This window comes from Necator americanus, chromosome III (assembly GCF_031761385.1).
Source record: "Necator americanus strain Aroian chromosome III, whole genome shotgun sequence".
Taxonomy (NCBI): Eukaryota; Metazoa; Nematoda; class Chromadorea; order Rhabditida; family Ancylostomatidae; genus Necator; species Necator americanus.
The window spans coordinates 3535253-3655553 of NC_087373.1; the positions used below are offsets into that span (position 1 = coordinate 3535253).

A 120301-nucleotide genomic window follows, 5' to 3' on the forward strand; every position below is an offset into this window, starting at 1 on the left:
TTTTTCCTTGGTTACTTTTCAAGAAGCAGTCAAATCAAAATTGAAAAATAGCCGAAGCAATCTTTTTTGAGAACTTTCCGGAAATAATCACAAAAAAGTTCTGAAACAAAAAATAGCTCGCACACAAGCTTTTGGTTGAACTCATTCGAATAAACTGAGTTCATGAATACGTTTTAAGCACATCCTAGAGCAGAACATTGTTGTTTTCCCTTCTACATACGTATATGATTATAATAACAAAGAAACGATCACGGTAGCGAAAAAAAAAATGGGAGCAGCACAACGAGAATAAAAACTACCAGTAAATCAAGATGATTGACTAGCTAGCTCCTGTTGGAAGCCACGGAAAAATATGCGCGAATAGAAAGAGAATCACCCTCGGTAACGCTTCGCTGCTAGGGACACGAACACGGTCGTGGCCTTCATCTCCGAGCTATCGACAGAAGGATATTCCCGAAAGAAACGCTAATGAACAATTGACCTTTAAGAACATTGGCACTTGGGCAAAAAAAAAAACAACGAGTGCTAAAAGACATGATGCTTTTCAGGGAGAGATAAGAAAAAGCAAGAACCACAGCGAATCTCTGCCTCCTTATCAGAAATTAAATGAGTCGAGCCATCTCGATCTACACATAAAAGGAACTCTCGAGTCACGCGTGGCCCCGAGGTTAAGCGTGATCGGAAACAGGAAATTTGAGATAGAGCAGTTTCCGGCCCATTGTATGCCACGAGAAGCACAAAAGAGTACACGTAAAGCAGTGCTCTCGAAAGCAACAATAAAATATGGAAAAATATGTTCGAAGCGAAAGTTATAGGACCGAATCCTTCTTCGCACGATTGAGAATCGAATAAAAATACTAAAAATATGATATATCGTGCACAATTATGGCAACACACACGTACGAGAGTTTGATGTTTCCGACACTGCACGATTTTTTCCAACACAACTGGAAAATCAGATTTTGTTATTTCAGGAGCAACTTTCGACAGCGATTAACATATTGTATATATTATTATAATTATATATTATATTATTATACTATTATATTATTATATTATTATATATACTATGTTATTATTATGTCTCACCGAAAATCTTAGTAAAGGCATCACCGCACGAATCTGAGGTGGGACGGATTTCAGGTGTAGTATTCGTGTACGGGATCGTAGATTATGGAGAAAAGGGCGATTCCGTCCATTCCTTCCTAATTGCCGTAAAAAACGGTCCGGAAGATGCGGCTTCGAGCGTTTCGGCGCGCTATTTCCTACAACGAGTTCGATTGGAGCGCGTTAGCCGTGTGCACACACCGCATCTTCCGGACCGTTTTTTACGCCAATTAGGAAGAAATAGATGGAATCACCCACCTCTCCACTGTCTACGATCACGTATACGAATACTTCACCTGAAATCCGTACCATCTCAGATTCGGGGGGTGATGCCTTTAAATATCGAGATTTTAAGGAATTTTCCGAAATAAAAAAGAATTTACACTCTCATTCATGTTATCGTGAGTGAAACATAAGCAAAGCGTATCACGAAATTAACGGTGTTGGGATCTACACAAATCGGTGGGGTCGAGCGCGCCTTCTTGCAAAACTAAGAAGTGGTATTCTAGTAACGGAGGTACAATTACGTTACTATAGTTACCATAAAATTTACGTGGGGTTTCGGAAGGAATCAAAAAAAGTCTAGAAAGTAATGACAGAATGCGCTAGAGATTATGTAATAGAGCGATGATAATAAATCTCGGACAATACGCAAATTTACTCCTATTTTTCATCGGAGTTTACCGAGATTGAAAAAGTTTTGTATAGCATCACCTAGCATTTATGGAGGTGGTTCAGATCTAACCAAGCTGGTGGATACTACAGCATCTTAAGATCTAGAACAAGACTCAGTGAAAACTTTGGAAAGGGAACATTCACGATCTTAACTACTGGGAGGGGGGAATTTCGCAAGGATATGCTAAGATGGACGAATCATGGACGACATCGGTTGACCGGATCTTATCATAACATAGCAAGTAAACCGACATGAAAACACTGCAAAATTTGTGAGAATCAGGATAGAACTTTTATGAAGAACTCCGATAACGAGCCTGCACGCTTCTTCCTCTGGACAGGGCAACATCATCATCAACATCATTTGTTTGCTCTCAATTCCTCCACGATTAATCATGGAACGGAAATTTCTGGATGATGTGATCGAACTGTGATCCCCAGCAATAGCGTAGACAGTTGATTTTCTTCTTTTAGACTGTTTTTACACGATAGTCTCCTGACGAAGGACCTTTCTTCTTTTAGCGGCGCGCAAAATCAACTGAAGGGAAACCACAGGATGATGAAGTAAACTAGTGCACCGGGTTACAAATCCTAACTATTTCACTCTCTACTCATTGACCTCATTCGGACGAAGAAAAAAGTAGACGATATGAGCGTTTGTAAAAGCGACTGAAAACGTATTTCCCACGCAACACGGTAGAAATCACCAGATGTTTACATGATCTGAAGATGACGGGCTAGCAAAGTACAAAATCCGTAAGAGGAGCGACACACCCACGAGCTCAGAATCAGAACCTTTTATCCGTACATGCGTCGTGTTTGCGTCCGAAAGGATGTGACGCCCCCGTGTGAACTCTGCTTAAGGTTCAATCCTTCTGCCCTTTGCCCTGATCCAATAAGACACACAGTGTGGTGGTTCGGCTTATTTCAGACACCAGATACTACATCTTCCCAAAGGTATATGAAAGCGGTCTCGGCGAACTAACCCCAAGCAAACCTATTTCGCTGACGGATTATATCACGGAGTAACCTATGATAGTTCCAAAATATCAAAAAGCGAATAACCTGTGATAGTTCCAAGATGTCAAAAAGCGTCAAGAAGCATATTGCACTACTGTAGAAGCGCTTTCTTCCACAGTAGTGCAATGTTAATGGTGAAAAAATAACACATTCGTTGTAAGAAAGAAAACTGACCCTTTCTCAGAATTCCCATAACCATAGAAGCGATAGTCGGAGTCGATGTTCCAAAATCCTTCACTTTTAGACGGTTGGCGAAGGAATCCCTATCACTTGAGCTGCACCCCCAGAACCGTTGCGGTTCGAGATCGAAGTGAGACCCCTCTAACAATCAACTCTGCACCCCGAGTGGACCTAGCGATGTCCCATCTTGATCCCAACTACCTCCAGACTTCGAGCGCAGCCGCTTACGCAACTGTGCTGAGCTTCACATCATTTTGACCCCACTACCCGTGTGTTGACCAAAACGACTTGCGATCTGTTCTGTTTCTCCTGAATCATTGTCTCAGTTCGAATGTGTGTATGTTCAGGCCATTATAAAAAGTCGATAACTTGGTACCAGACTTGTCTGGTAGAATAAAAAACAGTGACCCGACACATCGGCTAGCCCTCATAAGTCATTGTAATGCTGCCCACATGTTCATAAACTTCAAACGGTTCTGAATTGAAGTCGGACGCGTCCTCATAGGGATTGGTCAACGACGCACTTTATTTTTTGTCTTTTCATTATGTAACATTAATTGGAGCAGCGGCTATGCGCGATGTCGTGTCCGTACTCGAAGTACAGCAGACGTATCGCGACTGTTTCCGCGCACGTGAGTGTTTTACACTTTGCATTTGTTTAGCTGCTCTGTTATCTGTAACATCTACAATATTTGTTTAACACATGTTATTTCTCATTACCTATGTGTATTCGTTATGTATTCAGTTGTTGTTGCTCGTAACTAACTACAAACTACTGCCGAACCACTAGTAATTTACATTTACAGATTTTATACAGCTGGAACTCAATGTTTCCCACTAAATATTGTAACGTAGATAATATTTTGAAGCCCCCGCAAGTCATAGTCATAGTCATATGCTAATTAAGCGTTCGTAAACCTCAAACGATTCTTAATTTAAGTGAACATGGTCTTAATTTAAGTGAACATGAACAGCGTTGGTACATCCCAAGCGGACTGATTAACGCCAGACACTTTATCTTTTTTTAAGTGTGTCGTTTTGTGCAAAATTCTCGAGTCACGTGTGCACGACGCCGGCGCTTATGTGTGTTCAAGTGACCGCGACGCAACCACTGCATTTCATTCTCATCCTTCTCTCTGTATGTGACCAACTTGTTCTTCCGTGCACTTAACGAACGTAACGTTTCGCAGAAGCCATGGTAACAGGCTACACTATCGAGTGCCAAGCATCCTTGCCAGCAGAAAAAGACCCTTTCCCATTTTGAGTGGACGATAAGTGTTCGTGGACGTGGACAAAAGTAGTGGTGTAATCTCCAAGCAGGTCATCCTACCACAATCACTTGTATAAGAAAAACCGTTATACTGATCAATGTGATCAGACGGTAATGGTATGAGCAAAACAACATCGCACATCGCAGCTTCACTAGCTCAATCAGCAGGGCTTCAGCAACACCATTTCCTAGTCATTGTTTTTTTTTTTCTACCGTAGAGATGCTTAAACAGGAATATATGAGCATTCAATATTTGCGTTCTGAGCAGTGGATCAAAAACAAACGAATGAACAAACAAAAGAAGTAGATCTTCAGGCTTATTGAGAAATGTTTGGCAAGAAAAAAATAAGTTGCTTTCTTCAGTCTTCCTCGTAAACCTGTCGCACCATAATATTGTAACTTTAACGGTGGTAATTTGTAAGGTTGAGGATAAACATAAGCAAGAAATAAATAAGTTAAATGTATTAAAAAAATAAAGTAAATGACGATATATAAAGACGACACTTAAGCTTACGCGAGCGACCGCGACACGTTCCGCCCGAACCACACAGGCGGGTGATCGGAATTTTGAAGCTTTCTAATTATAATTTTTCTAATTATATTACTTACACAACTTTTATTTTACTCTTCTACGGAACCGAAGATGACAATACTACTTCAGCTCCGAAATGTCTTAGCGAGCAAGGCTCTGATCCAAGAGTGCACATATTTCCTCTAGTGTAATCCTGTTTATCAAGCTCGTTTATCTATTCCTGTCCTAAAAGTGCAGCAATTGAATGCAAACATGCAATCCTGACGTCGAGGTCTTCATGTGCGTCACAAAAAGCAGAAAAAAAATCAGAAGAAGGAAATCAGTAACCACTGCATTGACTCACTTATGCGTCGCCGCATATGTGAGACGGTCGCCGTAAAACACTAAAAATTGCACTTCGGCATCCATACGCTATTTTATCACACAGCACATCGTAACGTTTGTACTTTGTGCTGTGAAATATGTGCAAGCGCATATTTTATTGATAGCGTGATGAATGAAACACTGTAAGATCGACCAAGAAACTGTAAGAGAAGTGAAAACTCGAAAATCGCGACCCCCTACGGTGGCCGGTAACAAAATGGCGACGCGGAGAAAGAAACGATGATGAGTCGCGCGAGGTATGAGGGCGAAACGGCCTTGAATGGAACGAGTTTTGTGGAGGGGAAAAATCGTAGAGTATACGTTTCGAAAACGTGCATCATCCACATTTGGAATCATATGACCATGTGGGGAGATGTTTCGATGAAGTAGGCATGGTGACCATCCAACATCGGGAACGTGGGACATCCGTGGATTAGATTCATCAAGATCGAGAATATCCACTTTTGAATGACGAATATTCTTTGCATCAACTGGTTAAGAAAGTGAACTAGAAGCACTTTCCTAACAAGATGATGAAAAGGACCGTGTTACTGCATTAACATTATGATGTATTTGAATTGATAAATGCCGATAAAAGTAGTAACTATAGTAAAAAAAACAATAAACTATCGTAAACTAAGTACGAAATGAACAACTAATAGTACTAGGACGTACCCAATCAGATCGAATGATGTTTACTATATTAGGATAGATGTAGAACATATTAACTTATGCAGCTAAGTAACCACAGGCCAGAACAGCTGGATGTCAGTGACACGTGCTCTACATCCATCAGTACGGACGTTGAACAAACTGAACAAAGCGATAAAGTATGGTTGGGTCAAAACGACATGAAGTACAGTGCAATTTCATAAGCAGCTGCGCTCGGAGCGGTGCGGCTAGGATCGAGAGAGAGAGCCTTTGCTAGCACCATTCTTCGCTGCCCATCGCGATGGTCCCAGCTCCATTCCTACCGCTTCCTCCGCTGTACTTGGAGCCATAGATGCAATAGTCGGAGCTCGTACTCCGACCTCCTTCATTTTTGGACGACCGGGGATAAAACCCCCTTCATTATAGGACGACTGGGGATTAAACCCCTTTCACTTTTGGACGCTAGGCGAAGGAACCCCTTCACTTCTGGACGGTTGACAAAGAGATCCTCAATACTTGAAGTCAACCTCGTGAGCCATATCCCCTTCACCTGAGGAGGGTCTGGCTCCAACCTATCGCACTTATGCTTGGAGCGCAGCCTGTTGAAAAAAAAAAGTAGCCGAAAGCAGTAGACCATTCGGTTATATGTGATAGGGAAGAAGAAGAGCACTAAGTAATGTCCCAATAACAAAAAGCAAGCACTATGAAAGTGCAACGGACGCTACTCTAAGCGACGAAGTTTTGTTAACTCATTTCCTTGGAAAAAACTAACTTTTATTTTTCAAACGAACATTTCCTAACTCCGAATTTGCGCGGCAGCACTCGACCAATAAGATAAGAAGGATCCACGATGGCCGCAGCAGGCCCCGTTGTCGTGAGTCTGCCTCGGACGCATCTACCGTAGACATCTGCGTGGGGGGACTTTTATTGGAAATTCTCTGCGCTCAGCTCTAATCTAGCCCTTCAACTTCGCATTGACGCAAAATTTACAAATAGTATTTGTGAGCGGTTGTGAACAAGCACCGCCTTGCAGTTAACCGCAAACCCTATACTGCACCGCTTTTAAATTTCAAATCGATTTTTAAACATCCTTTACATATCACCTATCCAGATTAAAAAAACAGTAAGATCTGTTTAGCTCGCTTCAAACGGAGTATCTCTGCATCTGCAGAACAAATTCAACTAATCCATCTCCTCTACAAGTGTTTGGATCCCGCTACAGCTGCGACGGAATACGGGAAGAAAAATTGCTGAAAGCAAACTCTTGGAATGCTTTTGAGCACTTTTACGTTTATATTTCAAGCTAAACTGAATAATACTGTACATAAGAGCATACTGTACCACGAAAAAAAAACTGGAAATCATCGCTTGCTCAAATTCAATCCAACACACATGGCAAGAAAAGAGCTTCATACATAAATACATGCGAGCAAACAGGATAGCAGAAAGAGGGACGAGCAGCAACAACGAGGAAAACACAGAAAAAACGACTTTTATGTAAAAGTGCGAGTGAACTTGAGGACAAAATCGATGAAGAAAGAAACCGTGAAGCAAAGAAACAAGAGGGTAAAATTGTACGTACATACGCGCGTGAATAAATGAAAAATTAGAATAAAAATCGAAAAGGATACGACATCGATCACAGGGTAGTCGAACATTAGTACAGAAGCAATTAGTTTGAGAAAAAAAAACTCTTAAAAGCTACGAAAGAAAAACGCTACAACATAAAATAGATTTAAGAAAGAATAGAATGTAGCTGATTCCGAGTCTCAATGAGAGAAACGTAATTATAGATAAACTGTTCTAAAATTTCTATTTCTTGAGAAGGGCGAGCGACGGTGGTCAGCGACGGTGCCGCACCTTCACTCACCGTCTGTTTTCATCCATACCATTGCAATTTAATTCAACCTATTACAGATTAATCAATTAATTAAAAATAATATTTCTTCTGAAATTTCTCTCACTTCTAAACTTTCTTCTGAAATTTCTCTCACTTCTAAACTTTCTTCTGAAATTTCTCTCACTTCTTCTTCTGCCTCTTCTCGTTGTTTTTTTAAGACAGAAATGCAGTTACCTACAGTCAGGTCAAAACGGCATGATCCACGGTGCAGTGGCGTAAGCGGCTGCACTGGGGTTGCGAGCTGCAGGGATGGAAGGTGCTAGTAAGGGTTCCCACTCGATCCTAACCGCTAAGCTCCATCGCGCCGCTTCGGGGGCAACCGCTTACGTAACTGCACCGTGCTTCATTTCGTTTTGACCCTATGATACTTTCTCCTTCTCATCACCCCAATCTTTTCCCTCATACTATCATTAATGTGTTAGTAAGGGCATAGGCCGGGGAAAGGAGCTAGGTGAACTACAAATCAAAAGACCAGATTTCACACTGCTCTATCGAAAGTAGTTCATTCAGAAGGATTCATTAAAGGTTTTGGATTTGATTTTCATCAGTAATTTCGAATGACAATTAGAAAATTCAGCGATAACAGCTAACTATCAGCTGTGTAGCTTTCGTATCTTCACTATCTTTAACACAACTTTTTTTTTAAACAGAAATATTGATATGAGAAAGGAACTCATGCTTAGAAAACACCAACATCCCAGAACACCAAGTTCCTTGGATTATTTAGAAATTGTGACTAGTGTAGGTAAAAGCAGAACTTTAATACTAATAATTAATTATTTATTTTAATTTCATCTAAATTAATAGGAAAAAAGTTGCGTATTCAACATGCCGAGATTCAAGAACATTGCTCCTAACTTCGTTACTTCGGGACCAAGTTGACCCAACAATTTTCTTAGTTAATTAATAAGAAATAAGGATAGAAGAGAGAGAAAGAGAAAAAGAGGGAGAGATTAGTGCGCATCAGCACATCTATCTATGGTGAACTCAATTATGTGAATTGCCGCAACGGAAAGGTCTTACTAATTAAGTTCTCCCTCTCGCGATTAGGTAGATGGAACGACGAGTTAACGTATGACCATCGATCCTTGCTTCCGCCCTGGGTCCCAGTGCAAGCAATGTGCAATAAAAGTAACTTTTTGGAGCATTCACGTGAGAGTGCGACAATAAAAACAAATTTTAATGTTGAACTTGAACTAACAATAACAATATAATATATGAGGATTTCCCAAGAAAATCCATAGATATTTAACTTTCCTTTATTTTCGCATATGATGATGTTGTTGTTTAGAACTTGACATTCTATGTATGTGTTTTTTTTTCTCGGGAAATAGTGAACCATTACAAGTTAAATCATAAGTAAAACTTAGTTAAATCATAACAAATGAATCATAACAAATGAATCATAACAGGTACCAATGTTTTTTTTTTTTTCAGAGCAGAAAGCAGAGGAAATTCTCGTCGTGCAGCTAAAGTGTGCGTATAGCGGAAACCGCGTCGCATTCATAGCACATATAGTCGGGTCAAAACGACATGAAGCACGGTGCATTTGCGTACGCGCTCACAACGACGCGGTTTAGACAGCAGTTGGAACCGAGGTGGGACGATCGCAAACTGCAGCGATGGGTGGTGCAAAAAAAGGCTCCATTGCGCTCCTAACCGCTACCCTCTACCACACTGTTTTTGGTCTGTATAGCCCCGAAAATTGGTTTGTCGGCCAAGTCCAACCTGCTGTTTTCACACGAGCGGGGCTTATCAACATTTGCGGGGTGGTATGATAAGGAACTGATGCAAAAGCTTATGGAAAAAATTAGATTATCCAGAGACAGTGATTGCTGTCTTCTTAAGTTGAACTGAATACGAGGCTCTTATAAGCCTTTATGGGTAAAATGCAGTGGGAGGGGGACTGAGTGGTGCCCCTACTTCTGGAAGTAAATAACTAAATCAATCGGTGCCCTAAGACCTAAGCATTGGTCTTAGAGGATCAATTGGATGTAAAATAAAGCTACTAGGAGAGAAAAGTAAGTTAAAGCGTCGAGAAATAACGGTGCCACTGAGTACCCCTTCCCCCGACTACATTTTCCCGCCTTTTCCCTGGCCGGCCCCGATTGATTTAGTTATTTCCCGCCTTTTCTCCCGCCCAACAACGAGCACCCAACAAAGAAAATAAATCCTAAGACTACAGTCGGATCTTATAGCTACAGATGTAAGTGTAGATCGTACCTTAGAACTGGAGTACATTCCTGCTGGTGCTAGATGTCCATGGTGAAGTGACTAGTGCAATCAAATAACAACCTTGCACAGAGGTGTGAGGAAGGGAAATTCCCGTCTACAGACACTTACTCCTTCAGATCATGCACAGAAAGGTCCTACCGACTATGGCTACCAAAAAGATGCACATTTCACACGGGCTGCACGGCCACTTCGCTGGAATTCGTAATTACTACAAGCTGAAATAAACTACTGAAGGAATTGAAGTGCGCACTTAAACCGATAAAACGAAAAAAAAAACGACGAATGAACAGAAAAAAAAAAACGAACATCAATCGGACATCAACCCCGTAAAAACGCGCAGAAGATAGAAGCGAGTTTATTTCGTTGCTCACGTGAGAAAAAAAAAGACTACGATTGCGAGTGCAAAGAAAAACCAGCGAAGGACATTCAGCGTTCGTGTGTGAGGCTTGAAGAGGAGAAAAAGTTGCCCGTAAAAGAAAATGGGCGCTTCACGCGTGATATAGCCAGCTAGGGGGAATGCACATACATATACGGTATCCCAACGACGGTGACAGAAACCTTTGCGTCGATAGCAAAGAAAAATGCGCGAAACGCGACACCAAAACCGGGAATGACCGCCTTGGAAAAATCGCGACCAGTAGCATTAAAAAAAGGTCCCAATGAAGAAATGAAAAGAAATAGATTTTCTTTGACAAGTTCCCTTCCATAAAATTTCCGAAATGTTTATCCTTTGCGAATAATGCATTAGTCCGTGGAATAATGTGTGAAAGTACATGAAGATGATTCATTCCTGACCTCTTTATGCGCTGATCTCCGAATTTTCCCGAATTTTCTCCCTAATTCTTCTATCCCACCTCTCTACTAACAGATCCCACTTATTATCTTGGTTCTTCCTAATAGAACTAGCAAAAAAAATCCTTTCTTTTAGAATTCTGATCCCCTTCCGTTCCCTTACTGTTTGTTCCCATCTGTCTTTCTTTTTATATGGTTATTCGAACTAATAGATTTTTGATGCTATAATAAAAATTCGATCCATAATTACTGCAATTCAATGTCGATTTATTACTACTGGATTTAAATGAAAAAAAAATGTCATTTCCAAGAAGATTCTGACTCAAAAACTTCTCTGTCAAATTTCCTCTTCATCCGAAACGATATTACTCTTATTTCATGAAATAATTCGAGTAAGTTATGGCCTTAATCAGGATTTCTTTAACATGTGTAGCGTAATGGCATGAAGAAACCCCGAATACTATAAACACAGTGAAAATAACAGCCATAACCAATTGTCGCAAATAAACAAATCGTACCAATAGAGCGATCATGTGGTGGTTGCTACGCTACCGAGGGGAAATGGAAAATTTGTTCGAATACACCTATGATTCATTAGTTACAGCGTCAATCAAATCCCAAGTGTGAAAGATGCAAACGCAAACAATCAAAGAGCATAAATTGAAAAGTTAAAAGTGCATAACATGAATGGATGAGTCATTGGAAGATGAGCAATCACTACGAGTTCTCCCTCGAAAAACGGGTTTCCACGGACTTAGTCAGCTGTTGTTGCGTTGATGGTTGACGCTCCGCTCGCATCGCAGGAACCGACTATGAACCTGTTGCGTCAAAGTTGCACATCCGAAAAATTCACAAAAGATTAGTCATTAGCGATCGATAGTTATGTAAACATCAAAACTCGGCGATGATAACAACTAACAAAAGTGAGGTCCCATGTGGAAAAAAGAATTAAAGGTATCACCCCACGAATCTGAGGTGGTGCAGATTTCAGGTGGAGTATTCTTATAAGGGATGGTGTAGATTATAGAGAGGAGGGTGATTCCGTCCATTTCTTCCTAATTGCCGTAAAAAATGACCCGGAAGATGCGGCGCCGCACAAGGCTGGCGCGCTCCAGTGGAACTCCTTGTAGGAAATAGTGCGCAAGAACGTCCAAAGCCGTATCGTTTTTTTTTACGGCAATTAGGAAGAAATGGGCGGAATCACCCCCTCTCCATAATCTACTATCCCTTATACGAATACTCCATCTGAAATCCGTACCACCTCAGATTCGTGGAGTGGTGCCTTCAATGATTGTGTCCGAGGACATGGGAGAAGGAAGATTAGTGCTTTACGTGTGCGTGTTCCTGGAGATAAACGTGGCCATCACCGTACAGAGGAATTGATTTTGAATTGGTTTCACTACCACTACAATTGCTCATGCGATGCTATTTTACGTATAGTTGACGCACGATTTATTCATCAAGGTGACCACGATGCGCCTTCGATTCGACCAGGACAGAAAACGTAAGAAGTGCGAGTCTGTGTCAAGCGGAGAAACTGTGTGCGTTGTGCCGGACGCGTCGCAGTCACCCGGTTGAACACGACTGGCGCCGACTATACATGCAGTCAGATATGGTACCCTACGGACCACATTCTAATTCCGCGCTCAGAAAAAAACATCTCTGAGGTAATGGATTTGTGTTTTCTTGTCATGCCAATGAGATATTGGTGGGACCATATCAGTGGGCTGACGCATCGATAACTTCGTCCTTATCAAAGGCCTGAAAAGGGTCCCAGGTTTTTGATGCGTTATGCATATCCCATCAAACTTCTCCGTCCGTTACTCAAGTTACTTTTCGATTCAAATTATCAGACATTCTTCTATGTAGACAACCGTAAGAAAATGGTAAGAGGTTTGCGATGCGATGCAATTCTACTCACACAAAAAGCTCTCCTTTCCAAAGCTAGATATATAGTTCTAAATATATCGTTCTAAATACACCACGCAAGAACTTGAAATAGGAAAACAAACTGACCAGTCTCACCGAATATGGAAATAGTGGTACGGCCTGTATAGCATTTAGAGGCGGCAAAGAATAACTATGTTTTATTTATTTATTTTTTTTTGTCTAAACAAAAGCGATGGTGGTAATTACGCAGTCAGAGAATCAGGATCTGTTGATGAAGGGGGAAGGGGCTGGTGAAATAGTTGGAGATTCTTTCAAGTACATTTTTATTAATATGAGAATGAGTTAGACTCAACCAATCTTGAAAATCTGAAAATATTGACGAGTGCAAACTGAAGGCGCTATGTAGCGATTTCGATGAAGATCGCATAAAAAACGACTGCAGTACAAGTAGGAGTGAGATTTCTTTCATGGCCGACTTTAAAATCATTGAAGATATTGATCGCAAGGTACGTATATTCTAGTTACACCTCCCTGCGGCCGCCCCCGCCATGGTCGGTACTGTGGTGACTAAAAACTAAAGTAAATACTGACTTTGCTGTTTTCTGCTTCATGCAGAAGACATTAATAAGTGCTTATTTTTCGAAAAATAAACGACTTTCCCGAGAAGTAGTCCTCTAGATAATTACAATTTCTACTTCTTAGAAAAGTAGGTGGATGTATGTAAATACAATTCTGCACTCCACTCCATTTTATTCACTCGTTTTTCTAGTCTGGATTACTGTAATGGGATTTTCAACGGTTTTAGTGTGGTGTCACGTATTCACTCATTCATTACCGGGAGAGCTCTTTTGAGGTTTGTGGGATAACGGTGATAAGGAGCAATGGGGCGATAACAGGGCTACACTATGGACTACATAGAGCTATGGTGACCAGAAGCAGAAGTAACCATCAACTGGTCCTTCAAAGCCTTGAAGAGGTAATCCTCAAGAAATTAAAACCTGGATAATTACAGTGAAACACAGAAATGTGGATAATTAAAGTGAAACATAAATTCTAAGTAGCAAAAGTAATTACACTCGAACAATGTTATGAAAACAGAACGGTAGAGGGAGTCGCGCATAGTCTTCGAAAGAAATTTGAAGAAACGAAAATGGCAAGTTAAGAAGAGTTTCGTGTGTTCTGAACAAAGATCTATCCTAACCTAATCTGTTCCTAATGTTTCCATGGAATAACAACGCACAAAAGGCGAAAACAGATGTACACAAGCAAAACACAAGCGAAACTCAAACCTACTAAAATCCATTCCCATGACTCATCACATTCCCGATCGTCAAATGTCCTGCAATGTGAATATTTGCACTATAAAACATTCGTGTACCTCGCCCCATTGATATTTGGCTACGAAATGGTTTTAGGAGATTCACGACAATTTCACGCTGCGATCACTTTAAACACATTTTGATCCAGGATGTAGAATGTCGGCATTCTTGAAGCACTACGATCGCATGGAGGTGAATTTCGTAATTATCACCAACATTTCCAATCTCTCTTAACAACACTACGAGAACTGGTCCTCTCCTATGCTCTACAACTCAGCGAGAGAAAAGAGCTCAACGCTCTCTGTCATTCACATCGGAAAACATGGCGTCATTGCTCCGTGAGGACATGAAAAACTTGGTTGTTCGCCCGCAAACCACCACAAAACTTCCTCAATAGGGCAATTTCTACATGGGAATACGTAGCTGGAGCAAAACTAGAATAACGACTACCTAACCGAAGGATAGAACGAGGACTTTTGTTCTTTTTTTCCTTCAAAATGCATTCGAATATTATTCGTAGCGATCAAAGGAGCAAGGAACTGACTAGAAACCTTATCGTCATCCTCTGCCGTTTTTTGTGCTACGGCACCACCTTAACACTACATACACAACATTGTAATAATAATAAAAGTGTACTACACTAAAATATTAACACTATTTAATACTTCATTTCTGTCTTCCGGAAGGTTCAGAACGATAGAAATTAGAAGAAGGATATAAGATAAAGAGGATCTGCACGAAAGGAAGCTTTGACGCTTAGAGTCGCACTAAAACGACATAAAGCACGGCGCCGTTGCGTAAACGACAGCGCCAGAAGCGATGCAGTGGAGCGTTGTGGTTAGGATAGAGGTGGGACCCTAGCACCACTTCTTGTTCCAGCATACGATAGTCCCACCTCGATCCCAACTCTAGCTTCACCGCGCCGCTTACATAATTGTCCTGAGTTTCATGTTGCGCGTTGACGCCGTTATATTTCCTAACTCTTTCCTATCCCTGCAATCTGATTGTCAGCGAGGATCCCAACTCGATTGCAACTGCTAGCTCTACCGTTATTTAGAACCCTTTGAACCAGATTTCTGTTCGTTTTGACCCGACTGCAGGAGGCACAACAATATCCAGCAAACTATTTTTATGCTCGAATGACCGCTCCGAACACTCACTCAAATATTAACCAATCGATAACCACATTCAAAATGACACTTAGTTTGTTTGCCGACCACTTCCACAATATTGAGTCCAAAATTGAACGCTCTTTGACAAAACTTGCTCAACGGTGAGTCAACCAACGACTTACAGTAATCCCTAAAAAAAAACTCGCGATAACTCCTACACGGGTGACTCTACGACGATAAAACTACATCCACAATAAATGCACTATTTACCAGGCAATAATACTGAGTTACAGTAGCAGTTGATTTGTTACTGTAAAAAAAACACTCAGATAACCAGGAATAGCTTTTTTTTGTAAAATAGTACAGATGAAACTGTAAATATGGAAAACAGCTCCTAACAACAACTTAGCAGCACGACAGGACCAACACTGAAGTGCTCTCATCGATATTATTGATAGTTTTGACCCACTACCGTAATCCTACGCTGATCTCGAGCTGAGATACATGTAGATAGACCAGATATGGAAGTTATTCAAGGGGAACTAAAACATGATGACAAATTAGTAAACAAATATATTTACACACTTCTACTGTTAGGAATGTATTTTTGTGTTCATGTAAATATTTACGAATGTGCAGCACCATGCAAGACTATGATCTATTGATTAATGGGGACAGGTTGGTCTAGCCGCCCATTCTTTCACCACTTTCCAAAACCTCCTATCGATTACATATTCAATCAATCGAATCAGTTGCCATCCTTCTCGTCTTATAAGAAATGTTATTAATTACCGTTCAGGATAAAGCGATATATAAAGAATAAAAAGGATAAAGCGTCTGGCGTTTATCAATCCACTTGGGACTTACGCTACCTCGTTCACTTCAATTCAGAATAGTTTGAAGTTTAATCGGATGTGTAATTGGCCTATACAACATTTGCGGAGGCTAGCCGATGTTTCAAGTCAGTGTTTTTATCCTCCCAGACAAGTCTGGCACCAATTTATCGACCCCGGAGAGATGAAAGGTTTGGTTGACACTGGGGCGGATTCGAGCCTCCGATCGATCGTGCAGACAGCAAAATCTCTTACCGCGTAAAGTGCAGTCGCTTCACCCAGGTACCTACTATATCTATACGCATCCTTGTTATCCTGAATAATTGGAACTAGGATTATTGTCTTTGCAGCGACCGAAGCTTCACCTTCGATTCGGTTTATTTTGAGGCAAATGCACGAAAGTGTTTCAGTGATTATTCTGATGTGAAGCGGAAAGGTTGAAGAGGAATGTGAAGTGGTTTTAGTCAATGGACTTGAAGTACTATCCACATAACACCAATGGTCACTGTAAGACACTAATAATTGCAGGTAATGTACACTCGCCAGTGATTATGTCTGCTCCAACAACAGCGACGCGTGCGGCACAAGTTTGTCGTTGTAGTTTAGGCTGTAGAATGTGTACAACCTGGTGAACGCAACGCTCCTACGATTATTGCGGACCAGAAAGGAGAGAAAAGTGTATATTGAGCAAAGAAAGAGTGTACGCTGGCCTGTCGCTTCATCTCGCACTCACTCGGTTGAATATATTCTGCGCCGACTATAAAGCCAACCACTATTATGCGTTGTGCACTTGAAATCCCCCAATCTCCCCTACCAAAAAAAAGAGAATAAAAACGAAAATTGGACTTTATATGGACTCGTTGACAATTGTCTATTGCAACAAATTTCCACTAATCTATTGACTGAAACATTTAACATAATGTGTGGAACAAGCAACAAACATGAAATGAATGAAACACTAATCAATGAATGGGACATTGTTTACTGTTTGGTACGGTACAATCATGTTAATCCTACACTGACGGCGATCATTCGGTGGTATTTGCCACGAATATATACGTATTATGGGATGGTGTTTTGTGGACCGCACCGTTCCGTCGCATGTGAGTCACGCGGTTCCATGTGATGGCGCATGGGGATTGAGGTCCACCATCGGATCAAAATCAATGTGCCTATGAGTGTTCCAATATCTACCGTAGAAAATGTAATCATACGCTTCTCAAATCGTTGTTTTTTCCCAGATTATGAGTGTTAGAAATTTGACTGGATATTATTTTCCACACGCTGTTGTTATCTCGAGAAATCCAATTTTAAGCGCTCATGAACCATTGACGTTAACTTGAGTGATTCGAGATCACTTCATTACTGGTTACTCAGAACACGTAACCCTTTTGCATGCTTATCAACTCGAAAAATCCATATGGAGGTAAACAATACAAGAAATCAAACACGGTGTATAAATAGAGAATGCACAACGTTCAGCAGCTCGAACCACTTGCCAAGAAGGTCGCTAGAGCGGCATTCGGTTGTCAAGGTGACGAACCTATATGGAACAACAAAAAACTTTACCCTCCGACCTACATAGCATAGCAGAAATGTCCAGCTGACTGCGAATTGCGGCAATAGCGCTCATGTTTGTGGAACGTAGGTCATTGCTGAACATATGTTGCAATGAATTGCAACAATTACCATCTACATGTAAACCCACTACTAACATTAATTAAGCGCCTTCATATATATGGCGTATACATATCGATTTCTAGGAACGGATAACATCCCTTTTGACCCTGCGAAATGCATACATTGTTGTTGACATATAGTTGGATCAAAACGACTTGAAGCCCTCGAAACGAGCTCGAACCGCGCGACCAGCGGCATCATTGCTAACACTACTCGGAATGCCGAGACGAGTGCAGCTAGCGAAGGTCCCACCTCGATCACTACTCATTCGTGGCTCTTTCACACCTAGCTTCGAGCACAACCGCTACCGCAATTGCAACTACTTTCAAGTCGTTTTGACCCCGGTAACTCATTGAAGCATTTTATCACTTTACATAAGAGCACTCGACAAAAATATAGACTCAATGAACAACATTAAGTACATACAAATGATTAAGCCTTACCTTAGCTGACGTGTTTTGTAGTGGCAATGCTGTCTCGTATAACAACTGTGAAGCTTAGAAGTTTTCATAATGCGCCCTAGGGTCCCGTCTCTCAAGCCGAAACCAGCGGAAATTTTAATTCTGGAACATAGACGAAACTATAACCTCTTTATTAACGACTTAGTAAATCTGCAAAAACAAGGACTACAAATGTTATGAAAGGCATCATAAGATCTAACAGAAAACTAGAGCTAACAAAAATAGAGTGATCAGGCGTAAACAGCGGAGAAACTGTGTGATTTGTGATTGTGAAGTGTGATTTGCTTGCTCGTTTCTCTACGCTTCTCTACTGAATCATCGCATGCAAGATGTAACCAACCCTACGCAAAATCACCAATGAAACAGAAAAAAAGGTGAATATTATAACATAATGGTGACAGCTGCGGACTACCCATAACAACAAGACGATCACTGCAGATCAGCGATTGTGCAATAAATAGCTAAATTAAGCATAAGAAAACATCCTTCATCGTACACTATCTAATATTCTTCCATTCAAAAAAAAAGTTTTCCACAAAATGATATAGCAATCCAATAAATACACACAATCCGCGTTAAATGTGTTGTGTCAGCGCGAAGCACCACATCCTTAGTGATCCTGGTCCTGTCGATAGTACGGGGCCTGATCACTACAGATCGTTCTACCTAAGGTTCTGCGACTACCGAGAACGTAACGCTTCACGTTCGCACAGCACATTCAACGCATGATGTATATCTTAGTCAGTGTCCACAGCATACTTAATGAATATTTAACGAAAGTAAAAATCACTTGTTAGAACGCCTTCTCATACAACACATAAACTATCAATGAAAGGATCTTCATTCGTTCCCTGACTTCACATTGTCGCACTCCTCCTCTTATTCTTTCTATCATGTCGCAAAAAATCGATAACTCATTATTTCTATTCTTCTTTTGTATCCGATCTGGTCCGGTACTTCTGCGTCAGTAAAACAATGTAGTTATAAGAACCGGTAGTTCGTAATTTCTTCAGTATCACCATGCTTGTCGTGACAATATTACCAACAGCCAGAGTGAAAAACATGAAGCATAGTGCGAACACCTGGGAAAAAAAGACTGTCGGTTGTAGAATAAAAAGGGTAAAGTTATCAACCCCTCCGAGACGCGATGGGGCGTTCAACTTTAACCCAGAATTAAAATCATGACTATAGACAATACAGAGCACTGTCTGATAACTTATATCCCTGGTCTTCAAGAATTCCCTCAAAGTAAATTTAATGTTCGACAGTTCCTCAACCCAGAAGAGTTCGTCCTGTTCGGAGAGCTCCATTTGGACATTTTAATAAAAAAAACAGGGAGCTAACCTGCCACTGTCCTTCACAATCGTATGATAGATACCACAGAACATATGCATTGTAAAATTGGAAGATCTATAATAAACGACATTTTTATGTAAATAATGTAATGAATGTAATAATGTAATGTTATAGTTACAGAACTGAACTAGAAATAATAATGAACACATTTCTGAACTATTTTAAAGACTTTTGCCCAAAAGTAACATCAAAAACCTTCAGAGCTGAGAAAGGATGCCAACGAAGGAAAAAAAAAATTTCTAATAGATTTAAAGGAGCAAAAACTCACATATGCGGCAACTAGGAACGGCAGCAAAAAAGTGAGACCTTTAAACATGAAGCTCGTGAAACCTTCAACAGTGATATCCATAATATGGCCTTCACCAAGTGAATGGAGGCGACGAAGACATCCAGACTGGTACTGAGTCTGGAAACATTTTGATTATATTTTTCACGAAGACCTAGAAAAGGCTTTAATAGCTGGTGTAGTAATTACCAGAATAATACGTAAAAAGTAGGCAATCGGACTATACTCTTTCAAATAATTGTTAGCCAATACTTGAAAACTCCCAGTGTCTACTTTAATTCCAGCTGCAGAGCTCTTTCCTTATGTTTTTAAATTCTAACTACTTTTTTTCCTAAAATCTGTACTGTTACCTATCTATACTGAACATTAACCGAGGCGAATGAGTGAATAGATGTTCAAATGAATGAATCAAACGAATGAACTTACTTGTAAGATCTGAACGAAACATATGTACAATACGAATATCAGGAACTGGTATCGGAATGATTGATAACATTCGCCATCTCGCCATGTTAACACAATACCGCAAAGTACACACGATAGGTAGTGATGCATCACCCACCAACCCTTGATTCTGTAAAATTCGGTCGCGGATGATTGTTGACGCTGCTGATAAATCATAAAAGCGTAATTCACTGAACGCAAACACGCTATGAGGTAAAAATGCTCACCGAGATCCATTGATAGTTAACACGCTTTCTCGGATAGTCAGTGTACAGTAGTACCTAAAACAACAGGATCTTCCTTATGATGTCGGCAAATACGTAAATGAAAACCTTTGTGACAAAAGGAGGCAAAAAACACGAACTTACCAAACCATGAGGAAATTACCAATGGAATCTAGAACACGCCATGGAAACAAGAACGAGAGTGTGACGCTAATGAGAATTGCTACGGTTACTTTCCACTTGAAAGACTCGTAATCCTGAAAGAAAAAAAAAACTCTGCACAGGACTGGAACGGCAAAAAAACAAAGAAGATTTAGAAGGCAACGAAATTACAAATAAAATGATCATTAAAAAAAAACCTGTTTGTACTTGTAGCGATCGTTCTTGGAAAGCAGCGACAAATTAAGATTCTTTCCTGAAATTCTCATAACGAGTGTCGCAACGAAAACACTGCTACTTTATGCATCGTAGTTTACCCAGAATCAAAGATAGATAGAACCCATTATTTTGGACTGGTAGTTCTGACTCCATCTGCCTAAGTTTCGCTTTTGCATCGATCATTTGATGTTCAATCTTCTTAATACGCTCTTTGTCATCGGCTGTATTTGCACCATGTTGTGCCCTTAACAACTTGTAAACGTTATAAGAAGACGATATAGCAGAACTTTTTTCGAGATGAAAAAAACGCACTTGTTCAGAGTTTCGCGGTAGTTTCCCAAAATATAATGCTGATGTTTGACCGTTTTCAAGCATGACTCTTGTAGTTTCGTCAGTTCAGATAACTTTTTTATGTATTGATTATGAATATCCTAAACACTGATACACCATTACGGAGCAACTATTAGCAAACACACAGAAGAAAAAAGAACTGGTAGCAAACTCTTACTTACGCTATGGATTTATCAGCAACTATCAGTTTATTGTACATGGAAAGACAAAAGAATATCTATGGAAAGACGAAAAAAAAGGAAAAAGAAAAAAGAAGTACCTCCATCTTTGCTAGATCACTTTGGATATCACCCCATTCTTTCCCCACAGTATCCATGATTGTTTGGAGTTCTGGGGCTCTGAATGCCTCACAGGTTCAAGACAACTATCGCTGTTTAGAAGAACACCTAAAACCAGTGAAACAATATGACTCTTCAGTCTAAAAAGTAAAAGTAAAACGGGGCGGATAGGTTCGATAGGGCGAGCGTGATGCACCTTGCGGTACAGCGAAGAAGAGTGCATATGAGTCAAGCAGAAGAGCATATGTTGCGGCAGACACGACATGGTGCACTTATCAGGCTGGACAGCGACTATCAAAGGTGTAAACGATTGGTTCGAGCTGAGCTGGGGTGAGTTCGGCCAGACGAAGCCTGTGTCAGATAAGAAAAGGACAGGAAAATGCACATCAGAGACAGACATGAAGACGGAAAGAAGCGCGAAATATGAATTGATGCTGCATTAAACTGTGCAGAATCCAAAGGCTCTCCGATGAAGAAAAAAGAGTCCTCTCCTTACAGAATCCCAAGATATTAGCAAGATTAATAGCAGATAAAGAAGCTACGACTAAATCAACGGACAAAGAAGCAGTGAGTTCCCCGACTACATATTCCACTATGATCAACATTTGGTGCCACAGGAAATATTGTAAGGTTGCCCGCAGAATTCCACACGCGCTGTCACAACGTCTTCGTTTCACTCGCCGCGCAGCGAAGATCGTCGAAGCGAGAGGCGGTTAAAGTAACCTTTAATAGTATCGAAGATTCACCGCACTACCAGACGGCGGCTACCAATATCAATTTCTTGCCTAACTATTCCTGGAGTCGATACTGATTAAATATTGGAGCCGAAAGCACTGCGCCACACATCCTTGGCCGTGAGTTTTACATGCTACATGTCGCTACAGAAGGATCGTTCTATCCGTAACTTTCTGCACTACCGTTCCTCTTTCGTTTCTCCCTACTGTGTCTACAGGCAGCTGCAAACTCCTCCTTCTGCTGGTCCTTGATTGAAACGTCCAAGGCTGCACGTAGAGTCGCCGCCGCAACTGCGACTTTACGCTTTTGGTGACCATCGACCACGGGAACCACCAGTCAAAAAAAGTTATCGATAACCACTAAATGTTAGAGCCATAGGTGTGGCGCTGGTAACTCTGCGGGTAACCCATCGGTGATATATTGTAGCGCATGGTCGATAATCACCAATTGGTTGTGCCTGTGCATCAGCACCTTTCCGTAAATTCTATGAAGGACCCTAAGGAAGGGTAATCGCTCCCCTTCACGGTCACGATAATCTAACAAGTCCGTGATGGGCATACAAAAAAAAAACAACGCACAGATATCCATGTCACAAACATATCCTTCAAAAAAAAGATAATGACAATGATTCGTGACTTTTATGCAAAAGCGATAAAAACAAAAACCACTTAATAACAGACGATGCTGGTAAGGTTCAGCATCACATGTAACGATTACATCCGAATTCATTCAGGATCTAGTTGAAGTGCGAAATTTCAAACTAAACAAACTGGAATCGTCATTAACTCATTGGAAATATTTTCGCGAGGAACATGATCCTGTCCTTGTCCTTGGCATAGGAATGAAATATTCAAAGAAAAAAAAGCCATAGGGACGTATACAAGGAATTATGAAAGTAAAAATGCGTCCGGACGCAATGAACATCTGTGAGCTGAACCCTACTACCTTTATAGTAGCAACGGTTTGATGGATTTCGTACCAGGCACAGTAGAGTAATGGCCGTAACACCGTAAAAAGAACTGCCACAGAGAACCTAGTCAATCTCTAGGCGAACCACGACGTATAGGCTTCAGTACGCAACTGCACACATCAAAAAACAAACTCCACCGTAGTCAGAGAATTTAAATCTGTAGCAGATTTGAGGAAAAACAAATTGGCTTACAATTACACATACGAGAAGGCAAGAGATGGGACACAATCGATCACAATAATATGCGTGGGTACATTTGATCTTCGTAGATGACAAATATCGATATAACGCTCGAAAGGCAACTAATATTCTTGAGCAAATAAGTACAATATGATTTCGATTATCTAAGCTACATACAAAAGGTGGGATATACAACGTGTATTCAATTAAGCTCAGTTATGGGTAAATAGTCATGCAATACTGGCAAACTTAGCGATCACATTTGATAAAAAAAAGAAAGACTATCTCCATTTAATTGCTTAACGAGTGGCATCTATGGTTGCTTATAGATTCCATTATGGCTCATGTATAGATCAAAAAATCGTAACCACAAACGACCTGTCGACCACAAAAGCAGGCATAGTAAAACTAGTTATTCATTTTCACGTTCTTTTTCGTCATTAATTCCTTCTAAGCACAGATTTCAAATTGAATAGATGTCACTCAAAGGTACAAGAAAAACTTACAAATCTAAACATAAGTTAAATCTCTGATTGCAAACGTAAAGCAACAACAATGAAACATTGTTAATGGCGTTTCTCATCTTTAATAACGCCTAACGATATGGCAATTTAAAAGAGAACAATGAGGAAAATGAAAATTGAGGAAGTTTATGAAAGGATGAATTATGACTATAATCTACAGCACTGCATCTCCGTAGGTTCTTCAAGACGTGATTTTTAGAAAAACTAAGTTTTGGCAAAGTTCAAAAAACCATTGGGTCGTATTCACGTTTTTATAGGTTAAGGATTTAGCTCATAAGTAGTTTTCTATTATGTGAATATTAAAAACTGCACTATAATCTGATCCTACTTCGCTCAAAGCGACATCAAGCGGCGTCACCATCGACATTTTCCGTAGCGAAAAAAGCTAAGTAGGGCACCGGTTAGACTGGGACATAAAGTTATACGACAAGAAGAAAAAAATAGAGAAATGAATAAATAGAGTTAATGTGGACAATAAATAAAATCATATTGCCGTTTCTCTCTCAAACGTAGCAAGTGGGTTTATAGGCGTCGCACCCTTAGATTTTATTGAAAGGGCAGAACTGAGAGGGCGTGTTGTATCGCGACTATTCTCTGCAGGACCGCCTTCCTTTTCATCGCAGACCTGGAAAAACAGCTGTTGACACTATAGTATCGGCAGTAATGTGAGCATATGTCCACTTTTCTTAATAATTTCTCAACAACAAAAACAATAGGCTAACAGGCGAGAAGTGTTCTTGATTAAATAAAAAAAATTTGACTTTTCAAAAACTACGACAAGTGGACCGAGAACGAACGATTACTGACTGCCTTATCGTACCACCAGTGGAAACAAAGCGGATAGATTACTTAAGGATGTCCCTGAGAAAAATCAATTCACACAAACTTGAACAACATACCGCTTGACTCCCAAGCACTTCAACTTCAGGCGGAATGAGAAGTCTGCGAGCCTCCGGGATCTGCAGAGGGAATTGTTCAGCTCTGTGCACTGCTAACGCTGGTCCCCACGAGTCATCTGGGTTCAGAACGGTGGCCCATCTCTGGAAAAGCCCTTTGTTATATCCCCAGTAAGGAAAACCTCATAATTGATTAATTAAAACAAACCTGAGCCAAAGTACCTCTCGCCGAGCATATTTGAGCTACTGCTACTATAGGAATGAAAAGCAAAGGAAATATACTAATCGCCCATCCCAGAAGGGAGGTCCAATAAGGGAAGACGTAATTTTCGTAAGAGACTGAGTGCCAATCCAACCACAAAAAACACAGTATCGACTGAAAGTTACAAACATCATTGGTGAACAAATACAGTTAGAGCAGAAACCAAGTATTTTTTTAAAGTACATTGCAAAGATAAGGACAATGACAGCCCTTTAAACAAATGTCTGACTAGTTGTCAGTCAGATGCTACAACAAATGTGCTGATCTGAGATATAAACATATCAATAAAAAACCTCTTAGATAAAGAAAGCAAATTTCCTCCTATCGAGATATTTGTCTGAAATGCACTGAACATTCTTAATAAATGTATTGCAAACAAATCAAAGAGTGAAAACGGATGTTTAAAGTGTAGAGTTGACAAACATTTCGCAAAGAAAAAAAAAACAAGTCCAGGACATTGGAAGACCTATGGATCATGTGTGGTTCCTAGCTAATAGTACTTTAACACCAAAACAAAAGTGCACAATATGACGCTGTGAGGAAAGAGCAGTCTTGTGTTCTTTTGCATTAGACAAGATTCGGCGTAAGAAAAAGAATAAAAGGACATAAAAAATGCTAGCCAGCGAACAAAACGAGTGAGTCTGGCTATCGGAAACTGGCTAATAAAACTGAAAATATGGTTCAATATTTAAGATGGAATATTTGAAAATTCACCAAAGTAAGAAATAAAAAAAAATCAGAAACAAAAGTTTTGACCATTTTACGTAGGTGCGATAGGGACGACCCGAACTCTCCTCAGGTGAAGCGAGTCTAGTTCATGAAGTGCAGCTCAGAGGGTTCCCTTCACCAACCGTTTTAAAACGAAGGAGATCCCTTCGCTAATCGCCGAGAAGTGAGGGAGGTTCCTTCTACAACCGTCCAAAAGTGAAGGGGGTTAGAGCACCGGCTCTGACTACTGCAACTATGCTACTTTGCAAAAAGTTCCGTAGAATTTGTAGGCTCACTCTCGAGTGTATTCACGCTTAGAGCAAATTTCTTCGGATTTTGACGTTAGCACTAAAATCTGACTAAGATTTTCAAAATTTTTTTTTTGCATGACAGTATATTAACAAGTGAAACGAGGAAAAGCTTTAGGTTTAGAAATCAGACTTCAAAAAGGGGAAAAAAAAATAAAAACTATATGTAATGACTCACTAAATAAGCCATAGGGCACACAAATTTCCAAAGAATTTTCCAGAATATATAACACGGTGGATACGATCCGGTCATCCATTTGATGTTGTCTAGTAAGTTGTCCACACCATAGACCTATATGGAATTCTTTTAGATTACGAAGGGAGTACATGTTCTGGTTCTGCGTAAGTTTCTCGCAGTTTTTATTTAAGAGACGAGGGAATGTTCAACCACATCTCGAATCATTTCGTAGAATTAATGACAGAAAAAGGGCTAAGTCAAAGAAATACGTGCGTCGCTGTAAAAGATATTTCCATTAATGACAACAAAAAAGATTGCTTACCCAGCTAATGGCCATACATTCTAGAAAAGCGATAACCACCAACGGCCAAGTGATCGTAAACTTTGCAAGCAAAAGCAGCCAATATAGTCCCGCCTAAAAAAGAGCATATAAAACCTACAAAAAGTTTGAAGGTAATCGAATATGTTGTATTCCTTACAGACAAGCAAAACGGCATGCTGAGCAGAATAAACGAGGCGCATACTACAACAAGGACATGTCTTCTGAAGCGACGAAGACGTTCCGGGAACTCATCACAAAGCGATGTCACAATAGTTTCGACCTTAACCAGAATAATACAAGGACAAGGCAAGTTTTTCTGACGTTGCTACACACTATCCTGAGATTCCCTACCACCTAAGAAATTACTGTTAGACAGATGATAATGAGAATGTGTTGTGACGAGTCGGAATGCTAACGAACTTGCTCTCGTTGCATTTCGATCATTTCAAGAATCCCAATGTCTGACTTTATTTATTCATTCATCTTCATGAAAGTCACACACATACACATCGAGCTTCGTGTACTCAGATCTCCTTGCGCTGCCACAAGATACATAGTTTAGTTTTGTACAAGATTTCTGCCATAAAGCTCCAAATTTTTAGAGGATCCTCATATTATAACATAACTCTAACATTGCGTATGATACTACAAAGCATCTACTGACAATAATGGATTGATGTGTTGTTCTTCTAGACAATTGAAACCTTTTACTAAGAAAATTATTTCAAGAAGCAAATAAGTCTAAGGGGTGGTTGGATGGAAATGAGACTTTCGTAGTTGCCCTCGCCAAGAAATTTGCGAAATGTTTTCGCAAAATAGTGTGTGAGTGTTTTTGTTAACCATTTTTTTTGTGTTCATTCTTATCTTTTTTGTTTGCCTTGCTGTATTTTTAGTTAAAATTATGAATTAGAAAGAAATGTACAAGAAACACATCGTGCGCGCCTGTATGTTCTGTAACTTCAAGGAAAGTAAAAACGCGATCGATTCACATCGCACGGTTTGAAGCATTTTGGAGAGGACACCATTTCGCAATCGAGTCCGATCTAGCCCAATCGATGAGTGGACTCGTTTTAGCTTTCGGATGTTCCATCTTGATCATCCTCAAACACCTTGAAGGGACAATAATTGTGGTAAATGGATCCCGCATCAGCTGAGTGACGCAAACAACTCGCTCGCATATTAGGAAGACCGTTCATCAGAAGATTAAGGAAATGGGTTGAACTATTTTGCTGCAGCCCACATACAGTCCGGATCTTGCGCGTCCAGATTAACACCTTTTTCCGTCCGATGTAGCACGCTCTGGCAGAAAAGAAGTCCAACAACTTCGACGAAATACGCATCTGGACGGCCACCTTCTTTGATTCGCACTCGGCTGATTTCTTATTGATAGTTGCGGTGAATATATCATGGAATAAAATGTTGATACTGCTTTTGTGTGAGATTTTGAAACCGGCGTTAAAAGTCGCTTTTCTGTGCGAATACTCCACAGCATACACAATTATATATATATATATATATATATATATATATTAGTAATTTCAACCGTACAGCAATAAATAATAGAGATATTGCTGTACAACGGTAATTACCGATTGTGTATAATAAAACCCATTTCATTTTTCAATATTTCATATTTAACTGCTTGTTTGACATAAATGAAAAAAAATGAAAGTTTTGTAAATTTTCCTTGAAATTTTTTAATATGATATTTTAATTTGAAATATTTTTCAATATTTCATATTTAACTGCTTGTTTGACATAAACGAGAAAAAAATGAAAGTTTTGTAAATTTTCCATAAAAAATGAAATGGGTTTTATTATACACAATTGGTAATTACCGTGGTAGAGCAATATCTCTATTATTTACTGCTGTATAGTTGAAATTACTGTTGTTGTTGTTTGACATAAATGTTGAGAAAATTTGGCTCTTTTCAAATCCATATAAAAACCGACCATCCGACCAAACCGGGAGTTACTTCTTAATCGGCAAGAGAAAAAGTGCAAATAAAGCTAAACAGCAACGTTTCACTGAATTTCAAGCGAAGACGTCACAGGTTACTTCGCAGAATTTTTCTAAGTTATTCTAAAGACATCTAAATGAATTAGGCATTAATATAACAGCTTCAAAATTTCTCTTATCCCGCCATAAATGAACTTTTTACCAACAAATCAAATTGTGCACATTTTAAAGATCTAAGTAGTTAAGTTGAAGAAAGGCGAACGTGAACAGCTTGAGAATGGTGACAGTCAAACGAAGATCTTAAATATCCAATTTTAAAACTGTTTTTTTTTAAACATGTTCGTTAGCAATATTACAAGACCACGGATAATTTGGTATCAACAGTTCTATCAAGATAACGCAATCTTTCTCCCTTATCGTGTTGGTCACAACACATTCTCATACGTTACGTAAAAATCACAAACACCATCAAGCCTCATAATCGAAATTAGTGAAATAGAGCGAACAACGTAAAGAAAGAGAAACTTACAACAAATAGTTGCGTCGAATGCACGATCAAAACCACCATAAGGAAGAATAACCCAGTATACAACGGTGCCACTGGAACTCCTGCAAGCGCCTCCGCCAGAAAGACGAAAATCAAGTGCGCTCCATCTAAAAGTTGAAAATAAAATGATGAAAAAAGATTTGAAAGTCGTCAAAACATCTTGCAAATAAATTCTGTTCAAACAAAGTAGCAGAATTAATAATGAAAAGTTAAAAACCACATCCTTTACTTATTCACTTAGCTACTTTTAAATATTGCAAGTGGAGTAGCTGAACATCTTATTTAAAGTTTGCCAATGAGTATTATGCGGAATCACGGCAGATTAAAGTCACATTGCGTCATTTAGAAAACTCAATAACTACGAAATCTCACTCTTAGCTCAATGAGCAAATTGAGCGAAGTTCCAGTTTTTAACCAAATGTTCAAACAGACTACAGTTCAATACCTGGACTTGAACAAAAGCAAAAGTTAGAGCCTACGCATGAGACAACTTATTCACAGAAATGACAGCGAAAACAGTGAAGCAATACCAGCAAAAACAAAAAATTGCAGCTAATAAACTTTAAAAAAAAATTTCTTTATTCCTCCTGGAGATGGTAAAAAGGAAAACATAGCGAAATTTGGAAATACCTCGTATTTGAAACTTGTCCAGCGAGATTGAAAATTCAAAGCACGTAAAGCCAATTGCCGAGAATGTTAGTACGCAACATACCAATGATGTGAGCACATCTACTGTGAGAATTACCCAAATGTCCCTGTAAACTCATTTCGTATTTATAGGCAGAAGGCAGAAAAAAAGGGATTTCAAGTCCAGTAGAGGACGGCAAGTAACGAAAAAAAAAACTTCGATAAAAACAAACTTGAATAAATTATTATGAAATCGGTTATAACTTGAAGTTGTGTAGAGTCCTCCAATGCAACAGGATACAGAATAAAATGCATGTACAGCAGCTTCACCCCATACCTAAAGATTTGAAATGAGATCTACATAGAAATAGAACTTCATGTATACTGGACTTAAACTCACCGTAAGATCCCTAAGCACAAACCAGTCAGGTCGAAGGAAGTGCCATAGGGCTACACGGGATCCTTCAAGAGTTAGTAGTCGGGCTAGTAATACTATCATAATAATGAATGGTAGTACTACTACGACATAAACCACCTAAATGGAGCGCTCTTGAACAATTAAGAAAAGGATAATTAGAGTGGGTTAAACAGCTGAAACAAAAGCAATAGATGGGGGTAGAAACGGTAAACCCGCTTGCTAGAAAAAAAAATCGAAAGAAGAAAATGCAATAGAAAAATCTATTCGTCTACAAAAACAACGACAACATTTGAGTAGTACCTTTCCACTCGACTTCACACCTTGGAAAAGGCACGCAAAAACTGCTAACCAAGAAAGTAACACACATATTCCCAGGTACCAGTTCAACGTGCCCACTTGAGTAAAACCATTCGATAACATTAGAACGTCTTCACTGTAAGCACCCAATTTGAACGCATTGAAGATTGTCCAAACACTACATCAAAAACATACTAATAAAATAATTCGTGAAATTACTTACTGAAAATACCGAAGACTAGGAATCGATTGAGGATTTGTCCCAGATATAACAATCGTTGTGTTGGCCTGCTAAAAAAATCATACCATAACGCAGTGGAAAACCAAAAAAAGCAGAACTGCTTGCAAATTTCTTGTAGATTGAAATAACTTCTCAAAAACTTGAGGCTATCGTATTGCTGTTCACAGTAGTGAAACATAAGTTTGAAGCTAAACTCATACACTTGGTGATAACTATCGCTACGGAGAGGAGAAAGAAAAAAGCCATAATAAGGAATACGAACGGAACCTGAATTATGCATGACCCATTTACAAGCAAGGTCCCATTCGATTCTGTGCAAGAAATACGTGTTCCCAGTGAACAGTCTGAACGACAAATCTTGTAAATGAGACAGAAAATTTGTATAAATAGCCAAAGACTGGGAAAACGGATTGAGATTCTGGAGTAGGAGAACGACATGTTTGACATGTAGTACTTGTAATCCGCCGCAGAAAAAGACAGCGCCAGTCTTCTCTGGCAATAAATTGGGTTCCGGTTTCAGTAGAGTTTGTAGTTTCTTTTTGCTCCTAAGATTCTCTGACTCAGACAAAGTGTGTTCCATTTGTTTTTTTATCTTTCTTTTCCTGTGCACCATTGATGTATGTGAATAAATAAATAAATAAAGGATTGGAAAATTATACAGCACCGAAGGAAAAAGGAATCCCTATCAAGATAAGAAGCAGTACAGTTTTACAATTGGTAAACGTTGGTAACCTGGTCATTTGCTACACAGCTTCCAGAGCATGTGGTACTTTGGCAAATAGAACCAAGACTTACTGAGTCCACTCCACGAGTTCGCACAATTTGACCATGGTAATGAGAAACTGATCGAATTGAAAAAATAGAAGAGAGACCAAGCCGAAACAATATTCAAGTATACAGCCACTATAGCTGATATCAACACCATGGCTACGCCAACACCTAATAAACACGAAAATAAAAGATGTGGTAGAGAAAGGTTCCAAACAACTCAGAAAAAAAAAGTGTGCACTGTGAATACCTTTGAATAATGGAACTACATTCCAAACAGAAATTGCCGCAAGAGAGGAAAACTGTCCAAGAACCATTTCCATGAAAAACATTGGTAGCGCGGCGACGACTAATGCAATCAAGTAAGGAATGAAGAACGCTACTCCTCCATGTTGAAATATCAGGAATGGAAATCGCCAGAGATTCCCTGTAAATGAGAAATTATACTCAAAAACAGAACACCACACCTTTATGAAAAAAAATGATGACTTAAAGGTCAAACAACACAGAAGAAAATAAGAGGAAAGAGACGTTTCAAATTTTGTCAGCAACATGGTAACCTGAGACATTTCCCAATCGCTGTTTTGTTCGAAAAACCAGCCTTTTTCATTACCTCGCGAACATGAAAAATCGATCAATAAAGGTACTGATGATTTCGCAGCACCTTTATTCCACGGCAAAAAAGAATATAGGTGTAACACAACTACAAGTTGCGATATGGCTCAAAATTAAGCAGAAAAAAATCTTCCCGAAGTACTGAAACCAGCATTATAGAGCACTTTTATAACAATGTACCCTTCAAATTTCTCAACAATTGTTTGAAGAAATGGTACCACGAAATTGACGATTTCCCGACCTCCACGAGAAGAAATCGCGCTCAAATCCTGAGGTAACTCAATCAATTTCGTTTTACTTTGCCTTTAACTCTTTAACTGTCAAAAGAGATATTCGCTCGGAAGATACCGCTTCAAAGATATGGCCTACCCAATAGGATGATAACTCTACCACTTCCACTGGTAATTTGACTGGAATCACGTATTTCCCTTTTTGTGGATTTTTAAGAACGATCAGAAAGTAGAAATATGCGTTTACATTCAAAAAATAAGCCTGATATAGTACTGATGAAGAATTCACCACTTACCAATCCCAAAAGTGAATCCAACAGCGGCCAACATATATTCCGTCTTTGTGTTCCAGTTACCTCGGATTCGATTCTCATCGCCCACACCGTTTGTCTCCTCGAAAGGGTATTCAATATCTCCTTCTCGAACATAGTCGGGAAGTTTAGCATCCATCTGGAATCAAATGTATTCTTTTCTAAGGATGCACAGCTGCGAGAGAAAAAAAAAAGATGAGGAAAAAGTAGTTGCGGGACCGTTACAAATGCTTGGAAATCTAAAGTGGACTAAGTATCTGATATCTAGTACATAATAGACCGAATATATAGATCTAATGCAAAACAATTTAGACTCCATACATATTAATGAAATCCCCTTATGTTTTTTCTTCGCAGAAAAAAAAGAAGTGAAAAGAGAATATATCAAAGGAAACCGAAAATTCACTTACCAATGGATACGCACCAACTGAGTCCGAAGATAGATAAAACTGTTTTTCTTTCGGGAAACAGAACAAAAACAAAACGTTACAAGACACTCACTTGCTTAAGAAACGGTGGATACAGTGAATGGTCGACGAGCTCCTTGCGACTGCTGCGTTTCGACGACGGCACATCTGCCGTCGTCACTGTGTGGCCCTGACTGCTCAACGACATCGCGAAAAGTCAGGAGCCTGGTTTGGCACCACCTGTAAACAAGTTCACCTATATTTAATGCGGTCGTCAATCCCTCTTTTAATATAGCTAACTAATTTGATTAGAGCTTCGAAAGTGGCGATTTTCCAGTGTTTGAAAGTACCTAATCATCCCATGCCTCAGATACACGGAATTCCCAACATATGGCACATCACATTTTATCTCTGCCATCCGATGCAGTTGTAGAGAAAAGAAAAAATGGCGCGTACTACTACACGGCATGTCTTTTACACTAGCACATAAGTAGTAGCTTTGATAGAGCAACTTTGCTCAGTGAAGTAACCGTATAATAAACATAAAGACTACACAGAAACGGATGAATTTATAAAAGACATATAAACAATTTACAGACAACATATGCAGAAATACTGGAATTCGCACGCAGAAAACATTATGCAAAACTCATACAATTCAAGAATTAAGAAAGTTGAGCAGCATACTACTAGGGTAGCCCCCTTTACTTTACAAAAAACAAATGCACTGAATGCAACGAAACATCACTATCGTCAGCAGGATCAAATGTATTTGGGCACGTTTATCCTAGTTAAAACGAATGAAAAAGGTCGACGATATTCGCGTAATGAGCACTAGTTCCACTACCACATCACTGGAACGCGCATGACACAACAATGAAGAAATAACATGTCCTTCATAAGTTTCGCAACGGTTTCGTGTTCGATAAAAATAAAAAACATCCAAGATAAAAGATGAACAACGTGTGGGGTTTTTTTTTTAATTTCGAGAAGTTGAAAATTTGCAATGAAAGTGTATAACAAAAATGGAGAATAAAGGTATCATCCTAATACATTAAAAATGTCTCCCAAGATTGGAAGCATTGCGATAGTTTCGATCCATACTTTTTAGAAATTCTTTTTATTCGCTGTAACTTTAGCCGAACAAATACCAAATATTAAGGAGGCTGCAATGTATGCACAAATCCGTCAAAAAGCACGAAGGCGTTCATTCGTGAGTAAAATCGAGTGCGCCACGAGCAAATGTCGTAGAACAGATGTGGTCAGTATTACACTCTGCAACGACGATCTAGCCCTTGGACGGCCGAATCACGCTCACGCAAATCATTGCTAATTGCAAAACAGTGTCATGACCTGAAAAACCCCCGTATAAACACTTACCGCAACTACACACATTACATGCGATACTTCTCAGTGAATCGCGAGAGAACGAACACGAATGATGAATTCTTGCTGGAATGACGAAGTGGGGCGGTGTTCGGTTGAAAGCGTTGCGACGAATATCCGAACTGAACATATAATTACATCTCAACAATGGCCTTGAATAGTATAATGAGCGTTGTAGAAGGAACGAAAAAAAACGATTGAGAATTATAGATCCACATACCTTCGTAAGAATACGAGATTAGACTAGTTTGTGTGCAATCCTAGAGGATTCCCACACCAATATGACGTCAAGCGACGCCGCTGATTCGTCTTTGTGCAAGTTTTTCTCCGTTTTGAACTGGTTCACTATGGAACAGACATTTGGAATAAAACATATCAGACAAGAGAACATTCATCTTCCACTTTGTCATAATAATCATTTGTTAGATGAAAAAATGTTGGAGTACTTGTGCACACAGTTGCAACAAGGTCAACCTCCCACTCACACGAATAGAGGACGTTCATTGCTACAATCAACTACTCTGGAACTTTACTATAAATTTCTTTTAAGTAGAACTCTATAACTCAATGCCTTTTTTTTAGATCATAATCATTTTCATTCCTCTATCAACCGGTTCCTTTACAACTTTTCCGTTTGTTAAAATTATATGCGTCAAAACAAAGTGTTCGGCAAGACAAGAGAGACCTTTTTCTTTCTTGAACCGCTCTGTCTTTCTTTTCTCAATGATGAGTAATCTGGAAAATCTAGAAGCAAGTTGTAAAAATCCCTCCCATAACTAATAAGTGTGAAGCAACGGGACTTACCGCATTGCATCATTTCATTTTAAGAGTTTTACAGCAAACATTTTTCTTAGATCACAACTGCTATCGTCAGGCATATCGGCAACAACGTTGTTAGGAAAAACTGTTATGTATTCATTTGATACTGCATACGAACCTGATCATCACTGTCATTTTTACTGTCAGCACGGAGTGAGAATGTCATAAATTTGAGAACAACTTTTCGCTAAGCATTCTTTACAGTACCAAACTTTGTTAGTCTCATTTCTAATTCCTCTCCTCTAAAGAATTTTTCGGAAATATCCTTCTATTTATTTGTAATGTGGTTACCAGAACAACTCTTGCTGAAATACCCGTTTCAAACACCGTTCTGGTATTGGATCGAAACTGAACTCCTACACTACCAAAATGTGTGGAAAAACACACCAAAACCAAAACCTGGCAACTGCAGTTCAAACAAATTATTCGATAAGTCGCCTTGCGTTCGCCCGCGCTAGCACATGCACCCCCGCATGCACGTGTTGAGTAGCACTTTCCCTGCAAAATTGATAGCATGTTCCGCAAAAAGCTGGTAATGACACCATGGTATTTGGTAGTTTAGGCAGTTTGCAACCTATATTTCAAGCTCACAGAACATTGTATTAACTTATTATATTCTAGAAACACACAAATTACATGCTTTCTTTCAAGTTACAGTAAAACTGTCGCGAAACACCCAACAATAATAAATTCTACGGAATTTTCACTGCACTACTTGTCTCCAGCCAGTTATTGCCCTCTTTCAGTAGGAAAGAGAAATCAATACCAACCCACAGGAGAGCTTTATTTCATCGTTCTCCTAATTAAATCTACTTTGCAAGATTAATTTCTACTTATCTGGTAGAAGTAAGTCCATTTATCAAGGATTTTGAGCAAGCATTTATCAGCCTACCCAGTATCACAACTTCAGGATAATGAATGGTTCATCGATCAAGAAAAAAGGTGGATTGTAGGACAGGACGACCAAAGGGAAAGATAAATCGGAATCTAACTTTCGATATCTTTTCTTTAATGAACACATCCAGAAACACAATTTCCTTCATTTATAGCATCTTACAATAATCATACACTAAGAAGTGCACTCTAATCACTTATATACGAAATAGCATGCAAAAAGTAGGGTAACACAAGAAGAATCGAAGTTAACGCTTTGCGAGGTACCATTTTTTTCTTCGGAATCTGGCAAAATGGGATAGCGTAAATCCGCTGAACCGGGTAATTCCACCTATACTAATACCGCACATAGAACATGAAGGTAGAGCACTTACAAAAGTGATGAAGAAAAAAACAATATGTACATAAGAAAAGAACAAGAATTAATCGAAAAGGATGGCTGACATTCTATGAGTGGGCTATCCACCGCTTAGCGGCGGAATAACAGCAATCTCGCTGGAAGGATTCAATTTCACTACTTCGTCTTTGTTAACATACCTGAAAAAAGAAGTCTTCCAATTCCTTGCGACCTTTCTTTCGATCAATCTTTGGTGGAAATTTCTGTGAGGCGTAATTTAAAAGAGTAACTACACGTAGAAAAGCGTGGGAGTGAAGAAATTAGAAAATTTTACAAATCTTGGAGCAATTATTGGGCAAAACGTAGTTGAGTGGGGTGGGAGGGCGAAGGACACAACGGGTGCCATAGCATCCATATTTCCCGACGCTCTAACTTACTTTTCTTCTCTTAGTAACTTTAGTTTACATGCCATAGATCCTCTAAGGCTAATGCTTAGCCCTTAGGGCTCCGACTGATTTGATTATTTACTTCGAGAAATAAAGGCGCCACTGATCGCCTCCCCCTTCCTAACTACATTTTACCCGAATGGTGAGTAAATTCAAAAATCTACTAAAAGAAACGCACTTTAGATCGACAGCCAACACACACGATTTCGAAATGCAGTCTAGAGCACTGAAAAACTGAAAAGATGGTTGATTTTTGCATCCACGACATTCAAATCCGTCTCGTCCACCTACCTTGATGAATATGAGCTCTTCTAACATTGCATACGACAAAACACGCGGCAAATGTGTTTTTGTCTCTTCACATTCCATAATTTCGCGAGCCTTTCCAAAGAACAACACACGAACCTCGACCTCTTCGCTAGCGCTGCTCATAGCGGTAGAACGAACACAACCAAAAAAAAAGGATACAGAAATACCATAAACTAGATGGTAATCGCGAGAATCAGCGGTACTATACAAAAATGAGCTAAAAATGATTCTAACAGAAACATTACGTGCTGAAAATAAACTGAAGTTATGGGATACTACGAGGAAACCAACGTACAAACAAAGAACAACCAACCACAACTATTCCTTCCATTTATTCATACATGTATTACAGTAAGTAAACCTACCTATAGTATCCGTTTAAATGTGGTCACTATTTTCTTTGAATTACTCATAGTTCTACTACTGTCTTTCCTTAGAAAGAACCGGTTGTTCAAAATTATGAAACTTGAGGCATTGATATATATTGATTGACGGTTTACATCGCCACTTTTCGCCGCTGCGTCCGAAATATCACATACACACACCTTTAAGAGAAAGCTAACCGAAGTGCAGGAATTTCGAGAGATATCGAGCGAGACACAGCGATCGAAGTGTTTGAGACCCGAAGAATAGGAATTATAAGGGAAGTATACCCCCATTCACTTTCAATCAGAAAAAATTGTTATTTCTGGAAGGATTTAGTAGAGGGGACGTCTATCCATCTATCAAGGAACACCAAATCTCAGAAACTAAACCTCTCACTATGAGAAATCATGGAATTAAACGGTTCTGTTTTTGTGTGTAGGGGAAGACGGTGTCAAATTATTCACATGACTTGAGGTATCCGCGGTTGAGTTTTTCTTTCATTCCCTGTTCTTTCTTTGTTTTGTTCCTCTGTTTGCTGGACTTTCTCTGGCGCAGATTAATTGATAAAGTTATTCTTGTGAAGAACATTATTACCAACTGGTGTAATTGTAGGGGGGTATTCAGTGGCTCCCTTATTTCTGCTCTATCCTATTTTTTCTCTTAGTTGCTTTAGCTTACATGTCATATATCCACTAAGACTAATGCTTAGGTTTTAGAGCGCCGATTGATTTAGTTATTTACTACCAGAAATAAGGGCGCCACTGAGTGGCCTTCGCAACTACATTTCACCCACCATCTTGTAGGTGAACTCCCCGATATGTTAGCTAAGAATAAAGGCGGGAAAGAAACTAAAATCAATCGGGCCGGGAAAAAGGCGGGAAATAACTAAATCAATCAAGGCCGGGGAAAAGGCGGGAAAATGTAGTCGAGGGAAGGGGTACTCTGTGGCACCGTTATTTCTCGTCGCTTTAACTTACTTTTTCTCCTAGTAACTTTATCTTACATCCTCTAAAACCAATGCTTAGGTTTTAGAGCCTTGATTGATTTAGTTATTTACTTCCAGAAATAAGGGCGCCACTGAGTGGCCTCCAAAACTACATTTTACCCACTGTCTAGTAATCTCGTAGGATAAAACGAAGGAACTAAGTGAGAGTTCTATTTAAGTTAAGAACTTCCTTACTATAGCTTTTTCCTTTTCCATCCACTAATAGCTGTGGTTATCTTCATTCGATGGAAAAGATCTAATTTAAAAGAAAAAAAACTTGAATAAGTTTATTTTTGGCATGGTCTAACCTTTCCTCTGGAAATGACACAATTTGTTTATACCTTGAATTCAAATTTGCTTCTCTTCCATTTCATCCAACATACACACTTCGCCTATGAGTTCCGTTTCGTGTTGGCGTTAAAAGGACAACGTTCTGCGATAGAAGTCACGCTCCTAATCCGCACTTATGCAATTAAATTGAGCTCATCAGATTCACTGTATTTCATTGCAACGTTCTTCTCAAATTCGCTCTTCGTCATCAGATTTACTGCTCAAACAATTACGTTAGATGGAGATAGTCGTATTGATGATAGTTGTATCGACCATTCTATAGTTGGGTCAAAACGACATGAAGCTCGGTCCAACTGCGTACGCGGCTGTGATCGAAGCGACGCGATGGAGCTAACGGTTATGATGGAGGTTGGACTAACTGCCGATGACAGGTGTTAGTAAGGGTCCCCTCTAGATCCTAACTGCTACGTTTCACAGCACCTCTTCAACCGCTGCGGCTTACGCAAATGCACCGACCTTTGAGACGTTTTGCCTCGGCTATAGCTTACTTTCGTATTAAGCTATATACTGCAACATCTTTTCATTAACTCATCCGCAAGAGTTAGCATAGTTGGGTCAAAACGACATAAAGCACGGACAGTTGCATAGGAGAGTGTGCTCGAAGCGGTGCAGTTGGGATCGTGCAGGGATCACCGCTATCACCACCCATCTCTGCAGTTCCACATCGTCCCACCTCGATTCCAACCATCTGCAACTGCAGAGATGGGTGGTGATATCGATGATTCTTACACGATCCCAACCGCTAGTTTCACCGTGAAGCTTCGAGCGCACCCGCTTATGTATTTGCACCGAGCTTCATGTCATTTTGTCCCGACTCAGCCTCACGGATAGAGGAGCTTAAAGCTGAAATGAAAGATTTGTCATGTTTATGATGGACAAATATAAAAAAGTACGACTTATGCAGTTAAATAAACGCCAAGCAAACTAAAACCGTAGTTGAAATAAACAGAGATGTATTGAAGGACCAGCTGATGCAAGCCAAAATATGCGTGAGCGTTCCAAAAAATCACATTTTGTTTAATATAAAACACAAATACATTGTACTGGAACACGTCAGGGCGTCGAATGTTCAGATAGGTAGTAACACAACTATCCACAGATATTTCAGCTTCAAACGATTTCCCAATAAAGCAACTTAATCGTACAAACACGCAGGAGTGGGGACAGTTCCACCACGGAACTCATGCAAAAGAGTGCAAAAAATAGGTGCAATAGGGGACCGAAAGGGACGGTCGGTAGCAACATGCAGTGCTCGCTACAAGCTACCTGTAAATTGCATCTAAATCATTTATAAATTGCATAAAACACACCCAGTTTGGAAACAACACAAGAACGAAAAACTTGAACATGTGCAAGATAGATATGCTTCTATGAATTGCAGTAGAGAGTAGCTTGCACAATTTCTATACATATGAAGTTCCAACATTGGGAGACGATCATAAAATGAAACAAATAACGGGAAACAATAACGAGAACTTCATCATGAGGCCGTTAAGAATCACCTGGCAGTAGAACGACTTGGTATGTACATTCGTGAGGTTACGGTATTGAAATGAGAGATCGCAAGAAATAGAATGAAATTGCTACATGTCGCTATTTAAAACACTAAACCACCAGCATCCTTCGGTCTCACTAACGATGATGTCACAGGATCGGAAATAACTATCTTTTCGACATCTTCTCTCAGTGCACTTCGCAGCACTCCACAAACACTGCCTTGTTCGTTGAGATCGTTTAAAACGTCAGAAATCTTGGAGAGGGATCCTGAAAACCACAATGGAATAACGCAGAAATTTGCTTGGGATACAAAATTAGGGATGGAGATAGACAAACTCACGATTCCGGACCAACTGTTGCACATAGGTCATTAGCAAACCGCGATAATCCATAGAACTGCCAGCCGTTTTCGCAGCCTGCAGCCAGCCTTCCAGCAACGACTCCTTCACTGATAAACTCACTGTCCTTGGAATGGACGGCAGGAGTCCAGGTCTGATAAAGTGTAGATTATTTCTTAGGAATGGTGACGTAGCTCTTGGAGATAGAAATTTCCGACATTTAAAAATTGCTGAAATAAGACAGTTAACAACTCCCGTGGTTCATAGAACAGGGACAATGAAAGGGGGAAAAAATCAAAACATAATGCTGTCTTTGCAACAAAAAAAAAAACTTGTACAAGGCTGAAATAGATACAACCTAAGTGTCCAAGAAACCAATATGATAGTGGCTGATAGTGATATGATAGTGTGCTCAATTCTAACACTTTTAATAGTATGATGAACTGCTTTAACTATTTTCGCCAGTGCAAATATATTTCTAAGAGGAAAAAGAATTTAGAAGTGAGAAATTCAGTTACTATTTATCATTCACTAGAACTAACCGCTTCCGTCGCTTCAAAAGTCGTCCAACTGGTCCATCAGGCAACTCATCGCCATCTATCGAGTCACATAGCTTCATTAGAGGTGTCATCGAATCAACTATTTGCCTGAAATATGGACTTGTTCATTTGCGTGGAGGAAGAATCTAAGGAATTCATCTAAGAGAACAAAAAATTCATTTTGCCAGGTTATTAAGGGTAGGATAGTCATGTCTGAGAAGATGCCAGTAACACAGGCCGGACTTTGAGCAACGTTTGGCTAGCCCAATATTTGAATTTGCATCTGATATTGGAGAAGATCTCAACTATCTCTAGGAACTCACCAACAGTTCATATCCAAAGAGAATGTAAAAATATTGCCAGTTGAGAAGCCCAGCAACGGTATCCCTGTGGGTGTCACCGATATTGAGGTCAAATTCGCATCTGGAAATTACCTAACGTCACAAATCCCACAGTTTCTCCAGAAGCTATCATCAAAAGACAGTGACAGAAACAAATACGACTCTTTAAAGGTTATTTCAAAACTATGCTTCACCTTAAAAAAGACATAATAACAAACAACAAATTTACCTTTCGCAACACAATCTGCAATAGATTGTCTGGATAATATGGCCCTCATTTTGTCAACATCCCTAGAAAAGCAAGAGTCGTAAAGTGAGGAAGTGGAATCAGTGATATTGCAAGAGTCTCACTAAAGGTGTTAAGTCGCATCTACCAAACCCTGAGTAGATTCAAGTAGATTGAAGTCAGACAAAGCTAAGCGTAAAGAAAAAAGGCAGAGATTGGAAAGATGGACAAACCATGTGCTTAAGTGACCTGTCTGTGTCAATATGTACATCTTATGACCATTGATCCCTAAACGAACTGGTGCAGAATCTAGTTGATTGCGAAAGTGTAACCTCCCGTTGCTGCTTGCATACACAAAAACGCTACGATCATAACATCCAGCAACGGTCCAAAATCTAAATAGTAGCTTTCGAGAACCCACGGTCTTAAATGCGCTTCTCTAAAACGAAGCTGAATAAGTTTTTCGTGAGGAACCACCGCTTATGAATTGTTGGATCTATTTCGAAAATCTGAAGACTCACCGATTCGCTACGACAACAGCCACAGACGGCCCGATTTCTGCACTCCAAATGGGATTTCGTGAATGATGATAGGATATTTTGCTGGCTCTAACACCACCCATAATCCAGTCGTTGTCCACTTCTATTGTATCACCAAGCACCTTAACTACTACCGATTTGGTTAAGCGATTGCATAACTTTTTACAAACAATATCCTTGTAATACCCCTTGCACTCCTTCGCTGATCGTTGGACGTTGTTCTGGCACATCCAGAACAGCACTTGCGGGTGTCACCTCAACTCTAGTTGAATCTACTGGACGAAGAGTAGGTTTCTGGAAGGATCGAATCTTTCATAATCTATTTAAGAAAGAGAAACTGACGAGAGAAAGAGAAGAGAACGAAGTTACCTTAAAGTCTGCCATCATCATTTTCGTTCTTCTACTTAACTCGTCAAATTGTGGCGTTTCTTTTTCACCCTTCGCGTCAACGTCTGAAGAATCCACGTCCTCGTCTGTGCTTTCTACCATAGAATCATCAGTTGAAGCCAACCGGCCTACTGACTTCGATGGGGATTTGTCCCTACAAGAAACGAGAATTTACGAAAATTTACAAGCCAGCTCACAACGTATAGGAGTTTTGTGGAATGCAGTAATCGCAGCGATTTTTACAGTCTACTTACTTGCACTCAACAACCAATCCTACATTTTTCTCTAACTACCACTCTTTTATTTTCTACTTCTGTGTAATATTACATTTCGAATAAGCATATCAGATATAAGAATAGTTAAGATATAAGAAATAACTCAAGAGAAAAAGAGAAAAACCAGCGACTGTGGTGCAATGCTATAACCGAGCAGCTTAGGGGGAGGAAGCGTTGTATCACATGTTTTTACACGTCTCGCTAAATCTTAACAGGAATAGTGACAATTTAACAATTGTGACCCGGTGTCCCCAAGACGTCTGCAGATCTCGCATTTCCCAATTTCTTAATTATTCAAAGTAATTTCAACGTCTCAAAGACGCACCGACTGAAATCTCCGTTTCAGAATTCACAACTGATGAATAGCTGTCAAGCACCAATGTTCCGGAAATAAATGGCCATTCTCGAATGATAGATTTATGGCTCATATTATTTGCTTCGTACAGCTAGAACTATTTAAAATCGATCGAAGCGTTAATCAGACTCACTCTAGTATAATTAGGAAGGAGCTATGAGTAGCGACTTATATTTTTTGTATCACATTGTGGTTAATAATGTGATACAAAATGTTGTTTCTCCACTGTCAACAAAAAATTTTCGATTTTTCACGAAAAAAGCGGTTTCTTCTGTTATGACATGTTGAACGGACTGCCTCCTTACCACACTTTAACCTTCTTTGCAGATTGACTATTCACTATGTTTTCGAAAACCTCAAAAATAAATCTCCCACGGATCCGTTGGTAGTTCGGTACAAAATGAGTAGCACGTTGAGACTTCTCACATATGTGTGGCCTTCAAAATTCCAGTTACACCAAATACAACTTAAATCCATAGGTGTAACAGGGTCAGAACGACATGAACGACACATCATCGTCAACTACAGCGAGGAATGGTGTCAGCAAAGGTCCCACCTAGATCCTAACCGCTACGCTCCGCTTCGACCGTAGTAGCTTAAGCAGCTTACATACAGAATATCTAGTTAATCATCGCTTCAATCGCAAAAGCGAATTTAGCTTTCCCAGCAAAAATAAGTGGGTGAAAATCGCGATTGATCGATATTTGTGGAAATGTTGGGGGAGAACAAAGTTGCAAGATAGTGAATTATACAGCATGTGGGAAAGATGAACGGGGCTAAAGTCCCTGAAAATGCTCTAGTTTGGAAAGAGAAGTGAAATTCACAAGAAACCGGGCAAACTGTCATGAACCACCTTTTTATTTACCGCAGAAGAAAAGAAAAGGCAAATTCGACAGAAGATACTAACCGTCCGCCAGTTTCGTCTCCATCGGACGTCATTGGATCTTCCGTGAGCGCAGCTTCAGATGGAGGTCTAAAAGGTCAGAAATTATATTCTCATAGCATAGGTTCATGAAGAAAAGCTCACTGTGCTTTGCTAGCGCCTGAAGGAGGTGCTGGTGCCAGCTCATCGTCAACGGTTGATCCGAGAAATATCGGCTGGATTCGGCGTTTTCCGTCGGACGTTCGAACCTTGGTCAGCACTAATTTAAAAGTTGTATTTGGAAATACATGGAATAATAGGGATTACCTCGACTTGCTGTTGCCTCTGTTCCGTAAGCGATTTGGTTGTGGCGGTCTGCGTAGGTTTCGCAACCGGCGCTGTCACTTCTGCAGATTTTGTCGATTCCTTAGTTATAGCCGCCTCAGCCTAAATGATTACAATCACTGGTGCGCTTAGATTAATATATTTCATTAACAAAACATCGCTAATCACCTTTCTTTTCGCCATCAACTCTTCCGGCGAGTCAATGAATGAACTGTTTGCTTTTGAAGGTGTATCTAATGCATTTCCATTGCTGTAGTTACAGTACTGAGCCGGTCGAATTTTGTAAAGGGATTCACAGACGTTCCCCTGAAAGTCCCACTTTCGAAAGTCATACAAAAAAAACAACAATAAGATTTGTGGAAAAGTTACAGCTTACCATTTTCTGTGATGTTAACATCGTTCCAAGCTCTTTCTCTCGAAAAGAGAGATATTTTATAGAGCCATCTTGAGAAGATACCACCAGATCTGTGCCGCGCCACGACATATCCGTAACAGAGTGCTTGAAGAGTCGTTGCAGCACCACTACTGGTCGCTTTACTCGTGGTAGGACCCACACTGACAGCGATTTATCACGTGACCCGATTGCAACGCACGTAACCTGTGGTATTGAATACGATAGTCTGTGTGATTCATAGATTTTTTAAAGCTAGAATTCCTCTTTCTGGATAATTCGAGTTCCAAGTTCTCTGGCTTTATCGTTTCGAAGGACCGCACAAACTGTGCTGGCCAAAATTTTGTCAGCACGTGTCCTCTTTATTAGGAACGTCTGCATCTCAGAAAGTGTGCACATTGGTGTCATTGGGCACTGGAAAAGCTTTCGTACCTGGATTGTTTTTCCTGCGTAATCCACATAAGAAAGAAGACGTGGACATACACGGATTGCAGTTACAGCCTGAATTAGAAAGATTCTCCAAGAAAAAAAACAACACAGTAGGGCATAAGTAAAAGCGCACCCGCCGATGACCGACAAGATCCAGGTCCGTGTCCCAATCTTTTCGCATAATAATTTGTGCTGTTGGTCCTTGATTATTCATAGCACATGGGGCAAATAAAAATTGACCGTCAGGAGACCAATCTAGCCTTGAGAACATCGTTGTTTGACTGCTCTAAAAGAGTACTGTCACATATCTACAGAAATTCGAAGATCATTGCTTGATGCGCGCAGAAATTGAAATTGGAGAGTGATAGTGGAGAAGGAGATCATGTTTGGCTACAAATCTGTTAGCAGTAATATTTCTGTTTGAGAAATGACGAAAAGAGTAAAATACAGGATAAAAATCAATATTTTTAATGCAAAAATCAATATTTTCATTTTTGCTTTTTATTGGGACAGCATAAAATGGAAAAACTCCGGTCTTTTATATAATTAAGTAGTGTTCATACCTGACTGAATGGTTTTGTGATCACCGTATCGCACTGCCAGTTATCTGTGGTCCACAGTCGAAGCGACTAGAAATTGAGGTTTTAAATGCCAATGTCAAAAACGAAAGAAAAAAAAATTATCACAGCTAAGATCCAGTGTAGATTCCCTTCAGTATTTAGTTTTTCATCAATTATCCACTTTTGTTAACGTTAACTTTTCTGTTCGATTGTTTTAATAATTTTGTCTTTATATCAATTGTGTTTTGTGATTTATCAGAAATCAATATACATTCTCGGGCCAACTAAGTCTTTGACTCCTTTCTGGGGGTGGGGTTCCTCCTTGAATGTATGAAGTTCTAGTACACGTAAATATACACAAACAAACCTTATCAGCCGATTGCGTGGCCAGATATTTCCCGATTGGATCCCAACTCAATCCTTTAACTGGACCATTGTGCCCACCACGTGAATTATCTAGTACAACGATCCGTTCTGCAAATTAGTGTTTCTTAAACTATACAGCTACTGCAAATTGGGAACTGTCTCACATACCTGGCAGCTTTTTTGCATTCCAAACGACAACCGTATTATCCATAGATGCAGACGCCATGTAGCGACCGTCACTGGACCATTCTACACTTAACACCTGAATGAATGCAGTTAGCGAGAGTAACAAATAGTCTATAATCTATAACTATCTATAATCTATAATCTGTATCTACACATACCTCCATAGAATGAGTGTGAAGCGTATGGGTGAGGCGATATTTTTCCACATTTACAACATTTTTGCTTCCTATAGAACCAGCCGACTGTACACGACCTCCTTAACAAAATTAGGAAATTTACACCTTAGCTTTATAAAATGAGTGACATTCATCATCCGTTAGATTATTTAGTTCGGACTTTTGAAATCTAACATATCATGACCACTTTTATGAAAAGATCACCTATTGAAAATGGTAGGAACTAACCGTACTCATAGATAGTAATCACTTTATCGTCTGAAGCACAAGCTAGCAAAGCACCATCATGAGACCATCGTACACAGTTTACTCCAGCTAGAATTGTTCAGTATTAGCTTTAGTTTTATTCGAAATTCAGACATTTCCGTGAAATGGAACGAGAAAAATGCAACGAAAAAGACTGTAATCTTTTTTAAAGCATGAAAGCCATAGCCATAAAACTTTGTAAACATTCGAATAAATAAAATTATACTACATTTGAATACATAAAATTATGCTATAAACAGAATACGATTCCCGAAATAAGTATAAGACTACCAAAATCACGGCTGGTGATATACGGATTAAATTTGAATTACCTTGATGTTGTATTCTGGCTAGGACCTTATGGCACGTTAAATCAGCATATGCTTTCTCACTCTGAATTGGTCTAAGGTTCCAAATAATGACCAATCCGCATCCACCAACCTGTGAGAGGGAAATAAAAGGAAATGACTTGAATACAACCAGAAAACTCTGTATTGATCGCTGAGAAAAGCTGTAAAAAAGGACAAAACGACTGACATCTCCTTGGCCACATGAAGCCAATTTATCCATAGTTGGATGGATATCCACTGAGTAGATAGCACCCCCTAAATCAGTAAAATTAAAGGGATTTACGCCCTTTCACGCTTTAGAATTCAACTTCTGGCAAGTTCAAGTTTCAGTTAAAATATAGAGAAATAATCACCTTCATGGTGTACCCATGTAGGATTCGTGAGGTGCATCCTGAAATCGGTAAATATTAGCAGGTTTGAGTCAGGAGATAATTTGTCGAAGTCGAAAATAAAACTTTGGGAAGGGAGCGATCATCTCCATTAAATGTTATAATTCCATAGCAGTTGCTTAGAATTCCGCAGATTGCTCATATAACAGAAAATTACTCGTCCATATTGCTCTTATACGGTGAATGGAGGTGAAACTAAGTGTGATCGATTGGATCAGCGGCTCAACAACTGCTAATCAATGGTGATCTGCTTCTAATCCCTGTCATCCTCATTTTCACACACGATTTCCAGGAGCACCGAAGAATTTTCCACAGCCTCTTGGGAGCTCAGATGCAAAATTAAATTGACACATAGCAACAAAGCGTAATCAAAAAACTAGGTGATAATTGAAGCATAAAATGTTCCATAAAAAATCGTATTTAATGTCGTATAGGTACCGTTAGCTCGAACCGATGTGGAGAGAAGAGGAGTGGACTTGATGGACGCCATCCAGCGGTGGTGCGCCAACCGAACTGCCGTCTTGACGGAAGATCGGGCGACAGAGGCACCGCCTGTTTTCGACCTACGGCTATGGTCGGGTCAAAACGATCCCGGCTAATGGTACAATTGCGTAAGTGATTACTCTTGCGGTGGGACCTTAACTAGTTTCACTCAGGCCGAGGACTCGAATGGGGTCTCAGTGCGAGGCTTTAAGCACACTCACAAGTTTGGAACTGATGGAGTTGATGATCACCAGTTGGCGAGAACGGTGATCTTCAACGACCTACCACACTTTTCAACGATTACGTTGAAAAGTGTGGTAGGTCGTTGAAGATCACCGTTCTCGCCAGATGGGGTGATAAGAGTTTTGCCGGAAAAAAACTACCAACGTTGTGTGGGCGGGTCAAACATAGCTGGAGACAAATGTACAGAAATAGAGAAAATTGAACCAGTCTCTTGAGTGGCAATAGCTGAGGACTAGTAAATTTTGATCTCAACTTAGGTTTGAAATTTTATGTGTATTTGCACAATCGGCTACTGTGTGTACTTGCAAATGTTGGAATGCTCTGATAATGACGAAAAAGGCAACAAACCATATACTATTCAACTATTTTCTTAAAATCAATCATTTCCTTAAAGTCTATCTTTATTGATTGACTCAACAATTGTTTCCTCTTGTTTGATGTCACAATAACCTGGTAATAGCCTGACTGAAAACGCAGGAATCAGAGGAAAATCGTTATATTCTTATAAAATCTGTGTTTAAACGCACTTCACCTAACTTTTGCATGTACGAAAGATCTTGTTTAAAAAGTAATTCAATAGCATCGAGACATTCCACTGACTGTTCCACTTAACCAAATCTATAGGCTAGAATTTGGTATTCAGGAAATATTAGCATAAATCTTGATAGCAATAGTTCAGCTTCCATCATACAAATTCACAAAAATTGATTAACCTCTCTGGATTCATTAGATACGAATCGATTGCTCCTATATAACCTGAGATATCTCAAATATCATAAAATATATAGAAATCAACAAATACTGCAGCCCAAATTGATATTTATGGACGAAACATGCAAAAAAAAAAACATACAATAAGAAAAAGAAAATTCAACACACTCTGAATAAACTATGAGGTATTCCATATCGGATCCATAAAATGTTACTAAAGAATTGTATGACAATAACTGATGATTACGAAAGTATTTAAAGAAAAACGTGTGGAAATCGTTTAGCTAACACACTGGAAGTGAAAGCAATTAGAGAAGATAACTGGTGCTAATCGGGCAGAGACAAACGAGATAGTTACGAAAGCAAAAAGAAAAAAAAACATGAAAAAATGGAATTTTCATTGGCGACGGCGCCTAAAGAGACTGCCAACGTGCCAAAAAGCAAAACTGTCCTACAAATATGCATGTACCATAAAAACAAATCACAATCTTACAAAAAAAAAGAGATGACGGTAGTGAAATGAAATATTAAGAGGTTACATATTTTAATAGGCAACATTTTGGAGAGGGCTTTAATATTGAGGACAATACATTACAGAAGACGAAAAAAAAAAAGATTTGACCATAGTTTAACATAGGACCTTGTACCATTATTTTTTGGATTATCGAAATGTTTGCAAGAGAAATCATACAAGAATATTACTTTAACAAAAATTAAAGGCAAATTTTAAGGAGCAATTAAAGCATATAATGCACATATATCAACAATATTACACAAAACAACCGATGAATTCACACACTGGGATTTTTTTTTTCGCTTTGTTTTCGGATTTATTACTGCATTCCTTCATAAAGTTGTGAAAACATCAGTATATCCGTTGTTATGACCAAACTATTTACTAGGTTTGTACATTTTCCAGATAGGGAGACACTCCACCCTCAACTCCACAATTCCTCGCAAAAACAAAAATCTTTTGATTTCTGAGTACTCACTTTCACACATATAACCCATGCCAATGGAAAAGGCATTAATTTCTACTGATGCTTCGACAACCCTAGGAGTTAGATTAAGGAATCTAAGGATGCCGTAAGAAACCCGATTAAACCACAAAAAACATACACACATATTACACTTCTTACAATATAGTGATTACAATAGATACGTGTAAGTTCACGCTCTGATAGGTAACTTTTAAGAGAGTTTTTAGAAATTAAAAGACAAAAGATACAGCACATCTGGGAAGGAAATACGTTCCAGCCGTATCAAAATAAAAAGAAAAAAGTCGAAATAGAAAAGAAAACAATACAAAAAATTGTATTTGATGTGCAAAAACATGAAATTTTCGTATTTCTCACTGTACTCAGTTCCGGATTAGCATCAATGATTGAATGAATCCCGCTCATTATCTTATAAAGAAAATATGTCTGGAGAATAGGCGAAGTATAAATTTGCTTGCGCAAAATATTAAACAAAACTAAAAAAAGTGGAGTACCAATCACTTCAAGATAGTCTATGTTTTATCAAGAAAATGGAGAATGTTGCCTTCTTGGTCTCCTTTACACTACTGGGATGCGCTAGTGTTCGTGCTGCAACTCATCGTTCGATCACGGTCATTAAACTGACGCACAGGAGGTTGCTGGACCGGTACACATGCATGCAGTAAATGAGCCTAAACAGGAAGAAAAGTGATAGATAGAAAAGAGGGAAGAAAAGCAGCTATTTAAATAAATGAATGAATTCTACAATAATGCATATAAGATCATGTGCGACACGGATGTGGCAAATGCCCATGAGAAAAAATCCAAAAATCAATTCAAAATAAAAAATATCCAAATTTCCAATTAAGAATCAGAAGAAGAATCTATAAAATCGGAATCTATAGAAATATCTGTAATCAAATAATGTTAACTGTGAAAGAGGTGCCACACAAAAATACAAAAAATAGGAAATTTCGAAGGCAGAACCGATTAAATTTTTTGCCTCCATGTAGCTCTGGCTCCTCATTTGGTCCCAGATGGAAACGAAAATAAGAGGTGCACACATCGTTACGGGTAGAACTATGGTCACGTTAATAACATTGAAACGTGTATGAATGCTTGTACTAATGTTGTGTAATAGCTTAGAATTATGAGAAACATGTGATTGTTTGTTTTCCTAAACCACTAGCTCCACTGCAACGCTCTGTTAAAGATTGGATTCCCGCTATCGCATGCATTTCAGAATTTGTACTTTTTGTGGCAAAAAATTAAGTTAATTAGTACCATAGGAAATTGCCTAATGGCCCCTATTTTTGCCTTTTTTCAATGGTTGATTGGAAGAATGAAAATGGTACAATAACTAGAGGTAGAGAGGGCAGACGAGTTGTTGTACGTGGAAAATGAATTGATTTCGTTAGAAGAACGGGAATGCTGACGAAAAGTTAAGGATGAAGTTCCAGAATTTGAAACCGTTATATGGTTATTGATACAAGATTGAAGAAAATTTTCGTTGAGCCGTCCAATTTGGCGCAAAGAAAAGTTCTATTGAAGAAGTCTTAGAGCATGCGCAGTTCAGTAGAGACAATAAATTTAAAAAAAAGGAAAGGAGATTTCTCGAAAATGAAATTCTTATGAAAGACATAGATACTTCACTCACTCCATATTCCCGCAGCAAGCCATCATTCATGCGGACTTTCTCGTGTGTTCCTCTTCTGAATCCCTTTGAAACGAGGAACTCTGCGCGCAAGTTTTGATCCATAAACACTTGACGAGAATGTTTCATACACGAACGGATATATCGAAACACTAGAACGAAAACAATTCTATTTCCCACAATTTCATCACAAAACTGAAGGAAAGGTTTACAATTGTATCTTCAGGAAATCCGTAACACCAGAAAAATACGTACAAAAACGCAGAGAAGATTTGGTTTGTAAACTTACTGTCATCGTCAACACCTTGAGCCAGATTATGGTCCAGTTCAAAAGGATCCCTAATCACAAGCGGACAACGATACCATCGACCCATTTTCACAACATTGCCAGGAGTATTCACTTGGACGATCTGAATGATAAAAATGTCCAAAATCCGAAACTGGAACGGGGAAAAATTCTAGTTAAACCTCACGTGCTTATCATACTGGAAATGATTTGAAAAATAATCCAGAAATCCAACAAACAACTCGTACGTGCTGATACCGATGCGCTGCGATTGGCCTACCTAAATCTCTCAAATGAGGTTTTAGGTTCTAGAGATTATTTACAGGAACAAGATTGAGTAAAAAAAAATGTCTTCTCACATCCACAAATTTCCAGAAATCCACATTCCATCCATTCACGTACTGATCCTCTGATGGGTTATGCATGCCCTAAAACAAAAAAAAAACCTGTAATGACAAGTACAAAAAGCTAAGGAATTTTTCGAGAAAAAAAAAACTTTATAACTCACATATTGAAGGAAAGGCAGCAATCTGATTGGCTCAGTTCTTTGCAGGTAGTGAACCAACATTAGAATCCATGCGTAAGATGATAGAGAACCTTTCGACGCATCTCCAACTCCACATCGTTTGGCCCACTGGGAAAATTAAGTCTCGATTTCTAAATTCTACCCAAGCTGGGTAAAATACGTACCGTCTTAATCCATACGCCCAATGTGGGCAGCCTTTCTTCATCCCATTTGCAATACTGACGGAGAAGTTGCGTATTGTGTAGTGCCAGGTCATTGCGATAACTTATACTAAAAATTACTGATTGAATATCGAATATATACAAATCAGTAAACCACTCACTCAGCTTCGATATCCATATCTTTTCCACGAAATCTAACGATCGGCACTTTAGCGCAGATGTACTGCTCATCTCGAGCATTTGGATAATCCACCAATGCTTTAGCAACTTCACGCATTACCAGATCTGGGCACACTCTACCTCCAACAAGTACTTTCCCTTTAGGTGGTCCTGCTGGGAACGATAAGCTCAAATCAACATCGCATGAACACGTACCAAAACCATTCAGTGTTGAACCGTAGATCTGTGAAATAGTAGCTATTACCAGATGCAAATCAGAAACAAACAACAAACAAACAAATACGAAGCATCGTCGTTTTTAAGGGGTTTGACCACTGAAAGAATTGTCAAAGTTGAGGTCGCTTCTTAGCTTCTCGTTTCACAACGGGAGGAAGAATGATACTCTAACAAATATTTTTTTTTATGACCAATCCATAATTATTCTCCCTCTCAAATATTAGCATTAAAAATGCGTTTTTTCCCAGAATTTGTGCCACAATTTCATAACGAGTTATTAGAATGCATGGAAAGAAAAAGGGATTGATGTTTCTCATGATTGCGGGAAGATCAGACTTCAGAACTGCATCCATTAGTCAAGTCGAAAATGTCCCCCTTGTTATTCGTCAACGCGTTGGACTTTAAATTAAAATCATTTGCTATTTAAAAACACATGTCTGGTTTATTCAGTGATAGACAACCGATGTATCAAAGCAGTGTTTTCATTCATTCGGACAGGTTTGGTACCAATTTATCGACCTCCGGTGGATTGGTGAAAGGCTTTGTTAATGTTGGGCGGTTTCGACCCTTCGACTTTGTAATCGCAGTCGAATCTCTTACCAACTGTGCTACCCGCGAGCTCAGTGTAACACAATAGTGGTCAAAAATGTGTGATCCACTGGTCTATTGCGCTGTTTTCAACGTACAAACATTAATTAGGTGCGTTCATCGTTACTTGGAGTTATTCTAATCCTATAAATGCTAATTTCTGCCAAAGGTTTCAGCACAAGTGGACCTTTTGGCACTACTCAATCGATCCGATAGACGAAACCATACTAACACCAGCCATTAAGATAATTTTTTTTTTTACTGAGAGATGTTTCTTCACTCTCAACAAAAAATACTTAGGAACTTTCTACTAAATTCCAAAAGAAAAAAACATGACAGTAGATGCGACATAGACGGCCCAACTGTGAATTAGAAAAACTACATTACACCGAAATGGAAGATGGATCTCTAGGAATATGGGATGGACTCAGAAATTTGCGCGCGCATAACTCATTTCAAGAATACCAGGAACTGATCCACATCCAGGTAGCCATATTTCGTTGGAAGATTCTTTGGAAATTATCGTTGTCATTATTGGAGAATACATGTGCAAAACGACAACTTCCAAGGCCGACACCATTTCTTGTGCTGAAGAGAATTCCGAAGTTTTTTCATTCTTTTCCGTGGATGACGACTTTACGTGCAGTGCTATTGACGCCGCTAATGTACGACGGAGGTTAAAGATGCAGCAGCTAGGCGAGCAGAGAAGTGATCTACATTAATTTTCATGTAACAGAATTTACTTTTGACAGTTTTGAGAAGTTTCCTGGGCCCTTAACGACCTAACCATATCAAAGATTTTATGTCCAATACATACCAAGGTCTATCGCAGTGTAGAACACAGAATACTGATAATATAAACTAGTTTCAGTAACTTACCGCTAGCATCACTCGTGTTCCAAAGTAATTTGAGAGATGCACCTCCAGTTCTACCTTGAATCTCACGATGAAGTCAAATTGACGTTCTGTGAATGAGTTGTCCTCTATAAACCATCATTAATGGATTGTTTTTGAGGCATGAAAATTCGCATACAGTAGTATTGATACCTCTGTGCAACTTCATCGCTCTACTTATCTCAATCACTCCGGTCTTGTTCTTATAGATATACGGACTGAAGGCATCAAACATGTTCCTTAAGAAATCGAATCATTTACAACCTCACGTAACTAAAAGATATAAAAAGAAAACAGTAAAATACGCTTACGTCAGACGAATATACTGCAGCGCTGAACCGTTGAGATCGTTGCGGAGACCCACGATAGGCAAACCTTAATCAAAATAGTGTGCGAGTAACATATTTCACCTGATAATAATTATACAAAAATCCAAAAAAAAGAAGCAGCTATTAGTGCCTTGAGCAGAAATCAATTTCTCTCAGTTATCAATAGGATTACATAAATAAGACCCTCAGCCATATTTCTCTTCGAAGGGTTTAACAAATCAATCTTTCTGGGATCCCTCCTGGAATTACAGCAAAAAAACGAGCACGACATATTTGAGAGTATTTTAAAAACAAAATATAACACAATATACCGTCACTTATACAGCTGCTGGTATAATTCCTTCCTTATAATTTTTTATATGCTGAGTTATAACATTTTGATTTAACATAGCTTTACGTCTACTCGATCATCACTATACCATACAATTACCTATATTTTCTATTATACAAAATGAACCATGTTTCCCTGATATACAATATTGGAACTGTAATATTTCCTGAAGTCAATTCCAGAAACTTGTTCCGCAACGCCTCATGCAATTGCAATTCGAGCCATCTAATCAGAGCTCAGGCAATACCATTACAGTCGTCTGCTTGTCTTAATCACTTCCAAAGTATTTTCATTTCAAAAATCTCATCTTATTTCATTATGTCTGTGACAGAAACAGAAAAAGAAACGACTAAACAACAACATACGTCGATGAATGGATCAATGGAAGCGTATCTTTTCTTCCAATGCTCAGTTTAAAAAAATTTCGTTCAAATTTGTAGAAGCGCTGAGATTTTAAAGCGATTTCCTAGTAAATATAAGAAGACTAACGGATACCGACGTGTGAAGGTTTTATCACATAGATTAGTTAGCTGCGAGATAGAATCGCAAAAAGAGAAATTAGGTGAGAGCAAAAAAAAAGAGAAGAATAGGAAGGAAAAGAGAGGAAGAATCAGGGAAGTCGACGATAATCCTAGCAATTTTCTCGCAATTATTAGGAAACTATCCTCTCCGACACATGGTGCCAACCAAAATTTGAATTTTATAGTGTCAGTTTTTTGATCATTGGCACCTGTAACTATGTGCTTCACCATAGCACTTGATAGAGAACTAGTAAAAAGCCAAAATTCGAGAAATTAGCATAATTCAGAAAATTAGGCCCAAAAAAATTACCGTAGGCAGGAAGGCGAGACGTGGCATTCATTTCACGATAAAGCTGGGAGCAGTAAGAGTTCAATTATGAGGTAATGCGCTTTAAAACTTGATGAACCATGTTGAACAGGATTTGATTTGTTGGTTTACATATTGAAAACTTGTTTTCACACGTACACAAATCGAAACTTGTTTTACATAATACAACATGATGTTAACAAGTACATTTAATCCTCTTCAGTAACGTCTAAAAAAAAGCTTATTTCGCTCTAAATGGACCGTTTATTGATATTAGAATACCTAAAGTGACTAGCTTCAATTTAATGACACAGCCTATATACTTACAGTACGCTCCAGCAACCCATGGTGCAGATGGTCGTGCAGTGGCGATGACTTTATCACCGCCACGATTAAGACGAGATGAAAATGTTTGACTGATAGCGGGACGTGATCGCGATGACTTCATTTCATTCTAAAATTGAAATAATATAAAATTCTGATATTCATATTATATGATATTATGGTATTTTTCATTCGTAACATGAAATGAATGAAAAAAAAAATTCAAAAGAAGGAAATAATAAACTACAAAACTATATCAAAAGTATTCAAATTTAAAAAATTCTGCGAAAACGAACCTAAACCTGTGGCTATCTTCACGAAAGCGAGCATTGGCCGTGAGAACGGCCAAGATGACCCTAAAAGAAGTTATTTTCACATGAACAAAGCTTAAAAAAACGCTAACAGATGTACGATAACGAGAATGAGACCGCAACGAAATAGCGAATCAATTTATTGTATGAATTTATAGATGATTACTACAGTATAGGAACATTGAACGAAACCATAATTGAAACAGACATTAAGTAAATATGGCTGTTGTCACAAATGTTATCGTGAATCCGCAGAACATATGAATGAATTCGTACAACATTTGACATTCATCGAAGAGACATCTTGTCATATTTCTTTGCACCATACATTGACGGCTAATTATTGCTTCGACTAATTGTAATTTCATGTAGATAATTATTGTTCACTGTTTACTTTGTATAATGGGCTCATATCTTCATTAGACATCAACAACCGAGGCAAAATGACATCAACGACAAAAAAAAAGTCAGAGATTTGTAATTCCCTAGACATCTGGTGACCAAATCGAATTATCGTCTGGACATTTAAAAACACTATGCAAAGCGATAAAAAATCTAAGAATCTCTTTTTAAACAGTCTTCTGCTAGCACCACAATTCGAAATGCAACCATATTTCGAACACAATCGATTAGTCAAATACTTCAAAAAAAGTTTGCTTCTGAACAAATACGATGATTTCAGAGTTAGCAGAACACTGCTTGTTTGAAAACTTAGAATATTGCTTTGCAGAAATAGCCAATAAATTTCTAGGACATTTTCAATATCTTTTAAATCATTATCCAAGAAATTGAGCACATATTTCAACAATCTCACAGAAGCCATTTTAGTAGTTTTAAAGGCATCACCCCACGAATCTGAGGTGGTACGGATTTCCGGTGGAGTATTCGTATACGGAATCGTAGATTATGGAGAGGGGTGTGATTCCGTCCATTTCTTCCTAATTGCCTTAAAAAAACGGCCCGAAAGATGCAGCGCGTGCACACGGCTGGCGCGCTCCAATCAAACTCCTTGTAGAAAATAGTGCGCCGGAACGCTCGAAGCCGTATCTTCGGGCCGTTTTCTACGGCAATTAGGAAGAAATGAACGGAATCACCCTCCTCCCCATAATCTACGACCCCGTATACGAATACTCCACCGGAAATCCGTACCACTCCAAATTCGTGGTGTGATGCCTTTAAAAGGCTTAACTGTGGGGAGCAGATTAGTTCAATAGAAATACTAGTACTCAGGAAGGAAAACGGATACGTCAGTAAACTGACATTTATCTAGCATTGGTGAAAGGGTTTAAAAAAAAGTGATTTTCTACTATTCTACTAGGAAGATGCAAACAGGATGTATAGTCAAGTCAAACTGGCATGAAACGGGGTGCAGTTGCGTAAGGGAATGCGCTCGCGGTGCGTAGAGCTTGGCGGTTAGAAACGAGTGTGGACCTTTGCTAGCACTACTCGTCGTTGGACTTCGCGAAGGTCCCACCTCGGTCCCAATCACATGCTCCGCCACGCTGCGTGGAACGCAGCCGCATACGTAAATGCGACAAGGTTCATGTCGTTTTTGACCCGACTATAAAACACTACAAATTCTCGTGGTTGAAAATTCATATGCTGTGGAGAATCACAGTATTCTAAAGTAGTTTTCGAAAAAAAAAAACAAAGTCTGATATATACATAGCTTTACACTCACAAAAAAAAAGAATAAAATTACGATTCAAAAAGGTAGAATCGATCACATCATACTTAACAAGTAGAATGTCATTCATTATACGTACTTTTACTGAAGAGAAATTTCGTGAATTCTGAAATTGTAAAAACACACCATTTATACAAGTCCCTAAAAATTGTAATAATCGATTGAATTTTTTTGTGGTCCAAGAAGCAGGTGTGAGTTACTTATGAGTGCAAAACCGTGGATCTCTTGCTTCAAGGCATCACATCACGAATCTGGAGTGGTACGGATTTCCGTGGAGTATTCGTATACGGGATCGTAGATTATGGGGAGGAGGGTGATATCGTTCATTTCTTCCTAATTGCCGTAGAAAACGACCCGGAACATACGGCTTCGAGCGCTCCGGCGCACTATTTTCTAGCAGGAGTTCGATGGGAGCACGTCATCCCTGTGCAGCGCCGCATCTTCCGGGCCGTTTTTTACGGCAATTAGGAAGAAATGGACGGAATCACACCCCTCTCCATAATCTACGATTCCGTATACGAATACTCCACCGGAAATCCGTACCACTATAAATTCGTGGGGTGATGCCTTTAAGAGACGAAACTTACAGAATTATTCTTTATATGTAACGTGAATATCAGGACATCCCAAAATGCTAACTGTATTCAAATGAAAATCTTTAGAAAAGGCATGATTTCTAGTTCCCAAAAAGCTAAGCGGTTAATTTTTGTTAACACTCTGCCCGAGTTCTTTTAAAGGCATTAATTAGCGTAGAACGGAGAAAGTGTTCTACAGCAGACCATTTAAAGCACAACTATAAAACTATAATTCGTTGCTTCAGAAATCAGCATTTCTACACACTGATGGCAACGTACGGATCATTATATATTCTATTGCTAATAGGACATTTTCACTCTAACTAAAGCTACTATTTTTGAGGAATGCGATCGAAATGGACATTATTTTCGGGACGCAGATCTAATAGTAGTGTATGGTAACTTACTGGGTGAATTCAAGAAGATGATTCCACTCAACAACATCTCTTTTGGTGTAATTTATACTTGGCTAATACTCCTCTCTTCAAAATTTAAAAGAAAACCTGTCGGAGAACCGTAACAAAAGCAGCGAAAAATTCAAGTCAGCTGTAATATTTTAATATATTCTAACGCATGCGATTAATTCCAGATATCTAATGGTAATCGAAGCGTTAAATACAACAGAGAAAAGTGGAGGTCACTGGAGTTTAGTTATGATGCATAAATAGTTTTCCTGCGGTTATTGTAAGAGTATGATTGCAAAAACGAAAAAAAAAACGGATAGCATAATTTCCTTGATTATTCTTTGACTTTCTTGTTTGAATTGTATTCATCCCGCATTATCCCACTGATTTTTAACATTCAGCACACCTCGCAACGAAAAAATGTTTGAGCAACGATGGCCAACCTTCACACATTTCTATTGAATAAACAAAATTTTTCTAGATTCTTGTGTTTAAAATAAAAATCAAGACCTCGTTTATTGCTCCACCTCAGCGATAGCTCAATAGAATATATTAGGATCCCATTGAAGTACTTATAGAAGAAAATAATAAGCACTAACACATAAGTGAAAGGTTAAAAAAAACTAGTCGCTAGACAATCTCACTAAAATCTAGGAACCAGCAATTTCGGGAAGAGAGAATTCGGAACAATTTCCCGTTAATATCTTTAATTCTGCAGCCATTCCAACGGTGAATTTAAAAAAAAAAAAAGTTTTCAAGGAAAAAACTGAAAAGAGACGACTAAAGAGACCACGTTTGTTAAAAGGGGAAGCTTCCAAAGGGCTACATTCATTGTTAGAAAAACGTATATCACAGAAAATAATGATAATGAGTCCTTTTTTCCAAAACGAAATTGTTTTACTCACAAAAACTGAGTAGATTTTAAGATTGACTTTTTCAAGACCCTTGTATAGTAAGAAATCATAGGGGAAGAATACCGGTACAACTGATGAAAGAGGAAGAGTTTCTTTTGCAAAAGAATCAATCACTGGCAAAACCATCAACAGGTGTGGGACAATGAAAATTGATCCTAACCATGGAAAATAATACGACCCACATGTGGATCGTATTCATTTCGGCATATGAGACAACACGTAATTAATTACATAATCCTATACATTACGACCACCATACGAACAAAATATGAAAGAACACCAAAAATAAGAAAATAATAGGACCAGAAATAGTGCTTCTTGGGATAATACGACCCACCGACTCGATGTCTTGTATACTAAAGATCAGAAGTAATGCATTGGTTTGATATTCCACGAGAATGAAAAAACGTGATGCCATCAATATGTTTAAAAGAATCAAAAAAGTGACATTGATGACATTATAACGACCCGTGCCCACTCTATCTATTCCATCATATGAATGCACTCTATCTACATACTAAAAAAAAGCGCAGGAATACTTGATCAATTCCAACCAATTACAAAACGCTGGATTTTATTGAAAAGTTCAGAATAATGTAGTATTACAGGATTCACAAGTAAACCCTAATGAGAACCGGTTTCGAGATTTTCGAAAACGTAACACAGCTACGCAATAAGGAACAATACCAAACATACGAATTAATACACACTGTAGCCGAAATCATTCACTGAAAATAAGTTTATGGTGATTTCATGTGAACCTACTAATGGGACCATAAGAAATAGGAAAAAAAAACACATTGGAAGCCTAAACAAGTACAGATTAATAACGATTCTTACCTTTTTCATTTATCCGAGACTGAAAACTCATCCTTCTGGATTGCATTATGGAAATAAACACTTAAGCAGCTGTAAAAATATATCACCATTTCCAGGACTTAGTAAGTTCTTTGAAAAGGAAAAAAAAACCAAACCTAGATAGAATGCTGTACTGAGTGTTTGTTAAAATTGTGAAAAAAGTAAAGATTATGAATGAAATAAGAAAGAAGGTAGAGAGAGAAAAGATGAAGAAACGCGAAGATACTATGAAAAAGCACATTGCTGAAAACCTGTCGTTTCTCGTCGATAACGAGGAAAAAAGCACTGGAATTCATTTCGAATCAAACATAATTTAAATTACAGATACATTTGCGGAACAAGAGCTGTCCAAATCGCGATTATCAACTTATATTTAGTCTGCATTCTTATTCGGTTAATGACAGCATGTGCCAACCGCCACTAGCCTGCACGTCGCGCTGAGTGTGTAAAACTCACAACGGCCACTTGCAGATATGTGCTATGCTGCTAATATAAGTCAATCAAAGGAAGAAGAAATACAGAAAAAGTGTAACGAAGCTCATAAGATTTAATACAGCTAGTTAAGCACTCGATTATCCAGTTTTAGTCTTGATACTTACCTCAAATATCAATACTTTTTTTTACACATTCAACAAATCACATCCTTTTCCTGCATTCTTGCTGAGAAACTTTGAAAAGAAGGAAGTGATTTTTGCTGGACATACACTAAACACATACATGAATAAAAAATGATGGGATAGTCGAATCCCCATGGGAGAAATAAAAAGCTGTTGCCTAAATTTGTTCACTATTTGATAACGAATATTTCTTATATCTCGTAAATTTTCAAAAAAAAAAAAACCTCTTCGAATCTCCTAAGTATGAAAATACCTAGATGCCTAAATTTTATTACATTTGTAGACTTAACATCATATTATCAAGAGAAAAAGAGCAGCAAAAAAACATATAGCAAACTGATGAAGAAGAAGGTGAGCTGAGAAAGCGAACTCTTCGCTTTCGCGCCCATTTTAATTGCGTTATATGTATGACTTGTTCTTGTATGTAACATGACGTTATTTATTGTGATCCGTCACGGTAGATGTCATTCAATTTCGTCTTATTCATTTCTCGTGGCCTACCTTATCAAAACAGCAGTCACTTTCTTCTTTTTTTTTTAAACCTAACTACGCAAATATAGGCGCAGTCACCGGTGTGTGTGTGGGATGATGACACATGTTGTTTAGTAGCTGTCAACGTCAGTCAGCCTCCTTTCATCAACTCACGTGCCCTTTTTATTCCCTATACAGAACATGAAATTATTATTACCTTACATTATGTAGTATTGCAGTGTTGTTTATCAATATCAATCTAATTCTGATATTGACCATTAATTGGGATTAATGAGAAATCTAATTCTGGTCAGGTATGGAACGCTTTTCGCTTCCTACCTAAAACCTAGAAACGAAATTCGTTCCACCGGTGACTCTTCATCATGTGGACAAAGCCGTTGCACCTCGAATCGATTTTAGAGTACACGATAAGGACAACAAGAGCGTAGACAGTGGGGCAAAAGTGACATTAGTAGAATGGGATCAAATAAAGGAGAAGTGTACACCGCCCATTTTAAACCACAAATATGGCAGGGAAAACTATGCTTAGGTACCGTAAGAAGTAGGAAAAATCGAAACGAACGGAACGCAGATTAGCACCGAAACAAGGTCTGGTAGATAAGAGAAAGAAAATGGTGATTCCGAAGATCCCAAGCAGCGAGCGTGCTACCGAGGATATCAGTAAAAGTTAATAAGAAGAGCGATTATGGCCAATTCAGACAACAAAAGAGGCAATTTTTGAGACACTGATTGGATGGGACACTTTCCCTCAGATATATTATTGAAAAACTAGTTTTATCAACTGGAAAGTTAACAGAATGCAAACAAGGGTAGAAAACATTCCAAACGAAACGACTACCTCTAAATTCTTTGCGATTCTGTACGTGATTGTTTACAAAGAGCATCACATCATTAGCGCAATTTAGTGAGTTCTATCTAATTGGGATTAATGAGAATTATGAGTCAACGCATGGGCAGGTTCGCTACAAATAAGAAATTGAAGTGTGGAAATTCAAATAACTCATTTTCAGATAAATAAAAAACAACAACGGTAACCGTGGTGATGAGTGAGAATAGTTGTCATTAAGAAATAACAAGCCACAACAAATGCGAGCTTGAGGATACTATTCATTTGTGATTATACAAACATACAGAAAGAAAAGAAATAGAAGAGATACGAGAGAAATAAAGGCTTCTCCTTCAATATATTACCGAGACAGATCATACTACAATTCAGTAGAAGCAGAAAAAAATCCACATTATCAAGGTTTTATCAGAATGGGAGGGTGCGTCATATCTAACCTACGATCCATGATCCTTTACGATCAGTACATGTGCATGGAAGGACGTCATTAGCGCAAATCAAATGCAACTATTTTTGCATCGCTTTTTTGCAAGCACAAAAAAGCAGCAATTTCTATACATGAATCCAAAAATGTGATCAATTCCCTTGAATTCCAGATGTAGGAATGCTGCAAAGTAGCTAAAACGTCAAACCTTTATATCAAAACAATTAGAATTCATTGCAAACACAACCATCAATTTTGCATATTCTGTTGGTGACTAACACCGACTAAACATAATGTTATGTAGTAATTTCCATTGAATATAATTAAGGCTTTCAGAAGCTTCGCTTAATGCGACGAAAAAACAAAAAAAAGCTACAAAACAACAAATGAAACTACAAAATAGCGAAATAGGCACTCAATTTGTAGGAGAAGTTTGTACTTTGACGACAGTTCTGCGATCTAGATTTGCTGTACACCTATCAGTGAAATCGATAAAACAACTAATTGTCCTAGTTTAATTCTTCAAAGAGTTTCTTTTCGAAATTACGTGGAGGAAATTAGCACTTTAACTTTAGGTTCATCACAGCAGTTATTAAATGAGAACTTAAGAGGTTTTGAATGTTGTCAAAGCGCTGTTATTTTATCAGAAGTAGAGGAATAATAGTTAATCTGCTGAAACCACATGCAGACAGAAATAGATCCTCAGAAGTCCTACACATCAACGCTATGGAATAATTAAAAACAAATGCGTCTCCGCTTGTTATAGAATACCTCATAATTGTTTTTAGCAATACATAGCGTCATTATATGAACGCTCTATGTCCATTAATCACAATCAAAACATTAACCAGAAAAAGAAACCGAACAGACAAGCACGAGGAAGAAATATTATCACGATTTTGAACGTTTCTGACTCGACAACACCATTATTTGCTCCTGATCTTTATTCACAGTTGTGTGGAGCGGCGACATAACACAATTCCAGCTAGATGCTTACGTCTGAACACGTCTCAATAGTCATTCGTGAATCTGGATCCACTTAAATTCCCAAGACAAGACCACGGAAAAAGTTCAAAGTTGATTTTCGAGCCAGTAAAGTCCATGTGACCGAGTTCGACGCCAGCCTTATGAGGAAGTGTCATGCGCAAAATACATTTCAGTTTTTCATCATCGCAGATACGGTAGATGTGTAGGGAACATCGACGACCACGAGATCTAGTAGAAATAATTTCACATCGTGCTATATTTGTAAGGATGATAAATAAAAAAAGAGCAAAAAGACATGAGGAATACGGTATCATTTCCTTAGCGTCACAACATTCGCGCAGAGAGAAGAAAGCTACGTTTCAGGCTTCACTCAGACTCTTAGGAAATGGTGGGATTTAGTCTGATCGGTAGTTTACATTGACTCAACTGTTAATCAACTCAATGAAGCTACCCGATCTCAGGAAGAAAGAAATGCTCATCATTGTCTAACTTACAAACAAAGGAGAAAAAGAGCAGTATCCTGAACATGCTATGAATTTTTGATAGGTGAGGTCAGAAAAAATTGTACGGTAAATAAACATGGAGAACATGATAGCGCATGCGAATTTAAAAGATCTGTTGCATATCACTAGGTAACTGAACCTTAAATTGTCGTATGATCAAGCAGCACATGAGTAAAAAAAAACCCCACCTCCCCGGAAATCCGGAGCATTTCAAAAAGCACTATGAAAGGAGAAGAGATAGCCCACAAATTATCACCAATTAAGTCCTACGTAAACGATGTTTACACATGGATGTGACACGTGTCAAAACTATCAGAAATACGCAAAAACTAGTCGCCGACTCGCATATGAAAATATCGACAAGCTCGTAAATAACACGTAAACACCTACTAATATAACCGCCAGAATAACTACGAGTTAAAGAAAAACAAGTATAAAGCACAGAACTTATAAATGCACAACGGAAAACAAAGAATACAGAATCTGCCCGTCTAGAAAAAAAATGTCTGGAACACAAGTGCACTTGGAGCTATTTTGATTCTGATCCATTACGGACGTTACATTTACCCGAAAAGTTGGATACAATGTTAATTTCACAGAACTATCAGAATATTCCGATATCATACTATATTCGAGTTCTCGTTAGGATAGAATTCTATTGGCACACCATTTGCTAGAAGAGCTCGTCCATCTTGCCACTTCCGTCGTTCCACTTTCTGAAATTTTCGAGATCATTCTCATTGAAGATCAAATAAAAGGATCAGGCGAAGTAAATCAAAAAGTCCGGATATTTATTAAACGACATTTCAGAGAGCGCTACGAAAAAAAAGTTAGTAGACAGTACCAAAATCAATGTTGGAACAAGGCACAACAGCTAACATCACTGTTCGAGTTTTTTTTTTCGAATCGTATCCTACAATGGTTAAGTATACTCGTTCCATGGAAAAAGTGAGAAAGATTTCGACTCGAAAAGAGGAGAAGCGCATCAGAACAATGTTAAGAGTTTAGTATTCTATGCGTTATAACAAAACGTCCTCCTAACATATTCGTGATAAGAAATTCCCAGTGATCAGGGCAAAATTCTGACAAATAAATGATAACAACGAATGTCATCTACTCGACACACATTTTATCTCCGTGCTTACCATTTTTAACATCTTTTCGGGGATATACTAGTAAAATAAACCTTACACGATGAAAGGACCTTCCTCCTTGAAAGAAAGACCGACCGGACGATTGGTTACCACGAGGAGTTTCTTGCCCATTCCCGTTCTAAATTACTTTTTTTTCTCATCATGAATGCCAGATAACCTTCTCTGTGATTTGAGTGACAAGACGTGGCGGACGGGAGTAGGCACCCAAAAATAACTTTACGAAAAGCCATGCATATGTGATTAACACGCATAAAACACACAAAACTTATTGACAAACAGGTGAACCAGACATTAAGACATTAAACGGGTAAAAAACGTAACATTCCACGGTGCTTATGGATAAAAGTTAAATGTAAACTTACCGGAGCCTTTTTAGGCCAAGGCTCTTTACGCGGTGTTCTCAAACAGTGTTGGCTCCTAAAATCATTCTCCACTAACTCATCCTTTGCTACAACTTGAGATCCTCTCTCCTCATCGCCAAGCCTCAACATCAAAAATGTTACACACGGTTGAAAAACGGGAAAATGCAGGAGCAAGAAAATCATGCAGCTCAACCTTGATTCTAGCCTGAGGACCTCCGTTACCGCATCCGCAACCTTTAAGTCTAATCATATCAGAAGACGACGGTCATTAAAAGTGATAATAAAGAATCAAGCGAAAACCACGATACCTTTACCTTACGATAAAACCTACTGACTATGTTCTTATCAATACTGTCAATTATTGTATTGCTCGCAGATAAATTATACGGATGAAAGCACTGGAGATTCCCAGAAGTCTACAGAAGGTCGAGCTGACTTGTGTAATGCGGAGCAAATTTTAAAAAGAGGTCAATTTTGAACTTTTTTTTGAATATTTTTCTTTTCAGATATAACTGAATGAAACTGAAGCAGAGAGAGAGAGATTGCCAAACCTTCCTAAACTCACTTTGGGCAGGATTCTGCGAAATGTCCCACCCTGTGACATATTCGGCACTGCCGGTCCGAAGGTGCCGAACCCATTTCACATTTTTTCAAGAGAGTGGTCTGAAATAGTTTTTGTTTGAAAGGCATCACCCTGCTAATCTCAGATGGTGCGGATTTCAGGTGAGTTATGCGTATACGGGGTCGTAGATTATGGGGAGGAAGGTGAGGAAAAGAACGGTGCACAAGGCTGGCGCATTGCAATCAAACTCGTTGTAGAAAACAGCGCCCCGGAACGCTCGAAGCCGCCTCTTCCGGGGCGTTTTTACGGCAATTAGGAAGAATGAAACCCGCATAACCCCAGATTCATGGGGTGACACTTTTAAAGAAGGTTTAAAGAATGAAGCAAATAAAGCAGGTTCTCAAGATTATTTAGGTGTGTTGTGGTGTTGAATGTTACCGATTTCTGCCTATGAGGGTTATCCTGGCAAATTTAAACCATTTTATGATGATCCAGTACTTATTTCAACGAGAAGCGAGAGAAATTCAAAAGAAAAAATGCATTGAAAGACAAGAGACACTGCTAAAATGAGGACTAAACAGAAATAAAGTGCAAGACCTGCTACATTGGTCTTATTACAACTTTTCACATAAATCTCATAAATCTGAATACTAAATACTGTGCAGACTCTATCCGTAGCGAATTTTCATATTTTCGACCTAAGCCATACCCGACAACCAATTGATTTCGAACTGCCGCAGCTTATGAAAAGAACATAGCTTCGCGAATTTGCAGCTGCGAATACAAATGAAACCTTCGCAGCAACCAACAGAAATAGAAACAACAGTGCAGTTGTGTTCACGGGTGTAACAATTATCCTCCTACGCATATTCTTCATCAGAATGAAGGACACTTGTTCAAGAATTCACTAACATCGGCAACGTTTAAAATTAATTACTGTTAATTTTAATTCAACTACTAGTAAACCAACCCCAAACTCCTCAATCAGACTTGGTAGCATCTGCTTATCCGTTGATATTTCCTTCTTTTCAAGGAATTCTCGACGAATATCCGACAAAGTAAAGTGCTTGCGAGAATTGTGGATATTACGCACAATAAAGACAAACACTAAAAATATTACAATTGTACATACAATAGAAAAAAAACTGCGACAAATACAAAAATTCCTCTTACTTTTCTTAGTTACTCCAGCTCCCAGATTATGATTGAGATCAAACGGATCTTCTATGCACACTGACCGATTCCAATCTTTTTCCATTTTCAGTAATGGCTTCTTTCGGCGAATTTGAACCACCTGGTCAGGTAAATATGACATTTACCAGTGAAAAATGAAATAGAAGAAGACTTCTTTATTTAGAAAGGTTTAATCGTGATGCCACAGCTAATTCTTAGCAAAAATTCCAAGATGCATAGCAAAGCTTCCGGATTGCGAATAAACGTAATCTTACTTGCACTGCGGCACAAATATGTGCGCTACATTCACTTTACACTTCTACAATTGAACATATTTCTCAAACAAAGTGTTTGCCGATCTTATTCAATTTGAATAGTCAAATATCGACGTTGAAGAATAAAAAAAAAGTTGAGTATACGTTGAAAAAAATTAGTATCTTTTAATTAATATGACCATTTAACTAACTTTAAATCTTTGAACGGATCCATTTAAATATTTTAGAAATTCCTTTGTCTCATCTTCCGTTATCTTGCGCAATATTTGAATGTTGGATGTTGCTGACTACCTTAACCTTCCCCTAATCGTCGCAAGAAATGGCCTGGAAGGCGCCGCGTCCAGAATCGAGCGGTCGGAGATTAATGAGGTTTCTCCCACAGTCTATCGAAGTAAAACCAATGAACATTCTGCTAAGATGATCAGATCGTGTAAAAGGGTGAGCGTTCTAACGTACTTCGTAGGAACGAAAGCGTTTTTAAGACGACTAAAGAGAAGTGAGCGGTGACCGAGTTCATTTCCGTAATCAACAACTCGAACTCTACGTTTTCCCTACGGTTTCCACACCACATCAATTTCGTGATTTTTCAATATTCGCTGCTTCTAAGCAGCGAACCTTGAAAAATAGAAAAACACCTCCATACGGTGCTACTACTACCCAAACACAAGTTTAAATCCAATACCTGCGTCTGAAAGTCGAAACGTGCGTAGTAGTCTAAAAATCCGATGAACAGCTCGGCAACGGACAACTGATTCTGAGACCACTGTTGAACCACCTCTTTGTGATAATATACATCATGGTTTTCAACCCAAATTGGGTTCACTTCACCATTACGAAAATCCTGAACAATCTCGTGTTGTTACGCAAACATAAATCAAGAGCCAACAATATTTCAATACACTGAACAAAAACGCACCTCTTGTAAACGCGGTAATACAGGCGGTTCACAGTTTTGGAGGTAGTGGATCAAAAGAATGATCATCGCGTACGATGACAGCGAGCCACGCGATGCATCGCCAATATCGCATGACTTCGCCCACTGAAAATGGACACCATATCCATAAATTCAAATATGAACCCCTATTTCACAGCTGTGCAATCTCATTCTAATGTATTTGTTCATCGGATGTCAGTGCCAAATGTTCAATCCAAAAAAAAACTGTTTACTTAGCACGTTCTAACAATTCAACGCCATTTCGCTCGGAATATCCCTTAATTAAAAGTGTGCGGACTCGGATAGGATCTGTCGAAACACATCACATTTACGCGCAAAAACGAAAAAAAAAGGAACGAGAGAGGAACGAAAAATAGTTTTCGATTATATATTTTAATTGAAATAATACAACTAATCGTTTTCTCGCATATTTCGACATGCAATGAATAAATCGATTAGTTCTATCTTAAAAGTTAAACCTTAAAAAGATGAGTCACACGAAATACCGTCTCCGCAAAAAAAAATACTTAAATCCAGGTAATGAAAACGCCAATTTTTCACAAAAAAAAAAATGATATCGGACCCAATGTATCCTCGAGATCCGTCACTAGTGTCCACCCTGTGCTTTGAGACAATTCGAAGTCTGACCAATGTTCACAAAGAAATCGCAGAAGTTCCTCCGATAAGTTTTGTCAAAAACGAACTAGAACTGATCTGTGGTGCATTAGAGGTAATTTCCAATTTTTTTAAGAGTGAAACTTCTACAAAAAAGCAGCAATTTTACAAAACTAGCTCGCTAGCCAAAGTTTCCGGTCGACATTTTCAGCATTTTTCTTGAAAAAAAAAGCCCGAGATTTTGTATCTAGTTCTCTTTTTTTTGTAATGAGTTACTCAAACAATAGAAAGAAGCTATATTCAAACAAGGCGGATCCTTATCGTGTAAAGATGTTCTTCCTAAAATCAGAGAAAAATAACACTTACTCGTTTCACCCATACACCAATAGGAGCGACTCGGTGATCCCATTCACAGTAACTTTTCAGTAATTGTGTATTGTATAACGCCAGAACGTTGTAGTAGCTTATACTAAAATTTAAAAAAAAAAATCAGAATAAGCAAATTTTCACCTTATAAAATAAGAAACGAACACTTACTCTCCCTCAAACCCAAATTTCGGCCATAAAAACTTTACAATAGGAACCTTCGCACCGGTTATCGCGTACACCCTCTCCAATCCTTTCATCTTCTGCAGGGATTGGGAGATTTCTCGAACAATCTCAACCCCATCCACATTCTGAAGTGATCATCGGTTGAGTTACACAAGAAGTCTTCTCAACTTCTGCGAAGAAAAAGATAGGATACATAGTTTCTTTTTTTTTGGAGATGTTGCGATGTTATGATGCTTAGATAAAGGTAAACAGTTAAAACTTTCGTTTAAGACTCAACACTAAATTTAACCTTTAAGTAAACATGAACTTACCAGAGGTTGCTCGTCCGAGGTGAAGCGGAAACAAATGTCAACATCCGAGCTTCCCGCCCCCAATCCATTCACTAATGAGCCAAAAACCTGGAATAATCGCTTTTCTAGACCTATTTCTTCAAGTATATGTCAAGTACACGTAACATATAACAATATTTGTCTTACATCCAGTCGCACAGGTTGCCTCAAATCTTTTTCCAAATATGATCGTATTCGCCCGACGACCATCAAGAGTTTCTCAATCCTGTGATCTTTCACGCGGTTCTTTTCTTAAACACAACTTCAGTAGGTTTAATTAATTATGAAGTTACAATTTCACAAACATGTAAAACTTATGCGTACAATACAAAACGTACCATACGTTCCGAGGATGACGTGATCCAGCTCTATCCACTCGAACTTTTCCTTCTTGTGAGAAAATGTTTCAGCCTTTGGGATCTAAAAATGAAACATGATTTCCATCCTCAATCCACCAAATCCGTTCCTTCCATAGGCAATAATCCATCAGAGGCAACGCGCCGAACATCAGTGAAATTCATCAATAATACAAAATTTTCACAATCAGAAAGACATACAGAAAGAACGAGACGAATTTTTACAATCAGAAAGACTGAATAAAAGTTTCAAGTTCTTTTACACATTTTCTATTATCAACACTATTTCTGAACACAATTTAAGGGCAATCTCACTAGAGATGATTTTTTGTTTCGCCTCCGTTCCATCCTTGCAAAGAATAAAATTCGAATTAATTAATTTCTTCTAAAAAGAAAAACTAACAGTCATCAAAGGACAAGCGTCCGACCAATGCTCACAGCTCTCGCATGACGCACACACCATATCAGGTTTCTGGAAGATAGAAATAATATTTTGAAAAATAAGAAATGACAGTGCTGAAATCACATTTTCGGAAGTGTTTTTGACAGCCATTCGAAACTCTGAAAAAAAAATGCTGATGTTGTGGACTGTATATTTAGATCCACTGAGGAAAAGTTGAGAAGGTATCTGGAGAGAGCTACTACTGGAGAGGTTTTATATCATACGCTTCAGAAATCAGCACCCAAAGCTGACGATTCATGGCATTTTGATATTTGATTGCCAACTACCAGCTTTAGATGCTCGAGAAGTGAAGACGTTGAAAACAGTAAGATTTTTCACTGAGAATGAACTTCCTTAATTCATATTTCGATCCTAAAAGTCTTCGGTTGAGTTTCTGTGAAGTCTAACAACTCTGCCAAAACAGTATTCCTTTATCCCTACTTTTATCTCGCACACTCCCGTCCCATGACTTTCTCCGAGATAAGCTGCAAATTTTCTTCAATACTGGAAAACATTTCACATATCTCTGAATGACAATTTTGTGGATGCGAGGAAAGGTGGCAAGTTATTTTTTATTGCATCGGCGTGTGATCTTCTTTCTCAATAAAAAAAGCGCAAAAGAGTGTTTTTTTTTTGTTAGCCCGCTTCATTCTGTAAAAGTACAAAAAAATCTAGCATTTTTAATAAATTGTTTTTGCGACATTACGGGACACGGAAATGTGAAGTCGTGATGCAGAACGTGTGCCAGGTATTGAAGCTTCGTGTCTTATTTGGAATGTGGTAACATTTTCCTGAAGATGGAAGATGTGTAGCACAAACAGATTACGATGTTCAATCACAATTCAATACAAAAGGGAAGGAAAATTCACTTTCAAAAGAAGAACGGAAGGACGAGAAAGAAAGACAACAGAAAAGGAAAGAAAAATAAGATTTGCAGAAGAAAAACGAAGGATTACACTTACATAGCCGTTATTGAAATTTTCTGCATTGTCGAATGAGTACACGAAGGAATCCTTGTTGAGTTCGTCAACCTTCAAAAGTAAGCATGAGAAGAAGCCTTTTAAAAACAGCGGGTTAAGAAGCAAAAATAAAAGAACATAATCCACGAAAAAAAAAATCCGTAGCCAAAAGACCACAGCAGGGAATAGAATGTATGAGAAAGAAATAACAAATGCCACATAATTCAGTGGGAGTTAATATTAGTTGGACACTCGCCGCAAAATACCCACACCGCTCTGGAGTATTTGTCGCAAGCTCCGATCTAAGTAATACCTCTAATTTTTTTTACAAAGTTTGAAGGGGGAACGGATGAAAGTTGCAATTCAGTTCAGTTCACGAAAAAAATGTAGAGTGTCACAAACAAACAAAGAAGAAAGAGAGAAAAGAGGGTTGGAAATTAGATTAATAAAATGTAAGCTAAATAAATGAATTGTAAGAAGGTAAAATATTAAATAAAAAAAAAATGATTCGGTTTAGAGAATGAGATGAAATAAGGAACAAAAATGCACAAGCGGTTGAAAAAGAAGCTAAGAACACGAATTGAAATATATAGAAATGTAATGATGCTTCTTCGTGCTGCAACACAGACAGAAGAACTACTTTACGAAGAACTCACTTTTGTTCTAAAACTGTCCGGATCAAAATCTTTCATCCTTATGAAGAAATCCTCATAACAAATAAGCGATTTCGGTTGGTCTTCTTTGTTCTTTTGCTGCAAACATAACGTAATATCATTAATATAGTTTTTTTTCAATTCTTTTGAAGTCAACCTCATTCGCAGTCTCGTTTTCAGGAAGATCGGCTGCATCTTCTATTGAGTCCACGGTGGTATCTGAACACGACCATAAAAGCTTCAATTCACATAAAATTCAGGATTATGAGCAGTCTCGGAAATAATAGATCTCAGATGAAAAAAGAACCCATCAGACCAGGTAAGTCATCCTCTTCATTTTGAACCGATTGGAGCCAATATTCATCCGTTATTCCAACTTGTGCGTCAAAGGGATTGAGATCCCTCATTTCACCCTGTATACAAAGACGAAGTAGATTCTGTGCAGATCAACTTCTAAGGTATGATTTTTTGAGCTTATGCCTCACTATACCTCAACTTTTTCCACCTCTTGATCTATTGCATCTCCGATTTCAGCGCGCAGCTTACATCGTTTACGTTCATTTCTAATGCCTTGTCGTCGTAGTTCTCGTATCGAGTCCACTTCATTATCACGCTCCTTGAAATCGCGACACTGAAGACCATATCGTTCCAGTAGACCGAAAGACTGTAAAAAACCGTATGCTCAAAAGATTAGGCCTGATCCATTGAAAAATTTCAACTCACCGCCCTTGGTATACGTATTGGATTATATTTCCTAATTCTGCACATGGTTCTACGACTGTACACCATATCGTCGTCAATTTCCACATTTTCAGGGTTTAGATCTTTCATAGGGATGTCGTGGACTAGAGATGTATTCTAAATTCTATGTCTGAGTGACGAAACCAAGCCGATGTTTATAGTTTTAAAAAAGGCTTCAAAAAAACATCAGTTACAAACTAAAAAGGTAGCTAGAAGCATGACATCAATTCCTGCATTTTCAAGTTAAAGTTCAGGATAGACTGAATCATCATAATCTCACCAGCGTATCTTCAGAGGTAAGCACGTTATCGCTCAGATCCACGGTGACTTTCTCTTCAAGAATAGGGACTTTTTCAAGGCAGTAAGTAGGTGTCAATACTGAGTCGTAACTTATTTTCTGAGGTTCAGCTTCAGCAGAATCACAAGGAGCTGCATCTTCCGCCCTACCTGTGCCGGTTTTTTTGCGGTTGCGTTTTCTCTTTGCTTTCCGTTCAGCCACACCTTTTGAATCCTGGTCCTTCAGATTACTATCATCTACCGTCGCCAAATAGTTGACCACTGCTTCTTGTGAGATAACACTTTCTACCGCAACAGCAGCTTCATCATCTTTAATTCCCGGAGAAATAGCTTTCAAGGCAGCTTTTTCTTCCTCCATGAGCCGTTGAAGAAATTGAGCTGCTCTCTCTTTTTCCTCACGTCTACGCTCTGCTCTCTTGATTTTTTCTTCCTTTTTTCGTTTACTGTTTTGCATTTTTTCAGATATTTTCGCCACTCTTTCTTTTGTATCTTCCTCTCTAGGTATTTTAATATCATTAGGTGGCTCAGATGCGCTCTTCTTCGACAAGCAAATTGCCGCTCGAACTATAAAACATTCCTTGAAAAGCGGAACGTCTTCAATTTCTTCTATGGTTAGATCTTCAATGTTAAACAATTCATTAGAACATCTTGTAGCTACTAGGGTACGTGCCTCTTCCTTGAAAAGGCCAGCCCAGACATCAAGACCTAGCGCTTCGCACTCTTCAGCCAGTTGAATCTCTGCCATGCTGGACGTACCTTCGCTTCCAAAAATGACAATAATAGACATGTCTGTCGCATTTTCGAGCTCTTTCACTCGTTCGTGTAGTCTTCTGATCGGATAGGTTCCAGATAGTTGTAAACAGTACAGCAGTTTAATCTCTTGGCAGACTGAGATGCGCACAGTAACTTCGTAGAGACCTTTCTTAAGCCTTACAACATCTACAACTCTTGTTATCCAACGGCTATTAATAAGAAACCCACAGGAGCTGCGCTCTGGGACGAAAAACACTTGTCCTGTCGGAAGTATGTACGATCCACAAAACTCATCGGGAAGGTCCATCAAAGAGCAACCAAGGACTACATCTTTTTCATTTGCAGCTGTCTTCGCTATGAGAAGACCCTTATCCAAAATATCCTTTGTGCTGTCACCATGTAGTTGAAGTCCATTAACAAAAGCTACACTCAAAGAATGTTCCTCTTTGTTCGCTTGCACTGTCTCCACATGTCCAACTCTCGCATCCAGTACCACATTCGATAAGCTCAACAGCTTCGGCACCGGCTCAAAACAAAAGCTAATCGCAGAAATTCTGACCAGAATGTTCTAGTCACTAGCTAATACGTTTTCTAGGCGGTTGTTCTTGTTTCAATTCCAGCAATATAATTGGAAAAAGTAAGCGAACATGGCCAGAATTCTGTGGAATGAACTTTCTTTGTCAAGAACAACAGAAATGCACCTAGCAAACAAAGCAGCCTAATAGAAAAATCAGATAGGATCGGTACAATTCTTACCATGAGGTTCTCTATAATTTCATTATTGGTCGCTGTTTTCTTCTCCTCATCTACTGCTATTGCATCCGCCGCCGCAACGTATTCGGCATCCTAGACAGAAAAACTGTGAAAGTCCGAGAAAAAACTAAAGTTTCCGTTGGAACTATAGGACTACAATCAAAAACTCACATCAATATCAACAGCTTCGGCACTACAGTATGACATTTTTTCGTCCATAGTATTCTCTTGTCTAACCTCATTCTTCACAGCATTTTCAGTAGTGGCTGCGGTTCTTCTCCTTTTACTTTTCTTCTTGCGTGGGCTTTCCCTTACCTGCAAATCGCCGAAGTATCTTCTACGATGTACTCTAACAATAAAAGGAAAAAATGAAGTCAAACCTTTTGATACAATACAACATCGAGCAGCGGACCTTCGGGGGTTTGTGGAATCGCAAAATACAGGTAAGACTTCAAAAAACAGTTAAAGAAGTATGACTGATAAGCCTTAGTGAATGTGACTACATTATCTGTTCTAAACGGATCTGAAAAACAGAAACAAGTGTTTACCCTCATAAATTCTTTAGAAAATCGATTAAATATCGAATAAACTGATTGGCTAAAACTCACCAGCAATCTGAAGTAATTTCCTACTCCAACGGGTTTTATCCCTAGTGATCAGATTTGAGGTGATCACCTGCACAACTTCATTCTGATGAACACGCGAGCCATAGAAACACAGAAATTCCACAAACAACACTGCCAGATCCCAAGGTTTCTCGAGTTTTCCAAATTTCTCTGTCTAAATAATAGCTGGTGAATAAAATTGAAATAGGTAGAGATGCAGTAGGGCAGCATGGTTTGGGCTAGTTGAAAAAAAAAAACGGAAATGGCTCTTTTAAGGCGAAGGAGATGAAAGAAGATACAAAATTCATGGCAGCGCATAAATATTAAGACAAAACTGCGACTCAAATTTCCACACTTTAGACATCTAGGGAACGCAGAATTGATATGCAAAACTCCACTGACAAATTATAAATCAAATGGTGTGTAACGCTGAGTTTAGTGCTTAAACCCTTGAACTGCTGTAAAGTACTTACTACTGTGACTAGATTGTTTTCGTACATGTCTCTTCTGTCGTAGTAATCATCAATCACATGTGAGACCTTCTTGTCGTATGCCATCATTGGACGCAACTACAAAAAGAACAGATTAATTAAATAGTCTTCATGGAGCAAATCCCACATAAAAAATAAATGTCGAAATAATGATGGAAGATAACTAGTATTTTCCCTACTGATGTCTCACCTCATGTAGACACGGCAACAATTTCTTCTGTTGTAGAAAATATAGCACCATTAGGTCAAATCCATAACTGGTCAGACCGCCCTGCCTCTTTTCGACTGAATAGATTCCACAGATCTTAATCCCATAACATTTTACATCAGAATTAATAATTGATGCAAGGTGAAGAACCCTTTTTCACCTGAGCCCATCTCCGGACTACTCTGCATAATTCCGGGTACTGCGGACGGAAATTAGCATATGTATCAAGTAAGCTTCCAAGTTTAAGTCCAGCTTCACGTCTCCATGTGATTCGTACAAGCACATTTGATATCGTGAGACGGATACACATAGGAGTTTCTGCTATGAATTGTACATCGGAGCCATTTAGAGTTCTCATCTCCTCTAAAAAAACCTGCATATGCTCTTCACAAAAAAATAAAAGCTAGAGGAAAGAGACTGCTTTTTTTTCGAGACTGAAGAGTGATTCTTACGCAACTCAACAAATCGCAAGTAGATGGTAAGTGGGTAAAAGCTATCTAACAGCTTGTGTGGACCAACAAAAATGTTTTCTTTGGACCACTTGAGCAAGATACCAAATATTTGTGAAAAGGTGCATGTGAATTTTGATCTACGAAGTCAAAGGCTATCAGCAACTTGGAATTACTAGCGCAATTCATCAATACACTTCAGTAAATGTTTAGATAGATAAGCAAAAAAGTTTTTAGCAACTTGTTTTTGATTTTGACGGACTATCTAATGGAATGGTAACCTGATAGGTGCCGAAATCAAAATAATTAACTATACTGGCACATGAACTCACTTTTAAACCATATTTTAGACTACTCGGAGCTGAATTAAGAAAGAGAAACCAACAATGCTGTAAAATCTCATCCTAGCCAAACTAAAAGTGAAAAGTTAGATTACTAGTTGCGTCATCCAGTAGCCTGGCCACATTCTTCATTGTTTCAACAGCATCACTACAGTCGACATCCGGAATATCGATAGTGATGTTCAGATCGCTAGCCTCAGTTGCGGTTTTTGCAACAGTAGAACCGTAAACGCGGATATGACCTAAAGAAAACCTCTTAGAATATATATTTGAAGACGAATGACAATTCATCACACTGTTTGCACTACCTTTCACTTGCATTTTCTCAAATACACATCGCTTCAATAGTTCTTCGACAACCGCCATCAATTCCAATCGTTGTTCCCAAACAGGACCTCTAATGCCATACTTAAATTGGAAATAATTAAATTATGTGCAGAGAGATGGAACAAATTATGTTGAGACACCAAAAAAGGAAAAAAATCGCATTACCTCCTCGTGAAGTAAATTAAAGATAGCTGAATTGATAGCTTCCAACTGATGGCAACCCAGTTGTGGTATTGTGTGCATAAGATTGCTTCTTTCTTGCATTCTCTGTCGACAATAAGATAAAAGCAGCACTAAGCTAAGCTTGCAACTATAATAGAGCAATACTGAGTAAATAAGAGAAACCCAGTAAATAAAGACTAGCTAAGGTAAACGCAGAGAGAACTCGACTCCGAAACAACAACGTAGGTATCACTGACTTCTTTCTTCTTCTATGCAGATTTTCTTGTTTAGGAGGGTTCTTTTTACAATTTTACACTTGCAAACTCGTAAAACAACATACCTGCTCATCAGAAAAATGTTGATTTTGTTCGAAATGAATTCGCACGTGTTGTATGCTTGAAATATGATAGTCGCACAGTCTACACCAGTACACAGCATTTGGAAAGCTCTCATCAACCTTAAAATCGAAGTCCTGAGAATTCACAGTTAAACGCTTATAGCTTGCAAGTTCCCACCTTGTCCATAACTTCGATGTAGTGTTTTTTCAGATAGTCAACTGAGCAGTTACTGACGGGATAACGGTCTCCTTGCCAAACTAGGAAACAAATCTTAGACAACGAAAAAAATCTGAAGCGACAAAGACACAAAGAAAGGCTGGAACATCAATTCTTTGCCTCATTTTACAGTACCAAGTTGCTCGCAGCGCTCCAGATTACTAGCGCACTCTTGAACAGCACTTCTGATAACGTATTCAGAACTCCTAGACGAGATCATAGCACACATCGACACACCATCCCGAAGATTCGTTCTTTTTAAGCGGATAAAGATTGCGCTGAACCGAGTTTGTTCGAGCAGAGACACCTAAACTTTCATGCAGTATCTTCTGTACCATTTAAGACATGAGATCAGCTCACCGAGTACTTTCCAAACACAACTGATTCGGTACCATCCATGTCAACGGGGAAGTTCTCGAATGAGTATTGTTTGGCATACTCGTTACTCTAAAATGCAAAAATCAACGAGAAAACAAACAGAAAAAACCGGCAGTGTAACGTGAAAATGTGAAAGTCTCAACAAGAGCATGAGAGTTAAAATATAGCGAGCCGTTCCGAAAAAAAATCCAAGCATGATACTTCGAAATGATCAGCATGTTTGAAAATGTAAACAGATAATACAACAAGTACAAATTGTTTTTAAAACTTTCAACAGTTTAGACGTTCATTAAGCTGTTTCAGGAATGATCGCACCTTCCTGATAACCTTGTTCGGTAAATCGAAGTTCTTTTCTCCGTATGAATATTGTTTTGATGAGGCATCTCAAACAACGTTTAAACTCTCTTTGAAAAAGAGTATTGACGAAGTCTTTATAAACCAAGAAATAGGTTTCCTCCTATTATACATTTCCATAGGGCACGATATAACAATCGCTGTGTATTATTGTACTGTCATATGAATGTGAATTTTCCTGTTTCGAGCTTTCTCACTCTTTCTTCCAATGCTCTCTGCTCCATATTAATCCACCAAGTGAACATATGCAAAGAACGTAGTTCACTAGTTACAAAATCTTATGAACGTACAAGATAACGAAAAAGGAAAAATACATACTCACTTCACTCAAGATTTAAAAAAAACTCCCTTTTTAGGGACAGACAATTTCAGGGACGATCTCCAATCGACCTTGAAATAAGGCGTTCACAAAAATGAAAAGAGAAATTGTCGATAATAGTTTTTCGTATTAATCGTCATTTAAAATAATGAAATCAGACTAAGACAACAATACAAGAAGAGAATTTACGCCGAACCAAAAGCCAATTCGAACCTCGTCTAATTCTGAATGTGGTGGTTGTGCGCATATTTGTGGATATGTCCGTATGTATGTTCGACCATACGTAGCTGCACCCACATTGTCGTAGATCCGTATGTGAGCAGTACCTATCGGCGTGATATGTTCCGCATAACGCGTTGTCATCTGATTGTTGTTCGGATAATCGCGTCGTTTTTGGTGATTATTCCTGAAGAAAACGATAATGATACTGTATAATTTTGCACCGTATTCTTTTCTGGTTCATGGTTTTCCAGTGTCGAACATCTAATCCTACGTATTCCATATTCCTGGGAATCACTGCGATCATATCACTACTAGAAACTACTGAGAATTATGGAAAAAAAAACCGATATTTGCATATACGAGAAGGAATGGTCTCACTTGCGCTTATACTGCTGACGATCCATAACATCGAACGAACCGGTCTTGGAGACAATGAGAGATAGCTAACGTCTCAAACTGCAGTCCTCAAAAACTCATTCAGCGCAAACCCTCTTCAATATCACCTAAAACACGAAGAACAATGAAAACTACTAAAAATTTGTGTAAGACTATAAGACGACCACCAATCATAGCCTTTAAGAGATATACTAAAAGACAGAACAGCATCCATACAATTTCCAAGAAGTGTGCGTATTTTTATTTGTATTGGATTACAGTGACGAACTTTAAATGATAAAAACGGGAACAGGACAACAACCACATCACGAGGAACTCGAATTTCAAATGCAGACGTGGCGTGGGTGAGCAGTGTAATTACGGGACGAATTACGGTGCATAATTCCAATAATTTGGGACCAATACAGTTAATAGGATTTCAATTTAGTGATCATCTCCACTGTCTTCCTCTTCTTCGTCCATATCATCAGCTCGAAGGCCACATGATCCATCGTTGATGTATCTCATTTCATCCTTGGCACGCTAAAACATGTAGTTTGAGTTCGACTCATTGAAAAAAGTAGTATGTCAAGAAAGTAGAAAGGGGTGGGAGGGTACAATTAGGATGCTCTCATTTCTGGAAGCTTTATCCTCCTTTTTACTCTTAGCAGCTTCACACTACATGTCATAGATCCTTCAAGACTAATGCTTAAAGGCATCACCCCACGAATCTGAGGTGGTGCAGATTTCAGGTGGAGTATTCGTGTACAGGATGGGAGACTACGGAGAGGGGGGTGATTCCGTCCATTTCTTGCTAGTTGCCGTACAAAACGGCCCGGAAGATGCGGCGCCGCACAAGACTGGCGCGCTCCAATCGAACCTCTTGTACAAAATGGTGCGCCAAAACGAATGAAGCCGTATCTTCCGGGCCGTTTTTTACGGCAATTAGCAAGAAATGGACGGAATCACCCCCCTCTCCGTAGTCTCCCATCCTGTATACGAATACTCCACCTGAAATCTGCACCTCCTCAGATTCGTGGGGTGATGCCTTTAACTTCCAGAACACCAACCCGAACACAGCTATTCACTTCCAGAAATAAAAGCGCGTTGAGCGCCTACACCTGATTACACTTTACCTAAGGGAAAAATATGATTGTCATTTTAGTTGCATGAAGTGCGTCCTTGCTTGACTCCGAGGTCAGACAGGGAAATTTTCGATGATTTCTGTAATTGGACTGAGGTTTTCGGTTCTTCTTGTCGCTAGTGTGCAGGAGTAAAATGTATTTGGGGGTGGGGAGAGGGCGGGGGCACTCAGTGGCGCCCTTGTTTCCCGACGCTCTAACTTACTTTTTTCTCTTAGTTACTTTAGTTTACATGTCATAGATCCTCTAAGACTAACGTTTAGGCCTTACGGCCGCGATTGATTTGATTATTTACTTCGAGAAATAAGGGCGCCACTGATCACCTCCCCCTTCCAAACTACATTTTACCCGTGTGCAGTAAAGAACACAGAACTCATATTCACATTTGTTTAGCATTAGAAAGCACGCGTTCAAAAGCACCTGACGTAATAACAGTGTAATTTTAAAGGTGAATTTTCTTACCCATAATTTCCAAGTCATATTCACACTCTCCCAGATTTTCGCGATGAAAACCATTCCAAATTGTTTCCAATTTGTATTTTGTATAGGTTGTTTTCCTCAGTGTAACTGATGTTCTCCAATTATTGACGATGTTTCATTTACATTTCCCTTTCATAATCTATTCTTCCTTTGTAGTGAAATCTTAAAAGTTGTTTAAATCTAGAACTGTGCATGTTTTGACTAAATGAGATAGAAAGTTGTCATTTCTCTCAGTAGGAACAGTCGGAATGAAATTATGTGAACTCAGCACAGATGACTTAATTGGATTGCATGCGCGCTGTTTCTCGTACGTTCTAGATTTGGGACACATTTAAAACTAGCACTAGTGGTGTTGAATCTACCGATAAATCGATGCAGTATGATTTTATTTCCGATTGTAGCGGAGAGGATCAAACTTCTAAGCATAGAAAAACCATGTCAAGAAATGAAATTTTCTTTCTGTATTCATTGAGATCTTGTAAAATTTGAATACTTAACTGTGTGTAGTATAGGTGGACTTAAATGTAGATTAAGCTTCGGATATCAAGTCGCTCGTAAAGGAATTCGAGCCGACCTGATTCATCCTCTTTTGATCAAGTGTGGCCAGCAGAGAGTGCTCCATTGAGGGGTAGACTTCATGTACCCACAGCGGATCGTCCCATTTTGTCGGAAGCGATGGTGCATGGAACGGATACATAAACGCCATTGATATCTGTACAATCAAGAAAATCCAAGGCAGTAGTTGAAAGGTCCACAGATACTCCAAACTTTTAAAAAGTGCTGCTTCTGTAGAGAATATTTCTTCTGTGGAGAGCATCAAAAGTATTTGGAATGATTGTAAAAGTGTAGTCTGTATTGCCTATTACAGTAAGGTCACCGTTGTAAGTGCTACTCTGACAAAAATTCGTAAACAAGAAGCCTATAACTGACAACATCTACGAGTTGAGGATTAGTTCTCGCTCCACACACTATCAAAGTAAATATGAAACTAACGAACAACGTTTAGCCAGGATGAGAGCTTAGAATTAATTTCTTTTATTACAATATAAAACTGGTACAACTTCATCGGCAATAAGTGAAGCGAAGCAATAAAAAATTGGATCACAATCGAAACAATTGTCAAAGTCTGACCGGGTTATACATACCTGTTAAAATAAGTGTAAACACGAGATATTCTTGGGAATATTGGTGCAAATTACAAAAAAGGAGTAGTTCATGCAGGAATGGCTGATAATGCGCCTCCGTAATCGGTAGGAGTTGCACCTTCCTTGATCAGTTTACCCACAATTGGGTACTTGTACTTGAAAGACGCTTCCCATTCGTTAGCGCTTTCCTACGAAAAAGTGTTAATATATATGTATATATATATATATATATAATTCTAGGAATTATGCAAAATGCTTATTTTACCTTTTGATCACTCGTCAAATCCTCGTGGTCATCCCATTCATCCCTCACATCTTTCACATCCATAGTGGCTAGAGGTCTGGTGGCATCCCTACCAGCTAATGCACCATATGGACCACCAGGTCCGTAAAATGTGCGTCCACGTGACACATCATAAATCTACAAGGCAATCAAGGAGAAATAAATTAATCTGCCATACAAAGATGACGAAATGCACACCGTTCCGTTAAGTGCAAACATTATGTGTTCATCTTGGACTCCGTCGTATTGTCGAAGTTCAGTGAGTGTCATGTCTTTTTTAGGAAGGGGAGGAACCTGAAATAAGTAACTACTTTTATGTTATTTACAACAACACATTGTACAATTAGAATGACTGAATAGAATCTAAGCTTCATCAGTGGAAGTTAGATGTTAATCCTTAGTTATAAATTAGAAATTTCCATTCTAAAAGAGCATCAGCTGCTTGTGAATAAACACAGAAGGAACAGTTAAAAAAAGTACTTTAAAAAGCCCTATTTCTGTGTATGAAGCTTCGAAACACAATCAAATAGATTCTCGAGTCTGCGAAACCTCGTTCGCAAAGCAAAATGAAATAATCATTCAGGCTCTCGCTACTCTCGGTGGCGATTTCCTTTTTAACAGGCATTGCTGATGAAATACTAACGACAATCACTACGGTAATGATGTTTGTGATCAATACTTATTAAAAATGGAACAGTTATCGTTAACGTGGGCTTCTGTCTACAACAGCGAAGGGATATAGTGACGTATAAAGTATTTCCCAATATCATGAGAATAAAACCTACAACATGAGGTTTTGGAGGCGTAACTTCAGGCTCTGCTTGTCTTCGAACCCATCTGAAGAAAAGAACGACCAGTAAGGCAACCAGCACCCAGTCAAGCGCTGTCACTTCAAAAACTGACGCGAAATCCATGAGTTCGGGTAAAGCTGGAAAAGCATTGTTTATTGGGGTCTCAAATAAATAAACTCCAGATGTTTACGAGGAAAAAAATGCCGACCAATTGGCCACTTGGTGCATAAAATCTATGGGCGTCAGATGAAACCACAGAAATAAGAAAAAGATGAAAAGAATCGTTCAAGTAAATTTTGTGAATCGTACGGAACTATAGAATAATAGTTCACAAAAACAAACATATCAGAGTAAAAAAAAGCTGTAAAGCAACTAATTGGAGCATAACAACTACTGTTCTAATTATTTAACACATAAAAGTGCCAAGGATGTGGGAGTTTCATAGGCACCCATCCCGTTCTTGTCCAACTACGTATTGTTCTTTAATAATTAGAGAAAATGAATAAAGTCTGTTGTTTTGGAGAAAATCACGACCCAGAATGCGAAGAAAGGATTTGTAGCAAACAAATGGAAAGTTTAATTTAAAAGTGGGATTTACTCAAACAGCGTGATAACAGAAACGCACAGAAGTGTGATACTATCGGCAACCAACAGCAAGTGCAGACAACATCGAAAAACAATGCAACACAGAACCTGATGTTATTGATTTATGTACCTAAAGAAGTGGCAAAAAAGGCGACAAAAGGCCTTGAGAGTGGTCGAAAAGAGCAAACTTAGGATCCACTGTCTGTGAGACAAACAGGAAGTTTCCAACTATGATTCTAAGAGACGATGCCAAGCGGCGAAACAGACGCAAAGTTCCTCTTTTACCACCAACCAGTTGATTTTAACATTCGACAGCAGGTGAGAATTATTTCAGCTATGGAGGCGAAATCTGCCCAAACAAAAGCGAAAAACAACCGAAGTTGTTGATTGTCAGCGGTGTCTGGCACCCGCGCAGTGAAGTTTAACTCAAAACATTTAAAAAAAAAACCCACAATACCAACCATATCGTTTGAAATTCTTATCTCATTCAACTGATTGCAGGAAGAAGGATGGAAATCAGGTAACTATTCAAATGTCACAGTTATATGAGTATTCTTGCATATATACACAGCCATTCACAGAATGCAGCTTAGCCAACAAAAAAGCAAATAATGAGTTCATTTTACATCACAACTCTAGTTTGTGAGTTTATAGATGTCTGGCTCAGAGTAACAAAATACTCTGCACCGAGGAAATCGAATCCACGTGTTATACAAGATGGCGAAGATGGTGAAGATAGACATGGCGAAGATTCCATTTACAGTACAAGGCAGATACAAACTTAAACCTTTCTTCTTCTCTTTATTTAGTTTTACATTTGGAAGCCATATTTCGTGAGATTGTTGCACGGTACTCGAATATGAAATAATGTAAATAGATCTTATGCATATGAATCTTCTCCCATGCCTCGTTCATGAATAATAGTGCGATGCGTTCATAATATTGCGATGCGCATTTGCAAATGGAACTGAGCTAATCCTGCGGATAATCAAAACAGAATGATTGTGATGCAGAAGTTCGTCTGATGAAAAGAAGAACATAAATACTTCTCTAGTACTTCTTGTAAGAGTCTATAATAGTCACTAAGGAGCTAAGATGAAGCAAAGTAAAAAATGTTGTGAGTTCTATGTACTGTTAACAAGAATGATGCGCTACACACTAGGCGAAGAAGAGAGCAAAACAAACGATGAAAAACTCCAAACAATCAGAAATGATGTTTGGAACTCTAAAAAGATCAAACTTACAACGTTGTCGCAATAAATATGGAACAACTTCCGAATCGAATTTTAAGAAATATTGTGTGCATCTACGGGCAAGAAGAAGGGTTCCGGGCAGTTTCAGCCGGCATTTGCTGGCTGCTCAATATGTATCATTCTTCGATTGGATAGGTGGGGAAGGATTCAAAGGTAATCCGTCTTATCTCGGATGGGATAAGGTGTAGTTGGGAAGGAGGAAGGGGCACTCACTCCTATTTCTGGAAGTAAGTAATTATATAAATCAGTCGGAGCGTTGGAACATAAGCGTTAGTCTTCGAGGATCTATGACATGTAAGTTAAAATTATCAAGAGAAATAAGGAAGTTAGAGCTCCTGCAAATAAAAGTGTGCCCCTCCCCCTTCCCCCAACTACACTTTCCATCTCGGATTTAATTCTTTAGGTGCTGAAGACATTGTCTGTTTCTCAGGAACATGGGTTATAGCTTTTTATTCAAATTCTGGCTCATGGAATACTGGATGTCGCATGCTTTAATGTCAATTTTTCAATTGCTCAGAATGAAGTCCTGTTCTTTTACGTCTTACTCTTCAAGGAGTTTCAGATCTGCCTTAAATAAAAGACTTCCCCTTGTTATTGTTGAGTCCCAGTTCACGCGTGTGTAACAGTTACGAAACACTTGTGATTAATCATTGTCGAATGCATCGTCAGCTCAGCGTCGTCAGCGCAGTGTTCCTTATATATGTTCCAGAACAGGTTGAAACTTATACACATCTCTTTTCCTTCATTTATCTCGCTAAGCTACCTTGAAGCTACCAGTCATCGTCGGGGAAATGTAGTTGGAGGGGGAGTGGCGCTCAACTGCACCCTTATTTCTGGAATGTCTATCTCCCTTTCTTCTCATAGAAACTTCAGCTTACATGTCATAGATCCTCGAAGACTAATGCTCAGGCCTCAGTTGCACGAATTAGTTATTTACTTTCAGAAATAAGAGCGCAGTTAAGTCCCCCCCCCCTCAGCTACATTTATCCCGTCATTTTCTGAGTGGTATTGTATATGTCAAGAAAAAAGTAGATTATAGTGTTCTACTGAAGATTACATTTTCGCATGAGTTGTAACTCGTTCGCACTCAAAACTTCCTTGCATTCTTGACTGCTCAGATCTGACGATACAGCTGTTTTCAATGTGGTGTGGCCATGAGCGTTTGATTTCCCCCAAAGTTCCGCAGATGAATATTTAAGAGTTCAAGACAATTTTGTTACTGACTACCTAATATGATCCGTGAAAAAAGCTTATTACACCCGGGATACCTTAAAATGTCAAACCAAGTGAGTATAGTTAAGGAGTATCTGGAACCATTCCACCGTCAAATTTTATGAAATTATCATATAAGTACGGTATCAATCGAACAAGTGCGATTTTTATGCTCCAGCTTCTATATTCCATTTCAATTTCGTATTTTCTTGCTTAACTAAGCTGGGTAACGGATCTAAGTGTTATACATGTTGTATTGCATTGTAAGTAAAAGTACTGCACTATATGTAGCTACCGAAAAGGGAGGAACCATGGATTATTAGTATTATTTGACCTCGGATTTATTCACCCTGTTCTCCCCGCATACCTTGGTCTACTCTCGTTATCAATAGCAGGTGGGAACTAGAAGCCCGATTCATTCTGTTAAGTCCTCTTTCAATACTTTTCTTTCTTATTGGAGGTACATTCTTCGCGCATCCGAGTTATTGATTGGAAGCTAGAATCTAGTGACTTCGCTGCTACACGCCTTTCGGTTCTGAAAATAATTAGAGCCGTAAACAGTTGCTCATTTCTTTCGGACATTTCTTTTAGATCACGTTCAGCGTGTTCATACAGTTCTAATATAAATGTAAAGTACAGTAACCTAATAGCTCTAGTATTCCTCAAGTTTTTAATCTCGTTCTTTGATTTTGACACAAGGTTTTCTGTTCGTGAACGAGGAATGACATCATGAAGTACAAATATAGGTGCAGCCAGCTGCAAAGGAGTTGTTCCGTTCACAGTCGAATGATTCATTGCATCTTTTTTTTTCAAAGATTAATTTCCTCGCCAATTTTTTTTTGTGGTGAGACTAAGGACGACATGTCTGGTCAACCAGTAACTTTTCGTATATGGTTTCACCTACTAATCAATATGCAGTGTTAGCACCTTCCATTTGATTGTTTTCCGAACGTCAGCGAGAGTGTCGACACTGCATGAATATTAAACAGAACGACACACTGTTGTTCGCATAGTACTCTTCATTCTCTTAGCATTTCAGGGAAGTCAAAACAAGTGTAACTATCGGCTGGTTCCATGTTAAAACTTCTACCACTTTCATTTGGTTTGTCTTAAAGCGAACTTTGAAATAAGTCAAAATAGTATGTAATGTTACGTGACTGCTCTATGGATAATCTTTATCCTTCCTAATCTGTCTCCATGTCAATAAGAATAGGAGAAAATGATTACTATGATGGAGTGTGGTGCCTAGATAACACACTAATGTTGAAATTGCATAGTCTTTTCATCTAGAGAGATTCCCTATTACAGCAGATTTGATCCTTCCGTGGTATTTTGTCGCTTCTGAACTGTTTCTGGATGCTCTGCACTTACGAGGGCATAACTCTGTTTGTTATGACATTATTTTCTTCCAGCCGCAAAGCATTTAGACAGTTTCACGCTAGATACGCACAGATCCACTTGGCTATGGCGTGAGACGCTTCAGTAGTTGCAATGTGGCTGTGATTCTGACGAAAACTATGCTAGGGACGGTATCATGGACAGTTTGCCTGTTCATGCATGAAAATCTGATTTTTTTCTTAAAATTCAGCCTTTGCGCCGTCGAAACTTCGGTCATCACCATAGTTACTGTCCAATTTCTTCTCGCTTTTTTTTGTTTCAGTACTTTTTGTCGTTTTAGTATGCGCAGTGCGTTCGAAAAAGCCTGGGCAATCCTAAGACTTCAATTCTATGTTATTTATTTAGCACTACAATGGATTTACCAGAAAACCACAGAGGTAAATTCGAATCTTTGTTCGTTTAGAGAAAGAAACAGAAATCCACTCAAATATTTTATTGTTATTTTCAATGTCCAGATTATTCGAGTACTCAACGGTACAGCAGAAATTCCTGATGGTAAAGTGAGGATGCTCTCGATTATGTGGAGGCATAAACTTGACCCGGATGAAATCGAGAAAAGGCAGGATTTCGTACTTGGTGGTGGACATTTTGAAAGCGTTGAGCTGCTTAATAATTCACACTGGGCGATGTACACTATCGAAAAGGTTCGCATTTCTTGAATTATTTTTTTAGGAAGAACATTCAACAGTATTCCTGTTTTTTTTAACCGAAATACAGATGAATACATATTTCATATACGCGTTTCAGGATTATGTCTTGTTTGTGCTGCTCCCTGAACCTATCTACAGTTACAACATCAGTGAATATCCGTTCATATTCGTACCAATGTTTGAAAGAGTAAGTTTTGTTATACGTCTCACATCTTTTTAAGAAGTGCATTAATTTTTTTACAGGCTTTGGCTGTGGCAGAGATAAAGCGCAGTGAATTCTTGAAGTTTGCTGATAAACTTGCTGCTCAACCTCAGCCAAAAACCGTACTATACACCAATACAGCTCGATGCGGTAGTACTTTACTGGGAAAAATGTTGCACAGGTCAGTACGTGAATCTGGCTAAACCTACCTATTTTCCACAGTATTTCTATGGGACCATGAGTTTTGAAATAGTAACAAAACGTCACCTTGCTGCAGTGTTAAGAACATGTTTGTGTATTTCTTTGATTTATCTGGGGGAAGGTTTATCACCTAAATATGACGTGAGTACGTATCCGTGTGTAGAAATGCAGTGGCGACACCGTGTAGCTGGGTTAAAACGAGCTGAAATTTGGTGTGCAGTTGGTAAGTGATACGGTTAAGCAGGCGATTGCGAGCGACTCGAACTGCAGAGATATGAATGGTGCTCGCGATGGTCAGTCGACCATCAGTTTCGCTGCGCCGCCTAGGGTCCAGCTACATAGGCTGCCGGCAGAGTTCAAAGCGGCACTGTCTGCAGCTTGGTGGTTATTGAATGCCCAACTGCTCAACTAGTCTCATGAGTTTTGGGAGAACGTTTCGTCCTCTCGGAGTGGGGCTTATTTGTTGAAGACGACTCCAAACCGTCCTCCTTGCACCTCCCAGTCATTTGAGTCCAGGCTTTTGGCTGGACCGACGTGCGGGATACAATATTGTCTTGAGTCAGTCCTAGCACAGCAGAAACAGGGAGTCCGTCCCCTGAATCCACTCGTGTCTCAGGGCAGTGACAATGTCACTTTTGGTTAGCCCTCTATCCGCCACTGTGGGACGCGCCACGTAGCTCGCGATTAACCATCTGAGATCCCTCTTAGAGGGAAATCTGTTAATATGTAGATGCTAGATACTACATACTAAGGTTGATCTCAATGTAGTTAAAATAATGTATAGACTTGAACAAGCCATGTATTGTTGCTGCGGTTGCGATTCGGGAACACGATAGTAACAAATGTGGGAAATGCTAATTGCAGTATATAGTCCACAACAATAGAACTCTCCATACTCTCAAAATTTGGCTAAACTAACTCTTTCGATCAACAAATTTCCTCCTAATAAATCAAAATTTCAGACCAGGCGTCTCTGTGTGTTACGGTGAGTTTCCGGCGTTGACGGTTCTTGCTGTTGCACTAGGAGAAGGATTTATGAACGAAAATGTGAGTTTCTAGATTTATATATATAGTTAAATGTCACCGAACGAGTCATATGAGAAACAGTCTTAGATGTCTAGATGTTTCAAATCTTTGTTCTCAGGACGAAAAATAGCAGTTGCGTTTCCATAGTATTTTTGATTCATTACTGTGCTAGCAGTCAACCTACTGCTGTTTGGACTTTTCTTAAAACTATCGCTTCAGGAAGTACGTGAACTACTGCATGCGACCATCACATGTCTAAGAGCTCACCTTCCTACTGGCGTTCTTTGCATCTTGAAAACTCAGTGCTTCGAAGCAAGGCTTGTACCACTGTGTGAAGGGGTGCCAAATCTCAAGCACATCTTCATGTTTCGGAAAAAAGCACTTCTGTCGGTGGAGAAAGCAGCGCGACGGTGAGAGTTACTTACTCAATTGAAGACCTGGTACTAATTTGTGACGAATTAAAATTGAAATCTGCATTTAGCGAATGTTTTGTCGAGTAATAACGATATGAACCTTAGTACAGTTGCGTAAAGGGCTGTGATAGAAGAGCGGTTGAGCTAGCTGGTGGGATCGAGGTGAGACTATCGGGAAATGCAGCAGTGAGTGGTGGTCTCAAGGATCCGCACTCGCTGTCCAACTCGATTCTAATGTACGCTACGCTCCGGCGTTTCGAACGCAGCCGCTTGCTTACGCAACTGCGCAGAGTTTCATGTCGTTTTGAAGCAAGTATATCGAGGCGATTGGAAGCGACGGTAGTTTATGTTCAGTCAGCTAAAATTGAGTTATTAGGTGTATGGGATGATTTTAAAAAATCGTTAGTTTTATATTGGGTGTCTGATTGTGTCACCTACATGGTATCATTTTTATAATCTACTCTCTACTGTCTCATGTCTACTACTGAGTAACTGCTCCATTCCATTCATTGTGAATGCAAGTTATCTAAATTTCTCAATTTTGCAGCCAAGAATTCCTTTACCTTCCACTGTTAGAGCTATACAACTATTCTCCGTTCCTTTCACAGTGTATCGGTAGTGCCATTGCTGCCGATGGAAGATGGATTCGACTACTTCATCCCCACAACATGAGAGTATGTTATTTTCACATATTGTTATCCCCGAGATAAAATTCTGCATTGAAGAACCGAATATGTGGTTCCAGGCTTTGGCAGCGATCATATTAGCTTCACCAATGTCAGACTATTTGAAAAACAAGGATATGTATTGTCATCCCATTGTGTGGTTCCATGAAGTCATCAATGACACAGAGAGGGTTTTGACTTCTTTGTTCAACGAGGTTGTTCTTGATGGATTTTTAATCTTTAGTAACCGTTACAGATCAGTGTGTGCGTACGGATTATGTGTCTTCTAGATCGGAATCCCCCTTTCATGCATACCTGAAGCTGTAGAGTGCAAGAAAACTGATTCACAAGAAGGATCGTTCCTTTCATCGCAGAAACTGACACATATTAAGGTAAGTAGTTCTGACGTTCGTCTTTTTTTTTTTGCAACGCACAACATTTAACATTCCCAATCGTGGATCACTTTCCAGACGGAACGATTATTTGTTTGCTTTAATAAGGGATAATATAGATATTTGAATAGAGAAGTGTGTTTTACTATTTTGTTGAGCGTTTTAGTTCGCTCCTATATCCAGCAGTGAACGAACGATGCTTGAGGACTATGCAAAGAAAATGAATGTACCAGCGGATGTTTTTGAAGTAGACTGAGTCGCTGGACCATAATCTTTAAACTTCTACATTTTGCATAAGTTATCTATGTGCAAGCACCCGAAGCATTCATATATTCTTACAGTTTTTATTGGTCTCGAGGTTACGATGTGTTATGTTATTGATCAGACTTGTCAGCATGTTTTATTCAAGAACTCATTTTGTTATATGTTGTATAAAGTGTAGAAGATACCAAAATGTTGAAAATTCATGTTGGAAGAAGTGCTCATTCTTTTCCAGTTTATCTGGCTAGGAATAAAGAAAACTGTTAGTGATATGGTCAGAAAATGTGGTCTTTGCTCAGGAGAATTTAAAATTCTTAAAATCTGGAACATTTGGCATTACGTTAAATTTTTCATAATCATAAAATTTCTCCAACAAATGTGAATATCGGTCAGCACTTTTCGTTAAAATACCTCATTTATTTCCTTGTAGTTATGTAGGAATCAGGGACAAATCAGGCGCCATCAATATTATGAGAATACGAGAAGCGCTGTTTATGTTTCAGTCCATCTTCTGTTTGCTTTTTACGTGAAAGATTAGTAGAAATTACTTCTGCTCACTTCATGAGAGACCATTGAGAGGATGTTCTGAAAGAAAAAAAGCTTTCTGTGCCGAAGTAGTTAGCGTTTGTGGATATGTCTTGGGTCAGAATGCTAACAAGGATAGCATAAAACTCCTTAGTGAAGTGACCGAAGATTTTAGCGATTTTGCAAATTTAGTCTACCAGAAAAGAGAAGAGTTGAGCGGCCAAGATGCAGGCAAATATTGCCGTCGTTTTTGTAGGCGCATGGTTGACCCTACCTTGGGCTAGCCCTCTGATACTCCATGAGTGAACACCTCACATAAGAAGCAGTGACATAAAGGGAAGTGCTGTGAAGGTGTAAAAATACGTGCTGTACGTCTGAGATTACCCTCACCGACCTCAACATCGGCTCCACTCCATCGCCTCAACCCCTTCTCCCTAATACTTTTACCGTCATATTTTGTGAAACTATTGTACAAAACCCAAATATGTAGCGATCTCAATAGATCTTTAGTAAATGAATATTATTCCAATATATATATAATATTATTCCTTCAGTACTCCTCTGTAAGAGTCTATAATTCACCAAGAAACTAAGATAAAGCGAAGGTAAAAGTGCCGTGAATCCTACGTGTGCGTAGCAAGACAAGTAATGGAGGCGCCACATACATAAGACCAAAAAGAGAAAGAGGAATAAACGAAAAGAGCACAGACAATCATAAATCGACTTTAGAACCCGAAAATGAACAAACTTACAGTCTCGTATCAGTAAATGGGACAAACATTCTGGACTGAATTTTAAGAGATATTGTGTGCATCCACGGGCAAGATGGATCGCTCCTGGCAGTTTCAGCCGAAATTTACTTGGTCCTCAACATGTGTAATTCCTCGGTTGGATTGGTGGAGAGATACAAAGGTAATGAGTCTTGTTGTATTGTCCCGGATATGATTCTCTAGATGGTGAAGGCACTCCTTATTCCTTGTTGAGGCGTTAATTTGTAATTAAATTTCTTGGTCTAGTTTGGATGGAATTCTGAATGTCGCGAATATTCAGCATTCAAGTTCAGATCAGCTCAAGATGGAGTCCTGTTCTTTTACGTTGTTCCCTTCGAGGAGTCATTAGTAAAAGGGATTCCTTTGTAATTGTTGGGTACCAGTTCACACAACACTTACGAACAGTTGGGTGTAACAGTTACGAAGCAATTGTGATTAATCGCTGCCGAATGCATCGTCAGCTCAGTGTCATCAGCGTAACATCCTTTATATATGTTTTAGGACAACTTATAACTTCCAAATAACTTTTTTTTTATTTATCTCGCTAAGCTGTTGTGATGTTGATGTTGTGCTAACATGGTCAGATGCCGATTCTTTCCAATTTCAGTTGGTCTAATAAATATAGTCACTTAAAATGAAATAAAATAAATATAGTCCTCTGTCATCTTCTGGAAAGTATTGTGCATGTTATGTAAGAGGTGAATCATATTGTTATATTAGAAATCCCATCACATATGTCCATCCTGTGAGTCGAATTTGGAACTCAAACATGAAACACAAACGGAATCATGGATTATTTGAATTATTTGAGGTATACGGTCGTGTATACAAGTTTGATTGCTATTACCGTTTTGCCAAACGCCATAACCTGAAAGGTCAACTGCCTGAAGGAAGCATGAAATTTTTGGCAACAACCAGCACTCTTTTGGGGTATGATTTATTCAGTCTGTCCTTCGAAATGTTTCGTTTGGGACCTCTGTCCATTACATATCTCGCTCTGTTGTTCTTTTCAATCACAGGTAGATTCTAAAAGACCGATTCGTTCTATTGTTGTTAACAATTCTTTTCTTCTTAGTGCTGCAGAGCTATTAACTGAAAACTACAATTTGGTGACTTCACATGTTAATTCGTTGACACCTGGCCGTTTCCATGACCATTAGCTATTTTCAGATCACCTGTAGCGTATTCATACAATTTTACCGTAGATATGTGCTTAGTTTTGCATCATTTTTTTTTGTTTTTCCTTATCTTATTTCCATTTAGATGCCGGGTTTTTCGTTCATGAACGTGAAATGACATCATGAAACAGAAATATTGGTGTAGACAGCTGCAAATGAGTTGTTCCGTGCAATTTCAAATGATTAATTGCACATTTTTTAAAATTAATTTCCTCGCTAGTTTTTTTTTTGTGGCGGGACTAAGGAGGACATGTCTGGTCAACCAGTAACTTTTCGTATATGATTTCACCTACTAATCAATATGCAGTGTCAGCACCTTCCATATGATTGTTTTCCAAACGCCAGCGATAGTGTCGGCATTGCATGGATATTAGACAGAACCGCATACTGTTGTTCGCATAGTACTCTTTGTTCTCTTCTTAGTATTCCAGGGTGGTCAAAAGAAATTTCTGCTGTTATATTTTTTCTTTTGTTTTGTCTCAGAATTTGTATTGTTTTTGTTGTATTTCGTGAATGTTGTCTTTGCCTTCGTTTTCTTTTTTTTTCACTGACCCCGCAGCACTTAGACGATTGCGTACAGACCCGACTTGGCCGTAGCGTTGAGCGCTGCAACGAAGCACATTGGTCGTAATGCGGCTGTCAGTCAGGCAAACAATAAGGTCCCATGCTTGTGATTGCTTTGTATTGTGGACCGTTAGCCTGGTCATGTATGAATATTTTGAGAATTTAAAAAGTCTCTTATTTAGTCACTGAATGTTCTGGCAGCACCGCGATTACGCACAATTTCGTTTCCTTCGTCTCAGTACTTTCTCTCTTTTCAGTATGCGCAGTGGGTTTGGAAAAGCCTGGGCAATCCTACGACTTCTACTCTATGTTATTTATTTAACACTACAATGGATTTATCAGAAAACCACAGAGGTAAATTCGAATCTTGGTTCGGAAAAAAGAAATAGGATTTCAGTCAAATCTTTTATTGTTATTTTTAATGTTCAGGTTGTTCGAGTAATCAACGGTACAGCAGAAATTCCTGATGGTAAAGTGAGGATGTTCCCCATTATCTGGAGGCATAAACTTGATCCAAATGAAACGGAAAAGAGGCAGGATTTCGTACTCGCTGCTGGACATTTTGAAAGCGTTGAGCTGCTTAATAATTCACACTGGGCGATGTACTCTATCGAAAGGGTTCGCGGTTGTTAAATCACTTCACACTCACTTTTCTCAGCGAGAACCTTCAACAGGTACTCCTGCTTTCACCAAAATACAGATCAATAAATATAGAGCGTTTCAGGATTATATCCTGTTTGTGCTGCTCCCTGAACCTATCTACAGTTACAACATCAGTGAATATCCGTTCATATTCGTACCAATGTTTGAAAGAGTAAGCTTTGTTATAGCTTTCACATCTTTTTAGGGAGAACATTAACTTTTTACAGGCTTTGGCTGTGGCAGAGATGAAGCGCAGAGAATTCTTGAAGTTTGCTGATAAACTTGAAGCTCAACCTCAGCCGAAAACCGTATTATACACTAATACAACTCGATGTGGTAGTACGTTGCTGGGAAAAATGCTGCACAGGTCATTATGCAAATCTGATGAAACTTACCTATTTTTCACAATATTTCTTACATCGCGCAGCAAGTTTTAGACAAGTAACAAAATATTACCCTATGTTACCTTATTTACATGTCCCTGGATTGTAGAGGTGGCGACGTGTTATACTTGGGTCAGCGTAAACGGACCTAAAGACCGGTGCAGTTGTGTATTCCAGTGCGCTTGAAACGGCCAGGTAGAACTATTGATCCCGATCGAGTTGGTGCCTTAGCTAACTGCACCCATTTCTGAAGTAAGAATGGAGTTAGCGATGGTTCCACCTCGATCGTAGTTTCAGGTCGTTTTGACCTAACTATATATGGAAAGTATGAAGAGAGAATGTGTAGAGAATACGGTTTTGTTAATGATTGGTAAGAAGGGCAGCGTCAGAAATCGAACCCTTCCCCTCTCGCACGAAATAGCAAAGATATCCCTCGTCTACCGCTTGGGCATTTGTTCTCCTGTGCCCAGTACACGAGAGATCACACATTTCCTGTTTCGTAGCGTGGATAGGCCTACATTCTCCGTTTTATTTTCTATCAAAACTCCCCCGACTTAATTTCTGCGCACAGATAATTTGTTTTTTTTTTTAATATAGAATGCTCGTATGGTGAAGTTCTCAATACCCATCTATAACGTATACTAATTGGAATCGACGCCCATTCGGAAATACAGAATGTTTGTTTCGTTCGAGGATCTATATAGGCGACTATGAACAGAGAATTTGCTTACTTTGTAGGTGCCTTTTTATCAACATCTTCCCTCGAAATCGCAATACCTTTTTTGAATTGTGCAAAATTATACCATATACACTAAAGGTGGTCGCAATATAGATTAAGCACGGTGTAAGTATGAGTGAACAAAGTACAGCGACTTAGAGCAGGAAAAGGTAGATGGGAAATGGCTATTGCAGTGTTCAACCAAAGCAGCACAACTCTTCATAAACGCAAAGTTTGGCCCAACCATTCCTTCCTATCAACAAAAGAGTTTTAAATAAATCAAGTTTCAGACCAGGCATTTCTGTGTGTTATGGTGAGTTTCCGGCGTTGACAATTCTTGCCATTGCACTCGGAGAAGGATTCATGAGTGAAGCTGTGAGTTCCTAGATTTATGCGTAGTGAGATCTCATAGATTGAGCCATATTAGGAACTGTGTTAGATGTGTAGATGTTTGCTTAGATCCTTGCTCTCAATAGGAAGTGTCAGCGCTAGTAATCAGTCTACAACTGCTCTCCCAAAAGTATCGCTTCAGGAAGTACGTGAATTACTGCATGCCACCATCACATGTCTAAGAGCTCACCTTCCTTCTGGGGTTCTTTGCATCCTGAAAACTCAATGCTTCGAAGCAAGACTTGTACCATTGTGTGAAGGGATACCGAATCTCAAGCACATCTTCATGTTTCGGAAGAAAGCACTTCTCTCAGTAGAGAAGGCGACTGGCCGGTGAGGCTCATTATTTTTTTCGAAGATCCAGTGCTGATTTAGGCAGCCAAATGATGGATACTTCTTAGGTATTGATGTGGTTGCTTAATTGATTTTATTTCTTTATATTGCGATCATTCATTTCTATTGATGCCAAGCGAAACCTATACTAAAGGATATTACCACTCTATCAGATATTTCGGTGCATTCTTGTACATATAAGAGCTGTCTACACATTGCACTAATTTGCCACTGATTGTAATTGACATCTACATTAAGCGAGCGCCTATGTAGGTGATTGAAGGCTACGGTAGTTTGTGCTCAGGCATCTAAAGTTGTATTACTATCTCTTTTACCTGTTTATTTAATGTTTGTTAGAACCGAAAGTTTTTTAAAATACCCTTGTGACCTAAAGTTCTCGATGTTTTAGCGAAAAATTCCTTTACCCTCTGCTGTTAGAGCTCTATAAGTTCTCTCCGTTTCTCTCACAATGTATCGGTAGTGCCATTGCTGTTGATGGAAGATGGGTTCGACTACTTCATCCCCCCAATATGAGAGTATGTTCCTTGCACATATTGTTATCCCCAGGATAAAATTCTATATTGAAGAACCGAATATATCGTTCCAGGCTTGGGCAGCGATTATGCTAGCCTCACCAATGTCAGACTATTTGAAAAACAAGGATATGTATTGTCATCCCATTGTGTGGTTCCATGAAGTCATCAATGACACAGAGAGGGTTTTGACTTCTTTGTTCAACGAGGTTGTTCTTGATGGATTTTTAATCTTTAGTAACCGTTACAGATCAGTGTGTGCTTACGGATTATGTGTCTTCTAGATCGGAATCCCCCTTTCATGCATACCTGAAGCTGTAGAGTGCAAGAAAACTGATTCACAAGAAGGATCGTTCCTTTCATCGCAGAAACTGACACATATTAAGGTAAGCAGTACCGATTTTCGCCTCTTTTCTAGAAGACACAACAATGAACGTTTGCTTTGCGATCGCGGATAAGTTCCCGAGCGGAACGACCCCTTCGCTTTAATAAAAAAAACAACAATAAAAAATAAAATAATAAAGATGCGTTTTTTTTCTATTATTTTACTTAGCATTTTAGTTAGCTCCGATAACAAGCAGTGAACGGGCGATGTTTGAGGACTATGCAAAGAAAATGAATGTGCCTGCGGATGTTTTTGAAGTAGACTGAGTCAGTGAACCCCAATCTTTAAATTTCTGCAATTCACAACAAAATTTCTTGAATGTGATGCATGAGCAAGTACTTATAGCCTGATATAGTCTCACAGTTCTCATTGGTCTCGTGATTAATGCGTGTTCTGTTGTTGATCAAACCTTCTGTAACTATTATTTATTTTATTGAGGAATTCACAATGTTATACGTTGTATAAAGTATAGAAGCCACCAAAAACATTGAAGATTTATGTTGGAAGAAGTGTTTGTGAACTATTCCGGTTTATCTGACTACGGATAAACAAAAATAACATCAGTGAGATTGTCAGGAAACATAATCTTCAGAAGAAATTCGCTGTGTTTTTTCTCATGTATTCTTGTTTGTATAGTATGCTTTATCCTCTGTGATCGATAAGATAACAGTGGATGGCGAATGGCAGTTTCGCACAAGATTCCTCCAAATAAGGAGACTCTCGCGATATTTCACATCTATGCTTGGAATCTGTGATTTATTAAGTTCAACTATATAGCAAGAAATGGAGTAAAACTATTGGTAAGAGCTTGTTATGGATAGAGTTAAGCATAAGCACTATTGTGATTTTTCCGTCATGATAGTGACTCCAGCAGGTGCGCATATCGCATGGGACGCATAGGCTGCAACGTTGCACTGTTTCTGTTTCACTGCACTCCCTAATTCTTTCTACCTAGACGTTCAGTGGAAATACTTCCGGCTACTTCATGAGGAACTACTGGGAGGATCTGCAGAAAGCCGGAAAAACTGTGCTGGAACAGATGTGTTCGTAGATATATCCCATTTCTGAATGTTAGCAATCGCCAACGATAGTATAAAACTCCTTAGCAAAGCGTGCGGAGATTTTGCCGTCCTCGATTGATTTTGCAAATTTAGTCCATCGAAAAAAGATGAGTTGAGCGGCCAAGTTGCAGGCAAATATTGTCGTCGTTCTTGCAGGCGCATGGTCGACCATGCTTTCGGCCAGTCCTCTGATGTCCCGTGAGTGAACGGCTCGCATAAGGAACAATAACATGAAGAGAAGAGCTGTAAAGGTGCAAGTGATCGCGCTATCAAAGAATCACTCGACTTGTTCATCGTACTCAGCAACACATGAGTCGGGATATGATCTTGACTGGAGCTGTCAGGTAAATTATTAAATATTTTTGCTGTTTTTATTGCCCATTTTTGAACTCTATACTTCTTTAGGATGGAGTATTCAGTGTGTAGAAGAAAAAACCATATATATTCGATCAGTCAGTAACCTTAGCTATATTTGAATTTTCATCCATTGATCACTGTGCGCTGTTACTATCAGATATGTGTCAGCAGAGAAGAGTGGGTGTTGAGCGAGTGTATGTCGACTCTTTCTTTCTGCCAATAGTTGTTCGTATTCTCTTCTTCCGAAACATTTCATGGAGCTTCGGTGCTTACGCTGAAAGTTTTCCGTTTTCTTTCTGATTTATCTAAAAATCAACTTTCGCATGAAACTAGATAGCACGCTACGTTGCAAAAGTGTACTATTGATTATTCGTGGCCTTCACATTTCGTTCTCTGTCAGTGAAAGTAAATAATAAATAATAAATGACGCAATGAGGCACCGTGTTAAAAAATAAACATAGTTTATTTTTTAACACGGTGCCTCATTGCGTCAAGTCTTGTCTGTAGTATAGAAAATAAAACTTCTTTAAATCTGCTTTAACTTAACTTCTTTAAATCTTTAATGAAGTGTCGCAGTCACCCTCAAAATCCTATATTCACTAGATCTTTTAATATTACCTGGTTTTATGTCTAGCTTTTCTTCTATTTTAAACATTTCCTTAACAGATACGCTTTCTGTCTTAATTTTTAGTATGATGCGGATGAAAGTGCTTAACGTGATTAGCGCGCACGAGCTGTTTTGCTTTGCTTCTGTATGTTTTATCGGGGAGGAATGGTGGGAAAGTTTAGATAATCAGTAGTGGGAGGTCGCAAATACAAAGTATAAAGGTTCAAATTGGATTTTAACTCGACTCATTGTTTCTTTTTCTCAACAGACATTTCCTTGTCGGGTGCTTCTGCTGTGTTTTGTCTCTTTCCCATATTTCTTTCTCGTTGTCATTCCATCATATTTGCCAGGTGCCAGTTCTTGACGTAATTTAAAGTTTCTTTTGTCAAAATTCTTCCTGAGTAATTTAGTTGCGCACAACTTCGATTCACTTCGTTCGCAGTTATTCTTGTTGTGTTTTCAGTATGCACAGTGCGTTTGAAAAAGCTCGGATAGTCTTGCGGCTTTTCCTTTACGCTATTTATTTAACACTACAGTGGGTTTGTCAGAAGATAACTGAGGTGAGTTCATATGTCTATTTGTTGGGAAAAATCCACTTCAGTATTAGTGTAGGCTTTAGTACTAGGCTATAAGTGCTAATGTTTAGGGTATTCGAATATTTAATGACACTGCAGAAATCCCTGATGGTCAAGTGAGGATGCTTTCGATTGTTTGGAGATACAAAATCGATCCAGAAGAAATCGCTAAGAGACAGGACTTCGTTCTTGCCTCTGGACATTTCGAAAGCGCTGATCTGCTAAACAATTCACACTGGAGCATCTACGCTATCGAAAGGGTTTGTAATTATTATATTGTTCTCAAACGTGGTGGCGTATAACAGCTTTGACTGCTCTTCTAAATTAACACCTTTCAGGACTATGTGTTGTTTGTGCTGCTCCCCGAACCGGTTTTTAGCTACAACATCAGTGAATTCCCTTTTATTTTTGTACCACTGTTTGAAAGGGTTAGCCCTGCTTCATGTTCCATATCTATTCAGGGAGTTTAATTGTATTTTATAGGCTCTTGTTGCGGCAGAGATGAAGCGAAGCGAATTCTTGAAGTTTGCTGAGAAACTTGCCGCTCAACCTCAGCCGAAAACCGTATTATACACCAACACAGCTCGATGCGGTAGCACGTTACTAGGAAGAATGTTGCACAGGTCTTGTACAAATAATAAGAGTAACCTATTTTCTAACTACTTTGTTTCCACCGCAGGCTGTGAGTGATCAAAAATTTAATGAAGTGAAAATAATAAAAACCTGGGATAAGATCCTCTCTTATCAATTCAAACTTCCTCGTCTTTCCGCTCTCGTCTGCCCCCTCTCCTTTTTCAAGTCTTTAGCAAATAAATAGCCGTAGATGTTAATAATAGCAAGCAAACCACAAACAACAACTAATCCAGAAACGCCCGGATGTTATCCACTTCCAGTTGTCTGACATTAATGGCATAAGATGTGTCTTACAGTACTTGACATTTTTCTGAGAAAAATTCCCGTTTCATAATGGAGGTAAGGAATTTCCGTCGCCGGCCCATTCCCAGTGACATTCGTAGCAAGGCTTGGTCGCGCATGTGCATGGTGTTGTTTTTCGGGGAGTGTGGTTGGGTGTTAGATAGGGTCGGTTTTCTGAAGACCTCTAAGTGAGTAAAGTTTCAGACCGGGTTTTTCTGTTTGTTATGCCGAGCATCCAGCGTTGACAACACTTACCATTGCACTCGGAGAAGGATTTATGAGCGAAACAGTGAGTTTTGAGATCTAGTCGCGGTGTACTCATGAATCATGCGGCAGATAGTTATATCGGGGTCAAAACAACATGAAGCACGGTGCAGTTGCGTAAGCGGCCGCGCTCGAAGCGGCGCTTACGCGACAGGATTAATGTTTCTGTGTAGTTATGTGTAAGTGTGCTTCCCTTAAATCCATTCTATAGTCCATGCATCGCCTACATTTTTGAGATATTTCTGAAGATTGCTGCGTTTGTAATAGGTCGATTACCGTTTGAGATAGTTTTTAAAATACTTTTTCTCAGGAAGTACGTGAACTACTGCACGCCGCCATCACATGTCTAAGAGCTCATCTTCCGACTGGTGTTCTTTGCGTCCTGAAAACTCAGTCTTTCGAAGCAAGGCTCGTACCCTTATGCGAAGGGATACCGAACCTCAAGCACATCTTCATGTTTCGGAAGAAAGCACTTCTGTCTGTGGAGAAAGTACTGCGACGGTGAGACTCATTAGTTGACTTACTTGACTTGATCGCCGGGCGGGTGTTATGGTCCAGCGCTGCTATTCGCTTCTTCGCCGTGGTGTGTCGTCCTTAGGCATATCCGAGCCCATTATGTTCGAGCTTCAGCTAGAGCTCGCATAGAATTCATCCATATGTCTCTCTTATTCGTAAACTATTGCGCTAGACTCATTACTTAGTTTCGTTTACAGGTCTGTCATTTAGCATTTAATGAGTCATTTAATGAGAGACCTACTTGACATGACGGTCTGAATTCCTTTGGTTTCCTTACACTGTATTCATTTACTCATTTTACTTGATAGTGCTTAATCCCAGATGAGAAACGTGCTCTAAAATCCTACAATGTATAGTTGGGTCAAAACGATATGAAGCACGGAGAGTTGCGTAGGCTGCGCTCGAAGCGGCGCGGTAGAGGTCGGGATCGTGTAAGGATCCTCACTACCGCCACCCATCTCTGCAGTTCGCCAGCACCGCATCGAGTGCAGCCGCTTACGCAACTGTCCGTGCTTCACGTCGTTTTGACCCGACAATACACTGTAACTAGCATCGCGAACGTGAAAACTTCTAGGTATTCAAGGATAGAAAGGCAAACACGGACCTAAAGAACTGCAGTTACGCATTATTTGTCCGATGATATCAGCAATACTCAAGAGTTCAAGTACAGAATTTCAAAAATTTGCATATTTCGTGAAATTATGATGTTAATGGATTGATCGCGTGCGAGTTCTAACCGAAGAATGAGCAGGTTGAGCAGAGTCATATCCGAGGACGACACACGACGTGAAGATGTGAACAAGAGCATTAGAAAGTAATACTACAATATTAACCAGTTGATTAAGAGATCAGACTAATTTTGCATGGTCTGAAAAAAGTTTTTTTTTTTTGTAGCAGATTCTCCTGATTCATTCTCAAGCTAGTGGGATGCTTTTTCGTTCCACTTAATACATCACTCGTATTTTCAATGTTTTCTGCATCTTCTCAACCCAATTTTCTTCTCATCAGTCATCTGCACTCATTCTTCTCTCACCTATCTCGAGTCCTCTCACTAGAAAACTGTTCCTTGTGGGATTTTGAAGTGTATGAATGCGCCAATAAACACCAAGTTGATCGATATTCCAGAGAGGAATTTCTATACCATCTGCTGTTAGAACTTTACAACTATTCCCCATTTTTGTCACAATGTTTTGGAAGTCTCACCTCTGGCGAGGGAAAATGGATTCGACTACTTCATCCTCACAATCCCAGAGTGAGTTCCTTCATATCGCTCGGTATTCCTCGGATTTAACCTCTTGATTAACATATTTGTTTCCAGGCTTTAGCAGCTATAATATTAGCCTCACCGATGTCAGAATACTTGAAGAACAAGGATATGTATTGTCATCCTATTGTGTGGTTTCATGAAGTCATAGGGGATACAGAAAAAGTTTTGACTTCTCTGTTTAACGAGGTCGTTTTTGCTTTGAAAAGCATGGTCGCTGAGTGAATGTTTGTAGAATCATGTATTTTAGATCGGAATCCCTCTTTCTTGCATTCCCGATGCTGTAGAATGCAAGAAGATTGACTCACAAGGCGGTTCATTCCTTTCTTCACAAAATCTAACGCATATCAAGGTGAGCAGTGCTAGAATGCGCCGAATTTCTAACAACACTTCGCGTTTTACATTTTGCCTTTATTTAGTGACTACAGAACAGTTCCTGAGCAAAACAATGTAAAACTTATTTTGAAAAGCAATGTAGAACTTATTTTGAAAGTAGCTAGTAGAATAAAGTAGTGTATTCCACTATTTTATTGTGCATTCTAGTTCGCTCCAATATCCAATAGTGATTGGACAATGCTTGAAGACTATGCAAAGAAAATGAACGTGCCTGAAGAAGTGTTTGAAGTCGATTGATTAAAATTCCATTGGAGATCTAATTTTGAATTCTCACCATCTGTGTAAATTATGCCTAAAGGGCCATAGTCCTGATTCAGATTGTCATACATTTGTTGCTTTCGCATTGTTATGTTGTCATATGTTGTGTGATCACAGTCTTTGTACGCTTACTTTCTTTAAAAGCTCACGATGATATAAGTATAAAGATTAGAAATATTTCCGGTGTAGACCGTATTTCTGATATGTAGCGGTGTAAATTCAAGAGAAATTAGAACCTAGCCCCTGATTTCTTTGTTTAACCCATTGACGACAGTGCACGTTTTTGCTGTCTGGCACGTGGGACAGGCACGTTTTAAGGCATCGTGCAGCCGCGGCTCAATGTTGAGCCGCGTGGTCCCACGGTTACCACTTTTTTCCTGTGTACAAATTTTTGCCTTTTTACATAATTTATCTTGTATTTGTTGCTAATCGCGTTGTTATAGGACTTTTTTTTTAGCTTCATTTATCTTCTTATACACAGTTAAGTGAGTTTTAGCAGCCAAAGATGGACGAATCTGAGTTAGACGATTTAGAGAACAATTTTAAAAGACTACTCGATGAATCTGTTGAAGAAACTACAGAAAATGGTTCTACCTTCAAAGATGTTAGTGCTGCTTGCGGATAAGGAGTAAGATTCGAGAATTAATGAGAGATTGTCGGCGTCAGATAGTGAGAGGGAACAGACGAATGGTTAAGCGACGCAGAAACTCATGATGACCAGAAATTTTCGCATCAATTTGGTCCAAATGATCAGTCGCGTAGCTGTCGCAAACCAATCGTTTTTTGAGAGCTATATTTGGGCAAGGAATTGTTGCCAGTAACTGACGAAGGTGCCAGAATAAGACCAGAACACCAGAAGAGCCCAAAACCGTGTTGTTGTATAAAAAGGGAGATCCACATGACATCAGCAACTATCGTCCAATCTGCCTACTGTCCGTCATCTACAATCTCTTTACAAGAGTGATCCTTAATAGGATTGAAAAAGTCCTGGTTGAAGGGCAGCCATGGGTGCAAGCAGGGTTTCGAAAAGGATTCAGCACGATTGACCACATTCACACTGTTTCGGAATTCATCGAGGTATCACGAGAGTACAAGATGCCGCTCTGTCTCACCTTCATCGACTTGAAGAAGGCCTTCGACTCAGTCGAGACGGAAGCGGTCGTGGAAGCATTGGACAACCAAGGCGTCCCTACTCAGTATATTAAGGTACTTCGAGAGTTGTACAGTAACTTCACGACCGGAATTTCGCCATTCTACAAGAACATCATCATTGACGTGAAGAGGAGGGTCTGACAGGGTGATACAATTTCACCCAAAATATTCACAGCCACCCTCGAGAACGCAATGCGAAAGTTGGAATGGGACGACATGGGAGTGAAGGTTGATGGTCGGCAGCTACACCATTTGCGCTTTGCTGATGACATCGTACTGATAACACCTAGCATCAGCCAAGCGGAACGAATGCTGACCGAATTCGACGAAACATGTGGATGCATCGACCTTCAGCTGAATCTACAAAAGACGATGTTCATGCGGAACAGATGGGTCTCGGATGCCCCCTTCACGCTCAACGGAACGAACATATCCGAATGCACCAACTACGTTTATCTGGGTCGGGAACTGAACATGATGAACGACCTGACCCCTGAGCTGGGCAGAAGGAGACGAGCGGCTTGGGAAGCGTACAAAAGCATCGAGGATGTAGTGAAGAAGACCAGGAACACCCGGCTCCGTGCTCACCTCTTCAACACCACCGTAATTCCTGCTTTGACCTAGGCTTCGGAAACCTGGGCATTTCGCAAGCAGGAAGAAAACGCGGTGAGCGTCATTGAACGCGCAATTGAGAGAGTGATGCTAGGAGTATCCCGTTTCACGCAATTGAGGCACGGGATTCGAAGTTCTCTCCTACGTCAGCGATCGAAGGTTAGAGACGCCGCCGCGTTTGCCAAGGAAAGTAAAATAAGGTGGGCCGGACACGTGATGCGCTTTGATGACAACCGTTGGACCAGAGCCGTGAGCGGCTCGGTTCCCCGCGATATTAAGCGCACTACCGATGGTCAGATTTCTTCACGAAGTCCTTCAGAGAAAATATGATGCTCTTCGTGTCCCACGCGAAAGGAGGAACCACTGGGCTACCCTGGCACGCGATTGGGAAAAATGGAAGAATTACTGGCGCCAGCTCGACCAGTTCGAAGATCAGCGGGAGTCAAGGTGATCGAGGTGATCAACTGTCGAAGAAACGAGTAAACATAGCAAGGAAAAGGATCCTAAATTTGATGACACTTATGTCGCTGAGATCAAAAACTTCATTGGATTGTTTGTAGTGAATGAAAAAGCCAATTTTGCATTGGATGTTTTTAAAGATTGCACAAAAAGTGTGATTTGCAACTAACCGTTGAATTTGTTTGTTGTTTTCAGTAGATAGAAACCTTTTTCCATGCCCATGTTGTGTGCGATAGTATTCGAAGATAATAAACTAATTAAGTACAAAAACTTTTAAAAAATTGGGAAGTAACGGAAAATGACCGTTGGAAACCGTGCGGTTCAACGTTGAGTTGCGCTGCCGTCAAAGGGTTAATTTTTTGCGCTCTGAGTGTGGTTCGAATGATGTTTGATTAAAGTAATATATGATATATACTTAAAGGTAGCATACCACAAACCTGAGGTGGTGCGGATTTCAGGTGGAGTATTCGTATACGGGATAGTAGATTATGGAGAGGGGTGTGGTTCCATCCATCTCTTCCTAATTGTCGTAAAAAACGGCCCAGAAGATGCGGCGCCTCACAGGGCCGGCGCGCTCCAATCGAATTCCTTGTAGGAAATAGTGCGCCGGAACGCCCAGAGCCGTATCTTCTAGGCCCTTTTCTATGGCAATTAGGAAGAAATGAACGGAATCACCCTCCTCCCTATAATCTACAACCCCGTATACGAATACTCCACCGGAAATCCGTACCACTGCAGATTCGTGGGGTGATGCCTTTAAAATACCAATTGAATTAACAAACTAGTAAGTTGGTAACTGATCTGATCCGGTAGGATTTTTGGCATGGTTACTACCCTTTACTTTGATACGACCAAATAATCATAATATTGACCACTTTTTGAGGAACTGCCTCTAAAATGAGAAAGAAAAAAAGAAAAAAGACAAAGAAGGAAACCGAACAAGCAGAATGTGGAAATTTGACTTGTTCAGACTCCAATTCCATAGGAATCAGACTCCTTAAGGTACTACTAAGGTGAGTAAAGAGAAGGCACTTTAAGGATACAAAGTAAAGGGGAAGAAATGACCAGGAAGGTACAGAAGGATAGAGTTAGAGAATATTAGTAATGGATTTTTTGAGTTATTGCAGTTCACAGGTTCTTTGACTTGATGTGGAAAATGCGACGGAAGAAGTCCCATACAATAATGGCACCACCACGCACAAGGACTACTTCGTCGCTACGACACGTCGGCGCGCAAAACTGGTGCCTAAGCGTTATTGTGGACTCGTACTGTCGTAGCGTGGAAATCGTTGCTCTGGCTTGATTGTTCGTTGCTTTCTTGTCTTTTCTGATCAGTCTAATATTCTCTTTACTTTGAAATATTATACTCGCTTCATGCTCGTAAGTAGACTCGAAGTACTAGTTGGATTGAGACCTCTCCTTTCTTCCTTTTTAATTTTGTTGTATATCTTCGTTAGAATACTCTTTTTAGATCTTGCGCCCTTTTATAACATGGCCGATGAAGAGCTTGCCAGTTACAGACTACAATTTCAACAGGTACGTGAAGATTATGCACTTTGTTTTGTGAATTCTTGCTTCTAATTCTCATTGTTTTGGTGCTTGATCTTTTTTTCGTTGATTTCAGACATTTGCATAATTTATCAAAAAAGTTGGTGCTTTCACACAGTTACAGTCACTTTCATGTTTAGGTAGAAGCCGCTCTACTTGGTGATCCTGACAATGAGGAGTTGCAGAAGCTGAAAGCTGATCTTGAAGAAGTCATTGCTCTTCAGGTGAGTGATTCTTTTTTTTTTTCGTTTCTTGCTTCAATTTTTCTTCTGAAGTGCGATCAGCTGTGTTTTTACTGCTCATCGTAAAGTGACTTCGTCTCAGGAAGAATTGGCGAGCAGTTCGGCATCGGGTTCCGCAAACGGCTCTGCTCCAGTTGCACCGCATCCAGCGAAGAAATATGAGGTGATTCTCTCAGTATGATTCTCACCAGTATTTACTTGTCTCTCGAGTATTATTCTTTTTTTTTTTTTTTGCAATCCGTGCATGCCCATAAGGGAGATTCTGCCGTACGGGTTTCCTGAAAGCTTATTATTATTTTTATTATTATTTTCTAAGCATATTCATTCATATTGATTATAGGTCGGCGATCGTGTTATGGCACCTCTTCCTAACGGTAATCGAGCAGTAGCCGTGGTTGATTCTCTGACAGCTGCTGGAGTTGCTGTTATTTTTATCAGTAAGTGATTTTCGAAGAGAGAAAATCTGCACAAATACTACACTGGAAGTTACACTTCGGAATGGGCTTCCTGAATTTAACCTTTCCATTTTCTTTTTGTTTCTTTGAAGTCTTCATTTTTTACATAGTTTCGGAAACTTTCCTAGCAAATGTAGGTTGAGTCTTAATGTTTGGAAAGTGGATTGTTTGTCAGTGTTGAAAAAGGTGGTTCTTGCACTTTTTTACTACTGCTTTCGTAAGCTATAGGAAAAGCTGTCTTTTTTTTCGGTATACTGTTTACAAAATGACTTCACGTATTTGCTGTTATTAATCTACCGTATATATGTTTTTGAAATGTGTACGCAGCAAGTTATAGGTACAATAATACCAAATCTCTTATTGTTTGCGTTTTTATACATATGATCCTATTATTCCCTTGATGTTACCCTCTTTGTCACATAAGGCGAAATAAAAGCTATAATTCAAAAAGTTTTCTAAAAGTCCAGAGCTTCTGCATGCACATTTGAGCTGGGATATTAATGAGGTCAAGATGTTTAAACTACAATGTTCTTTCTATTGTCATATTCCTTGCAGGTAGCGGCCAGAAAACAATCGTGGATCCTTCTGATCTTACTGATGCACCTGACTCTCATAAGAAGAACTACGTTTTCGACTCAGGACGTACTGGTCTCTCAAAAACTGCATCAAATAAGAAAGAGTGGCTGGTAAGATAATTCATTGCAACTTAGTGCATGTTTTATTCGAACTCTCTTATTTTTTCAGGCGGAACGTGAAAGGAGACGTATGCGTGCACAGAAGAAGGAGATGAAGCGCAAAGAATTGGATTTGGCGAAGGAAAGCGAGAAAAGTAACTGGCTGAAATTCAATAATAAGGCAGTCACCAAGGGTATTAAGGTACGCATACTTTGTGGTGCTTCTGATCTCTTATATGGTGTACTATTCTTCACTACTTTAGTAAATTTTACTATTATTGAATTTATCCTTTAGTTATAATGTTGTTTTCGTCTTTTTAGTTGGATTTACTTCTCTTTTTTTATGTCGGGGACTTTCTTCTCATCAAATTTACAGAGGAATAATTTCTTCTATTTGGTGTTAGAATTTGGGAGGTTAGACAATACTTTTCGTATCGTGGGGCTTTCCGTATGAAAACCATCAACTTACCGCGAATTTGTTGTGTTTCCATCACTTTTGTGCAATTACGATACAGTTGTTACAGAGTACTTTTGCTATTGTACAAAATAGATGTTATGTTTGTGCTCGGTAGGTCAACAATTCTCATTGACAAGGTTCGAGAAGATTCTGAGAAGTCCCTTAACTGCAATTTGATCTAACCAGCACATTACTAATTAGATAAGATTAAGAACATACATTAATTCTCAACTTTTTTTCGGAAGTGCTGGAACTGCAGAACTCGTAGAAAATTTCGAATTGTTTTATTGTAGTAAATCAATGCGAATGTTATTTAAATTTTGAATTGTCATTCAAAGTTGTCTCAGGTATCTAAATTTGCTAACGAACTCATTCTCTTTTTTCCAGGGAATGAAGCGAGTGATTGCGACTGGATCTGCACAGGATGGCCCTGCTGGTGGTGAGTGTTTTGATTCTGTTTCCTGCATACAATTGAGCTCATTATTTCGCTCTTGTTTATTAGATATAACTTGCTTAGAAGTCTTTCTTTTCTTCTCTTGCATTCAATTCCTTCTACTTTTGTTCTTCGTAGCTGAAAACTCTCAACGGAAACCTTTTTGTTTATCTTAAATGTCTGCAAAGCTAAGACCTTGGTATCTGTCTGCTATACTTTATTTCCTGTATTACTTTCTCTTCATAAGTTTATACTTCAGGAATGAAATCGCAGACTTTGGTTTCTTCTCGAGCCAATCAGTTCGCATTTAAATCCGCTCGCGGTTCAATGGACTCACTTTTTTGAAACATTTTATTCTACTTGTTGTGTTTTTGATCGTTTACCTCATATTCATCATTTTCAAACAATTTGTTTCTCTTGTTAGAGACAATAACTTCGTTGTAAAAAGCAGTAGCTCTTATTTGTTTTTCTCATCATCGTTGTAGTGCGCGGATGATTATTATTGCGTAAAAGCAACATGTTCGCCTATTTAAACTTTTGTATGGTAATAAATCTTATAGATCTAGCTTATGTTCTGCGTACGCAGAGGCTCACGAAGATTTCAAGGGTTAATGAACAGTCCGTAAACAGCAATTAAATGCTTTTCAAAGCATTATTTTACGAAAATTAAAGCCAAAATATCAAGGCGAGTTTTAATTAGAAACAGTTGCAATATTCTGAACATTCTTCAAGTTCGAACCTAAGTGGTTACGTGGCGTCCAACGCAAGCAGGTACACACTCCTGGACGTAATCCTCAACTTCTGGCTCATATTGAATTTCCAGCTTACCATAATCAAGCGGAACGGAGTAGAAACATGGATAGGAGAAAGTGATGCTTAGGAAAGTCCGTAAATCCGCACTGGATAGGATTTAGAACTCCAGCTTCCGCTTTAGGGATTTAGAATGATCATAAAACTTGTGGATGGAGTCCACATTTGTAATCAAAATAGGCAACTCTCTGAAATGTACATGTTTTTCTAACGGAATCGAAATTTCAATTATAAACGTAATTTCGTTGTCAGGTAACATCTGATTTGTTATTCATCCGTTAATTACGGTAGGCGGCGGCACGGCGGCCCTATTACCTGCTGCTTCGTCTCGGGCATTATCAAGTATCAGCTGACTACGGTATATATGCAATATTTTTCTTTGGTTTGCGGTTGTTTCAGTGAGAAAATCAAGGCTAAAGTATGTTTAGCTTGTCCTCCGCAGAGTTTTGGTCTCTAGAACATTTCTCGGAGTTCTTTTTTTTCTGGCTACGATTCTAATTTTTCGTTAATTCTTAGAAAAACATATTGCTTATTCAATTTTCGTGGCTAAGAGGGCAGTATTTCGGACTAATAGCAGTATATCCATTTTTTCCTCATGTTTTAAGCAAATAACGGAAAAGGGTCGAAAAGTGAGCATGAGAAACGAGATCACAGTGATCTACAGTACATCTTATTGCTTTTCAAATAATATGTGATTTTTTTAAAAGAAAAATTAAGAAACAGTAGCGGAAATGGAATTGCCGAACACAAAATTTAGATTTATTTTGTGGTTTTCGCGGAAAAAGGTTTGTGATTTCACATGTCTTAGTGATTTGTGGAATTTCCTTCCAATATTTGACTAAATATTTTACTATTATTTTATAATACTATACGTACTTTCTATCACAGGTAAATGATCGCCGATACATTTACAGTGAAGGATCGCTTCACGATTCAACGTCAAATCAATCCACAATACGGTAGGATATTGTGTAGTCAGTGTAAAAAAAAATTTTTCTTCATAATGAACGTTTTAGACGAGTCGAGTGATGCGGAACGACGTTCGGAACCAAAACGTTGGCATAAACAACCTACCATAGTCGCGAAGCGAAACGCTCGAGAACGAACACGTGTCCATACGGTCAATCAGGTCAGATTCCATTCAAGATGACGTGCTTTGTTCCCATTGGATTTATAGTCGGCGTCAAAATCTTCAGCCCCGCGGGAGGGCTGCGCGACTACCGCAACTCGCATTCTCCTTTTTTTCTGACACACATTCCTTTTCCTTTTCAGTCCGCTCCAGTAGAACTCTTATTGTTACTATCCGGGAAAAGAATTATGGATTTTTTTGCAAATACGCATAAATTCCCACCCCCCGCCCCTTCCCACCGCCCAAAATTGGACCACTCTTATATCTTTGTTATCCGATAAGATACAATATTAGAATAATATAATAATAAAATAAATAATACAATAATAAACAATAATGATCTGACAAGATACATAAGATAAGGTAAGACAAGATTAGACTAGATCTTTGGTACATATCTGTTAAGTAAGAGCGTTTTAATGAAGACACTTGGTATCCAGAGATCCTCTTCAATTTTCCGGTCTGTAGTTCCAACTTCTGAAATATTTCATATCGTAACGTACCTTTTTTTTTGAAATTATGTGTTCTTCTCGTGATTTTTGTACTTTTTCTCACTATGAAACTCATTAAGTCGACGTTTCATTTTGTAAAACCAGAAAACTCTCATTTGTTCATTCATTTTTTCTGACTATCTACGATTTTTTAGATCTTTTGTGAAAACTACCTTCTGCTTAAACTATTCATTCACTTTATTTGGAAAAATAATACATTTTTTATTCTTTATCCTTCCACCTTTATTTTCCTGGAAGCAGGAAGTTTCTTCGTTAGTTTTTATAGCTTCAAAATGTGATTGCCTAGTGATCAGATGGTATCGGTGAAAATTCCGGACATTTCCTTTCGTTTTCCGTCATTAGTTAGAAAATTTAATGAAACCGCTGTAAAAAAATATTATTTATTCCGTTTAAAGCAAACATTCATTTCAAGGCATTCGTTACATTGAAATTCCATCTGCCATCGCTACGTACTCACACAAAACGTGTGTCGAAGCTGAAAATACTCAACGCCGCCATACGTTATATCGATTCGCTTGTGGATCTTCTAAAAGTGAGTTCAATTTTCCAAATATAATCAAATACTTCTAAATATTTCTTACAAATAAGTACATCAATATGTCAGACATGTGACACTAATGCTCCGCTTACGGTATTTCCGAGCGAACGACGTCATAGCACAGCCTCAGGTCTGTTCGGCTACCGTTATCACTTCCAATTTTAACTAAATCTGTATGGTTTTCAGCTGATCGCTCACTTATACGACATCAACCAATCCCTTATATGCAGACATTGTTCGATTATCCTTATTTGTATCCTCAAAATCCGAACACTCAAAATTTTATGATGAATCCATCGACATCATTCCTACTTCCTCCTTGTTATACTCAGTGAAAAAATCTATCCAATGAAGGTAATCTAAAAAGGATGAAATTTAAATAAAAATTTGGATGCTGTGATTAATTTCCTATTATGCTGAATGTAGGAAAATTTTATGGACTAATTCAATGACGGAAACATGGAGTTAATTTGAGATTTGCTTGAAAAATCTAAGGGAAGGAGTGGAAGGGATTAACAACCGAAAAAAAAACTTAAAACTTTATTATTTTTCCTTTACAAAAAAACACATGAACAGTAATTGAGTTGATGTAAAGAAGACATGTAAAGATGACGTCATTCTTTGTTAAAGCTTAGTTCTTCTTCTTCTTTTCAAAGGTTTTGTGCGTTCGTGCAACTTTTTTGGAAGTTAATTTTTGGCGATGAAGTCGTGTCTTTCGCATCGGTTCGGCAAAGCCGTCGAAGAAATGATCGTTAGGTAAGAAATGCATATCATCCACAGTGGCGTGGTCACCTCCGGAAACCATAGCAGTTGCGGATTTTCCAACACTTTCTGGAAGAAAGCGTATATCTCGGTTATGAGTTTGTTGGATTGTTGAAAATACCCAAAAAAAAGTACTAACCTCTAGTGTAATGGCTCACAACATTATGAACTTCCCTGTTGGGTTTATGGTGAGGCACGTGCTGGAAATTGCCACTTTTTTAAAAATGTACACCACATTATGAGATCATGAGGGTAGTTTATCTAATTAGTAAAAGAACAGAGAAAGGGAATTTAAAAAAAAAGTGCTAGAAAATTTAAATCTTACTAATACTTGGGGCTGAACTGGAACTGCCGCTATAACTGGCTGTGGTGCTACAACCGGCTCTGGTACCATTACTGGCGCTGGGGCCGGTTCTATCACCGGTGCTGGCGCTGGTGCTACTACCGGCGCTGGCGCCACTACTGGCGCTGGCGCTGGCACTACTACTGGCGCTGGCGCTGGAACTACTACTGGCGCTGGCGCCGGTGCTATCACCGGAGCCGGTTCCACGTCCGGAGCGGCATGGACTGGTTCGGCAACAAGCTGAGGAATTGGTTCTTCCGCGACTGCGACGGGTGCTTCTTCTGTGAATAACGTGAAAGTTTTAACAAATTCAACAAATTCCAATAAATCTAATCGAATGATTCCTTATTTGATGGATAAGAGAAGTGTCTTCGCTCTCTCAAATTAAATCTCTTTTATAAGAAAAAGTGGCAAACCTTCGGCGATAGGAGTCGGGAAACTAGCACCAACCCTGAAATATTCAAATTTTCGTGTTGCTGTTGGTTGCATTCATTTAAAGAAGGCTGAGGGAAATTCAGCTGAAACTCAACCGTATAATATCAAAAACACTAAACTAAGTAACTAAAATCAGAACAACTAATTCTGGAAAAAAAATCCTCTCCAGGCATATTTTAAAATAGTAATTTCTGACACTTCTGATCTTTTTTATTCTTCTAACATTCAGAACCTTTTTAATTCTATGGTTTTTAAAAGAAATCCGTACTGATCAGTACCAAGTGAAGTCAACTGGTCGAATTAATTCGAATTAATTGCTAAAATAACGTACCGTTGAGTTATGAGGAGAAATGAGGCGAAGAGAAGGTAGAAATGAGATGACATTGCTTGCCAATGATGTCTAACAAGCGTTCAGACTTGTATTTATAACATCTACGTTGTCTGTGCTTCAAGCCAAAAGAACCATGAGTGAACCTGATCGCCTCGTGCTTTACACAAGGTTCAAGTCTCCTAATTCGTATGTCGTTAAATAGCACAAACTAGGAAAAAAGTCTACACATGCGACTTAATTACGAGGTTTCATTTAATTGTTAGAAAATAGAGCTACATCAGTTGCTTTTTGTGTTGCAGGTGCGGATTCTGAAAGAAAAAAGAAATGGAAATGATATTAATTGATTAGAATAATAATCTGATTAAATTAGGTGAGTATATGGTAGCCGGTAATCGATTTTGTGTCTTCTTACCAAAACATGAAAAGAGAACTTTTTGATGGAAATTTCAATGTGCATCCAGCTTCAAGCAGTTAAAGACTAGGAATTTGCTAGAATTATCGAATCTGTTTCTTTCGTCAATCGTTCCCCACTCATTAGAAATTTAAAACACAAATTATATAATGAATGAAGAACGAAAATAGAGTTGCCGCCAAAATTCTTGTCCCATCGCTTGTCGCACTACGACAAATACACGCGCAGCTGCAACATGAGGCAACTATGAACGTCGATCGATCATATCGATCGGTGCGGCATAATGTGGCAACCGAAAGAAACGTAGCGGAAGCTGTACGACACAAAGTATGATACAGAAATTAAGCTGGATGAAAAAATAGCAATAGAAAAAGTTAAAAAAATAAATATAATTGATGAAACCAACAAATAATAGAAAAGAAAATGGAATAGGAAGTAGCAACAGCGTCATGCGGTTTTTTCTTATCTATTAATGCCTATTCATTCCCATTAGAGGCCTAGAATTACAAAATTCCTTAAATGTACTAGCTCCAAATACTATACCTATTTGGATTTTTTCCCATATTCGCAACCTAAGCAAGGATTTCATCCTACTTCTGGTTCGCAAGCAGTAACGATTATGCGGCCATGTACACTGATCCGCAAAAAAACGACTCGTGAGCTCGATCGCTTCGCTGACGGTTGCGCAGCGGAAGTAATGCTTGCGCTTGCGGAACATATGCTTTAGCGGAGTCTGGACGTATAGTGAAAGAACTAACATATGTATGTAAATTCCACCATTTGCTGGAATAATTCGACACAATACTAGTAACAATTTAAAACTTTCTTGTCGTGTATACCGCTCTTTTTTTAACAAATAATCATTTCATTCTATTTCTCGAAATATTTTTAATTTTATGTTAAATTGTATCTTGTTGTTCTTAAGTTTTATTATATTTTTGTTTGTTCATTGAACAGATAGGTAAGCGTAGCATGCGGATCACGTTATTATGGAAGTTTGTTGCTAAAGCTACTTAGGCAAGAAAACCCGCCCAAATCAAAATCCAGGTGCATCCTCAGCTTATTCGGACAACATGAAACCGCACTAAACCCCTTTTAAAATATCAGTTTCAGAATTTTATAGATGGATTGTTGCACGATCTTCTTAATTTTTTATTTTAATAAATGAGCGCGTGATTTTTCCAGTGCCGTTTTTATCGATCATATTACAATAGGAATTACGTCAATATAATAATAAATCTCATTTCTAAACGTGTGACCGCAACGCGTCCGCAGTCGCTCTCTTCGCCCGACATTTAGCGCGCGGTCGACCGTGCGAACACAAGTGCCGACATCTACGAAGAAGCAGGACATGTTTTAAAAGGAAAAGAAACTCTTCCTTTTTTCAGAAATGTCATTGGAGGAGCATAAGTTGAAGGTTAACTTGTAAGCCACCTTCCATTAGATGAATACGGGTTTGGTTAGTTTCTTTCATCGATGAATGAAGCTAGCTATGGGGAACCGTATAAATACGGGCCGAGGGTAGTTCGGAGACACATTCGGCAATGATGGGGTTGATCTAATACCTCTACTTTTAATTTTTTTTTTGGTCGCAGTTCATAGGTGTGTTCGATGGTTCCAGAAATCCAGAGACTTCATTTTTCTGTGATTCCAAAAATCGTCCTATTGAAAGTGAACTATTACCGTTTTTATACTCGAAGCGATATCAACAATATAAATAATATGGTAGGAGAGCGATAAAATGGGATGGAACTGGTCCTACGGCGTCGAATTTGTGTGCAGGCGCCAGAAAGCGACAAAATGAGGTGGGACGGGCGCTGTGGTGTTGAATTGCATCATCAGTCTGGTAACATGCCTTCTTCAAAAAATGGAAACACTCACACAAACGGCTGCATGGATAGTCGCTAACGGTTTACGTGATCCGATCTGACGTGGAACCTTATCTTCATTGTCAGCACATAATTCTGCTAAATGTTCGGAAAATATAGGAGAAAAACTCATACTTCGAATAATTTTCTCGATTTGCGGTGATAACGAAGAAATTTCAAGTGTAAAATCAAGTTGGTATATTCTTCAAGTGTAGAAGTGACGCATCTAAAAAATGAAGGATAAAGTGCTTGGCGTTAATCAATCCGCTTGGGACCTGCGCCCCCACGTTCACTTCAATTCAGAATCGTTTGAGGTTCAATTCAGAATCGTCACAAGCATGTAACTGGCCTATACTATACTCCACAGAAATAATGACTTGCGCTGGCTAACCGATGTGTCAAGTCAGTGGTTTTATCCTCCCAGGGGAGGAAGTGTGGTGCCAATTTATCGACCTCGGAGGGATGAAAGACTTGGTGAGCACAGGGGCGGATTCAAACCTTCGATCGATTGTGCAGGAAGCGGAACCTTTAACCGCTACACTACACCCGCCTCCACAAATGACGCAACTAAAAAGGAAAATGTGAAATGTATGCTTGAATTTCTCCAGAAAAGAACGAAGAGAGCGTTGTTACAAAGATCCAAATGCAATTTTTTGGAAGATGCCACTACTTAATTTTTCTCTAAAGCACAGCACAATTGAGAAGAAGAATTAGGATTTTGAAAAATCATGTTGAAGAAGATAACGGCTTTATTTGTTGTTGCACAAGAAATTATTTGTTTACATAATCACGCTTAAAGTTGTATGCTATGTTTTTTCTTCCAGAAAAAAGCCATCCTGCATAATTGTGCATCACGAATCATTGTGCACTGTGATGGAGGCGATTGTGGTTGTGCATATGGGGTCGTACCTATTTTTATTTGGACGGATACGATGAAGAGCTAGAGGGTCTCTTGCGGAATTGAGTGCATTGCGTTCAGAGGATAAACATAACCGTCTATGAGTATAAATACTTAAACTCTAAATACGTCAGATTATAAATACTTTCTGTTCAAGGTAGAAATAGAATGATATGCTAAACTAATTTCTATTCTATACCGTGATAAAATCGAGAAAAAAATCTGAAATCGGAGACAACGTAAAATGTTCTCGTGAGGAATACGATTATAACCACCATTGTACACAAGGTAACTAAACACAAACAACAACTAATTGGAATTCGAACAAATGAAGAAAAAACGGGCCACAAAAAAAACATCTAGATAAATATAGATATTTTTTAAAAACGAAAATATTTAAGATATCTTACGTAATGTCGAACGGATGTTGTTAAAGTCCACTGTTTACAGGATGCCGAGGCGGAATGTACACAGAAATCGACGTTAGTTGGAGAAATGTGCAAGCGTCATTCTTGTACACGCTTCGGTTCCCTCAGCAGCCTATTTATTTATCTTATTTGAATTGGCTGCTGAGGAGACCTCATTGATTTCCGACCGCTCGCTCATGGATGCGGGGCGTGCACAGGAATGGCGCGTTTTCTAGGAAGGCTCGTAGGAACAAACATCGTTTCCCAGGACGGGAGACTGAGCGAAGCGAATGCTCATATTTGTAATCTACACCTTGACCTCCATGTTCTCTATCAGGTTTCCATTACGTGAACTTCGTGATACGTTGCTCTCTGCTATGTGTCCACTGGGATCAAGAAAATGACTACAGCAAGATGCTTTATACATTTTCCCAATATCTTTCTAAAATTGCAACGCTTTATTATCAATTCAGATCAACAATTGCCAGAAAAACTTTGATCTGACTTGTTGATTCGGC

At 39.0% G+C, this 120301-nt stretch overlaps 19 protein-coding genes across 26 annotated transcripts; 8 read left to right on the forward strand and 11 right to left on the reverse strand.

Moving 5' to 3' along the window:
• Positions 1-6046: 6046 nt before the first annotated feature.
• RB195_008496 (uncharacterized protein) lies at positions 6047-9939 on the reverse strand (the record flags this gene model as incomplete). Its single annotated transcript, XM_064195030.1, has 4 exons — positions 6047-6213; positions 6291-6397; positions 7669-7706; positions 9922-9939. 4 exons carry the CDS (start codon positions 9937-9939, stop codon positions 6047-6049), a joined length of 330 nt encoding a protein of 109 aa, XP_064046175.1.
• Positions 9940-18943: 9004 nt separating this feature from the next.
• RB195_008497 (uncharacterized protein) lies at positions 18944-21375 on the reverse strand (the record flags this gene model as incomplete). The annotated part of the gene is made up of 10 exons (XM_064195031.1): positions 18944-19102; positions 19365-19430; positions 19645-19782; positions 20089-20236; positions 20334-20387; positions 20475-20587; positions 20690-20745; positions 20807-20952; positions 21021-21139; positions 21319-21375. The coding sequence occupies 10 exons, from the start codon at positions 21373-21375 to the stop codon at positions 18944-18946; spliced, it is 1056 nt and encodes a 351-aa protein (XP_064046176.1).
• A 185-nt stretch (positions 21376-21560) lies between these two features.
• Positions 21561-22943, forward strand: RB195_008498 (uncharacterized protein; the record flags this gene model as incomplete). Its single annotated transcript, XM_064195032.1, has 3 exons — positions 21561-21667; positions 21790-21904; positions 22806-22943. The coding sequence occupies 3 exons, from the start codon at positions 21561-21563 to the stop codon at positions 22941-22943; spliced, it is 360 nt and encodes a 119-aa protein (XP_064046177.1).
• A 1287-nt stretch (positions 22944-24230) lies between these two features.
• Positions 24231-33049, reverse strand: RB195_008499 (uncharacterized protein; the record flags this gene model as incomplete). The annotated part of the gene is made up of 17 exons (XM_064195033.1): positions 24231-24371; positions 24646-24786; positions 24851-25018; positions 26099-26212; positions 26421-26513; positions 26578-26700; positions 28910-29034; positions 29558-29682; positions 29788-29891; positions 29955-30089; positions 30273-30405; positions 30493-30560; positions 30778-30854; positions 31306-31449; positions 31529-31705; positions 32420-32573; positions 32936-33049. 17 exons carry the CDS (start codon positions 33047-33049, stop codon positions 24231-24233), a joined length of 2136 nt encoding a protein of 711 aa, XP_064046178.1.
• A 9-nt stretch (positions 33050-33058) lies between these two features.
• RB195_008500 (uncharacterized protein) lies at positions 33059-35212 on the reverse strand (the record flags this gene model as incomplete). Its single annotated transcript, XM_064195034.1, has 4 exons — positions 33059-33081; positions 34222-34349; positions 34448-34470; positions 35165-35212. 4 exons carry the CDS (start codon positions 35210-35212, stop codon positions 33059-33061), a joined length of 222 nt encoding a protein of 73 aa, XP_064046179.1.
• A 1186-nt stretch (positions 35213-36398) lies between these two features.
• RB195_008501 (uncharacterized protein) lies at positions 36399-37155 on the reverse strand (the record flags this gene model as incomplete). The annotated part of the gene is made up of 3 exons (XM_064195035.1): positions 36399-36477; positions 36902-36957; positions 37015-37155. 3 exons carry the CDS (start codon positions 37153-37155, stop codon positions 36399-36401), a joined length of 276 nt encoding a protein of 91 aa, XP_064046180.1.
• A 3176-nt stretch (positions 37156-40331) lies between these two features.
• RB195_008502 (uncharacterized protein) lies at positions 40332-48021 on the reverse strand (the record flags this gene model as incomplete). Of its 2 annotated transcripts, XM_064195037.1 has the most annotated exons (26): positions 40332-40498; positions 40572-40723; positions 41112-41216; positions 41432-41531; positions 41679-41740; positions 41909-42070; positions 42197-42336; positions 42401-42508; positions 42584-42755; positions 44139-44204; positions 44259-44362; positions 44421-44540; positions 44607-44744; positions 44815-45036; positions 45262-45330; positions 45392-45544; positions 45822-45887; positions 46186-46292; positions 46353-46446; positions 46529-46626; positions 46775-46861; positions 47125-47185; positions 47230-47233; positions 47330-47397; positions 47496-47533; positions 47970-48021. In XM_064195037.1, the coding sequence occupies 26 exons, from the start codon at positions 48019-48021 to the stop codon at positions 40332-40334; spliced, it is 2715 nt and encodes a 904-aa protein (XP_064046181.1). The 2 variants fall into 2 exon arrangements, with proteins under 2 accessions (XP_064046181.1, XP_064046182.1); XM_064195036.1 differs by lacking the exon at positions 47970-48021 and having other exon boundaries at positions 47125-47233; positions 47496-47532.
• Positions 48022-50529: 2508 nt separating this feature from the next.
• Positions 50530-56386, reverse strand: RB195_008503 (uncharacterized protein; the record flags this gene model as incomplete). 2 transcript variants are annotated; one of them, XM_064195038.1, is made up of 12 exons in its annotated part: positions 50530-50637; positions 51603-51751; positions 51889-52009; positions 52073-52165; positions 52245-52313; positions 52394-52519; positions 52576-52681; positions 52734-52975; positions 54436-54539; positions 54604-54689; positions 54762-54825; positions 56266-56386. In XM_064195038.1, 12 exons carry the CDS (start codon positions 56384-56386, stop codon positions 50530-50532), a joined length of 1389 nt encoding a protein of 462 aa, XP_064046183.1. The 2 variants fall into 2 exon arrangements, with proteins under 2 accessions (XP_064046183.1, XP_064046184.1); XM_064195039.1 differs by lacking the exons at positions 54762-54825; positions 56266-56386 and having other exon boundaries at positions 52734-52857; positions 52948-52975; positions 54604-54619.
• A 1-nt stretch (position 56387) lies between these two features.
• RB195_008504 (uncharacterized protein) lies at positions 56388-80602 on the reverse strand (the record flags this gene model as incomplete). Of its 3 annotated transcripts, none has more annotated exons than XM_064195041.1 (39): positions 56388-56392; positions 56559-56618; positions 65546-65594; positions 66070-66150; positions 66395-66449; positions 66960-67057; positions 67927-68063; positions 68130-68250; positions 69087-69245; positions 69321-69443; positions 70320-70422; positions 70491-70630; positions 70817-70903; positions 70982-71085; positions 71173-71254; positions 71594-71662; positions 72595-72663; positions 73248-73343; positions 73402-73463; positions 73561-73657; positions 73735-73908; positions 73968-74102; positions 74266-75561; positions 75792-75881; positions 75960-76103; positions 76169-76311; positions 76397-76568; positions 76867-76962; positions 77075-77188; positions 77253-77455; positions 77978-78124; positions 78191-78290; positions 78375-78476; positions 78712-78828; positions 78887-78966; positions 79061-79232; positions 79286-79372; positions 80190-80382; positions 80577-80602. In XM_064195041.1, the coding sequence occupies 39 exons, from the start codon at positions 80600-80602 to the stop codon at positions 56388-56390; spliced, it is 5388 nt and encodes a 1795-aa protein (XP_064046185.1). The 3 variants fall into 3 exon arrangements, with proteins under 3 accessions (XP_064046185.1, XP_064046186.1, XP_064046187.1); XM_064195042.1 differs by having other exon boundaries at positions 66395-66515; XM_064195040.1 differs by lacking the exons at positions 56388-56392; positions 56559-56618 and having other exon boundaries at positions 65499-65594.
• A 415-nt stretch (positions 80603-81017) lies between these two features.
• Positions 81018-82901, reverse strand: RB195_008505 (uncharacterized protein; the record flags this gene model as incomplete). The annotated part of the gene is made up of 2 exons (XM_064195043.1): positions 81018-81116; positions 82770-82901. 2 exons carry the CDS (start codon positions 82899-82901, stop codon positions 81018-81020), a joined length of 231 nt encoding a protein of 76 aa, XP_064046188.1.
• Positions 82902-83408: 507 nt separating this feature from the next.
• Positions 83409-84537, reverse strand: RB195_008506 (uncharacterized protein; the record flags this gene model as incomplete). Of its 2 annotated transcripts, XM_064195045.1 has the most annotated exons (5): positions 83409-83528; positions 83606-83761; positions 83822-83917; positions 84409-84460; positions 84527-84537. In XM_064195045.1, the coding sequence occupies 5 exons, from the start codon at positions 84535-84537 to the stop codon at positions 83409-83411; spliced, it is 435 nt and encodes a 144-aa protein (XP_064046189.1). The 2 variants fall into 2 exon arrangements, with proteins under 2 accessions (XP_064046189.1, XP_064046190.1); XM_064195044.1 differs by having other exon boundaries at positions 84409-84537.
• A 708-nt stretch (positions 84538-85245) lies between these two features.
• Positions 85246-92667, forward strand: RB195_008507 (uncharacterized protein; the record flags this gene model as incomplete). Of its 2 annotated transcripts, XM_064195047.1 has the most annotated exons (12): positions 85246-85317; positions 86341-86405; positions 89143-89239; positions 89318-89506; positions 89610-89699; positions 89756-89895; positions 90878-90962; positions 91161-91351; positions 91902-92028; positions 92100-92234; positions 92310-92411; positions 92578-92667. In XM_064195047.1, the coding sequence occupies 12 exons, from the start codon at positions 85246-85248 to the stop codon at positions 92665-92667; spliced, it is 1383 nt and encodes a 460-aa protein (XP_064046191.1). The 2 variants fall into 2 exon arrangements, with proteins under 2 accessions (XP_064046191.1, XP_064046192.1); XM_064195046.1 differs by lacking the exons at positions 85246-85317; positions 86341-86405 and having other exon boundaries at positions 89144-89239.
• Positions 92668-94736: 2069 nt separating this feature from the next.
• RB195_008508 (uncharacterized protein) lies at positions 94737-99359 on the forward strand (the record flags this gene model as incomplete). Of its 2 annotated transcripts, XM_064195048.1 has the most annotated exons (11): positions 94737-94897; positions 95967-96063; positions 96139-96327; positions 96434-96523; positions 96579-96718; positions 97743-97827; positions 97985-98175; positions 98585-98711; positions 98783-98917; positions 98993-99094; positions 99270-99359. In XM_064195048.1, the coding sequence occupies 11 exons, from the start codon at positions 94737-94739 to the stop codon at positions 99357-99359; spliced, it is 1407 nt and encodes a 468-aa protein (XP_064046193.1). The 2 variants fall into 2 exon arrangements, with proteins under 2 accessions (XP_064046193.1, XP_013298818.2); XM_013443364.2 differs by lacking the exon at positions 94737-94897 and having other exon boundaries at positions 95968-96063.
• A 1104-nt stretch (positions 99360-100463) lies between these two features.
• RB195_008509 (uncharacterized protein) lies at positions 100464-105285 on the forward strand (the record flags this gene model as incomplete). The annotated part of the gene is made up of 11 exons (XM_013443363.2): positions 100464-100498; positions 101582-101678; positions 101765-101953; positions 102032-102121; positions 102177-102316; positions 102813-102897; positions 103183-103373; positions 104514-104640; positions 104707-104841; positions 104903-105004; positions 105196-105285. The coding sequence occupies 11 exons, from the start codon at positions 100464-100466 to the stop codon at positions 105283-105285; spliced, it is 1281 nt and encodes a 426-aa protein (XP_013298817.2).
• Positions 105286-105811: 526 nt separating this feature from the next.
• Positions 105812-106599, forward strand: RB195_008510 (uncharacterized protein; the record flags this gene model as incomplete). Its single annotated transcript, XM_064195049.1, has 2 exons — positions 105812-105910; positions 106144-106599. The coding sequence occupies 2 exons, from the start codon at positions 105812-105814 to the stop codon at positions 106597-106599; spliced, it is 555 nt and encodes a 184-aa protein (XP_064046194.1).
• A 51-nt stretch (positions 106600-106650) lies between these two features.
• Positions 106651-107082, forward strand: RB195_008511 (uncharacterized protein; the record flags this gene model as incomplete). The annotated part of the gene is made up of 1 exon (XM_064195050.1): positions 106651-107082. One exon carries the CDS (start codon positions 106651-106653, stop codon positions 107080-107082), a length of 432 nt encoding a protein of 143 aa, XP_064046195.1.
• Positions 107083-109020: 1938 nt separating this feature from the next.
• On the forward strand, positions 109021-111683 carry RB195_008512 (uncharacterized protein; the record flags this gene model as incomplete). Its single annotated transcript, XM_064195051.1, has 8 exons — positions 109021-109065; positions 109218-109301; positions 109402-109482; positions 109660-109756; positions 110330-110460; positions 110519-110650; positions 111293-111344; positions 111598-111683. The coding sequence occupies 8 exons, from the start codon at positions 109021-109023 to the stop codon at positions 111681-111683; spliced, it is 708 nt and encodes a 235-aa protein (XP_064046196.1).
• A 1357-nt stretch (positions 111684-113040) lies between these two features.
• Positions 113041-114662, forward strand: RB195_008513 (uncharacterized protein; the record flags this gene model as incomplete). Its single annotated transcript, XM_013443361.2, has 5 exons — positions 113041-113107; positions 113165-113277; positions 114202-114321; positions 114394-114457; positions 114514-114662. 5 exons carry the CDS (start codon positions 113041-113043, stop codon positions 114660-114662), a joined length of 513 nt encoding a protein of 170 aa, XP_013298815.2.
• Positions 114663-114958: 296 nt separating this feature from the next.
• On the reverse strand, positions 114959-115921 carry RB195_008514 (uncharacterized protein; the record flags this gene model as incomplete). The annotated part of the gene is made up of 4 exons (XM_064195052.1): positions 114959-115158; positions 115229-115289; positions 115415-115713; positions 115849-115921. The coding sequence occupies 4 exons, from the start codon at positions 115919-115921 to the stop codon at positions 114959-114961; spliced, it is 633 nt and encodes a 210-aa protein (XP_064046197.1).
• Between the last annotated feature and the right edge of the window lie 4380 nt (positions 115922-120301).